Below are 112218 nucleotides of genomic sequence, written 5' to 3'. Positions count from 1 at the left end.
AATGTGCCCCCAAAGTACTGTGCCCCCCCACTTCAAAACTTGTTCCACCCCCCCTGATAACGACTATCACAAACTAGGGCACACTATTACTCTACAACAACTGTCTTACTATTGTTGTTGTTTTTTTTCATGACTTTGCTGAGACATGAAATTCTACTAGTTAATATCTAGTGCTTGTTGTTGTTGTAGCACTAGTAGTGCACATACGTCAACTAGTGCAAAATTTGCTCAAATGGTTCTCCATAAAACGCAAAAGTAGTGCATGGGAGGTGATTAGTGTCCCAAATCCTGTGTTGCCTGCTTAAACTATGATTATAAGACTACTTTTAGAGCGGATATGTTCTTTTTGTTTCAGTGAAAGCCAGATAAGCTAAATATTCCGTTTTGAACGCATAATCACTTCATAAGTCATAAGCTCTAAAAAAATAAAAAAATAAATAATCCACCACCACTTGAGTACCAACATTTGATTAAAATGTTATTTTAATTTTGTTTTTTGTCCGTTACTCTATTTTTATTTGTGTTCTTTTGGCCATATTATTTTAATATTGTACAAATGTTGGTCAGTTCACAATGTCAACAAAGCTGTGGGAACTTTGTTTAGTTTGTGTAAAAGCCTGAGTCAATGCTAGCTAGCTTTGTTTTTGTTTTTTTTCCATTGTATCTGTACTTCTACTTATGTACAGAAAGTGTGTACTTTTTTCTAACAGTTACACTCAGTTTACTACAATACAGTTTATTCTGGTAATTGTTTGAAATTGGCCTCCTTAACACTGCAACATTCCTCCAACATTTTCAGAAGACTGCAACTCGTAAATTCCCGTTTGCATCAATTTCAGTACAAGCTTCCGAGACAAACTCTTTTACGTTGCAGCAGTAGCAAGCAAGCGTTCGGCTTCCAAAGTAGGGTTTCAAGTGTAAGTGTTTCATGGAAGGTTTATGATTTCAAAGTAAGGTTTCAAGGCAGGATTTGGGTTTCAATTAAGGGCTTTGAGCCAGGTTCAGGATTTCAAAATTGGGTTTCCAGCCAGGGTTCAGGTTTCAAATTCGGGTTTCTAGCCTTGTTTTGGGTTTAAAGTCAAGTGAGCCCTTCCTTCCTCTCCTTCCCTCCTTTTTCCTTTCTTGAGTCCTTCAATCCTCCTTTCATACTTTCCTTGTTTCCATCTTTCTTTCCCCTCACCCTTTCTGCTTAAATTGGTTAATTTAAAAAAAGTGGATACTGTACCTACTTTTGGCCCACCCTGTATACAATATCAAACATACAGTACCACTATATACTATATGTACAGTGCCTTGCAAAGGTATTCACCCACTCGGCTTTTTGCCCATTTTGTTACATTGCAAACTCAAATTGAAACAGTTTTGTAAATATGAACTCTATTTGATCGATCTGCACATAAGACCTTTGAAGTAAAATGAGAAATACAAACCCAAGGGGGTGAATACTTTTTTTTACACTGAACAAAGTACATCTGTAATATCGCTCTTCGAATGTAAACAGTACCAAATTATTTATTACAATAATGTTTTCCAGCATGTTATTGTGCCTTGAAGGAGTAAATATTTTTAAATTGTGTTTTAAATGTGCTTCAATCAAGAACCTGTTTTCTAGGGCTTGGAATGTTGAGCTTTCATTATACAATGACAAAAAACCCCATTGACAAGTATAGAATAAAAAAAAACTTTTTTAAGTGAGACAATGTTTGAGTACAATTGGATCTCTGCTAAATAATGAGTCCTACACCAGATGTCCATTAGTTTGGCTTTTGTTGTTGATACTGTTAACTGTAGTCACACCATGAGTGAAATTAGATTTAAAAAACAAACAAACAAAAAAACATGGTATCCTACTGGTTGCTGTGAAGGTGTAACAGTAAAAGAAGAATACAAACTGAAGCCGTGAACATTTATTGACATTACAAAACACCCAAGGAAAGTCACAGATATGAGAGCATTGGGATGGTCGCAGTACACAAAAGAATGATCATCCACATGCATGAACAGACACCAAACCAGGAGATTTCACCATTCATTTGCTCCTCTCTGGTATGAATAATTCATTTTACTCAGAAATAATCATCTTCATTAACAAATGATTTGCTGCAGATGTTCAGACATTTGTGGCACATGGAAACAGAGTATATATATATATATACTGTAGTTGCATTTCTATTATACAAAACCAAATCATTGATTTATTTAATCTTTTGGCTAAACATGACAGAAGATTCTGGAAATTAAGACTGAATAGGAGACAGCTGGAAAAGTCAGCTCAGCGTTGACACATTTCTAAGGATATGATGAAAGCCATCAAGTATTAGCTAAAGTACTAAAGAATAGTCAACAGTATAAAAACACACAAATTGAATTGTATTAAGGTTACATGAAGATGCATTAAAATTAGGGATGGTAAATAAAAATGCTTACAGCAAATAACAAAAACAACCATTTTAATATCAGCTGAGACGAATTGCAAAGTATAATATTCATAACAAAATCAAATCACCTTTAATTGTTAAATGTAAAGTGGTGTTGCTGCTGACACAGGCACTTATCAGATATATTTATGATTTCTAAAAATGGACAAAAACAGAAAGCAGAGCGCTAATAAACATCTTTCTTGCCACATATGTCGCAGCTCTCATTCCTCCTGCTGGTCTTCATTTTGCTTCTTGGGGAGCTGTGAATCAGAGAAAGGTCAATAAAAAAACAAAAATCAGTGCCAAATTAAAGTGTCTAGACTCTAAAAGGGAAAATGCACCCATCAAAAGAATTTAAACATTTAAACATTGCCCCGTTAAACAGAATGCTTACAATGTGAACTGGCTGGTTGTATGGTTCTCATTATCTTGCACACATGGGGAACGCAACTGTTTTTTGCTCCAAACAAAGGGAATTCATAGATCTTAAATTGGAACTGTACCTTTGTTAACACATTCCTTCTGTTTCCTCTCCCCTCTTTATTCTCTGTTGATTGGAGTCTGATTGACACATGCAAAAAAAATTAAATCACTTCTCACATATTGTGTTAACAGTACAAAAAGATAACTATATTTAATGTTTCTAGTGGACGTACCCCTTTAGATAGTCTGAGCCTGGCTTGTCAGAGTCCAAGAAAGACAGCGGCTCTTCTGCTTCTCTGCCATGTTGAGCTCTGTTTTGTGCTGAAACCTCACAGTTGGACGTTTTTCGCTGACTCGGCCGTCCAATGTAGCCTCTCTGCCGTTCCCGTTGGTGTTGTCCTGGTGGGAGGTCTCCGTCAATTCCTAGATCTTCGTCCAAGAAGTCACCTGTACGAACAACAAACATCTGTCAGGAGCCAGGAAAAAGCCACCTAATTATGTCCACTTAGCGGCCACATTAGGTACACTGGTACAAAGTATCCTTTACAAAACTCTTTTTATTTAATGTAGTCAAATAAGATGTTTATTATTATGGTCGTTAACTATCAGACATTGGTGCAGAATTTGGAATTGTTTCATCAGGTTTTGTTTTTCCATTCATGAATAGTTTAATGAATTAAGTTTCTATGTAGTAATAGTCAATTGTGACGTGAATTTCCCTTGTGTATCTATCAATCTATGAACCTGGTTCTAGGGCTTGGAATGTTGCCTTTTTTTTTTATAGCAACGTATGGTTTCATACAGAATTAATTACATCACTATATTGTATAATTGAAGTGAAATGCATTTTTGTGGTATGCAATTTGAATCCTTCCCCCATGCAACAATTGTTTCTCTCCATTCCCCACCTGACCGAGTCCCTGTATTACATATATACCTTGGTGCTTTATTCTGCTGTGAAAATCCGGAGAAGTCCGTCCAAACGCGTCCTTGGCAGGAGTTTTTTTGACAGACGCTTTTGTTATATTGTTAAACGGGAAGGTGGTCTGAGGGCGCATGTCGCATTTGTCCTGCATGGAAAAAGCATACGCTGTAATAATGTCACAGTTACACTACTGTTGTTATTCATAAACACATTCCGGTTTATTTTTACAATCTGCAGAAGACACGAAGCCGATGTGAAAATAGGTCACTTGCATTTTTCACTACATTGTAGACAGGGAAGCTAATCCTTTGGAGTTGTCTAACCAACCGGAGGAGTGACATACCTGATGATGAAAGACAACAGCTTCCTCTAGCGCCACGCCACAGAATTCACATGGAATCACCACGTCGCCCTCTAGTGGGCTGGCTGGTGGACTGTAGGAGGCTGGCGAGACGGACCCCGGAAAGGTGGGGATGTTGGAGGCCAGCGTGTTAGGAAGGCCGCGCATCATTCCCGTAGCGTTCCTGGCCTCTTTAGGGGGGGACAGCGGCTGCTTGCTAAAGGACGCAAAGGCGGACGCGGGGCTGCAGCCAGTCTGGAAGACAGTGTAATATATAATATACTATAAATATAGTACACACACACACTTCAAGCTGTTTTTTTTGTCACTCTCAGTTGAAGTTTACTGCCAAACTATACAACATGTTGTGTATTGCAAACAACCACATCGCTTAGCCTTTAGTCCGCTAGTTTAAGGCTAATGCTAAAACAATATTGCGTCCCGCTGCATTATGACGGGCTGCAGCATCACTGGATAGGCGTTTCCTGCCTAGAACTCAAGTGGGATTCATAATAACGCTAACAAGACCAACATAAACCACTACTAGTGAGTCTGTATCTCTCCAACGCAAGCTCTAATAACAACAACGCGCTGCAGCAACCATGCACGTGACTTCTTGGCTAGCATTAAAGGAGTTGATGGTCCTCTGTCTCCATGTATAACCGCATGTCTGTCTTATACCATCCCCAGGTGGCCAAGGTGCGCACACCAGAATAAGCAGCACAATGTGCACTGAACTGAATGAGAACGTTTTCATTTGTCGCACTCTGTACCACACACTACAAGATTAGTAAGCACACGATTGTCGATTATTATTTTTTTTTTATCATCATGGGTAGGGTTTCTCACATATTAAAAATAGGTGTGTAAATAGTAGGTCTGCTTGAAGAGATAAATAGTTGGAAATCTGTGCTGCCAAACCCAGTAGAAAACGATGGCATTCACATAGGCAAAGGCTGCCAATAAAAAAAAAAAGGTATAAAGATGAAGAGAAAGTCATGATGTCTGACAAGATAATGCAATAAGTTACAATATATCAATTGATACACAAGCAATTGACAAATCAAAGTCCTTGTGGGGTCAGACAAAGTCGACATTTCTCTAGCGATGTGTGTCAAATGAGCAGTTGAAATTAAAATAACCCAACATAAAAATATAAATGGCAGCCAGCACTAAATGCAGTAATGACACTTTCTAACATGCTAATTTGCCAACTTAACTTGCTGAATCAAACTAGTTTCAATGAAACTTCCACCTTTTGCACCATTGTTAAATATTTGTAAGCTGTCTAACCTGTGTAAGGATTGTGGGTCAAACTATTGAAATGATGTCGAACCTGATGCAAAATGAGGTCCTCTTCCGGAAACAGCTCTTCACAAAACTCACAGGGAAGCATGATGTCTGTAAGAAATCAATGACATTCCGGTCAACTGCAGACCACCTACTGCTCTAAAGAGAAGGAAGTGGATGGTGTTCAAGTACATTTTACCTGTTTGATCACGGTCCAAAAGTGCACTTGTGCGAGAGGAGACGTTTGGGTAGTTGTTGTTGGGTGTGGGAAGCTGACAGCCGACGGAGCTGTCGGAGGTCTTCGTGTGATCCCAGATGTCACTCCACAAACTGGCCTCTCCACCACCAGCCATGGAATCTCCGTCAGTCTGCAAACTGAGGGCCAACATGTAGTCGAGGCCTGATGAATCCTCGTCTTGAAGTGGCCAGGCACTACTGCGACTCAGGAAGTCGTTCTGTTCAGATACTACAAGAAATAACACAACAGGTAAACTAAACAAACAGAACCGGTTGGATTTGAAAATCACTTTTGCATTACAAAAGAGAATGAATGAATTAACTTGTTTAGAAGATGCGAATACAGATTTGACATCTAGCCTGGAACAGTGCATTACGGAAAGAAATCACATCAATTTACTTTTTCTACATTTTGTAATCTTATAGCCTTTTTCCAACATTGATGAAATAAAAAATCCCCCCCCACAACCCCCAAAAAACTGAGAAGGGGGAAAAACGATTCGTTCCATTTTGGGACAAAGTCGTAACGTCACAAAATGTGGTAAAAGTGAAGTAGTGTGTGTATTTTCCGGATGCACTGTAAATGTGGATGCTCTTTAAGGAAATGTGTGGAGTGTGGGGCTTCTGTATGACACAAGGGTCCTGGTTAATGTTTGAACTTGACAAATTATATGGAAGACGACACCCACAAAAACATTGAGCTATAACTCAGCACAAGTCAAGTTTCTTCAAACAGACCATTAAGAATACCTTCAGTGTTCCCCTGCTATATTGCGTATTTATAAGCGATTGTTTTGTTTAATGGGTTTTTACACTATACAGACAAGTCCGAATTCAGAGTTGCATTTCTTCAGTGTAGTACCATGTTGTTTAGCAACATGCTGGGTAGCACCGAGGTCTATTGGAAAATATATAGCATAAAGTATTCATAAAAATAAAAAAAATAAATAAAAAAGATATAGCATAATAATAGCAAGAAGAGGCAGAGACGGACCCGACTAACCTCCAGTTGTTGTTCCCACGGCGCAAATATATATGGCTGTGAGTACCGAGTAGTGATGTTTGCTCTGTTTGGATGTGCTGGTGCTCCTTGTGTGGAAAGTAGCAGTTGTTTGAAGGTTTATAATTACCAGAAGATTTCTGGTGATTTCCATTAGTCGGTCTATGGCGTTTTGCACATTATACATTCACATTAAGCTAGCGGACTTTTGTTGGACAAAATTATGAGGTTGGGTTGAACATTTTGATGTTCAAATGTGCAATGTTAAATGAGGATAGGCAGTATAGAAAATAGATGGATGGACGGTATTAAAAGTGTGTGGGAGGTGGTACGTATACATTTAAAAATATGCATGTAATTGTTAATATGGCAGTCCTTCACCTAATGCGGTTGGGTTTGGAACGTATCCCTGCAATAAACGGGGGTTCACTGTTATTCAATTTTTATTGGACACCTTTAGGCCATATTCATTCATTCTAATTTCACGGGAATTTTTGTATTATTATTATTATTTTTTTAAAGCAAACAATTAATATTGGCTAAATGAGATGCAGCATAAAGAAGACAGACATGATTTAAAAGAGGAATCATCTCACATCGGCTTGATGTAATATTCCTCGGGGCAATATTCTTCCAGTCTGCACTGCCTTTTGGTCCCCTTGAAGCGTTATAAAATGTGGAGTCAAAAGCGGGCGGAGAAGCCTGATGTTTTTCGGCACTGAGGTTGTTTTCCTTAGGCCCTCGCTCTTCGGTTCTTAGGGGGTTTCGGATGGAGTGACCTTCAAACCAGGCCCTGGGAGGATGCAGGTCTGCCGGATTGCGACCGGAGTAGCTGTTGTTCCTCTCCTGCAGCAGCGTGGGACTACCGCATAACATTGGATGCAGGGCTTTTTCCCTCAACATGACATTGCACTTGCACTGTGGACAGGGCTCGGTGCGAGCTCCACAGTAATCCTCATGCTCTTTGGATTGACTGAAGGCAATCTCCAGTTCACAGTACTGGCACGCCACCAATCTCTGAGAGCAGTCAGAGTTCTGTAGGAGGAAAAGTTGTGAAAATGCATCACTACTGATGAATATACAGTAAGGATTGCTAGTATTTGGATTGAGAGTTCTTATAATTTTGCCTTTATACACCACATTCCGTTTGAAATAAAACCAAGATGGGATTTAAGTGAAGACTTTCAGCTTTATCTTAACAGTTTTCACAAAAGTAAGGCATTTACCATTAGGAATGATATTTATCTAGAATAACAAAATTTCTAGGGGCAAAAGTGACATAACTGTAAAGTAACCGTTCTTTTTAATACTTAGATGAAAATGCTTTGCATCGCTGAGTGCCTGAAGTCTGGAGTACTTTGACATCACCAAATTCTGAATTAAGTCAAGGGTTCTGAGTATAAATCTTTGCTCGGAGGTTTCTGTGATCTCCTTATGCTCCCACATTCCAAAAACATGCATGTTGGGTTAATTGAAGACTTGTACACAGGTGTGAACCTGAGAGTACGAATGGTTTGTTGTCTGTATTTTATTCTGTATACGACTGCCGACCAGTCAAGGGATGCCTTCATGTATGTAAATAGAAAGGATTTACAACAATGTTTAAACCACAGCAAGATGGATTGTGGAGTATATGGGAGCCGACTCCCGCATCACATTTGCCCTCTTGCTACAAAACTGATAGCATCAATGAATATCGACCCTAAACATACTGTGAAAGAAACAATACTTTTTGAAGGCAAATAAACGTAATATTCGTCAATGGTCATGTCAGGAATCTGATCTCAGCACAAGCTATGGCTTTCTAAAGGCAAATGGTTGCAAGTGAAGGTAGTTACGGTAATGACAGAGAAAAGTACATCTAGGAGGAAAACTCAGAATTTGGTGATGTCCATGGGCTTCCATGGATCCATTTTATGTAGTTAGGGTATCGGTGCCGATACTATAAATCTGTCCTCGTATTCGTAAAAATGCACTGATACCACTTCATTAGCCTGACATCCACTTTCTGTGTAAGAGCCATGTCAGCCATTTTGAGATAGTTTAAGACCATAGATGACAACACTTTTAGGCAACTCCAAATTATGCTTTGCAAAACGGATGATGAATTCTGCTGGGGCGGCAATTATATGCTAATTTTCGCTATTTGCGGTCCGGCTCGCTCCCTATTCCCCGCCAATAGCGGTGGTCTACTGTAAACACAAAATCTTAAAAACTCTGTGACTATCCAAACACTGGACCAAAGTGTAATAAAACTGAAAAATAACACATACCTGGTGAACTTCAATTTGATTCTTATTAATCTTGAGTCCACACTTGCATGTTATCTGTATCGGAAAGGGGACACCCATGATTAAGAATGGATGATTATTCAGAATAGATTTGTTCTATTGTGTTTTCGCTTGAGAAAAACTAGCTTAAATATACAATATTTTCTATTCACCCGAGATTCTTAAAATGTATTACCTGGATATGTTCCTGTTGCTTGTGCTCCTGCAGATCTGAGCGTGGCACCGGCTCCTGGCACACATCACAAAGTGCAATGTTTCTTCTACAGTGGATCTCATGGGTAGTGAAATTTGCCTCTGGAATGGAGTGTTTGCTACCAAAAAAATAAAAATAAATAATAATACAATTAACAATGAAACAATCACCATCAAATGTAAATCCTTGATTGGTGCGACTTGTACTTACCAGTTGCCACAAAACTGAGTATTTTCATCTGCCATGGCCTGTATTTTAATACAAATTTATTAACTAGTGACAAAACAGAGGGACTTTGAGATGAATTAAATCTCATCTATCCTAGTAAAAAAAATAATCAAAACAAACCGTCAATAATTGAACTGATAGCTTGGAAATCATAGTTACTTGTACATTTTGTAAACAGAGCTGAAAAAAATGGACAGTCATGTATTTACATAAGAAAATGACAGTGGTTCTTTCACTTTTGCTTACCCGGCTAGCTAACGGTAGCAGACAGAGATCGTCTTCAGTAACGAGGAACAACAAGCATCTTCGCCTTAAGCCGACGGGAGTGTTTTAACCACACATAAAATATAAAAGGCCATCGAAGGGACGCCTGCAGCCCGAGAATGTAGCTTGGCAACCGTGCTTCCCTTAGCCTAGCTTGGCCTGAGCTATTGCTAACTAACTTGATGCTAGCCGCGAACTAGCCTGGCTATCGTACCCGACAGGCTACCGCATCGTTACATTTCTGTCAACCGGAACAGGTCAAACAAGCGACGTGGCCGAACCTAGTAAGAACAGTCATGACGGACAACTGCCTTCGAAATAATAATATAGAACAAATGGGGAATTGGCAGACGCAGGCTACGAGCTAGAACTGCATCACGTATCACTCCGTTTCTTCTTTGCTATGTCGACAGGCGGGATGAGTGTGCCCAGTGTCTTGCCTCTCAGGCGGTCCACGTATGATAGAATGATTATAATGCCGAATCCAACTGGAGCGGTTTTTATTCTATAATCAAAACGACACAGCTGGACACTTATTCAACTCTAACTTGTTAAAATAATTTTATATTGGCAGGATTATAATCCTGTATTTATAACTCTGACTGTGGACAGTTAAGGAGTGGGGGTGGGGCGGCTGTTGATTTGCGGTTGTGACGTCAGCAAAAAAAAATGAAAGCGCAAAGGGACATTTCAGCTCAAGTCAGTCAGTCAGCATGTAGAGCGACCAGATCTGAGTTGTAGCAGATAGCAGCGATTGTATGAATGTGCATTCTGTTATCGCTCATGGTCATAAAGCGACTGACCAATGACCACATACCCGGGCATTAAAATACAACCCCAATTCCAATGAAGTTGGAACGTTGTGTTAAACATAAACCAAAACAAAATACAATGATTTGCAAATCATGTTCGACCTATATTTAATTGAATACACTACAAAGATAATATATTTAATGTTCAAACTGATAAACTTGATTGTTTTTAGCAAGTAATCATTAACTTCAAATTTTATGGTTGCAACACGTTCCAAAAAAGCTGGGACAGGGTCATGTTTACCACTGTGTTACATCACCTTTTCTTTTTACAACATTCAATAAACGTCTGGAAACAGAAGACACTAATTGTTGAAGCTTTGCAGGTGGAATTCTTTCCCATTCTTGCTTGATGTACAGCTTCAGCTGTTCAACAGTCCGGGGTCTCCGTTGTCGTATTTTACGCTTCATAATGCGCCACACATTTTCAATGGGAGACAGGTCTGGACTGCAGGTAGGCCAGTCTAGTGCCCGCATTCTTTTACTACGAAGCCACGCTGTTGTAACACATGCAGAATCTGGTTTGGCATTGTCTTGCTGAAATAAGCAAGGGCGTCCGTGAAAAAGATGTCGCTTGGATGGCAGCATATGTTTCTCCATAACCTGTATGTACCTTTCAGCATTAATGGTGCCTTCACAGATGTGTAAGTGACCCATGCCATTGGCACTAACACAGCCCCATACCGTCACAGACTGGCTTTTGAACTTTGCGTCCATAACAGTCCGGATGGTTCTTTTCCTTTGTAGCCCGGAAGACATGACGTCCACAATTTCCCAAAACAATTTGAAATGTGCACCCGTCGGACCACAGAACAATTTTGCGTCAGTCCATCTTAGATGAGCTCGGGCCCAGAGAAGCCGGCGGCGTTTCTAGATGTTGTTAATAAATGGCTTTTGCTTTGCATAGTAGAGTTTCAAGTTCCACTTATGGATGTAGCGCCGAACTGTATTTACTGACATTGGTTCTCTGAAGTGTTCCTGAGCCCATACGGTGATATCCTTTACACATTGATGTCGGTTTTTGATGCAGTGCCGCCTGAGGGATCGAAGGTCACGGGCATTCAAGGTTGGTTTTCGGCCTTGCCGCTTCCATGCAGTGATTTCTCCAGATTCTCGGAACCTTATGATGATATTATGGACCGTAGATGATGAAATCCCTAAATTCCTTGCAATTGTACGTTGAGGAACATTGTCCTTAAACTGTTGGACTATTTTCTCACACACTTGTTCACAAAGAGGTGAACCTCGCCCCATCTTTGCTTGTGAATGACTGCGCAGTTCAGGGAAGCTCCTTTTCTACCCAATCATGGGACCCACCTGTTCCCAATTAGCCCATTCACCGGTGGGATGTTCCAAACAGGTGTTTGATGAGCAGTCCTCAACTTTCTCAGTCTTTGTTGCCACCTGTCCCAACTTTTTTGGAACGTGTTGCAGCCATAAATTACAAGTTAATGATTATTTGCTAAAAACAATAAAGTTCATCAGTTTGAACATCAAATATCTTGTCTTTGTAGTGTCTTCAATTCAATATAGGTTGAACATGATTTGCAAGTCATTGTATTCTGTTTTTATTGATGTTTAACACAACATCCCAATTTCATTGAACTTGTTCTTTCGGTCACAACCCACAACTCGTGACCATAGGTGAGGGTAGGAACGTAAATTGACCGGTAACGTGAGACCTTGCCTTCCACATCACTCCAGACACTGTACCGATCCACCTGTCGATCTCCTGCGCCATTCTTCCCTCACTCGTGAACAAGACCGCAACATACTTTAACTCCTCCACTTGGGGCAGGATCTCTTCGTCGACTCGCAGAGGGCACGCCAGCCTTTTCTGACTGAGGACCATGGCTGTCCCCGATGTCCATATGCGATGTTGGAGAGGCGTGTCAGGCAAGACACCCCCATTTTAGGTACTCCGGGAGGATCTCATCCACCCCTGGGCTCTGCCACCAAGCAGCTTTTTAACCACCTCGGTAACATCAACCCCAGAGATGGGACAACTGCCTCAGTGTCCCCAGATCCTACCTCCTCATAGGAAGCTGTGTCGATGGAATTGATGGCCATGGCCTCATCAAACGCCTCCAACGGCAGAGTTTTTGCCTCAGCGACCACCAAATTCTGCATTCCGCTTGGCCAGCCGGTACCCATGAGCTGCCTCCGCAGTCTCACTGGCCAAAAAGGCTCGATTGGACTCCTTCAGCTCGACAGCATCCCTTACCGTTGGTGTGTGCAACAACCTAAAGAATCAGATTCGTAATCGGTTTATTGCCATTGTCAGTTCATACAGTACATTCAAAACTAGACATTTTTCTTGGTCCGATGGTGCAACATGTAAAAGATAGTAACATTAAAAATGAAATTTCAAATATACTCTAGACTAAGAAGGCAGATAATGTGCAGTAAGCATAAACTGTGCAATAAACATTAGGTGTAGCTGTGAAGTGATAATGGGTGATACCCGCTTATTAAGTGTTCATGAGTTTGATTCTGCTCTGAACGGACCGTAACCTCCTGCCTGAGGGGAGAGGCACATCGATGATGGCCTTAAACCGCACCAACATCTTGGTTATAGATTGAATTTCCTCAGCTGCTGCAGGACGAACATCCTCTGCTGGGCTTTTTGTTCAGTTGAGCTCCCAAGTGATGGGGGTGCCCAGGAAGAGGAAGGAGTCCACGATGGAGATGGGGTAGTCTTTGAGCATGAGGGTGAACTGTGGGGCTGTGACTTTCTTGAAGTCCACGATCGTGTCCTTTGTTTTCTGGGTTCTTTTTGGGTTGTTGCAGTTGCGCCAGGACTCCAGCCGGTCCAGCTCCCTCCTGTAGGTTGACTCTTCAGCCTCCGAGATAAGCCCGATAAATGTAGTATCGTCCGCAAACTTGATCAGTTGGACAGAGGTGTACAGGGAGAAGAGCCAGGGGCAAAGTACACAACTCTGAGGGGATCCGGTCGTCTGAGTGTCCGAGACAGTCTTCCCAGCCGCAGATGCTGTCTCCGGTCCATCTGGAAGTCTGTGATCCACCTGCAGAGGAGTCCGGAATGTTGGGAGATCTTGTCCTGGAGTAGAGCTGAGGATGGAGATGAAGGCAGAGCTGAATTCCACGAACAGGATCCTGGCCTAGGTTCTTGGGTAGTCGAGATGCTGAAGAATGGAATGGGGGGCCGGGATTGACTGCGCCTATAGACCTGTTGGGTCTGTGGGCGAACTGCAGCTGATCCAGGAGAGGAGAGGGTGTGATTACTTGAGGGGGGGCAGGACCAGGCGCTCAAAAGACTTCATGACAACAGACGTCAGTGCGACAGGTCTGTAGTCAAATCCTGTAATCCATGGTTTCTTGGGGACAGGACTTGAAGCAATGGTGTTGCCAATAAGTACATCTTTTATTGTAATATTGCACACCGTCAACAATCATGTAAATGTTCACGGATGTGTATTGGAGGTGACTAATATAAGGGTGTCTGCAGTGATCAAATAAATTCACAAAATGAACACACAGCATTGACCTTTTATTTTATTTTTTTTAAATTGAGCTTCAAATCTGCCAATACAGTCACATCAAGACCTTTCCATTATGTAAAAGGGACAGCTTTCAATCAGATAAAAATGCTGATCTTATTTACAGCAAAGGTTTGGACACAGTAGATACTGTACATTTGTGCATGCCCCATCAGTCAAAATGACCACCCAAGGACTCGATAAAACCCTCAATTAATTTGCAAGCCCTTGTACGCTCTGTAATTCCACATGTATAAAAATATGAAATGTGGCTATGACAAATCAAGTACATCGTGAGAAAGAATGATTATGGGACTAAATTTGACATGGGTGGAGTAATATTCAAATAAAGGGGCATTATGAGCATGTAAATCAAATAAAGGAGGAATGTTGTAATTACTAAAACATTATGAATAGTTACTGCAGCAGATGGCAGATGCTGGTTCCTGATATTCTAAAATGTCTATCTCAGGAATTAAGTTCCATTTGCAGTGACTTTTGCCAAATCCAAACATATCCACTAGAATACCAGCTGCTATTGGTTCGTAAAAAGATGGCAGTACACACAGCCCTGCTGCTGTAGCCTGAGTTCAAGACAGGACCACCGCCACGATATTTACAATAAATTTGCCCTCTTGGTGCAAGGAGGTAATAGCTGTTTACCCCCAGGGAAATAAGTACCAACACTGAGGAAATACACAGCCATCCACATTTCCACAAATGATCGGCACCATAGAAATAACCTAACAAAAAATATCTAATAACTAAAAATTTGCATTCACAATGTTTCTATCAATTGTATTTTCACTATACAGATGTTTACTGGAAACCCTATACACTATCTTGTATTTGACTTACTATATTAATGAAAAACACCTGGAATACGGACAAGAAATGCAGTCATATATGTGAAAAAGGCTTCTCACAATCACCCGTCAATGCATTGTATTGCCTTCGACGGCGCCAAGCGCAGCAACCGTCTTCATGTTGGACTGAAAATCTGTAGCCTGGTTTGGTCCACCAATAATTACTAAAAATGTTTCACCTATGTAGCAGTAACTGATGTACATGTAAAAAATATTTTTTTTTTTCAGTAAAAAAAACAATAATGAATGCATAAAAACAACATTAACCTGATTTTAAAAGAGGAAACGGCTCACTTTCACTTCTGAATTTACTTGATCCGAATTAAAAACAAACAAACATTTTTTTTTCTTATTAACCAGTCCTGCAAATATTACATTTAGTACACGATGCAAATTCATATCCAAAAAGGACAAAAATGAATAGGGAAAAGGCTCAGACAGTATTTAAAGACAGCAGATGGATTAGAAATACAATTCAAATGCTCAGTTGAGAGGAATGACAAGAAGAAGGCACAAACAGAGTTGAGACCTGAAGTCGCAGAGGTAGCAGAAGCCGAGGAGAGAGGGAATTGGTGAAAAACTAAGTGTTCAAAAGCGAAGAAATGAGAGGTGTGTGACGTAATGTCTATCTGTCCTTGGAACCAAGCTTCTCGATCAAATCCTGCAGGGGCGCGAGCTCTCGGCGGTCAATAAGGTTGAATTCCTGCACGCAACAGAGATAAATAACCCTGTTTGAAATGTGGTTTTGCTCAGCATACATATTAAAATCATATCCACTCCATTCTAAAAACTTCTATCCATTGTGACATGCTTCTTCTTGGCTGTATGTTTTTTTCTCCAGAGCAGCTGCTTCCAATTTTGGCAGCCCCCCCCCCACACACACACATACAACATGATTGTTGAGCCACGTGGATGAACGTGCTGCCGGAACTCACCTGGACAAAGAAAATGAAGTGCTTGAAGGAGGTGTTGAGGTGAGCCTCCTCCTGCAGCTGCATCACAGAGTCAAAATGCTGATGGTAGATGTGTGCATAAACCCTGAACAGGCGCTTCAGGATGGTTTTGGCCACAGACATGAAGTTCTTGGGAAAAGGAACCCCTATGGTGCAAAAGATTCAGTCAACAACTTGACTTTGTATAAAACGCAATTAAATCTGTTGACCACAACGCAGTCTGTAATTTTTTTCGTTGCTGCAGTTTTTGTTCTCTCTTTTCCATGCAGTTTGACCGGTTTTCATTAGACTTTCAGAGGATGGCGCCAACTTCACAGAACTAATGAGCCTTGTAGTGCTTTAACACATTACCTCATGAAAGTTTTTCCAGAAAATTAAAGTCACAAGATTGGTCATTTGCACTAAGAAGCTGAAGCTCTGTCCTCGGGCTGCACAAGTCAATTGCTACATACTTCCATCTAAATACAGAACAGACTTACCTTTGTTATATTAATATCCTGCAAGAAAATGTGTTTAGTTTCTGACTGTTTTATAAACACAGTATTGTTCCCAAGTACAGAGACGAACGAAGGCCTAAGAAACCTCATCAAGCAGTATCACCACAAAAAATATGTTCTCTGATCTGATAATGACACATAATCCTGGTTTAAATCAAAGTTTACCAATCTTGGAGGGAAAGAGAGTCTCATCATCCAGCTGGTCTTGAACCCAAGTCATCAGGTAATCTATGTACTTGGGCGCGGAGCATTTGATAGGCTTTTTAATATTGGTGCCATCGGCCCAGTGGTACTCATATCTGCAAAGAGAGTTCATATTCAACTATGTAATAGTGATTTGACTGAGATGTAGCAGAGGATCATAAGGGCTTAAAAGCTCCATGTATCAACTTAGTTCATGTAAACTTTGTTTGGCAGGCGATAAGATTAAAAATAGGAGCAGAAGTGGGAAATGCAGCACTATCTCTCCTGTACGTGTATATTTAAGATAGCTGCTCGGTGAGCAGGAAGTGAGCCTGGGTTCCTTCCTCCTGATTAAACGCTGACCGTCACGGCAAGAGAGGATTGAGGAAGTGCCAGATCTAGATTTGAGCAAAGAAAAGCAAGCATCTGAAGGGAGTTAACTCAAGCAACTTTCATGCCATTACTGAATTGGCCATTTAAACCGTTTTATCATTTCAAATGTCAGGACAACATTTGGGCATTTCAGTGCATCGCTTGCAAAATCAAATCCCTTCATATTCCTAATGCCAATTAAACATGACTATCATGAGTACCCCTAAACACCACAGGAGTTGTTCCATTTTCAGCCTAAGTAATTCATAACCTGTTTATTGGAAAAAAAAAAAAAAAAATTTCATTAAATGTTATTAAATCAAATACAGTTTGATTAGTTGAGAGGAGCCCTTTATCTGTCCAAATGGTTGTGTATGCATGGCACACTGATTGGTCCATTGTTAATTCTGTGCTATTAATAGTTTTTGTCTCATTTTATTAATTTTTAAAAAAAAATTATTGTTCCTTCTCAATAATGCAGTGCAGTTGGAGTGGAACTGATTGTTCCCTACCTAAGTTTCCGCACTGCCACATATCAGTGACAGAGCAGTCGAAGCAGGTCAGGCCATATTTGGGTCTAAGGCAGTACAGCGGACCACCGATATTTGCGGGTGATAGGTTGCATGCTCGACTGCGAATAGCGAAAATCGGCGCATAATTCATGGTCATTATAATTGCATTTTATAAAATAAGATTAAAAGAATTGACAAAAAAAATATGTGAAAGGGTGAATCCGCTGGTGTCGAACCGTGAATATGTGGGCGTCCACTGTACTATTAAAATGTATTTCTATTATTCACTGCGCTTTATTGCCTTACCTTGGGCCAGCAGACATGACTGAGCAGCTGGACTCAGTACAAAACTCCGTAATGGTGCCGTACAGCATGTTGATCTGGTTGAAGAAATCCACAGCTGTAAAATAAATACAGAGTTAGTGCCTTATCTTGAAACAATGATAAAAATAACCTTATACGCAAGATAAGAAGATTTCTTCACTTCACTAAAGTAGGGCTGTGAACTCCCCTGCTATATCGCAGCTCATCATTCGCTCCTCCGATATATCGTACATTTTTAAGCGATCATTTATATGGGTTTTTACAGTAAACGACAGACAAGACTGAATTTAGAATTGTGCACCCGCAACATGCCGGACAGCACTGACGTCTAATGAAGGTGATGCAGTAATTAAGAGAAGGACGAGAGAAGGTTCCAACCCCTCAATGTCGAAATAATCATTCCCACCGAGCAGAGAGACTATTTGCTTGTGAGTATTGTTGTATGTTTGTTTTTAATACAGTCTCTGTATATCGCAGATTTTTACTCATCACGGATAGGTCCGGAAGGATAATCCCCCATGATAAACGAGGATTCACAGCATCACCCAAAACAATGTCTTTTATTAAATTCATGAATCTTTTAATTTTGCGCTCACTGTTGACTGCAATCCACTCATTGAGATCTTCTCCCTCCGGCAGCATGACCGCCTGCCTCAGGTTCCCACTGCCCAGCGTGGCCTCAGCATGTTTCAGCAGCTCATACTGATGCGAGCCCTCTGGGATGTTCTTCTTGGGCTTGAACGTCTTGGATGAGCGACTGCTACTGGAGAGAAACACAAGCAGAGCTGAACAGCTGTCTGATGCAGTGATAGAAGACTTAACGTTTGGATGCCTCATATTAGTGTAATGAACAGTTGCAGGAAAGTACAGTGCCCACAAAGTTTCTTAACAGATTGATGAAATGTTAATCCGATTTCTTCTGCAAACTCAGCAGTTAAAAACTTTTTTAATCATGTTAAGTTTGTGTATTTCAGGTACCCTGTTAATGAAATGTACGTTATTTGAAACGGCTACTAAAGAAAAGGCACAAGCACAATGTGTATGATGGTTTCCTGACACAGAATCAGATACAGGATTCAGTACGGAGGAAATCAGACGCCATGTCTGTCAATTCGTGCATGGCTCAAGGAATTTAATGCGACGGGGAGAATGAAAGATCAAAGTTGAGGAAAACCACTTCGTTATCTACTAATAATAATCTCCGCAGATCTGAGTATTCATGTGCTTTTGTAAAACATGTAACTGCGTTAACTTGTAAAGAGACAATGGACACCCTGTATAATGGTGTAAATACTCAATGGATACATGACTGTGTTTATTGAGATCCAGTAAAGGAGCTGTATCACAAATTCTTCTTTATGATATTGGAAACAGCCTTTATTAATCGACTGATACAGTGTAGTAGTACACTTCTAAGAACTAAAAATCACACCAATAGACATGGATAGATGTTCATCGAGGCTTCTGTGACAGTGTTAATCAAAACTGAGCATGATTAATCTTTTGGAAATGCAGAAAACGCGATACAGCTCTCGGATCGTGATGATAGTGAGATTGCACTTAATAAAGAGCCCGTTTTCTTATACATATAGGAGACGTAAATGTAATAGTGTGCGTCCGGTACATGAGATGCGAGTGTCATAACCACGGCCAACGAGCAAAGGCTTCGGAAGAAACTGAGGTCAGCGGTCGCAACTAACAGAAGAGGACAACGACATAAATGGTGTAAAGAGTTTATACGTCAGACGAGGGCAGCTATCCAACTTGAAGCTAGCGTTAACGGTGTAGCTAGCATCTAAATGATCATTAAATGACAGTCGACTGCATGGTCACGTCTAACATTCCGATGAATGATAGCAAGCTGCTACTACAAAGTACTTGAAGTCGTCATCGCAATGGGAAGTGAGGCGCTTTAAGCGAGGGTGGTTTGCTTCACAGTTACTTCCCCTGGTGGAACTTGAGCTAACGTTAACCGCAAAGCGCCGACGACAAGCAAACTGAAATGCCAAGTTTACTTACAATAGAAAGCTCATCTTGGCGAAGCGGTCGTGGGAGTGCCTCGATTCAACCTCCTCGCTCTCGGTTCGTCGATGGCGACTGTGACTTTTTTTTTTTTTTTTTTTTTTTTTATACGTCTTGTAAACTAAGCTAACATCAACTGCACTCAGTCGCTCACTGAGGCTCTTCCTCTGTCGACGGCCTGTAGCGACGAAGGCGGACAAACTGTCGCCCCCTGTTGCGTGCACTGAGAACCCACTGACGTTTGATGAAAAGTGACGTCTGACATAAGAAAACATCTTTCTCTCGCCGTTCATCAAATGGGAACATTTTTAAGCACCAACGCCATTCATAATAACACCACTAAATTCACCACCAGTGGCGGGCCATCCAAGGCCTTCTCTGCTGGCCGAACACTCTCAGAGAAACTTTGACCTACATTACAACCTAAATTCCAATATTTGTTCCATAAATTGTATTCATGTATTACCAACATTCTACTGTTTTCATTTCATAGGGTTTTTTTCTCTGATGCACTGCTTCCCGTACCATGCGGATGTACTATTTTTCTTTTTTGGGGGTTTTGTCCAATCACATTTCAGCCTCTACGTGCGTTACCATGTCAATCTAATCTGCCTTCAGAATTAGTAGACAATGTAATTTAAATTAGCAATGGAGCTGTTTCTTTAATCAATCAGATTTCATATTTGTCCTCACAGTGCCAGAGTGCTGGCCCTTGATGACATAATCATTTTCCCGTCCTTTGATTGGATGGTCTGAATCATTTTCCCGTCCTTTGATTGGATGGTCTGAGGAAAACTTCTGCCAGCCTTCCCAGTTAACATGGATAGTTGACTTCTAAAGCCGTCAATGGCAGTGAATGTGTTAATAGATTAAAAAAATCAGCATCTGTGGTGAGCATGATTGATATGAGTTATTTTTATTTTTTGTCATGTTATTAGATGGATATTAATGCTGAACAACTCCAGAAGATGTATGTGGTAGAGCTGTGTGCTCTACACTGTATTGTGTTTTTGTATAGTGTTGATTTTTTTTTTCTAGTTGTGATGTGATAGTGGGGACATAAAAGGTGGATTACGTTGGTCAAATCCATACTGAAGGCCCAGGTACCAAATGCACGAGCCGGTCAAATCCTCCAGAAGTCACTTTGAAGACAATTAATATGTAATTAGATTTCTCTAGTTACTGATTGGCATGGTGTCCAATTTTTTATTTTATTTTTTTTATCTTTGGGGTATCTGTTGTATTTTAGGAAAAACAAGTGCTTGGTTTGAGGAATGTAAAATAGCACAACATTGGTTTTGAAATCAGTTGAGAAATAGTCATGCAAGGAAGTATTAAAGTGAAAAGTGAAGGCTTGCTCCTGTTATTCGTCATATAACATAATGGAACATACAATGAGTAAAATTACAGACCTGTGTCAGTCTGGTTTCACGTCATTTATCACCTCTAGGGGGCAGAATATACTAATTGGTGGTTGCGTTCCCGTTGTCCTGCATTCATCACCTTGAGGCAGTGAGGGAGAAAAAAAAATTGCAAAAAGTGAGAGTTACAAAGTCAGAGGATCCCTGGTTTGCAAGGTCATGTGGTGAACAAAGAACTCAAGTGGGAGGTTGTGATTTGAGAAGGCCTTTTGCATCATCTTTGTTGGACCCACTAATGAGAGAGTCCACTCAAACTCACAACACTCGCTCGCGTCTCTCTCTTCTAGTCACCCCTTGAGGTACACTTCTTCTTTGGATTATTGTTTATTTTGGATGTCGCACATGACTGTGAAGGAGTGACAGAGGGATCTACAAAAAGAATCGTCTTGGCTCCATCTTTATTGACACTTTTTAAAAGGTGCACTTACCCTTCACCTTACCTGTGTGGAATTTTCACATGGGATAATGCCTTCATGCTGGAGTAGAAGATCCTGGCTTCCAGCTTTGTTTGCTGCCACCCTGGTACTTGTTCCTCTTGCTCATGCTGGATCCAGCCAGGACCGAAGGCTGGCAGGGTCGTCCTCGTGCTATGGAGGCTTTGACCTTTACTTTGTCTTGGACAAGTGAGTTGAACTCTGTTGTACAACAATGAGGAGAGAATCGTGACACTCAGTTTGGTTGCATGAATTCCTTCTTGTAGTTTATATGACTGACAAATTCAAGCATACAGTATGTAGAGCTGTTGAATTTGAGGCATATTAAGGAGACATTGATGTATTCAATGGCATTATAAATCTATAATACAGTCAGCAGAAATGTTTTTCTTATCAGTATGGTCCCTGTTGATGGGCTGATGTTGCTATGGTGTCATAGGCTTTAAAGTGCATTTCAGCCTGGCGCACTAAATGTCCGCATATGTTAACCATTAACGACCACTTGTGTTTGTTCTCATCAACATAACAGAGGCCACGTGGGGGACATTTAATCTTAAATTGATGGGCAATAAGTTTGTACATGTTGCTAAGTCACAGATCAGTTGATTAGCACAATTTAATGAGATTCAATGCAATAGTATTAAGAATTCTCTCTTTAGAATGATAAGAGAACTCAACTGTGATTGACACTACAGTGAGCGTGTACCTTGTTTACATACATAAAAGCAAAATATTAGGAACACCTATTAGGATGACGCAGTCTACAACTACAATAAAAAACACTGAGCATTATTAACTTTATAAAGGCAGAACTTTGATTCAGCGCCTGTATTGTGTCTCATTACATTGTGCCGGTGTACCTAATTAACTGCCAAGTCACTGCATGTATTAGTAAGTGGACTTTATACTATCTGGTTCAAATCAAAATGTTTTTGGCAAATCTGTAATCCATTAGAAATATTCAACTGCAAACTTTTCATTGGCCCACTCGTAATATATCTTAACAGGAAAACAAAGTTCCCTCATGGACTTCTGAGGCAAAAACATCAAGCTTGGTGAAAATGTAACTTCTCTGTATTCAAAGTTACAGTAGAAGACCCTTCATTTCATACATTTTGATTTACTAATTACATTTCTTCCTGGCAAAACAAGTCGGCCAACAAGAAATATTGGTCACATTGATGTGAGAATGTGGAAGGTGGGACATGGGACTTGAGTGCGTGCCCGTATGCGCGCCCTGCAGCTCCAGACACGGCTGGTGCATTGTCCAGTTGTCTGAGTAAATTTTGTATTTTCCGTTTGGGACTCATGCATGTGTCAAAGTCGATGCACATCTACGTGCATCATATTACTGCCTCCTTTTATTGTTTTTTTGCATTGTATTTTCTCCCGGATGCACTGAAGTTGCAGCAACTATGGCCTCCAGCTGCCCCCACCCTCCTGCCCCAGTATTAGTCTCATCATCTCTCGGTGTCTCCACAGCCTATTCTTCATTGGCTCCAGATGTTTTAATGTTTCAGCCTGTTGTCTTGGCTTTTTCGCGCTGGAACCTACTTTATGTCATGGTAACAATGGAAAAATAGGTGTTTGGTGAGAAGGAGAAGGGGAGAATCGGAGGTTATAAAAACAAAGTTTAAATGAGGACGTCAACTGTGATTCAGAGATACAAGCATGCACATTTGTTGTTTTTTTATTTGATAAAAGCTATTTCAATTCAGTGTCATTTGGTGGTCATATACACGGAAAGTAATGGATAGATATTAATTATCAGAATGATGAATGGCTTCTTTCCGCCCTGCGATGCTGTTGTGTGTGTTTTGTAACTGCACAGGATATGGAGAACTTTATGGCAGTTGTTTTACGACCCAATAAAAACACTAAGGAAAAAAATAAATACCAACAGCTCAACTTGGAAAGCAGCACTATGAGGGGATAAAGAGAGTAAAATTGATTAACAGCAACACTGAACTAGTTATGATCACAGCATGGAACTCTAATGATTGGTCATTTCTTAGATCGGAATAACAGACTTAATTAATTGCGGGTGCATTATAAGGATGTTAACAGTAACTTGAGCAGAGCTATAACAGTGTAATCCCTCAGGGGAAGGCGGCTTAAAGCTTCAAAATTTACTGATTTGCTTCTTTGGAAGCACTGCTGTTGTAATTTAAGCACTCAATTAAAAAACAGCTCTCTTTTCTTTTAGATTAAATGTAGGAAACTAACAATGTGATTTTTCCCTTTGGTAGATCTGGGAGTGTGATGGACCACTGGACTGAAATCTACCGTTTTGTTGAGCACTTAGCTCATAAATTTATAAGGTAAACTAATCTGTGTTTTGGCATGGAGAATCTCTCCAAGAAATGTTTACTGATCTAACGGTGTTCATTTCTACTTGGTTTAGTCCACAATTAAGGATGTCATTTATCGTGTTCTCCACCGAAGGGAAGATTTTGATGAGCCTAACAGAGGACAGGTGGGTACCTATAGCCTCCTGTATACCCCCCCTCCATGGAGCAGGTATAACCTCCTGTATAGCCCCCCTCCATGGAGCAGGTATTGATAAGGATCAAATAGAAAGTAACTCTTCTCAATTTTAGTCCAGATAGATACTCTGCTTTTTAATTTTGTTGTAAACAACCTGCACATGGCTTTCAGATGGATCTGATTTGTTCTCCTCAGGCGATACACTCAAATACTGTACTACTGTCCTACTTAAAGTCATCCATCTGTATCACTACATGCAGTTGGGGCGAGAGTAATGGAGTAACTTGTTTCACTTTATTATATTTTGACAACAATAAATATAACATAAATGTACAATGATTAGGCCATGCTCTAGCCGAATATGCATTTAAGTGAAGGGAAAACAGAAACACATTAAACATGCAAATATCACAGATCTATATATCTGCACTCCCCCAACGGCAAAAGCATGAATGTATCTTGAAGAATAAATATTTTGCATTTGATGAGATGAGGTTATTTTGTGTACGCCACCTCAGAGAACGCATCCGAAAAGGTCTGGAGGAGCTGCAGGGGGTTCATCCAGGAGGAGACACCTTCATGCACGAGGGCATCCAGAGGGTGAGCTGCAGCATCTCCGTCTTCACTCTTCATCCCAAGTCAACTCAAACATGACGCAGTCAATTTAACAGAATTTGCCTCCCTGCAGGCTGAGGTTGTTTGACAGCTCACTGTCCGTGTGTTTGTTCCACAGGCCAGTGAGCAGATATACTATGGAAACACAGAAGGTTTGTATTACAAGATTTTACTCCCCTATGTAGAGTATTTTGTCATATCTGATCTTACTAGTAAGTAAGTAACAGTTATGTTAAATGCTTAAGAGGCAGAGGGTTTGTGGAGTTTTCAAGCCTTTTTTGGGAAGAGATAAAAGAATCCTTTTACAAGACATTAAGTGAAACAGAGATAAACAAGATAAAACTAATTGTGTTAGTCTTTTTGGGGGAAAGAAATACAACAATAGCAAAGCTTTTTTTCTGCTGTACCTTACGGACCCGGTAACAAGTCCAAACAAAGACCAAAGTATCGCTATAATCCAGTGACTGAAACAATCTATGTAATTGTGTGATGCTGTTTCAACAAATTAAAAGGTCAATTTGAATTATTTGGAAAGAAACATAATAGGACCTTCCTTACAATTGATCCTGACAACAACAAAAAAATGTTTGTCCATGTTTACATCTATTTGTTAATGTATTTAAAAATATTATATGATGACACTTTTTCCGCCGTAATTTGCCGAATATATGTTTTCCAATTTCTTGAAATACACACAGCTAAAGTCACCTTGAATGAGAAGCTGAGTCTGCATCATCACACACTGAAGCACCAGCATTACTTGTCTGCATGCTCATAATGAGGCATTATTGCTGAACGGGAGGTCTGGCATGTTCATGTAGATCAGCATAGATCACATATTTATTCAAATTGGATCTGATCACACGGTTTACATCTACAGGTTATCGCACTGCCAGTGTTATTATAGCTCTGACAGATGGAGAGCTGCATGAGGATCTCTTCTACTATGCCGAGAGAGAGGTCAGAGAGACAAATACGCTTCCAGACTAATTGCAAGCAGGTGAAACGTGTCTTTTTGCACCACTAACCTCATTAAATGGCGCCACATCACCGCTTTGATCATCCTGCTGTGTACTGCTAACCAAGAGCTTCGTAAGAGCTCGGTGCAGGTGAGGTGTGTTGGATTTTGTTGTGTGTGTTCAGACACACGTGGCCAGCCAGAGCAATAATTCTACTTAATGAAAGCAATGATTTATTCTTCAACATGGTCTTGGTTTTTGCATGTCTTGTAAACGTTTAGCTGTATGACAAATAGAAGGCTATATTTTGTAAAATGTTGTAAAAAGTTACAATGTAACTGAATCCAGGTTGCTGTGTGGAATGCTGTCTTATTCGTGTTTTGAATCTTTGCCCGCCTGACAGGCCAACCGCTCCCGGAGCCTGGGGGCCACCGTTTACTGTGTGGGGGTGAAGGACTTCAATGAGACTCAGGTGGCTCGTTACATCCACTTTTAGTCTATATTCGCAAACATGAAAAATATTTGACATTTATTTGTGATAGAATGAAGCTACTTTTACACTGAATGCAGTTTCACCAAACCTATCAACTCTCTCATACTGTGTAGTGTAATGAAAACGTTTTTTGTTGTTTCTTTTTTTTTTTTTTTTTTTTTGCAAAACCAAAAGTTCCAGGGTCAAGCTGCCAACTACTCTTCTTGACAATCGCAATAACCTCTTGTTATGTAAAAATGTTAAACTCACATGATTTTCAACATTCTTTTAATGGGACATTTTTATATGAAAAATGGTAGAGCGATCTTCCAAGGGCAATGTTAGTAAATGTGTCATGCATATCCAAACATCTCAAATTAAATACAACAGGAGTAATACATTCTTTTTTTTTTTCTTTCTGATTACGTCACACTTTTGCCAGGCCAGAGAATTTGTGCCCAATTAAAAAAATTTGCACTGCCAGCCACACCCATCAGGTTGTTTAAATGACAACAAATAGGGTTAGCGCACTTGGACAGACAGCGACCAGGAAAAAAACAGCCAGACACACACTGAGAAAATTAGCCCAAAACATTACTAAGGATTATGATAAAGGTTTATCTATATACTGTACATCATTTTCTCAATTGAATGCTGATTTGTGTTAAATATGAAATTGCTTAGTGGAAGGACAGCAAAACAGTGCTGTATATCCGTTATGCACGTTGTCACTTGTTTAGTTAACAAAGGTGGGCCGAGTTTCAAAATTTAGACATCTGGACAATGACTTAAGAAGTAGATTTGTGCTAAAGAATTAAATGTGGCGCTTGTGTTTTTCATTGCTCACCTTTAGCTGGCGAAGATTGCTGACAGCAAGGACCACGTATTCCCTGTCAATGATGAATTTGAGGCTTTGCAAGGGGTCATTGATTCTGTAAGTATGTCACTCTTGTCCACACAAACAACACTTGTGTGACGTTATAGCATTGCCCACCTTGAAATATAATCCATGCATCCTATGACCTCGTAGTTAGACGCACCAGAATGCATGCCGGACTTAAAGGACATGAAACTCTGCCAGGGACAGAATTTCAGAAAAAAAACAAAGTTGCTGTGACTATGACTTTTCTGTTTCTGATCAGTGAGGACCATGTTTGGCCGATCAGGATCAAATATCTTACTGGATCTCTCGTGACTTCACTAGTTGTCAGGAAATAAAACACAGTCTGTCGTGACAACACTTATGCCTTTTGATACGTTAGGCTTTTCATCTGCAGCGCATTATCATCTAATTTGAATTTCAAGGAGAAAACATGTTCTCGTAGACGCCAGGGACAGTTAAAAACAGTTAAAGTAGCAGCATCATGTCAAGAAACGCAACAACGCCACAAGTGTATTGCTGAAATTTGCCCTGGGACGGGAAGCAAGCGATATTAGCATAAGAAAACACTGACACTGTAAAAATATTGAGGAGAATGCCAAGTTATTCCCGTTATAAGGCTTCCATATTGATGCTCCGTCGCCCTCATTTCCTCAGATCCTGAAAAAGTCTTGCATTGAGATTCTGGCAGCTGAGCCCTCCAGTATCTGCGCAGGAGGTGAGGAAGCAAGGTTCACCTTGATGCTGAGCATTACAAACTTGGCACTGAAGAATTTTGGGTCATCACCAATTGTTGAGGTGATATTTTCTGTTTCTTTTCCCCTCCATCAGAGTCTTTCCAGGTTGTAGTGAGAGGAAATGGATTCCTCCACGCTCGCAATGTTGATAAGGTCCTGTGCAGCTTCCGCATTAACGACACACTTATTAAAAGTGAGTGAAACATATTTAATAATCCAAATGAACAACGTGTTTATTATTCTGGCTTTAGTTTTCACTGTATTTATATGAGGGTAATAGCAATACCTCTCAGTAGTGAAGATGCATTTAATTGGGTTAATACAAATATATTGTTAGATGCTACCAACACTTCTCTGGCAGTGTCAATTAAAACTAAGCATTAACATCTTTGTAAAGGGAGAATTTTTCACTCTTGTGTTGGCTCTCATTATAATATCTAGGTGAAGTTTAAATTAAAAGGCTAGGGCACAGATGGAATTCGTGTATGATCAAAGAACGGTGCCGAGTTTACTGCTTCTGCTATTTTATTTTAAAAGTTTTTGTGTTGTTACAGCCTGTAAAGAAGATGTCAACCAATGCCACACATGAAACATAGTGTGTAAAACTAACAAACAGGTTCCCCAAAGCCTTTGCTGGTGGACTAATGAAACAGTTGTGAAAACCGCTTCCTACTGTGCTCTGCAGGAGGTGCTGGTCTAATTACAAAGAAACATCAAACACTTCTGCTGAATCAGCCAATCTGGTGAATGTCTGTTGTATAGCTATAGATGACGGCGTGTAGACGTGTTGGTTAGACATTGGTTGCGCGATGTATAAATATTGCCCACACACACATTTTATATATGGTGTGTGTGTGTGTGTGTGTATATATATATATATATATATATATATATATATATATATATATATATATATATATATATATATATATATATATATATATATATATATATATATATAGTCATTATAGAATTGCTACAACCGTATCGAATGGTGCTTTAGACTTTTGTGCAGCACTACAGTTCTAATTAACTGTTTAATCAAAGCTGAACTGGCTTCATGAAAGGTGAATTGAGAGTAAAGGGTGGAAACTGACTATCCCTCCAAAAGGGAGGTAGGTGGAATTCTGCAGACTTGGGGGAATTAAATCCTGTGTGCTCTTCCCTGGATTTGCTGAAGTTGTTCTTGAGAAGTCTCTCAGTCCAATTTATCTCTCTTTAATGGAAGAAAAAACACAGTGGATGTAGGGATGAACTTTGGGCGAGATCATATATGATCATGCTCAGTTCCTGTTGAGGCTAAGCTGTTTCTGGCCACGTTATTCGCTTATCCCTCCATCCTGCATGAAGTTTCAAGAGTGGATCAGCCATGACCCATGTGACTCTCGTGTTGATTTCCTAAGTTCTGGGGTATGCTGTCCCCCTGCCAGGATAAACACAGCGGCCTGGTCATTGTGCTTGTTGGAGCTGCTTTCCTAAAAGCCAGCTGGAAACGGACAAGACCTAGATTTGCCTCAAAAACAAAAGCTGTCAGTTTTGTTGACGTGTTTCTACGAGAGGCTTTATTCCCCTATATTGAAAACACTTGTTTTGATTTTGAGGGAACGCTCTTCTCAGAAATTTGTGAACTGACTTCTTGTGCAAGACACTTCTTTCCATGAACAAGTTCCTGGAGTCCCGTCTCCTTTTGCACAACATTCATTTGATGTGATGTCTTGTTTTTTTGGTAATAAATTGTGAACAACAAACCAATTTCAGATAAACGGTAAAACATTGAGTTATTTTTAGGCTTGAGCGATATAAAGATTGCTCAAGCCAGGATGTGAGAAAAGTACTGTTTTCCTGACCCTTTTCCATCTTTGTTTTTAGTGGTGAAACCTTTGATAGTGGAGGATACATATCTTCTCTGCCAGGCACCTGTGCTTCAGGATGAGGGAATGTAAGTTCATCACCGTACTCCCTTTTGTTTTTCCACAGTACCACCAACCTGACCGTTGAATCAATTTTGTTCTTTTCCAGGGCAGCAAATCTTTATGTCAGTATGAACGAAGGTCTCAGTTTCATCTCCAGTTCGGTCACCATTACAACTGTGAGCTGTGTGAGTACAACATGACGCAAAAATTAGTCTACTAACATGGTAGACAGATACACTGTAAATCTAAAAACACACAAGCACAACAACAAAAAAAACCTCATGAAAATGGTTTGTATTATATCGTAGTAATGGTGATCTGCACTGCATTTAAATAGACTCTCTGTGAGTAGTGGAACGCAGCTTGTGATTTGAACTTCTGTCTTCTGTTGATATTGAACCAATATTGGCGAAAATCATGACTTTATAATGCAATAGCAGAACACTATTGATCGCTGGTTGACCTCTGATTTGTCAGTATTTCATTACAATCTTTCCCAAATGAAATAAGAACTAATCTATTCCAGGGTCAAAACTGTCATCATAACATTAACTCAATGTACAGGCAATTTCAACAATATCGTCGACTGTCATACAAGTGTAAAGATAAGTCACCTTGTTTATATTTGAAGGTATAAACAATGTAAGACTCAAGCCTCTATTTTCTTTCGCAGCACATATCCGGTGGGGCGCAAATGCAAAAGAAAGTTGATCTAAATGTATGCCTTCTCAGACCACATCTAACTGCCGGCACAGGCTAGACCACTGGTCCAACACGATTTCAGTGAATTCGATCGGGGCACAGGCAGAAAGATACTGAGGTCTGTCAGCAAATTTAAGTCGCTGGCAGTTATCACCTGCTCATTCTGTGTTTAGTCAAGATACCTACTCACTTTGTCTGTTGCCACACCGGTCAAGAGGAGTGACAGTGCTCCACTCACGCACGCACCGCTGCGATTACGCATCGTCCTTCTCCACACAGAGATTTCTCCGCCGAGACTATCATCGCGTCACATTTAAAGGGAATGAGAGGAGACGCTTTGATTGCCTGCAAATGAAGTCGGCTGAAAACACCACAAACACAGTGGCGCAACCCGCTCACTCTCGGAGCTAATGGGCTGCATTGATCTACGAAATTACCAACACCGGTCTAACCCGCCCCTGGTGCACAGTTGCGTCGCCTGCCGCACCGGAATGATGCCGTCCACGAAAATGGGGCCCTCATTCTTTAATGAAAAACAATGAAGGTGCCATGCGAAGGTGATTCTTCACATTGCAGATGTACCTCACGCGTCTGAAATTTAACATCCCTAATTGTGCCACTTTGGCTGAACCTTGCCAACAAAGCAACGGTGTGTATGGTTGAGCTAGAGTCTTACTGCTTTAAATGCGAGTCCGCTTACTTTATGTAACACCCCTTATTGAGGCTTAACCATCACTTACATTTTTTTCCCCCCCCCAAAAAGCAACGGACGACATTCAACTTCAGATGTGCCACGGTATCAACAACAATGAGCCAGTAGAGTCCATCTAAACAATGCAATACAGTCCCAGGCTTTTTGACTGCTCTCTACTTTTGATCTACACCAGTGCACCATAAGTAATCTACAGAGAAGCCATATGTATTATCGCCCTGCACACATTCAAAACATTTACTATTATTGTAGCTGTAGTAGACGTTACAGTTGGACAACAAGCAATTTCGTGCTCCATCTCACCTCAGCACCTCTGATGGGTGAACCGATGCTTGCACTGAACATACCAAAACTCCCGACACACATTGAGAGAACCTGTCATTGGGTGTTGCTTCATCTAGCTCGATTTGACCCGCAGTGAGGCGCATCTGGGCCTCCTCAATCAACCATGTGCGTGGTTGTCTAGGTTGACTTCAGGTCTAGAACACAGAAAACATTGCCGCCACCAAAGAAGCTTGGCTATAGCAGAATTCTACTAACAATGCTATTCAGTGGTTTACAGTGTTTATTTCCCCCACTCATGACTAAGAAATTACATGGCGGTCCTTTAAATTACAGCCAAGTTAACTTGATTCAATGAAGGACCAAGAACTAAAAGGGCTCCAGTCTTTGGACAGTATATATTTCTCCATAGTGTGACGCTCTGTGTTTATATCTCACAGTCTGATGGGACCATTTTGGCCATCACTCTGCTCATCCTCATGCTGCTCCTCATCTTGGCTCTCCTGTGGTGGTTCTGGCCCCTCTGCTGCACTGTGGTGAGTCCACCCCCTCATATAGATTATTAGTCAATCCCTCTTATCCTGACGATGATGACAAACTGCTGCTGAGAGGCGGTCACAGAGCTTCTCGTTTGCAGTTTTTGTGTGTGGCTAACACCAGCCTAAGGCGTCTTGTTAACCTAAACAGTGAAAAGTTTAGGTTTGATGTGTCACTCAGGGCGCATGACCCGTTTGGACTCATATTGCAGAATGATGCCCAACAGACAGAAGAGGTCAATGTCTGTTTAAGTAATTGGGGCTCATCTTGTTTGATCTAAAATTCAAGTCGAATTTACTATCACAGTGCATGTACGAATACACTCACAGATCACAACATTAAGTACAACTGCACGTCTAATGAGAGCCAAAATAAGTGCTGTATCAAAATAATAATGACCCGGCTCTCATTGATATTGGTATCCATTTAACAATATAATAATTCATGAGGCGGCACGGTGGGCGACTGGTTAGAGCGTCAGCCTCACAGTTCTGAGGACCCGGGATCAATCCCCGGCCCCGCCTGTGTGGAGTTTGCATGTTCTCCCCGTGCCTGCGTGGGTTTTCTCCGGGCACTCCGGTTTCCTCCCACATCCCAAAAACATGCATTAATCGGAGACTCTAAATTGCCCGTAGGTGTGAATGTGAGTGCGGATGGTTGTTTGTTTCTATGTGCCCTGCGATTGGCTGGCAAACAGTTCAGGGTGTACCCCGCCTCATGCCCAATGACAGCTGGGATAGGCTCCAGCACGCCCGCGACCCTAATGAGGAGAAGCGGCTCAGAAAATGGATGGATGGATAATTCATGATGTTGTTGAACTGTACATATACAGTATATACCTCTGATAACGTCAATCAAAATTCAGCACTATCATCTAGAACACCTGTCAAACTGGTGGCCCGGGGGCCTGATTCGGCCCAGCACATCATTTTATGTGGGCCAAAGCAAATTATGTGGGTCGACAATGTTTTTGCTAAAAGACTAAAATTGCAAATTGTCTTCCCTTTCAATAACGTTGAGGTATTAAGAATGTTTCTTACACAGGCCCCCTTTTTATGTGAATTGCATACTAGTTGAACAGTTTTTTAGTGGCTTCTGATTTCAAAACTAGTTATCCAAAAATGTGTTGTTTATATGTAATAATATAAGACGATGATACATTTGTATGGGTTCACAGTCAAAACGGCCCTCGGAGGGAAACCATAACTACGATGTGGCCGATGACAAAAATGAGTTTGACAACCCTGAAGAAGACTGTGCATGTGTTGTGTTTTATTGGGTGTGTTCCATCATCAACCAGAAATGTTTTTAACAAATATTAAATGAACATTTGTATTTGTATACAATATGTGTCTTAAGAGAAAACAGTGGCTGCGGGTCTTCGACTGTTGCGTTTTCACTCGTGCTGGAAACTCCACTAAAGTTATGACTTTCGTCTTGTAGGTTACAACCTTTTTTCTCAGAAGAGCGTGACGTTTTCTCATAATATTGCAACTTTATTATTGTGAAATCACAACATTTAATTTCATTATTGTACTATTTTAAAAAATATATATTGTTGGGATTAGAATGATGAAAAATTATGATAGTATAGTTATAAATCACCAGAAGTGAAGTGATTTGTGAAACAGTCAGCTGCTCTGGACAGTTTAATATGCATGGAACACCACAACTGTGCCAGTATCAGAATATTGCAACAAATGATCTCGTCGGAGTTAAATTCAGTCTTTCTCCCTTGGAAAGAAAACAAAACAAAACAGTCTAATAGTACCACTGGTGGAAACAAGCAGACCAATATGTCCACTTTTACAACATGGCTGCCTTTATGCGCTCTCTGTTCTTGTCTATTTCATGGTATTTGAAGTCCACTCGTCTGTTTCGGAAAACGATGCCGGGTTACCATGGAGAGTTATTCCTGCTCCAAGATGTGGTAGAAGGATGGAGGAAAATCACAAATAAGAAAAATCAGGGTCACGCAAATTTGCCGAATGCATTTCATTTGCTGTCTTTATTTGGTTTATAATCAACGTGACAGCTCATCTGTAGATGGCAAAAATGACACAAAAACACACACGAGAGGCGCGTGCAGCCTGTGCCAGGCAGACTAAACTGTACATGCAAGCAATGTGCCATCACATATGCTGGTGACTGTTCAGCCTTGCTGCAAACTCAAACGATGTACAACTGAAAATCTGAGAAAATTATGAATGTATTGCACTGAGAGGATATCGCTACAAAGATAATAAATAAATAAATACATAAAAAGATAGTATAGTATTTTTGAAGCTCATTTTTGCTAACAAATATGGAAGGCAGATTTCTAGGTCAGTGTATTGCTCATCGAAGAGGACAAAGCCTTTCCTCAGCCATGGGCGGAGACAATAAAGTTTTAAACATGCTTTTATGACTTTATCTGATGTGGCATGGTCTTCTCTCTCCGTGTGTTTATTCTTTCTCAGATCATCCACGAGCCGCCGCCACCTACTGCGGAGGAGAGCTCGGTAGGAGCAACAACACCCTTTCTGCCAGTGTTTAGTTTATTCTGACATCTTAAACCTTAATGACCAAACGTTCTCTTTCTCTCCCTCCCTGGAATGAAAGTCTTCAACAATCTCTTAAATGCGTCATGAGTTAACGCCCTCCAACATTAACAATGAAATTCAGACTTTTGCTATGTTCCAACCCATCCCAGTTTGACAGCTGATTTGAATTTATAGTCTCAAGTAAACCTCCCAGCATTCTGTTCGAAAGTACAGTATATCCTGATGAATAAACCACTAACATCCCATTGCATTTGTTTACACTCATAATACTATTCATTCACCAAACAGACAGACTGGCATGGGACTTTGTCTACTTGACAAGATGATAGATTATTAGTCAGACAGGCAATATATTACAAGGATGAAACGTCATAAGATTTTCCTTTCGGGCTTCTGGGTTCTTTCCTTGGATCTGTCAACTGACCACAGTCAGACAGAGAAAAAAAGAGAATGGGTGTCAGAGTGGGGAAGCCACACAGCAGGATATCGACTTAAAAAAACGATGCCTGGTTCGCGGTTACTACAGTGAGAGGGCATTTGCACAGGTTGCAAACTTGCAACATTAGGTACACCTGCACAATTGAACAGCAGTTCTACACTGCAGCAAACTGTAACCACAGACACAGAGCTATTTTAAGAAGAATAAGTGAGCTACTCGAAGCCAGTGAAATTGCCTCTCATCAAATTGCTTCCTGTCACAATCCTACAGGACGATGAGGACGATGACATGCCAAAGAAGAAATGGCCCACAGTAGACGCTTCCTACTATGGAGGGCGGGGAGTTGGGGGAATCAAGAGGATGGAGGTGAGAATACCCTGACAAAAAAACCCTGCACTTTAGGCCTTAATCCCACAGACTTGAATGAAATACACATCAAAGTGATCTTTGTTAAGGTTCGCTGGGGTGAGAAAGGCTCCACTGAAGAAGGAGCAAAGCTGGAGAAGGCCAAAAATGCCAAAGTGAAGATGCCTGAGCAGGAGTTTGTGCAGTCCCCCATGCGTGTTCTCAACAATGGCATGCAAAAACCTTTAGGGCCCCACAAGTGGTACTCTCCTATCCAGGTACCGGAATGAGTGTTGTGATACTGCTAAGAGAAACTTCATCCACACTCATATTCATTTCTTGTAGATTTCAGGGAAATAAATGTAGTACATACACAAAATAAATGTAGTACATCTACATATACACAAAAGTGTGCAACCTAATCTGATGAGATTTGAATATGAACATGATAAATTGCTACCAAATAAAAGCCCAATCAGGTTTAGAGCGAGATAAAACTACATTTGGTATTACTAGTCCTGAAAACATATTTTCCAAATTACAATTTGGTAGAGATACAGTGGATCCTCATGAACTGTTCACATTTAGAATCTATTTTTCACATTAGAAATAATCGACATTAAATTAGGATTTCTTCCCTGAAAATGGTATGACTTCAGGCGTATTCAAATATATTTTTAAGTGTCACATATTTTAAAGAATATGATGTTTTTAAAAAATAATGTTTTAGGACATTTTTAAAAAGGCCCTCAAAAGCAACTGCTTGCATGTTGGTTTGTCTACAACACACAGCTGGGACAAACGACCAATGTTAGTCAGCTGCAGGTCATGTAAGTACAAACCTTACCGAGATCTGTTTGTGAAAATGATATTAGATATATAGTTTTCTTTATTCAACCAGAAAAGGCATTTGAGAGCAGTTTCTCATTTACAGATATATATTCAGGTAATACTGTCGTTTCCATGTAGCTATGCCATCATTGGGATAAAGCAGCGACAATTCCTTCCCAGCCAGCAGGAGATTGTTTGTAGAAACCAGGCTCCTGTTGGACTGACCTCCAGGGAATGGGGCTGCGTGACTCGCATTTTTCTGAGGAAGAAAACAGCTGTGTGTTGCCTCCCTTTATCCTCAGCGTATTTGCTTTGTTTAAAACTATGAAGAAGAAGATGCACAATGTCAATTAGTAGAAAGGGCCTTTATATATATATATATATATATATATATATATATATATATGTATTATATAAGAAGCAAATCAACTGTTATTGCACCACAACATCTGTGTCATGAAGATTGTTTTCTTCTTCTTTGTTTCTGTAGAACAAGCTGGATGCATTGTGGGCCTTTTTAAGAAAAGGCTACAACCGCGTGTCTGTTATGAGACCTCACCCAGGTGACAAGGTAAGAATACCACAAAACTGCAGATAAAGACAATGAGTGTGAGTGATTAATCCTACTAATTTACTGCTGACATGGACCTGAGCATGTCGAACAAGGACACCCTTTTATACCACTAACTGTAGAGAAAGTAGTGGAGCTGGGAGCACTGTTGAGCAACTTTATTTAGCCAAAAATGGGTATTTTACCAAAGAAAAATCTCACGGCACACCACCGAGCAAAAACTGTTACTAAAAGTATGAATACTGAAATAATGATGATCTCGTCTGGTTTTACTTGCAATTTCCCCCGTGTGAAACTTGGGTCTGTTTAATTGCACACAAAGTTTTACACTCTTCTCTCGTATGAATGGCATCAGGTGGATACACAGATTTAGTGTACCCTCTGACATCGAATGGAAGAGCATTTACTTGTTCTCGATATATCTAATTTACAAATAATAATTTTTGGACAAATTAAGTGAAATTTAACAATTTCCTGCATGCGGCATCCCTGATCATCTCTCACGGGCACACTAGGTAGCCATGGCACCCTGATGGAGAATCACAGATGTTGAGGACGAGTTCTCAAACATTATGTCCAGGGACCCTTAGACCCCCTCGTAATCCCAACGCCAATTGAACGCCACATTACCAAGTGCCTCTAAATGCCATGGGAACGAAAACGTTCCCTATTTTTGAGAAAAAAAGTTATGAAGTTACGATAAGAAATTCATGTCTCAAAAAAACTTTAGAATCTTATGACAATAAAAAAAAATTTTTTGCATATAAAGTCATAATCCTAGGAGAATAAAGTCACATTTGTACAAGATAAAGCATTATATTACAATACTAAAGTCAACGTTTAACGAGGGAATATTCTTTACATATGCATCTCAAAAATACAACTTTATTGATATAATGTAATGGCTTTTATTTCGTTAAAGACACCTTTATTCTCCAAAAATAGGCTTGTATTCTCAAAATGTTTTGTTATAAAGCAGCAATGTCATATTTATCTGATGATACTGTACGTCGCGATCATCAGAGCTTCTTATTGACCCAAAGCTGAAGTAGGGAGGCGTAATGGGTTTATTGCTTGTTTTATTGGGGCCCCTGTCCTCATATGTAGCTATGCACCTTTTTAAATGATGCAACATGATAATTCAATATCAATAATTACAAATGATTTTGCGGACCGCTGGGGGACTGGTAACCGCAGTTTGAGAACCACTGCTGTAGCGGGCCTCATGGGCGAACTGGTGGTAAATTGCGAGTTAACCTTCATTGAAGTCTGGCTGCAATACCAATTCACGCGGGGAAAAGACGTCTGCTGAAGTCATCATAGGGGGAAAAGCCAAATGCTATTTCTCAGTGGCCAGCTGTGGAGTCACGGCGATAACAGCTAGTGCACTTTACTGTTGGCATCGACCATGCAGTCTTGAGTGGGATTGGCACAAATGAACAAAATTACAACATGAATGGCATTCAACATCCGTTAAGGTTAAACTGTTAAGAAAGAGAAGGGAAATAAATGTAGTTTGTATGTAGTGCCGTACTAGTGTTTGTCTACGAAACTGATTGTTGTATTCTTCTCACTCTCCAAGACTGCATATTTACTGCCAACAGTAAAATGCAATGTTAACCCCCCCCCCAACCCCCTGCACAACTGTCTATTGAGAAATAACATTTGGCTTTGTCCTGTGATGACTTCAGCAGAAATCTTTTTACTGCATCAATTCGGACTGTGGTCAGACTTCAGAAAAGCTCACAAACCTTCATAAAATCACTTCACTTATTTTTTGATTTGCACCAACATTTTGGCACATTGGCCATCTCCTCACAGAGTTTCGTGGAAATCGGTTGTGTAGTTTTTGGCTAATCCATAACTAATTGCAATCATATACTTATGATTGCAATTAGAGTATAAAGTAATCATTGTATTTAGAACAATAACATATTTGAGATCCAACTTGTTGTACAGCAGTGTCACAGTCAATCAGCTTTACAATCCAGACTGCTATATAAAGGCCTTTGCATTCACATATATTATATATTCACTATACCAGCTACTTGATTGTTTTCACAAAACTGTGTCAGGTGGCACACAGCTGTGTTTACACTCAAGTCGGACTGGGAGTATGGAACTTTGTGAGTCATTGCTTCATCGCAAGTGTTTCTCATTTAACCCGTAAGGACAACAGAGGGAATGGCAGGTCCAGCTCTTAGGGGTAAAAATGTTTTTTGTTGTTGTTCAGTGTAGAGAGAGCCAAGTATCCAAGTATGATTGTAACAGAATATGTGAAACATCTGACTCAAGTGAAAATACATGAAGATACAAGGCCAACGCTTTTCACAAAAGCAAAACATTCAAAAATATCACAGAAAAAAAAAAGAAAAAACTGTGAAAACAACATCCCTGAACTATTCACATTCATGTCTACAGACATCATTGAGCAAACAAAATGTTCTACGACGTATCCTGGAAGGGGCCGAGTTATGCAACCGCAGCTCAGATTCCACTTATATTCATTAAATCATTCGGTTAATCTGTGATGATTCGAAGATCCATTCGTAACATTATGCCCAAGGCAGCGGTGCAGCTCACTGAAGGACTGGCTGGCTACCAAATTGGCCAACCCTCTCATAATTAACACTTTGTAAAGACGGCTTCAAACGTAATTGCACAGCTCCTACACATAAGGAACATGCATGTTCAGTAGGCTTGCACACACACACACACACACACACACACACACACACACACACGCACTCATATTATTACTTCTTACATTTAGGCATTCATTCCTCAATTCTGCCGACTGAGTGAGGTCAGCAAGGAAACAAAACAAAAAAAAAAAAAAAAGCAAACAGGTGTTGAACATTAACCTGTAGTCACATTAGTTGGCAAATTATTTCCACCAAAGTTACACTTACACTTCAATTGTGTGTCTGTCGGGTTTTTTTCTTTTATTTTTCCAACAGGTCTAAAATAAACAATAAAAAAAAACACCATCCCTTGAATTGGGAACCCTATGAGGTCGTCTAAGGATTTGCAGTAAACCGTCACTATTTGTAGTGACGCTTAAAATGTTAAAAAATATCGTGTCATCTCACTTTCATCTTGCCTTTACACACTGTTGAAGGAAGGCCATGTCACATGAAAACGTTACAAAGAGCCAAGGAAGAAGTGAAGCACACAAGCACAATAAACTGACAACTGGTGAGGTCCGTTTGTAATGTCGTTATTGCTGAAAATCGGCCATTTATGGTAGAAAAATAGCGTAAAAGCAACAGCAATAAAAAAGCCATAGAACAACACAGAACATAACAAAAAATAATCTTTTGATGCTTTGTAAACTGAGGTCTCACGAGATATGCTCACGTCTCATCTGACGTCACGTATGACGGTGTTTCGAGCTTCAAGTTCTGTGAATGACTTTTGAGTCATTTTTCCTGAAAATGTCGGGAATACCGACTTGTCCAACCTCATGGACTTTTGGGCTTTATAAAACCAGCAGCAAACATCCTGAGCTTAAGTAAGTCTTCCTCATTGTAAACTTTCTTCAGGGCACTGGAAAAAGCTGCTCTGGTTGCAATTAGGGATCCTCCCTTTTATAACTTCTCCTAAATGAATGCCATAGTGGGACTAACAAGATCCATCAGTGGCAAACTCACTGTCAGGTTCCTGTAACATGCCGTCTGCTACAGGGCCTGTAAAGATCTACTGCATTTTAATACGTTCTACCAGTAGATAAAAGTCTTGCTTCAACACAGCACACTGGGTTGAAAAACAATAAAAGACATCTTAAAAGATAACATTGGCAGTTGGCTGTAATGCCCGAGTTTTTCCATAATATGATAACGGCACCAAGTGAAAATCAATGCTGGGTGCAGTTGTGTGTGAACTAGGGTTAGTCGAATGTTTATTGTGTTTAAACTAGATTAGAGAACACATTGCGTGTCCATTTGTTTTCCACTTTGCTCGTCACAACTTTTTGTTTGTTTACTCAACTTGGAAACAGATTTGATGTTGTTGTAATGCGTGAAAACAAAAAGAGCATCCTGAGCACCTCCACCAAGGCTTAAACATTCACATTGACTAGCATCGGAACACATTAAAAGTTAGAATAGCGGATGCGATCTACCTAAAACATTGACCCCTGCATACACACTCCATTTGAATTGAGATATGTTATTCACCTTCTCGTCAATGTGCGTGTCATCCGAATTTAATGGAAACATCATTGGAAGAATTTCTACCTATCACACGAATCCAGGTTGAAAAATCAAGACATGTTGGCAGGAAATTCTACACAATCAATTTGACAAATAAACCGACGTGTTGTAATTGAAAGCAGGTGTCTGATTCTAGTCAACACAATGTTAAAAGCAGCACACGCAAGTCAGACGTTGTTTTGAAGAGGAAAACCTCAACTAAACACCCAAATAACACTCACTCAACCCTAAGCAACAAAATAAGAAATGTTGAAACTTTATAAAGATATAAACCAAAAGCAGACTCATTATGCTAGCTTCACAAATGCTAAAAAGGTTCAGATTCCACAAAGACAACACTTAACAGTATGCTTAAAACATACAACACAAAAAAAACAACTACTTTTGACATCTTTTAATAAATTATTGATCATATTACAGAAATTCCTTAGCCAACGCGGAAAATGAGACTCAACTCTGATTGGTCAAATGAGATGTCAATATTTGAAACTGACCAGTGACTCTATCTTTTACGTGGCAAAAGCACTCAAACTCTGCAATTAAGCCGAGTACAGATACTTCTGTAAAAGTACTGATTCAACTCCTTTTTATGTTTAAAAAAAAAAAAAAAAAAAAAAAAAGGTTATATAGTTATACTAGTTAGATGGCACAGATTAAAATATGTCCTTTTTCGACTAAATTCTTGTCAGAAGCAGTTCTTTTCTCCTTTTTTATGCCTATTGGATAGACACCAAAGTTCTTTGAGTTCATTGCACTGTAAGTCTGTTTAATATCTGCTCCACTTTGTCATTTCAGGGCAGGCTGCATGAACTTTATACGTATGAAGTCGGCGGCCCCTCACTACCCCCACTACAACCCCTCGCCTATCTACACCCCTCCCAGCAGGAGTCCACCTGCACCACAGGGCACCCTCCCGCCGACCCCCGGCGTCGCACCATCGTCCCTCCTGTTCTCGGCTACCCTGCCCCTCCTGCCTTCGACGCCCTCCGACTCGTCCCCCTCCCCTCCGTCCACCCCGCCCTATTACACCCCGCCTCCCAAACGGGCTCTCCATCCCACCGCCTTGCACATACCCGCCGCGCCCGAGCTGCCGCCCACCCTCCCGCCCAGCCTCCCGCCACCCCTGTCGCCCTCCGACGCGCTGCCCCCCCTACCTCAAGGCCCCGCCCCGGGACGAGCCCCGCCACCAGCCCGCCCCCCGCCACGCCCCGGCCTGTAGCTGAGAAATTGCGAGTCCCAGCAAGATTTTTAAGCGCATGACCACGTTTGATTGTGTCCGTAGGAGAGCAAAGCCCAGCAGGCTGCGGCCTTCCTGCCTTGTGCAGAGGACAACGAGGAGCTGCTTTCCGCTATTTGTCTACACTGACTTTTGTACACATTTAGCCCAACGAATGCTTGAATCACTGACATTGGATCGAATGAGAGCATTAAGTGTCCACTTTCGAAGAGAGAGAAGATAGACTCAAGCATGGGAGCCTGTTCCTGTACAGACAAACTACATCAAGTTACACACGCAGAATTCAGAATTTGACAAGCCTTTCATTTTTGATAATCATTGAAACATGAGCAATTTCATACATCCGTTTTTTGGAACCTCTTGTCCTTATTAGGGTCACAGGGCAGTTGCTGCTTATCCCTGCAGACATTAGGCGAGGGGCGAGGTACACCCGGGACTTGTCGCAGTACAAACAACCATTCATAATCAAATTCACACCTCTGAAAAATTTGGAGTCAGCCAAGTAATTGCAAGTCATTAGATTTGCACATTTCTTTTTCCTTGACACATCACATAAATAAGAGGTTCTCAAACTTTTGGGATCCAGGAGTGATCGCCAATTAACTATAACTACCATGTGCACCCCTAAATGCCATGCGAATTACTCTATTTATTTTTGGAACATTTCAAACGTAATATTCTTTACCCATTTAATAGAATGGAACTAAACCAAACGAAAGTGAATTAAATGCAATTTTTACTGCTTCTACTAACAACAGGGCTACGAAGAGAGTCAGTCAGTATTGTCAACTTAAGCCATTTAGTCGCTATATTTAGTGACTTTTCTGTACACTCGAGCAACTATTTTCTCGATCAAGACTAGCTACTTTAATTCCCGCTAAGAAACAGACAACATGAGTGGAATAGATTTCAGATTGTTTTCCATATAACAAGAAAGGAGCCAGGTGGAAAGCAATCACAAGATAAGATATAGTGCCCATTTATTCATTGCAAAAACAGGGATTTATTTACAAGTTGGGAACTTTTGACTCGAGATATTGCAGAGGCCTCACCTGTACAACGTGAGAAAAGAGCATGAGAGAGGTAGAAATGCTACGCACGTACAGGGATGTCATGTTATGTGACATATTTATTGACGTGCAGGTCGTCATATATACTGTAGGTATGCACTTTTTTGAAATTATACAACAATTTATTGAAAACCATTTTGCAGACCCCAGTTTGAGAACCACTGACATAGACGATTCCTACTTGCCTTTCATTTGCTAAAGTGTAGACGACACTGAGTTTTTCAGCATCCTCATCATGTTCCTCACTGTGCTGAAGCAGCATGATGCGAGTCACAGCTGGCCCACTTTCGTGCACGTCACAGTAAACAGCCGGGACTTGGACACGACATCTGACACATTTATGACCGCTGAAGTTTAACACTGCAATCGCAGATGCTCCCTCCTTCAAGAGGTGGAGAAAGACAGGCCGCAGTCAGAGGCAAGCGTTGAACACCGCATCCTTAATATGCCGTATTTCCTCAAACTGTGGCCTGTGCTTGAATAGAAGTCACAATTTTGAGTCTTCAATTAACCTAACATGCATGTTTTTGGAATGTGGGAGGAAGTCAGAATACTGAGAGAAAACTCACCAGAGCAGGGGAAGAACATGCCAAGTCCACACAGAAAAGCCGGAGCCAAGATTTGAGACCAGAACTTTAGACTGCGAGGCAGATATGTTAACATGGCTTGGAAAGTCCTTCAAAACATAAATTCCAACTGCACTGCACTATTGTGAGCATTACGAAAAAAAGGAACAGCAATAGAAATGGATAATCCCACATACATTGTGGCACAGCCAATCAGTGTGTCTAGCTCCACTTACAGTATGTGTGCATTTGTATAAATAAAGGCTCTCTCTTTTATTTAAGTTTTTTTACATTTAGTAAAAAAATGTCCCGCCACCATTTGAGGAGATATGGTACTTAATTCATTACTGTGTGTTTCGATGTGTTTGTATTTAAACCAGTTATAAGTTAATTATAGCCATCATTTATTGTTTCTTTTTGTAAAAGGTGCTCACAATGAAGCTTGCAAAGCATGCATGTACAATGCTCAGTGTAAAGATTTTTTTTAATTATATTATGATGGTGAGATTAATTTTGCCAGAATGTTCCAGCAGGTTGCCAATTTGAATGTCATATAAAAATGAAAAATTCTATGATACAGTGTGTTTCATTCAAAAAACAAAGTAAACCTTTTAATACATAAAATTCAACTTTGCATTTCTGGATTTCTGTTATAATTTCATAGCCGTCACGGATCACTTTTGCCCTATCCTCTATGTTGTTACTTTCATATGGTTTCCTTTCTCCTGAGCTATTAATGGCTCTGACAAAAACCCAGTATTGATTATTGGGATAGCTGTATTCAAACACAGTGACACTGTGACTCGGATCATCGGGTTCACACAGTGACGCTTTGCAGGACAGCCCAGTTAGACTGTAAATTCACAAGTATGGCTAACCAGCTCCAGATGTTCGTATGCTGCATTATGCACACATGTGCGTAGCCATCACGGAAAATAGCAGAGCCCGACTAATTCTCTGGAAATATGGACGAGCCTTAGGAAAGGCTAAATGGTGCTAATGGCTCCTGGCCAGGTTTGGTGGGCGAGTGGAATGACGAGTTTAGGCCACGTCTCACATGAAGAAAGTGACTTAGATTGAGGCTTTGTGGGGAATCACACAAACCGGTTTAAAGAAACGCAGCATGCATGTCTTAGTAGTGGAAAGTCACTAAGTACAAATACTTCATTGCTAGGAGTTTGCCATTTTAAAACAAAAAAGTCACTCAGTATTTCCTGACAGATAGCTAAAACTATGGCGGAATACCTACCTCCAGTTAACAACAAATGTTAAACAGAAGGAATTGGACAGATCCACGCCCTACTGCTTCCGGACGGAGAAAGTATGTGACTTAAGTGCGCCGGTAATATGTTTCCCACTAATCCTTCTTCTTTTCCTTTCGGCTTGTCCCTTTAGGGGTCGCCACAGCGTGTCATCCTTTTCCATGTAAGCCTATCTCCTGCATCATCCTCTCGAACACCAACTGCCCTCATGTCTTCGCTCACGACATCCATCAACCTTCTTTTTGGTCTATAAAACAGTGGGGATACATTTGACCTCTCTCAACATAATAAGAGTCCAACACACACTTAAGGTCACATCTTAGACCTGGTCATCTGTAAGGATGTTGAAATTCTATCAATTGACATTAAGGTTATGGCTATTTCTGACCATTTCTGTGTATACTGTGAATTACAGATTCTTCCAAAAGTTCAGACAACCTGTGTGTCTATTAAGAAAAGGTACAGAAATGAGAGTACCGCCACTAGGTTTATGGAGACTATTGCTGTGCCACAAACTGTGAATGCTGAGACAGTTGATGAACCTTTGGATAATTTCACCTGTAAAATCTCAACTGTCATGAATGCTGTCACTAAGACAATCTAAGACAATCTTGAGGCGACCTAGAACACCGTGGAGGAGCACAATGATGGTAAAGACCTCTAAATCAAAGTGTAGGAAAGCAGAACTTAAGTGGAGAAAAACTAAACTCCAAATTGACTATGACCTCTACAGAAAAAGTCTATGTAATTTTAACCAAGAGTTAGTCAGGGCTAGACAGCAACACTTTTCTGTAATCATCAGTAAGAACTTCACCAATACTCGCACTCTGTTTGCTGTGGTTGACAAGCTCACAACCCCCCTGAATCAGATAGCGCCAGAAATTCCTTACAGCAAATAAATGAAATGAATGTGCTTTTTATTTTGGTGAAAAACTAAAATCCATCAGGTTAAATATTAGCACAAATCAGCAAAATGATAAAATTATACGACATCTGAAGCCACCCAGGAAAAACTCTATTACCATGTCAGAATTTCATACAGTTGACCAAAAAACTGTAGAGAAAGCGGTTCAGCAGCTGAAACCATCAACGAGCTGTCTTGACTCAATACCATCTGACTTTTTCAAAGATATTGCGAAGTCTGTGCTAGCTGATTTGCAGCAAATAATCAATTGATCACTTCAGTCAGGCGAGTTTCCTAAAGGTCTTAAAGTAGCTGCCATTAAGCCTCTGCTAAAAAATAGAACGTTGGACGCTTCCATGTTTGCAAGCTATTGACCCATCTCAAATCTCCCTTTCATAGCCACGATTGAAGTTATTTTTACCAACTCAGCAATTTCTTGAACTTAAATCGACTTTTTGACAAATTTCAATCAGGGTTCCGAACTCATCACAGTACAGAATCTGCTCTTATCAAAGTTCTAAATGATATAAGGTTGAATACTGACTCGGGAAAGGTGTCAATTCTGCTCTTGTTGGACCTCAGTGCGGCTTTTGATATGGTATATCATAATATACTGCTGAACAGGTTGGAAACGTGGGTAGGACTAAATGGAACAGTCCTTATATGGTTCAGGTCCTACCTGGAGGAAAGGAGTTATTTTGTAACCATTGGACGTATTCAATCTCATCGAATGGTAATGACCTATGGTCCCTCAAAGGTCAGTCCTTGGACCTCTCCTGTTCAACCTGTATATGCTACCCTTGGGTCAAATTCTTCAGAACTTTAATTTTCACTATCATAGCTTTGCAGATGACACACAGTTGTATCTAGCAGTGTCTCCAGATGACTGCAGTTCAATAGAGGTCTTGTGTCACTGTCTAAAACAGATAACTATCTGGATGAGCCATAATTTTCTTCAATTAAACCACAACAAAACTGAGATTGTTGTTTTTGGCAATAAAAAAAAGAGGATTGCTGTTAGTAAAGTCATGGAGTCACTCTCTTTAAAAACCAAATACCGAGTCCGAAACCTTGGTGTTCTGATAGATTCCGACCTGACTTTCAACAGTCATATCAAATCAATTACTAAAACTGCCTTCTACAGTCTGAAGAACATATCCAGAGTGAAGGCTTGCGTGTGTCAAGCAGACCAGGAGAAGCTCATCCATGCTTTTATCTCAAGTAGACTTGACTATTGTAATGGTCTTCTGACTGGACTCCCTAAAAAGAGCATTAAACAGCTGCAGCTCATTCAGAATTCTGCGGCTCAGGTTCTGACCAAAACAAAAAGGTCAGAGCATATTACTCAAATTCTAAAGTCTTTACACTGGCTTCAAGTCGGCATTAGAATAGATTTCAAAGTTCTGCTACTGATCTATAAATCACTAAACGGTTTAGGTCCTGAATACATGAATGAAATGCTAATGGCAAATAAACCCAGTAGGGCTCTGAGATCGACAGACTCGGGTCAAATAGTGGAGCATTTAGCTATTATGCTGCACACAAATGGAATAAGTGGCCAATAGAAATGACATCAGCCCCAAGTGTGCATGTTTTTAAGTCCAGGTTAAAAACTCTTCCTTTCCCAAGCTTTCTAGAGCATTTCCACTTTTAAAAGATATTTCTTGCATTGTACGCTGTTATAATTGTATTTTTATTTTTCTCTTTGTTTTAAATGTTTATAAGTTGTTTTTTTTCTTTGTTTTTAAATGCTTTCAATCATGTAAAGCACATTGAGTTACCTTGTATATGAAATGCGCTATATAAATAAATTTGCTTTGCTTTGCTATAGTAACTACCACCGTAGCTTGGTAGTTACTAGTAGTTAACGCCGGCTTGTTTGCAGTGCTAATGCTAGCTTAGTATTGCTAATACTGCTATTTTGTTAAAGCTGGACAGTGTTCTCTGTCACTATTAAAATCCAATTCATTGAATAATCGAAAAAATAATTGAAAGATTAATCAATCAATAAAATAAATTAGTTGCAGCCCGTCACTGATGGTGTAGTGGTACACTCGCCTGACTTTGGCGCAGGCAGCGTGGGTTCAGTTCCCACTCAGTGACGGTGTGAATGTGAATGGTTGTCCGTGTCTATGTGTGCCCCGCGACTGACTGGCGACCAGTTCAGGGTGTTGTGCGCCTTTCGCCCAAAGTCCGCTGGGATAGGTTCCAGCGTCCCGCGACCCTAACCAGGATAAGCGGTGTTGAAAATGGATGGATGGATGGATAGTTGCAGCCCTAGAGGCTACATTAAAATCTTAGTAGCGGTTTTAAAAGTGGAACCTCCCCCTTCAAGTCCATTTCAAAGTCTGTACTTTTTTCTTTTTTTAATAAGTTGAATTAGTACGTCTACTTATACTAAGTAGCCTAACAAAGTGAAAGTACATTCGCCATCTCTGCTTACTGTAAGGAAAACGAACATGTTCGCAGTCTGTGTAGCTCCAATGTAAAAAAATGGTGGCGGTGGTGGTGCAATGTGTGTCTTAGGTGTTGAAGTGGATTGAAATGTGGCGCTTGGGACGACTACAACACATCATTGTTATTTGACCTCTTTCACTGACCTCATCAGCGACCTCTCTTGCGGCATCTGGCAACATCTGCAGCCCCTCATGAGTATTCCCTCCTTTAAACGAGATCCTAACGTAATGTATATGGTCTTCGGTATAGAGTGGGCAATATTCCAACCAATGTTACCCAATATTTTGGATATAAAATTTTTTGTCCAAAAGATATACTTTGTTTAGCGCTCACTGGTGTCTTGGCAGTATCACAACATGCATGAGCTCATTGGGCATGAAATCATCATTTGGCTCCATTTGTACATTGAGCACAAAGATAACTGACTTGAGAAGCTATGGCCTCTCATCCATGTTCATCCACAAGTTGTTACGATCCACAAAATAGCCAACAAATTATAATAATAATAATAATAACAACAAACAACAGGCAGCACAGTTGCATGCGGTTAGCACAAGGGTGGGCACTTTTTTTCCCCCTGAAGGGTCACATTTGATTTTTCTTTAAAAATAGATGGGCCAGGTAATTGGTAGATAAGGTTTAAAAATAATAATAATAATAATAATATTATATATATATATATATAGTTACAATGTGTATGTCTCATAAAATAGTTTATTCTGATAATGAATGATTCAGTCCATAGAATACTCTCCTCGTCTTTGGAAGCATTCAGATGTTTTTTAGGGTAAAAGTCAGACAAGCCTGTTCTTTTAGGTTAGCAGTGGTTTTCGCCTTGGAGCCATTTTTGCCAAGTCTATTCCTTATTGTTGAGACATGAACACTGATCTCAACTGAGGCAGTTGAGATCAGTGTTCAGTGTGTGAACACTGATCTCAACTGAGGCAGTTGAGATCAGTGTGCATAAATTGAGACAGCAAAATGCTAAACGGTTAGCGATCGCGATTAGCATTAGCCCGCTAGCGATTACAATTTCAGGTCAAATAAAAACGCTACATAGCATTCAGCTCACTTATACATCATATTATATGTACATAACACATCTAACAGTGTCTTAAAAATCACTTACAGACGCTCCTGTGTCGTTTTTGGCAAAGTTTATCAGTGGCCCAAGACTGCGTCCGTCTGCAACAAATGTCCGTGTGAAACATAGGTTCCGGTGGCTTAAACACTACTTTTTGCTTTGTCTTGGCGGAGTTTGAGGCAGAAATGTTGCGACGACCTACTTTTGAAGTCGACTTAGCCAAATTATTCAATCAACATTTTGATTTCGTGAAATACCACTCACAAAAAGTAGATTTGTTTCTTCAGCTCCTTAAAAAGAACAGCAAGTTGTGTAAAAAGTAATTGAAAAAGTTGTGCGTTCAAATGTTTTCGAGGTCATCGTGCATTTTTTGTTCATCCTGAAATTTCACTCTGAAATCCAATATCCCTAAATTTGAGTAAGTAGTGCATATGAAATTCCCACTGTTCATTTACACAACACTCCCATTATGGTTCAAATTATTGTATAGAACATACAGACATACTTAAGCATATACATCTTATGTCTTTATTTGAATACATCTGTTGAGTATAATTGGCAGTATTTCTTTCCAAACATGTTGGACCGTCTCAACAAATGAGCTCACATAAGGAGAAACTAGTGGAGTCTATTACATCAGGTGGGCCCATAATCCTGGTAACCTCAATGACTTTGAAGAATACAGTTTTGCTCTTATAACATGGATTTCAAACCTGACATGCAAACCAAACCTCAATGTTGGGGATACATGCACAAATTGAGATTAAGGCTTGATTGCAGAAGCGATACGAAAGTCGAACGCAAACCTAAAAATGGCAACAATAGCAGCTCCTTCACAGACGTGTATGAATTACATCACTCTCGCTTCTTGTCTGCCTCGAAAACATCTACAGTGTGATACTCTGCCATGACAATGACACTGTGTTTGTGTGTATGGTTTCCACCGGCACAAAACCGGAAGGTTTGACAGGACTAATAACATTTCAAATGATAGAGTAACAATACAAAATTCAGATTCCTTTTAAGAAAATGAAAAAATATATAAAATTAATAGCTACAGATGGTCCCAATATTGCATTTGCAGTAGTCATGATGGATGGGTGTGGGCTGGCAGTAACTTCATCTCACTGGTATCATGTCATTGTGTAGTGTAAACCAAAGTAGAGACCCAAGTCTTGTTCTTGTGTATGAACGAGGATCAGTCAACAAAGATTTATAACTATGTGATTTACAAAAAAACAAAATAAAACAAAAGAGAATAAATAAAGAAAATTTGACCATGACGCTACAGCACACGCTCGCACGGAATGCTGCGACTTCAATAAATTGTGTGCACATAAATCCAACAGGGTCAAAGTGATAGCATTTATGACTCCTAATTTGATACTTCAAATGTTTAGCTGCCAAATGGAAAGAAAGACACCAATTACAAATGAACGCACAAATAAGAAGAGAGGCAAAATATTGTTCAAACTTCCATGGGTCAGTAACGTCGGCTCCAACATGCTCTCAGTGAAATGAACTAAATTGCAATGGCTCACTGCGCGTTAAGAACTAAGAAGCTTCTTTTGGATGTCACTGGTGCACAAAGTCAGAACAGAGAGGATAACGAGAGTGCCAGCCCAGACCATACAGCCACCAGTCTACAACAACATTAATAAGTCCAACAGGGAGATACAGTGAGATGCAACAGCCAGATATGAGTAAAATGCATTAAAGAGGACGTACAAAACGGGACACGTTGTTCTTCGTTCCCTCGCCGAACGCGTGTCCTCCGGCCTGCTGTGTGTAAGGTGACGAATGGGCCTATCACTCCACTGTCACCGACTTGGCCAGGTTCCTTGGACAGTCCACCTAATTGGACAGCACCGACCATCATCAATTTAAACATTTCACAATTCAATTTCTTTTTAAACTCCGAAATAAAAGTTTTGTACTCCACTAACTTTTACGCTTCAACTTTCATCTTTGTGATTCAGATACAGTATGCGTCTATTATTATAGTGAGCAGTTCATTTATTTTTCTAAATTAAAAAAAAAAAAAAAAAAAACTTTCAGGCGAGGTAAGGTTAAAATTTTAAATATTGTCTGTTTTTACCCTCATGTTTTCCCCCAAACTAAAATAACAAATAAAATTAAAAAATAATTTGACTTGTTGCCACTGTACTATCAGGTGGACCCTTGGAACTGATCCAGAACTTTCTTCCCCATTACAAAGTTTACAAAAGTAAACCAAGTAAGAATTAAGCATAGTGAATTTCCAGGAACAGTGGACATACAAAGTCTACATACCCCCTTGTTCACATGTCAGAATTGTTTGTGTTGACAAAAACAAAACAAAAAAACGAGACCAAGATAAATCATTATGAAACCTTTTTTTTCACCATTAATGTGACCTATAACCTGGATAACTCAATTGGAAAAAAAGAAATCTGGGGAAGTAAAACGAGAGATAATTTGGTTAAATAAAAAAAGATCTGCATTTGAAGAATCCACATTTAAAGACCTTTTAAACCCTTTAAGGGTCACTTGATCAAGATAAGGACCCTCCCTTAACAAAATATCACCAGCATGCCATCCATCCATTTTCTCTAGCAGTTGTTCTCATTAGGGTTGCGGGTGAGCTGGAACCTAACATAGCTGACTCCACCCCGAACTGGCCGCCAGTCAATGACAAGGCCCTCTTTCAGACAGACAACACTTCATTCACATAGTCACTGAGTGGAAACTGAGCCAAGCTGGCGAATGAACGACTACACTGTTACTAAGCTACCTGAAACCAATTCATTAATAGCCCTCAAATGGAAAATAATCCAAAATGAAAATAGTTTTTAAAACTAGGTAGGACGCTTTGCTTATATTGCTGGCTTCCGTTAAGGAATTTTTATTTCCCTTAACATTTTAGATTGCCAAATTTTTGTGGGTCCACTGTCATTCATGTTTCGGAATGTTAATAAACGTAACGTAATTCTCCAATGATGCCGTCAGGAGCGACACGGGTGTGGTCGGTGGCCGCATGAGAGGTGAAACACTTTACAGAACGTCGGAGCAGACGAGAGTTTAGCACTTACGTCGTAGCCTCGGAGCACGGCCAGATGGAAGGAAAGCAGCTGCAGGGGGATGACGCTCAGGATGCCCTGCAGGCAGTCCACGCAGTGAGGCACCTTGATGGTGCGGCACGAGTTGCTGATGCTCTCGTAATCGTCTCTGTCGCAGATCACGATCGGGCGGCCCTGTCAGAGCAAAAAAGAAAAAAGGACAAAAGGTCTCTCGTAAAACAAAGACACCTCTGATAAGATCTTGTGGTCCGGTCGGCCATTAGTGATGATGTCATGTTACAACAAAAGAGGTGAGCCATAGGCCATAGAATTTATCCCCCCACCCCTTATAATCTAATAATCAATAAAAGTAAATGTTTTCAACCAAAAAGAAGAAGAAAAATATGTGATGATGTGTTACATTACAGTTTTTTATTGGACAACAACATCACGCATAATGTTTTTCAGGTCACCATATAAGAATGGCCATAATATTAGGTACACATGCAAACTAATTAGCTGTTTTGGGAGAAGAAAATGCTTTTATGAAGCGGTTCTACTTCACTGTAAACCCGCTGTCAAGCAAGTACGAAGGATTATTAGCTGAAGCGAAAAAAAATAAATAATAATACTACACTGAGAATACTTTGTTTTATTTCAAAGAAAATGTATTTTTTTTTAAAGAATATTTTTGTTCATATTTTTTGAGATGTCAAATATTTTAAAGAAAAAGTCATACTACAAGAAAATGTGAATTTTTAGGGGAAAAAAAACGTTTTTTCCAAGAAAAAAATGTCGAATGAATTAAAAAACTAATTAAATTAAGCACGCTTCTCCCTTTACAATGTAAAATGTAAAACATTGTGAAGGCAGAATTATTCATACAGCTCTGCGTATTTTTTTAGGTGACTATTTTTGCTACGAATTCTAAATTATGATTCGATGCAAAAAAAAAAAAAAAAATGCTCCCAAATGTTAAAGGACAGTATTGTATCACATGACACCATTTAGCGTAAAACTTCGCCGATTTGTCCTACCTGGCGGGCGACGACTTGCTGCAGGGCGTTCTGACATTTGGTGTACGTGTGGTCTTTCATGATGATCATGATGACTGGCATGAGATTGTCCACGAGAGCCAGAGGTCCATGTTTCAACTCACCAGCCAGGATGCCCTCAGAGTGCATGTATGTGATCTCCTTGATTTTCTGGGTGCGAAAAGTTACCAAAATTCAACACTTGCGTCATAGATTAATAACCTAACTCAGGAGGACTGAAATTCACACTTGGTCATTTAGGAAAATACAAAGGAATATTTTGGCAGGAGCTGAAAGAAGGAGTGACATTTTCCACATATTCCTCCAGAAACATTGGACTCATTACATGTAGAAGGATCTTATAAGTGATGTGGGTGTGGGGTGTGGGGTCTGGGGTGGGGGTGGTGGTCTGTATTTGCTCACCAGAGCTCCTTCTAGAGATGTAGCATAATGGTACCCTCTGCCCATGATCAGGACACTCTTCTGCTGGTACAGTTCTGTCGCTAGCTTCTGGATCTCATCATCCAAACTGAGGACCTCCTTGATCAGATCTGATACACACAGGAGGGGAACAAATTAGGATTTGAAAAATTAGAAACATGCTGTAAAAAAATGCACATGTGTGAAGTGTGAGATTAGAATGATAACTACGAGCAGCAGAGTGGCCAAACAATTTTATGATGGTAACTTTACCGTTCAGGACACGCCATCATCTGCTTTAGATATCCAAAAAGGCATGCAAGGGCCCAGAATGAAGATCCACACCCTCCGTTTTCACGAGCCCTCATTGACATTATTTAGAGTAGCAGCAAATGAACCAGACGAACAGATTGCTTGATATATGCACAAAAACTTGACTATTTCTATAAACTTTGTGGCCTCAACATTCAAGACAACTGCACCATCTACAAATGTTCCAATAGAAGAGCTGCATAAAAAAAGTCAGACAGGTATTCATTCATTAATATTATTGTGGTTGTAGATTGCAGTTGTGTATAACTGCACTGCGTCATACAGAGTGCTATGTCTAAAGTGTTACTTCTCATCTAAATAAGGCTAGCAAAATATTAGAAGCACCTCTTGCATGATGCATTGCACTTCTTACCTAAGCTGTAACCATTATATGTAACCCACATTAGTCGCCAAATGTGAGTGTTATAATATTGATAAAGGGCATTTTGATACAGCTATTGTATTGGAGCCTTACAGATTGGGCAGTTGTCCCTAATTTTGCAACAAACGAGTTTAAAGAAATGCAAAGGGTACTTTTAGGGGCAATATCAAGCTGTCGTTTACTCTGGAAATAAAATCTAAATATGGTCTTCCAGGTAAAAGAGAGATTCAGCCAGCCACTGCCATTACCATGAAAGTGTATACAATATACATATATACAGTGTATCTGCACTATTTGTGGGATTCTTCCTTGACCGTCGCACCATATTGTTTGTGGTTCAATAAAACAATAACATAGTATAGTGTAAGTGGCGCCTCAAAACGTTGTTTCCCCAATAAGAAGACTGGAGGTAGTTTCTGTTGCAGCGAGTTTGTATTTATGCACACGGGTTCAGCGCCTGATGTGCGGGTGTGAGTTCCCGATTGCCTTTTTTCCCTCCCGTCAGGTTCACTGCGTCGCTCTGTGTGCGGCGGGCCTAAGAGGTATGTTGCTCTTCACTCTGGGAACTTGAATGCCTTATTGGATATTGGATGAGTCTGTGAACCTGTTAGATATATTGTAGAAGTTATCATTTATTTGCTTAGCTTGCATGAGTATTATGGACAATTTTTAGAAAGAAAGATGTCTCGTCTTCAAGATGACGACTCAGCAGGAATCAGAGAGAAGGACGTGGCCGGGACGTGGCAGGTTTTGGTGCCATGTTTTCACCTTGAAACCATCCCCTTAGTGTGTTGTGTCTTGTAAACTTAGAAACCTCCCTATTTTCAAATAAATGCAGGAGCGACGGGAGAGATTGTTTAGAGCGTGTTGAGAGGCTGTAACCTGAACAATCTCCCATGCGCCCTCCACATGAGAAAAAGAGACCAGCGTATTCATTCCTTTTGTGTCTATTCATTATAATGTTGGGTAAGATAAATCCAACAGAACCTAATGAAGTTTCCAGTGAGTTGTAATCTATCAATTCCAGCACAGCAAGGCCTTGACTTACCCGGAAGAACCCTCAAGGACTGGATGATCTCACGACGTCTTGGCTGCATGGAAATCCTGTCGTCGCACATCATCAGCGCAAACATGATCAGGGCCACAAACTGGCTTGTATAGGCCTGTGGACATAAAAAAAACAAAAGCAAAATGTTGTAAAGGGTGTTAGAACAACCTTCAGTATCTACAGACAAAAAAAAAAAACCCCAAAAACCAGGAACCTTGGACTCTCCAAATGTTGTTTTACATGACCCAAGTTTTAAAACCGCACAAATTAAGCAATACAGTCCCATTAAAAGCAATGTTTCTGAAGCCTATGATCTCTTTTCTGCCTGTTCTGATAATGAATTTCATCATCTAATAATGCACAACAGATGAGAAATGCGAGGTGGGCGCAGGCAAACGTGGCGCTCAGTCCAGCCAGCGCTCATTGTGGAACAAATGCTTGAAACTTTGGAAATACATAGCATTGCGTCACAGAAGTCATTCTGTGCTGTCATCAGCAATGTGCAGTTTGTTCCTTCATCCCGGCGCAAGTTTAGAGGCCTTCTGTGCCCATTTCGGGAGAGACAATGTTCACCTGAAGCCAATTCATTTACCCAAGACCCGCATCAGTTCACTGCCAATAAAATAATTGTAAAAACCTTTACAATTGTTTTTCTTCTTGACCGCAGTCCCTCAGGCCTCAATTCACAAGATCAACTGGCGCACACAGTGTGATTCATGTGGAACACGCTGATCTTAATCTTCAAATGATGACCACACTTAATCTAAAATCTCAGAGATGGCTTGGTCGTTGTGATCTATTTTTCTTTTTGAAGTTGAAATTTCCAAAAGGTGCGGTCACGATCCTTGAAGCCGGCCTTGCGCTCGCTGTCAGTTGACCTGCCAATCGGTTCTTCCTTGCATCCCGGCTTTCAGCAATAAGATTCAATGACAAAAATGTTCAATATGATCATAGTAGAATGATGCAGTTCATTTTTATGAATTCGACAGAGAGCACACCAAATTACAGTGCTCTAAATCGGAGTTGTGGGACGTGACACATGTTCTCCGGTGATTTGGTGAGCTCGGTTGTGCAGCACTACTTGGCCCAGGCAGCCAAGCAGTTAGGGATGGCGTCGCTGAGGCGTGCTTGCAGGCTTTGGAGCAGCACACCACTCGGGTCCCCGAGCCAAGCGCAAGCGCAAGGGCCGGGCCAGGCCAGGACAGGACCTGCGTCACTCTCTCGCTTTAACCAAATAAGCCTAGATATTACTTGTGTGGCATTGTCTATATATACACTCACTGGCCTCATAATTAGGTCCACCTGCACAACCTAATGAGCGCCAATCCAAGTTGACTCTTTAATGGTTTGTATACATATCTTGTGTTTATGCCCACCCATCAAGTGCGAAATTAAACAACCAAGTTAATCTTTCGTTAGCTGCCTATTTCCACAAATGTCTCTGTTGAGCAAACCATTCTTAAATTTGCCAAATTGTGACATCACATGAGAGTACATCAAATGAGTAGTGGCCCATTTGCAGGAGACAGAACGGCATCTCCCAACACCAAGAAATTTGAACCGGAGTGCCACAAGTGAATATTAAGTGTTTGTAATTCTTTATACTTTTGTGTTTTTTCACCGAAGAATGTTAGATACCTTTCATTAACACACACTTTAAATGCGTAATGTTTCTTTTAATTCAAACTATAAATGTATAGCAAAAGAATCCACGGGAGAGTGAGCACCACCATCAGATCTCAACAGTCATCATCTAACTCTGTGTGTAATTTTTTTTGCAACACTAAAAAATGAAGACTAATGTGAAAAGAGTGGGAGAAAATATACACTGGAAGCAGACACTTCTATCCAACATAACCATGTGCGCTGTCACTTATCAAAGTTATCAGTGCTAAATTAGTTTTACACGTGTGACAATAATAATGTTGATAAGAGATGTGTGAAGTGCAGATACGACAACTCACCACTGCATTACGCCTGTTTAGACTTGACTGTTAAATAGTATTTACTTCCTCATTTTAACGGTGGCTAACTAATTTTGTACGACAGTTAAGAATATTAATATGTTCAAACATTGACTGTAAAGTTTGTTTTATGATGCGGACAGACTTATTGTACTTCTAACTATATTATTTCCTATGGGAGAAATTGGTTGGAAATCTAAACAAATCTGTATTCTGGAAATGTCCCAAAAAAAAGCCACCGGTCATCAAAGCGCTCCTGCCTCACCTTTGTACTGGCCACTCCGATCTCAGGTCCGGCATTGATGTGGACTCCACAGTCGGTCTCCCGAGAGATGGAGCTGCCCACTGTGTTGGTGATGCCCACAGTCAGAGCCCCTCTTTCCTTACAGTAGCGCAGGGCCATGAGGCTGTCAGCCGTCTCCCCTGAAGGATCACACGTAAGGGAAAATGAGTTCCTTTCCAAAGGTCAACAAGGTCAATGTAAAGGTTGTGATTCTGACTGTTAGTTTGGTAGAGAACGACGGATTGAATGCTGTAATTGCGCAATCCTCAAAGAAACCCCATAACGGACGTCACACAAATAGAAGATAAACAGCTTACTAAGCAGTGTACAGGCTGGCTCTCTGACATGGAAAGTGGAGAACAAACAGGGCCTGTGCACTAGATCAGTCCTCACCTGACTGGCTAATAAAGAAGCAGACATCATCTCGGAAGACGGGTGTGTTCCGGTCCAGGAAATCGCTGGCCAGCTCCACCATCACAGGCAGCTCTGTTAGCTCCTCCAGGACCTGCCGGGTCTGAGGAAACAACAAATCATGTAATCACTACCAAGCATCCTCCTGTTAAAACAAGTTGAGCGCAGGCCTGCCTAATGTGCCAAATGATGCCGATTTACACTAAAACTGTTTAGTATCTACTCACTGCGACGCCGGCATGGTAGCTGGTGCCACATGCAATAAGGATCAGGCGCCGACATCTCTGGATCTCTTTGATGTGGTCCTTCAGTCCACCCAAGGTCACTGGGAATAAACCAAACACACAATCCATCATCATATGCCGCACCACTTTCCACCTCATTAAATGGTAGCCCATGAGAGTGCGGAGAGAAGTCAGTCACTCACAAAGTAATTCTTCATGTGTTATGTTTTCACATGGACTCTAATCCCTCATACTGTCAACCCCCACCGATTTGTGACCTTTTCTGTATCTGCTAAAAGAAAAATGCACCTATTCGCGCATACCTGCACATTTGTGTACTCTCAACGCTCTAAAATACCACCCAAAGCCCTGCTCTATGTTAATAGCCAGCTTTTGAGCAGACAGCAGTATGATGCAGGTTTCAGTAGCGGTCCTACAGGCAGGTGAGGCTCCTTGTGGGGTTGACACCTGAGAATGCACGGTGGTAGACCTCTCAAGTTGTTGCAAAAAAGGTCCAGTTAACCATTGAAACCTATTTACATTTTGCGTCCTATTTCTGAAAGAGCCCAAAGATGCCACAAGATGGTGCCAAAGCCCTGTTTAATAGGAAAGTAGCACATTTGTGTCAAGGAACTATGTTGAAGTGATACGATTCGACTAAGAAAAGTCATATATGTCAGGGAGGAGTTGAGTTTAGCATGGTTTGTTAGAAGAAGTAGTTACGAGTGAGTAGTCACTGCGGGTGCATGTACAAGTTGGCCGCATTTTTTTCAAATGCAATCATCTGTGAGCCATTTAAGGGTAATGTAAGATGATTTGGAAATTTTATATATATGATTTGGGATAGTTCGCTGTAAATTTATGGCTTAAACTATATACAATATTCAACATTTTAAGGGGTGCCTATTACTCCTGTTTCGCAATTCGTGGCAGGTCAGGGTCACCAACCCCCGCGAATAGCGAGGGGTCACTGCATTTCATTTTAACATATGTAAAGGTACAGTAATGTCTAACTGTAAAATGCGAGAGCACAGTGGGGGTGCAGGGGCACAACGGCCCATCACTACTCCACTGAGACGCTGATCTGAGGCAAGCTATCCAACCTGTGTTGTCATCAAAGTTCACTCTTCCTCTCATGGTGTTGACCACAGATTCTGGCTGCTCAAAGATTTCCTTCTGCATGAAGGAGCTGAAGTTGCCTGTGGTGGAAGGGTAACAAAGGAACATTTGTAACACTGTTAAAAAAGGTAACTTCTGCTGAAAAATACAGTGTTAACGCTTTTAATAACATGCTTGCCAACATGACAAGGTATTGCTGACACACATTAAGTTCCTGAGGATGGGTAAAAATATTTACAGTCTTTCAGTTCTTGCTTGGAAATGCTCGTTTCTAACACGCATGTTTGATACACTGGGGAAAACAACCCTTTTCCATCAAGCAAAACAAAGACGGGACATGAGGGAGTTAATGTTTTTCCATCTCGAATAAACTGCAACAGAGAAATGTGTGTTTTTCAGTTTGCCTCTGCAAGAAAATCTGGGTCATGCGAATTAGGTTATTCAGCAGATCGCTTCCAGAAACAGGCCAGCGGGTGAGAAATGATTAGACCACAAAGGAATGCGTGAGTCCAGCCAACAATGGCTAATTTCTGCTCTCTGCTGGACGACTGCGGTACAGCCAGTGGACGGACACCAGCAAACAAACACCAGCCCATGGTGCAGATACAGAATCAGATTAAACTTTTTTTTTTTTTTTTTTTTTTTTTTTAAAACCATCCAATCCACGCATGCTGATATGCAATGCAATCTTTAACTTAAATATATTGAGTACATTATCCAATACATTTGGTCAAAAAAGTATTTAAGTGCAACCAGCCATGACAAATTAGTTGCAATTCATAAATCCACTTCCTTTTTCCCCCCCCATTACATAATGAATTAAAATGGAAGCTGCATACAGAATGCATAGAATGTCAACTGAAAGAGAAGTTTTGAATTTTGGGAATTACTAAAGAGATATAAGGGTTTATAAGAGCTTTGACGTTAGTATGTACTGCCTCAAAGCTGATAGTTATCACTCCATTCATCTACAAATTACCCCATGACAATGTATGCAATAATAACATGTTTCACAACTAATTCTAGGGCACCGTACCCTTGTATTTTGGAAGAACAAGTGGAGGCATTATCTAGTGCAGAAACAAAAAGTAAAAGACCCTCAACTCACCTTTCATGATTTGCTCCAGCTCCATCTGAAGGGTCTGGATAGCGCGGGCAGGGTAGTCTCCGGCTCGGCGTCTTATCCTGTGGATGGACAGCCTTCCCTCGGTCACAGCAGCCACGTCATCATCCTCTAGGAAGATCACCCGATTTGTGTGCTCTATAACTGCACTGTAGTCACAAACGCAGTATTGATTCCCGTTCTGATAAGACGCACGGAAGAGTGACACTATGGTACTTGGAGTTGAAAAGGGTGCCGCAAGGACACGGGGGTGCGTTTACCTTGCATCAGAAGCAAAGTAGTACTCAACCGCTTTCTCATCCACGGGGAACAGGCATGTGTCCTGGTCCACTCTGGGGAGGGAACTGCAACTCTTCTTCTCTTTGCCAGCTGAGATGTCAACCGTAACAAGGTCTAGATCCAACTGAAGTTCTTTGAGACAAATGCGGCTTGAAATGACACTTACATGAGCGATAGACCACAGGAATATGATCTGTTGAGAGCTTGTGGTCACTTCGCACACCAATCAGAAGAGGACTTCCCCTCCTGGACATCAATCAAAAGATAACAAAATTTGCTGGAGTGCATCGTGTAGGTACGAAAGTCAATTGGACACGAAGATGTTCACAAATTAGCTCCAATGGTGGGGCGAGCTCATATGAATTTCTAAATGGAAGATATCGATACCAACATATAAACAGTGACTGTTTACCTTGTGACAACTGCCTCGGAAGGATAATGAACACTCTTAAAGACCAGAGCGAAAGCGCCTTCCTGAGAAGTACAGTGAACCACATTTTAATTGATCAACATGAATCATTTGTTTGAGTGTGTGTGTGTGTGTGTGTGTGTGTGTGTGTGTGTGTGTCCTTACCAGTTGCTGTGTTACCCTTTCCACCAGAGTGGCAAAACTGATGTCATCACTCTCCCGGTTGTCGTACATGTACTTCACCAGCTTGGCAATGGACTCTGTGTCGGTCTCCGACTCAAACTCGTAGCCTTTGCTATTCTGCGGGGTGGGAGTAAAGAGTACATTCCTGTCTAGGTCATATGTGACGACAATAACCAAGGCTGAAAAAGTTCTGCTCACCAGGAATTTCCTGAGATCTTTATAGTTGGTGATAATTCCATTGTGAATGACAATGAACTCTGCAGACCATAAAGAAAAACATGAAAGCACGGAGACATTGTGACCTAATGACTCACTCTACTTAATCTTTCCAAAATAATTCAAGTATGGATTCATTGTATTGGAATAACAATAAAGATAACATTTGACAATATCATATACAGAACAAAAATATAAACACTTTTGCTCCTATTTTTCATGAGCTGAACGCACAGACCTCAAACCTTTTCTATGTACATAAAAAGCCTATTTCTGTCCCAAAAACTCCCCCCCCACAAATGTCTAAAAATTGGTGTTAGTGAACACTTCTCCTAGGCCAAGAGAAGTCAACCACCTCACAGGAGTGGCATATATATTATTGTATGCTTTAGGCTGCCCACAATAGAAGGCCACTCTAAAATGTGCAGTTTTACTGTATTGGGCTAGTCGGGGGTGAGTGGGAGAAATACAAAAACCTAGAAATTTGCCCTCCCCCATAACAGTAAAACTGCACATTTTCGAGTGACCTTTTGTTGGGGGCAACTGAAGGCACACCTGTCCAATAATTCTGCTGTCTAATCAGCAACTTGATACGCCATACCTGTGAGGTGGATTATCTCAGCAAAGGAGAAGCGATCACTAAGGCCTGGTGCACACAACCATTTTTCAAGTCTTAAAACATTATCTGTTACAGACCCTACACATTATGATTTATAAAAATAAATAAAAAGATATTTAACAATTTTGGTGATACTGTGCGTCCTGATAAACTCAACAAAGACCACCACACACTTTTTTGCCGCCGATCTAAAATCCAGCCATCAGACAGAAATCTTGCGTGAATGAACGTGATCTAACAAAAACGAAGAAAGAGAGAAACCAGCGGACACGTTGCGCCAATGTTTCCCCGAGTGATGCCGAAGGGACCAAAGGTGGGAGTGTGGTAGAATTGTTATGACGTCAATAAAGACTTGCTTTGGAAAATACCGTAATTTTTGGTGTACAATGCGAACACATGTATAATACGCATTCCCAAAGTTGATCTCAAAATTCTGGAAAATCATTCTACCTATGTATAATGCATTCTTACAATGTATGATTTTGCTTCTACCCATATGATCAAAACATGAAGTATCTGTATTTTTAGTTTTTTCAAATAATTATTCTGACGTTAAGCACTTTATTTGAACATGTAATACTTTTTATTTACTTGCTCTTATTTTGAAATTCACAGCCCTACTTTTATTTAGTAAATGAGAAAACACACAGCTGTGCTCATATGTTTGATTACCCAGGCGGAATTTGTAAGAGGGGTACAATTCTTTAAAGAAAACATGAAGGGCCAAGTGAAACACATTTCATTTTATTTTAATGGGATTCAAATTAAACTGTCAAGCATTTCAGAAAAGCATAATTAAATGAATAACCATAAAGAAATTAAATGATAGTTGTTGTTAAGTAATTAAAAACAAAAAACACTTTCACAAATTCTGCCAGGGTATGTAAACTTATGAGCACAACTGTACATATATGCAGTCATATGTACCCCTGTCACATTGGAATGAAAGTGTAGGCTACATCTTTTTCATAACCTCTAGGTGGCGTACCATATGAGAATGGAAGTGTACATCTCTCTCAAAACCTCTAGGCGGCGATGGCATATTGAAATGAAACTGTACAGCTTTTTCATAGCCTCGAGATGGCGGCATACAGTTATAAAATGTGTACGTTTTTTTCCATTTTCCCCTAGACCTATGTATAATGCGCACGATTGACGAGTTTTTGTTTTTTTAAATGTGCATTATACATGAGAATTGACTGTACTTCTTGTACAGTCAATTGAATTGAACCCATTCAAAATGAATTGAACCCATTCATGCAAAGTATGACATCGTGTAGGACATGTTTATTTTTGTTTACGGTTGGTTCCTTTTTCAGGTCACTTCTTGATTCGCCACATTCCGTTTCACGTCACAATTCACGGAATCATGACTCGGGAGTAGAAGGATTTCCCCACACACACAAAAGTTCATTTATTGAACATGTTTACTACTTGAGATTGTCAGCCCCGACTCGTTTTGGACCCTTTTAGAGACAGATTCACTCTTAACACATACCACAGGATAATCTTAACGACATAAGACAGTCTGGCGTCTGTCATCCTTGGTTGGGAAGGGGCAAAACTGGGACAAAAACAGCCTGATTATATTTATGTGTACCAGGCCAAACCCAAATTTAGATCATTGAACAATAGTTGAAAAAACAAAAAAAGCAGCTCATAAAAAGTGTTTGAGTTATATTTTTGTTCAGTATATAACTAAAGACAAAATTAGAAAAAGAAAAGTTCTGTTCAAGAACTCGCTGACTATTTAGATGACCACCAAATCACTGACCGTTGGTCTTGTCTGATCTGTGTGGGTGGCTATTGACCGGGCTCGGTTCTCCGTGGGTAGCCCAGCGGGTGTGAGCAATGCCGAGGTGAACATCCAATTCCACCTCGAGGTCCAGATCTTGCTGTTCTAAACAAACAAAGAACAAACTACTTTAACACCCACAATGAAAATGGTGGACGATTCGGGAGAGGTTCATTCTTTCTCATTTCATAAACTACTTGGAGCTTACTGTGAATCTCCTCATCCAGAGCCTTCACTTTTCCACGCTGTTTGATCAGTTGGATGGCCTTGACATTGGTCTCCCACTCTTTGCTATTACCGCCATCAATGCCCACACCTGATATCAAAGAAACAAACAAACAAACAAAAAACCTACTTATACACTTAACACCATGTTTATATTTACATGTCAGACTTTTAGAATACTGGCGCTGTAGGTTCACCTACAGTGCGTAATGATTTACAATACATCATGGATTGCATCAAATAGTCCCCCTTTACAAAGATAATGATCAATTTCAATCGTTACTGTCAGCCAGAAATTAATGTAACGACGACATGATTTTTCACACTGGTGTAGAAATCCACAGCATCGTGCTGAGAGCTGTTTCTAATATGTCCCTCCTGGGTACAATGGAAACAAAGTACAGTGTTCAGTGTGTACAGTGTTCTTCTGGTAAGGTGTAGAGTAATTCTTGCACCCATCATGCTTTTGGGAGACCCGATTTTTTTTTGGTCTTAAGTCATGGTGGAGGGGACTTATGAAAGCTTCGAAGTTCCAAATACCAAAACCTTCAAATGTTGGCTAGAAAGTTGGAGCTGAAGTGAATGAGTCCAAGAGTATATTTCCATATGAACCAAAAATGGGTTCACCAGAGAACATTTAAGTTTTGGAGACCCAGCGCTTCTTGAAGAAAGTGACATCCTACAAGAAAGAACTGATTTGACAAAGTATCAGTGTTGGTACAAATATTTTTATAGTTTATTTTTTGACTGACTTGTAAAGATTTCAGGTAAGACTGTTTACAAAAGTTTTGTAATTATTTATAGAGCGATGTAGTGGATAGCGCGTCAAATCGGGTTCAAATCTCGGCTCACTCCCTCCTGTGTGGAGTTTACTTCCTCCCACAATCCAAATATCGAGGTTGACTGAAGACTAAATTGTCTGTTAGTTTGGATGTTTTTTTTTTGTTTTTTTTTTGTCTATATGCGATTAACTGGTAACGAGTCCAGAGTGTACCCGGCCTCTTGTCCAAAGTCAGCTGGCCCCAGCTCACATGTAACCCTAATGAGGACAATTGTTTTAGAAAATGGATAGATGATTTATCCCATCGCCCCTAATATACAAACATCCAAATATAAAAACCTAATGTGTGTTCATCTTCTGTATCTAAAGAATGCCAATCCTCTTCCCATTGTGCGGTGCCTGTGCATAGCAGCAGTTGTGTGATATAATCAAGGTAACTGTCCTCTGGGTCGACAGTCAGGAGATAGATAGCCATGGATAAACAAAGCAGAGCGTGTTGCTGATAAGCTTTTACTCATCTGTCTCACCGGCAGAGTCATAGCCTCGGTACTCCAGACGCCGCAGGCCTTTGAGAAGGATTTCAAGGATCTCCCGTCGAGTCCTTGGCACATGATAGTTGAGATAGGCGAAGATTCCTGGAGGGAGGAGGACAGCGTTAACAATATGGACATTGTTTACCGATGTTAAGGCAAGGCAGTAGTCTAATTCAGTACAGTGCGGGAAGTAAGAGGCATGACCATATTTCTACATATTTATTTTTGGCAAACCGCACATCCGATAACCTCTCCGAAGAATCCCCTCATTGTTAATCTGTCGTTGCATTTCTTAGAGCAGCTGACGAAAAAGAACAAAAGTTGGACATGGCAACGCCCCAATCATAATATTGCCACATTCTTCCAGAAATACATTCGGCATGAACAACAAAAACCACGTCAGATGCTGATGTATTACAGGATACACAAACCAGTCTTGTGAGTGTTACTGAGCTGTGTCACCTGCTCGAGGACAAAGGCACATGGCTAGAAAAGGAGTGCGTGTATTGCGGAGTACGTGTGTGAGCCGATACATGGAGACAAAATAATAAGGGAAGAGCCCTTACAAAAGAAGAAACAAAGTGCAGAACCTCCCGTGTCAAACACAATCTACTCCATGACACAGGTTGACAGCTGCTAATATAAATTTATTTATTAATTTTTTTTAAATCCCACAGGAACGTGTAATACAGTTCTAACAGTCACAACTGTCATACTGGTACAGAGAAGTTGACCACTGTACAATAATAATAATTTTTAAAAAGTAACACAGTTGTGAGTTAATCTTTCAGATTTGCTGACCTCTCACATCATCATGACAATCAAAGTTGAACTTTACAAATACTCCAAAATCATCATTTGAACTTTTTTTTTTTTTTTTTTTTAAACTAGAAGATCATTTTTTTCAGCAACTATTTGACTTAAACATGTCCAATTGTTGTGGGTGCAGCGTACATTTGGTCAAACTAATCTGCTGATGAAGCAGAGGACAGCCTAGCGCAACAGAGCCTTCATTCAGAAGAGCAGGAGATTTTTTTTTTTTTTTTTTTTTTTTTTTTTTTAAGTGGGGGAGGTAAACTCAATAAACTGAACTTTATTTCAAATCCAACAAACAAAGCAAGTCATCACACCATACCCCCGCCCCCAAAAAAACAAAAACATATCCTCAATTTGAAACGGTGATGGAAGAAGCAGAGTTTATCTAATTCGATCCAGTTATCCTAAATAACACCAATACAAAACTCTGAAACACGCTTTCCTCTAAGACGTCAAAAAAGGGAAAAAAATAAAAAAAAAATAAAAAATGACTTTTTATTTTCCAAGCCATCTTTTCTGAAGTTCCATTTGAACTGGTCAACGGTAGGTATTTACTGGTTTTAATATCCGAACCAGTGCAGGATTTGACCCCGCAAACAGAAATACTGTACAGTACACATACTTTGGTAACAAGGGCTGGGCAATTGATTCATTTGAGTTTAATTGTTAAAGTGAGTTGTTTTAAATCTATTTTTTAGCAACTTTCGTAGTTGAAAGCACACCCCAGCTGACGTACATGTCTTAAATTAATGTCTACAGACAGAGGAGCTAGTTTATAACAGCAGTCGCCAGCTTAGTGATTTGGTCGCTATACTGTATTTAGCAACTTCTCCCACCCTTCTACGATTTCATGCTTTAATCATAGACATCATCACTTGATCGTGAATCATTACTGGAGGTAAAAAAAAAAAAAAAAGACATTTTTTCAAAATATCTGCATAAAATTTTTTTATGTGAACACAAAACAGAAATGCTTTCAATACAATACAACAAATGTGAACTGATGGTGGTCGGATGTTGTTAAGTTCACTGTCGCCGTCAAGCGGTGGAGACTCTCAAGCTGTCTCGTAAAATGAATCCTGCTGCTCGTAACTAAAAAAAAACGTATAAATTGGAGAGCTCGTAAGTCAAGACACCACTGTGGACCTATTGAACGACAGGTCGGAAAACGTTTGACGGTGACGTGCGCGTCTAACCCACAACATTTTGCAGAGGTCACCTTGCCTCACCTGTACGTGAGAAAAGAGAGAGCTCGAGAGGATGCGCCGTTACTCGAGTCATGCATTTTGATGGCTCATTTTATGACATTAAAACAGTTGAATTATTCAACATTTAAATTTTTTATGGATAGTGTTTACATATATGTGATGACAGTATAAGTTATTTTATTTTATTTTTTTACCCCTAAGAGGAAACACATTTGTCGCATTATCTGAAAAAACAAACCCCACCAAAATGTTTTTTTTCCTGTTTTTTCTTCTGTTGTTTCTGTGGAAGTTGATGCAAGTAAAGCTAGGAGGAAAACTTGCTGGGGAAAAAATAATTGTTGGTAACAGCAGAATTGTCATTTACTCTTTCAATAAGCAAAAGGGAAATACACACTAAATCGGATTCGTTTTGGTGAAAAAGACTGATCATTTATTTTAAGGCCATAATCGTGCAGCCCTTGGCGCACCTAATGATGTGCCACCAAGTGTAGCTTCGGGTTTTAACGTAAAAACACCACCTGACCCGACTCGTTAGAGATGGTGGTAACACTGATGGGAGACAGGTAGGCCATTTGCTATCATTCATTGTGACAAGGAAAAACAAAAACAATATGTGAAGGTGACATATTTGACCCGGCATACTTTCTTCCCGAAATTTAAAGAACCAGCTGAATGACTGTTTCCACACTTGGCTGTATCGGATCCTTCTTTGTTCGGTCGCTAGCCAACGTTGATTCAAGCGCATAAATGACTAAATCTCAGTACAACTGTTTAATTCACACCATCTCCCTTTAGCTAGCTTGTACCGTGAATGAGTTACAGTTTTGACACTCAAGCGTTGTAAATAAGAGCATTGCAATACATTGAAATCCAGTAATGGTCGTTTAATATTTTAGCAGGGTAACAACATCGTTCGCATCTCATTCAGTTCGCTAACTTGGGTTAGCAACGCCTGGCTAATTCAAACAGACTCCGAGAAGGGCAAGCTGTTTTGTATGTCATATTGACTGTCGCGTTTGTCCGGCTGTCTCAGGAAAAACGAAGACTATCTACTAAATGGGTTCGATATATGAATTCATCTGGTACTCACCACACATGTCTTTGGTTCGGCTGCCAGTTTGTGGTACTCACTCACTCAGGCAGCTGTGAACGCATCTCAAATACACTCCGCCTTTTTATTTTTTGGGGCAAATCAGAGCCAAGGGTCAACTTCCGCATCTTTCTGATTGGCCAGTGTGGTCTGTCAATCAGGCCGTACCTTCGAACGTAGCTTCTCTTGACGTGGCAGACGCATAGATATGAACACCAGCGCGCTGATAGAGCCGGGCTATTCCGATATGCCGACGTGGCGGCCATGTTGGGGAGGTCGTCGTTCCCTTACAATGTAATGCACGGTTAAGTCGTAACTTGCTCGTTTCTCTATAGATTTTTTGAGGGTTACTGTTTTGTCAACGCCAAAGCCCATTATATCAATACACCTTCGGAATAAATAAAAAAAACATTATTACATGCGAAAGCTACTCCCAGTTGCCTTGTCGTAATTGTACGGCGTTTTACGCAACTGTATGCAGCACAATGTACCTGCATCCTGTCTTTTTTTTTAAATTTTGTTTTGTTTTCCTTGCCGTCCACACACACGGAATGCGCTGACGACTTTGACCTCCCTAGCTTGGCGTGGCCGTCGGCACGGAGTTAAAAATGAGCGTGTCGGATCGACGTGTACAAATCTGTGGGCAGACGGATCCGGATCCGTCAGTACCACAGCATAATGACAGACTTTGTGCCATTCGCCAAATAAGTTAACGCCCCCCTCTACTCAACAACATTAGAATCCACACTGTAGTTATAAAATGTAAGGATTATTCGTTTCTCTCTTCACAAAATAAATACAGGAACAGTTAATAAGTAAACTTTATTAATATAAATATTGTGCGTTTTAAACAAAAAGCCATTTGGAGGAGCAACTTGAGGTCATGTACCTTAATGTATTTTGATAAATGAAATGGCTGAAAAGAAGTTGCTCTATGTTGAAATACTGTTCAGTATAAACAATCTGAATCATGTGAATTTATGATAAACATAGTGGCTGATGAATGCTCCCATTGTGTGGTATTTGAGCCACTTGGGTGCTCCTTATTGGCCAGTGCTGAGAGGAATGTGCGCATGTGGTCCTCGCTGAATGTTAGTCACACTTGAGCAGCCTCCTCCTCATCCTTCACCTGTAGGGTGGGTGGGAAAGAAGAACATTTTTTTTTTAAAACTGCAATAAACAATGCTTGAGCTTATTCTTCAAACGGTTCCTACTGTACACATTATATACCGTGAACTCTCCTTTCTGTGTGAGGTCATTACTTCCACAGATGACGTTAAATGCAACAAATACGACAAACAATATTATGACTTTTAAAATCTGAACGCTACAGTTCAAGTTATTGAAATTCTAGCCCTAAAAAATTGACAAAATACAGTTGTGTGGAACTGGTTGAAATTATTAGTCACTTTTTTTTTTTTTTTTTTTTAAACAATTAGTTAATTAAAACCATAGTGTATCTGCTAATTTTTCACAAGTTAAAAACAAATCTACACCAGAATGACTTTAAAGCCGTCATTCCCACACTTCTTAATAGATCTTTATAATGAATTGGATACATTGTGGAATGAAGGTTAAGCATAGGTACATATGTAAAACTTGCTCATGTTCCCAGAAACAACGGAGTGATTTTTAGTTGTTTTGCTCTGATCGCAGTTATGGTGAAATGCCAAACAGAAATTCCAAACTCTTGACAAAAAGTATGAGGAAAATATAGCAATGTTGTTTAATGTCTCTGTGGCAACTTTGAAAGGCAGAGCTCTCGATTGTGCCATTTTTACATTTGGGAAATTCAATGTAAGACTTTTAAAGGATTTACAGAAACCCTGTACGTAACAGCAAAACCCTCTCTTTAGCGGATGACTGTATACCATTTACATGAGGAAATAGGATGTGTGTAACGAGAAAATAAAACAGTGGAAAATGTGGTTTGGAAACACAACCAACCTGCTCTACTGATTCAACCTCTGGGACATAAAACTGCAACATGTTTTGGATTCCATTCTTCAAGGTGACAATGGAGCTGGGACAACTGGTGCAGGATCCCTGTAACTTCAGTTTCACCACACCATCCTCGAAGCCACGATACACAACATCTCCTCCGTCTTCCTGCACTGTGGGTCTGAGGAAAATGTGGGCAAAATGACAAAATGCCTCCATCCCAAGGGTTGGCTGTCGATACCTGAAGAGCGTCGCAATAACGGCAACTACCTTATTCGAGTGTCCAACAGTTCTTTGATCATTGCAACTACCTCATCGTCGTCATCTGATGGTGCTGCAAAGTGAAAAAAAAAAAGTCCTTCCTCTTGAGTCCTTCAAAAGAAGAGTCCATGAAGCATATTGTCAAGCATAGCCGGTTCACTTTTACCTGTGTCTTCACTCGGTTTAGCATCCTCATTGACGACAGGAAGCCCGGAGGCGTAAAAGTCCATAATGGCAGCAAAAACATCAGGTTTCATTACCTTCCATTCAATATTTTTATCAACCTAAATGAGGACCAAAAAAAAAATGTTAACGGACGACTCAATTACATTGTGTTGGTTTTTTTAACCCAGTCGGCTTTACCCTGGTTATGGTGATAAAGTCAGGACCCAGGAAGACACTCTTGATGCCATCAATCCTAAATAGCTGTCTGCAGACAACACAGAACAATACCTTTTGTTTAGTTCTTTCCTTGTCTAAAAAAACCAATACATTAAAGAAAAAATGGTTCTAATTAATCTACAACAGTTTGCTGTCAGAGATGATCAGGGGTGCACCTCCGCCAGATGACATAATTAACCCCTGTATCTGCCATTTTTGTTTGGTGGTGTGCCGTGATATTCTTCTGTAAAATAGGTGCCTTTGCTCAAAAAAGGTTAAGAAACACTGATCGAGAATATTTAAGTACTGTACACGAAAGAAAAAAAAACATGTAATGGCCAGCAGAAACATTATGTCCAGATACAAAATTAATTCAATATAATGAGTTGATTATGTGCCAGAAGTTCTGTATAACAGCACACAATAACGTGCCACAGTAGAGTGATGTTAATGTGGTCTTATTTCCTCCAGTAACTACAAACCTAGCTAAGGGCGAGGTGTATGCTTCACGAGGGCTGGAAAAATCCATAGTTCCTGATTCAAGAACGATACGTCCAGGCAGAAACTTGAGGCTGTTTGGATTTGGCGTGTCCTGTGTCTGTACAAACATGCTCCTCCCTGTAAAGATACATTGCCCAATGAACAAAACACCATCACTACCGTAACACAAAGTAGCGAAGATGCCCGCAAAGGCGGTTTACAGACCAGGGACAACCCAGTGCTGAGGCCATCTGCTCTTGACCACCGTGTTGTGTGAAAGCCAGTGAAAACCAGCACTCTGACATCCACTGCCAGAAAGACAATGGGGAATTATTAACACAGGAACAAAAAAAAAAAATAAAATAAAAAAAATAATCACACTAATAAATATACATGAGCGTACTCCAGTGTGTGGTGCACTTGAGATGACCTACACAGCACACCACGCACACATAACGCCACCAACAATCACGAGTCGCCTCATCTAATGTAGTACAAAGACTAACCTGTGTGAGGCAGCATGGTGCCACAGGGAATCCAGACCGCTGGAATACACAAAGAAGAAAAAAAACACTATGATAACTGTTAGCTTATCTGGTAACTACATGGTAATTGCAAACTCTTCTTCTGGTCATTTTTATTGTGGTAGATGATTTGTCAGCAGTGGTGGGTATAAGTAATGAGCTACGTTTACTCAAGTACATTTTTGGATAGACTGTACTTGCCAGAGTAGTTTCTATGCAACATACTTTATTTTTAAGTATTTTTGTTAAGAAAATCTACTTTTACTACGTTATATTGAGTTACATTCCCCTCACTACTTACATTTCTATCCATCGGTATTTATTATTGATCGCGATCTATTTAAAAAAAAAAAAGACTCGCTTTTCGATGGCTGTTGTGAGAAATTCCTTGGGATTCCCCACCAAAGACGTAGTTGGAAAACCCATTTGATCTCTGTTTTTAATTTTTCTAAATCAGTCAATGCTTAAGATTTTTCCACAATTTGTCAAAAACCATCAATTTCAAGGCACTTTATATGTTGATGTGACTTGTGCAAACTTTCACGGCATGCTATAAACCGCAAAATAAATTTACCAGGCTCGTTCAGGAGTCTATCATCGTCGCCGTATCGGGTAATTAAATACATTTTGGAATGGCTGCAAATGTCAAATTATGCCTCATAATGCTTAATAAACATCATCTGATGTGAGAATTATAAGTTTACTGAAATAATTTTTTTGATGTCCTATCAAACATATCATAAGAATGTAATGATGTGAATTTACTGAAACATTTATGAAATAAATAAAGTAAGTAAGTAATAAAGGTCATGAATAGATTTTTTTTTTTTTTTTTTTTGTAAATGGACTTGGATGCAAAAATATGCATATCATGTCATTGACCCAAATATAGAATGGACTCATATAGAGATACAGCAAATTGATGGCTAAATGCAAAGGTAAATAGTTTGTTGAATGTATTTTAAAAAAGGGGTTGGGCAATATCTCAATGTTCTTAATAGTGAACCAATTTGCAGTTTAGGTCCAGATTTTAGAAAGAAACGTCAAGTACATGATTGGCTTTTGGGGGCCACGTAAAATGATGTTGCGGACCGGGTCTGGCCCCTGGGCCTTGTGTTTGACGGGTAGTATGGTGTCGTTCCCAAACCAATCATAACGCCATCACGTTGCCAAGGCGAGCAAAGTTAACTCTCGTTGTTCAAAACTATTCTGCATCGCCAGTTTTTGTTCTTGTTGTTGTAAATATCAATTTAGTGATTAAAGGCAGCCATTGTTTACGCATGGCATTTTAAAGCCTCTGTTATATTAAAACAGGTGACATCACGTAACCAGTATGTCACCCTTACTTTAGCTTAATAGCCGCTAGCAGCTAACCTTGACCAACGTTAAATGTAACAATTGAGGGCACTGGTATGTACAATAATTTATGGTAACAAAGGAAATGTCCCGTTTGAAGGGGAAAAAATAAACTTACGGACGCAAAAGTCTGCCGGATATAGCCAGCAAACTGCCGACCTGTCTGGAAGTCGCCATGTTTGTTTTGGTAATTGACTGTGACCGGAAGTGGCTGGCAATATGTTGTTGTGCGCCGTTTATAGTTGTCCCCCGCATGCTACCAGGACCGCTTTTTCGGTGTATAGTAAAGTACAGTGTTTACACACCGAAAGATATTAAAATGCCTTCTGGCAAACATTTTAGGAGGAGAAGAGATTCTTCGGATGTGGAAGAGGATGAAACGACTCAAGAAGTCAGGTAATATACTACATATAACAAGAGGGACACGGAGCTAACTTGCTAGCCAACAGAGCTAATCGCTCCCACAGTACCCAGTAGTCAAGACATAATGAGTTTAAATTATTCCCCCCCCGTCTCCGATCTTAATGTTATTATGGCCCTTCTTCCGTTTAGATGTAAAGTAGAAGAGGCTAAAGAACTACAGAGCCTGCGGCGACGACAGAACGGAGTCAGGTAACTTGTAATGTGTTTCAATTGCAACGCAAGCTACAAATAAGTAGGTTACATACAATGTATTAGCAAGCAAGTGTTTATGATTATCCGCGACCCTAGTGATGATAAGCGGTACACAAAATGGATGGATGGATGTGTGTTTATGATTATTTTGTTCACAGCGTGACTGCGTTATTGGTTGGAGAAAAATTGCCACCTGAGGTTGAGATTGATGTAAGTAGCACCCTCTTTTACTTTCATTAAAGAACATGTACCTTTTTGACCAATACACTTGGGTTACTGTATTGGTACTGTGCTGTGAATAACATCCACTCATCTTACAGAATGACCCTTTTAAACTAAAAACTGGAGGGGTTGTTGACATGAAGAAAGTAAAGGATCGGAATCGAGACATGTACGTAGACCACTTGTTGATTGTATTGTTTTTCATATTCAGTTTAGCATTGACTTTAATATAGTATCATGTGTTGATCTCTATAGGACAGAGGACGATACAGACCTTAACCTGGGTACCTCCTTTTCAGCTGAAACAAACAGAAGAGACGAAGATGCAGACATGTATGCATTTGTCTTCTCTTTTACACTTTTTTTTAAACTAACAATTGTGGAATACAAATACAATTTGTCTTAATTCAGAACAGAATTCTTTTTTTGAATTCATTAATATATTTTTATAGAAATTCAGCTGTATATACATTAAATATAGATCTTTTAAGCAAGTGTCTTATGGGTAGATTTTTTTTAAATGATTGATGTTTTGATTATTTATTGGCAATTTGTATTTTAACAAATAATATGTGGTCAGACCGGATTTCAACACACCTGTTTGTTTGATAAATACTTCCTGACAGGATGAAATACATTGAGACAGAGCTGAGAAGAAAGAAGGGCCTCGTGGAAGCGGAGGAACAAAAAGTCAAGGTGAAAAATGCAGAGGACCACCTGTACGAGCTGCCCGAGAACATCCGAGTCAACTCTGCCAAGAAGACGGAGGAGATGTTGTCTAATCAGATGCTGAGTGGCATCCCTGAAGTCGACCTTGGTATTGAGTACGTAGACTTTTACAATTATTTAATGACATACTTTTGGAAACAACTAACACTTTAGCTATTCTCCAGTGCAAAGATAAAGAACATCATCCAGACAGAGGAGGCAAAAGCCAAGCTGCTTGCAGAACAAAGGAACAAGAAAAAAGACAATGGAACATCATTTGTACCTACCAACATTGCTGTAAACTATGTCCAGCACAACCGCTGTAGGTCTAAACATGATGTAAATGTGTTTTAATGGAGAAATGTCCCCTTACCACATCAATGTCTTCTTCCTACAGTCTATCACGAGGACGCCAACACAGCTCAGAGGCATCACAGACGAGATCGAGAGGAACCCAAAGCAAGGCCGTTGCGTGTGGGGGACACTGAGAAACCTGGGCTGGAAAGTAAGTGTCCACCTGAATTGATGTAAATTATTATTATTTTTTTGTGATCATGTATTTGCAACATATTTCTCATTTAACCATGTTACTCCACAGCATCAGAGCCACCTAACTTCCGCAAACGACCAAATAACGAAAAGGCTACCGATGACTACCATTACGAGAAGTTCAAGAAGATGAATCGACGATATTAAGATGTTTTATTGCAAACAGCTGCAACGGCTTCCATCCCTTCTCTGCCGGCAAATGTTTTTCTTAATCCTTTTTGTATGTTGTACTTTCTGAAAAAGAATAATTGTTTAAAAAAAGTGGCTGCCTAGGACTACCATGACAGAAGCGCAGGTTGAATCGTCCTACCTGTTACTGATGGCTACCATGAGAATGTTGTGCTTTGTAAATAATGTACATATTTCAAGTTCATTACATTCATTTTTCTTGATTAAAAACACAAAAAAACACCATCACCATTTATGTTATTTATTGGCATTGTGTTGTGGAGTAAGTTCAGGACTTGTTACAAATTAAAATGATAAATTAAAGGAGTCCGGTCTAACCATGCAATTAATGGAAATTTGCACATTTGCTAGATGACATTGGGAATAAAAAAACTTGAGCTCACTAGATTTTCACTTCCGTGGAGACTTCTTTTAATGCTAATATGGTAAAGAAATCAAGTAACTGGAAACAAAAGCTTTTCGGTATGAAAACAGATGATACTCAGTGGAATGTATTTCATAATTTTCTCAATCCCAAGGAAGTAAGGTTCCTTCTGAAAGTCAACAATTTCATGATTCAAAAGTTCTCCACAGTTCACGGTTTCTCGATGGGAGCGGAGCCTGCGTGTCCGTTGAGGTGGTGTTGCGGGTTGACCTCTTGTTGCGGGGGTCCCTCCGTGTCCTCTTGCTCCCCTTGGCTGGAGTCGCAGCTGCTGCCCGGGGATGCCCAACTGTCCCGCCGCCGGTACGCCTCGCACAAGGGCAGGTCGGCACTGTCCCACTGATTGTAGCTTTGAGTTGCGGAAGGCCATCAGGAGGCAAAGAATCAGCGCAGCAGAGGCACAGCATAGCAGGAGAGGAGCAGACAAGAGTGCCAAGTGAGAACAAGCAACATTCATACGCCTACGAAAGCTCCGTCAGTCACAGACAAGCGTGGAGGTTAAGCAACAAGCGCCAGAAACTGGAATATTGATGCAGACGATGACAGCCGCTGAAGAACTTCCAGCCAATGCTGATCAGGTCAGAGCTTGTCAAAATGATTAGGTGACGATGGAGGGGCAAGCAGAGCAAATGCAGCGAGTGACAAAAAGAATGCACACACACTTCATTGATTTCTTGTACAAAAACAAGACAAACTACTCCAGTTTTCCTCTCTATTTTATTTCTTAATCAGTATAATGATTTATTTATTTTTTACAGTTTGAGTCACACAAGGATGGAAGCCAATATTTGGAGGGAAATGCCTTCAAAAAACAAAATGTCTCCCCTACCAGTATTCAATTTGAATTAACAGCATCTGTTGTGTCTACGCAAAGTAAAATCTGCAACAATTTGATGAATTAGTCAGTCACACAAGGAACTATAATAATAATAACAACCTAATATGGCCAAGACTAAGGCTAAGACTCTTAATTAGGGACACCTATTCAATTACTCCTCAATGTAAAAACCTACACATTATCAGCCAATCACAAACCAGCACACCAGACTGGGGAAGTTTGAATGACTCAGTGTCGCGTGGTCGATCGAAAGGCAACAGTAACGCAACCCACTGGTTACAAAGTATGGAGAAGAGCAAAGCTAAACGCTCAACATGACCACACCACAACCTCAGAAGAGGCTAAAATTGTACAACCGAACATAGCAAAAACGTCTCATCTGATGAGCTTCAATTTCCACATTCAAATGGGTCAGAATTTGATAAGATGGTGCTGCACCATCATATTTTCTAGCCCCCCTTAGTACACACACACATACATACATACACACATCACAAATGAGCAGTGTAATTGATTAGCTGATTAATAGCTTGTTCCAAATTCGCCAATTGAGGCCAAATGGAGCGTGTACTGTAACTGGCAGAGGAGCTGTTAACAGACTCTCTGGAAGAACAACACAAAGGACGTTTTGCTACGTCCACACAGACCTTCGACAGGGCTCAACTCCTCTGAGCTGCAGAATTCTGCTCAATAAGAAACTGGCATGGAAACAAGGAGTCCAGGATATTCGCAAAGAGAATCTCCTATCCCTCACTTACACTAATGCAATGTGACAGGAGTGAAGTCTAACCAAACAATATTAAAACTACACTTTTGTTAGCGCTTTAACGTAAAATGAACTGTAACTGATTAATTGACGGCTCCGTAGCTGATCAAGGCAATGCAGTCAAATGGTCATCCCAAGTTTAAACGCCCAAATTTAGGACGATTGTTGCACACTAGCAATGTCTACCTAATAAAGTGGCCGGTGAGTGTACTGTCATACACTTTCATTTAAAAAGAGTGCTAATTTTCTTTAAAGAGCTTTTTGACCATCAACTACATATTCATCCATAAATATACTTCTTTTATTTTCAAACTATCAGATCAATTTAATGATCTTCCTTCTGCTCGTGAGGCTGAAAATGTAAAATCCAAATCTTCTGCTCTCCTTATAAAGTGATTCCGACCACAGCACATTAGTGTCAGCTACACTACCGGTCGAACATTTTTGAACGCCCCGCCATTTTTTAAAATTGAATGTCAAGTAGTTCAACTGCTTGAAATGGTACAAACTAGGGCTGCAGGATTATGGCTATTAAATAATAATCACGATTATTCTGATCAATATTGTAATCATGATTATTAATCACAATTATTCCTCACGTTAGGGAAAACCCCTTATTTTTATTGCACTACTTTTCAACAAACAATATGTAAAAAAAATTCTGTGTAAAATGAATCTTTAAATAAGAATAAATGATAGATAATAAAAATATCAATGTACCCAAAAATTCAACCTAATGGAAGCAAATGCAGTTTATGCATAAAACGCAATAACATGAGGCTGCAAGCACCTTTCAGGAGTATTTTTTTTACCCACACATTTATGGGAACATGTGCAACAGAGTTGGGAAGAACTTTCTGAAGACTCTTTGACTTCCACTGTAGAAAGAATGCCATAAGAGTGTTTAGCTCTTATTTTATATTTGCCTAGGGTGGCTACTTTAATGATTCAAAAGCTGAGAATACATTTTTTGTTTATAGATTGATTCCACGATTTCTTTGGTAACTTGGTTTATTTGTTATATGCCTTTATTTCAGACTATGAAACATTGAAATGCATGAATTTCAAATGGGGTGTTCTAAATCTTTTGACCAGCAGTGAGCTAAATTCCATTTCAATTCAATCTCACATTTTCAAAAATGTTTTTATTTATTTTCTACAACTAGTGCAACTTTGTTCTTCTAGCTTTGCCAGTGACGTACAGCGACGGGCAGAACATAGATATGCTCTTCCACTAGATAGCAGAAGGTACAATTATCCTGGGTCCACCTGTTTCAGACAACAGAATGATAACTTTCTGTTCAACTAAACAGGCCCAGATTTCACACCGGGGAATTCAATTTGTGAGTAAATCGATATGACATCATCATATCAGTTTTCAATTTTTGTCTGGTGGTGTGCCGCCTGATTTTTAAAATATGTGCCTTGGTTTAAAGGTTGGGGGGTGGGACGGTAACTGCTAATCTACATCAATTATCAGTCGGGGTGGGGCACCAAATGTTGAGACATAGAGTACCTGTTTTGCTCTCATATTTTAAGTGCTGATATTACTCTGCTGATATTCTGTTCAGTAGCTTCTTAAAGCTCAACCATTCTCATTTCAAAGAGCAGTAAAATGTAAGGCACTAGATTACGTGGGGAAGGCAACTATGTGACTATACATGGTGCATATCCAGCACTCACACACAGCTACTACTGGATGATGATGACGACGACGACGAACAGGATGACGGCTTCTGGGGCTTAGCGGCGAATGGTGAGGGTGGGAGCGCAGGACCGCGGCGGGATGGGCGGTGGCGAGTAAGTCTACTTGTACCTGGAGGAGTAATATTCTTCCTCGAGTTCGTACAGGTCGATGGCGATCTCGTCGCGCAGTGAGGTCAGCTTCTTGTCGCACTCCTCCTGCAGCGAGCACAGCTGCTGGTTCTGCAGGCTGATGGCGTCGTTGACCGAGGGGAAGTCGTTCAGGATCAGGAACTGCTTCAGATCCGACACCAGCTTCATTAACGACTCGCCAGCGCGGACCTGATGGGCCCACACGCGTTACAGCAGTGGTTGGCGCAGCTGCCTCACAGTTCAGAGGTTTGAGTTCCATCCATCCATTTTCATGTACTTTCAAAATAAATAAACTTTAAGAGAACTTTAGACATGACCGTTAAACTTTATGTAAACCCAAAGAGGATTTAAATCCATTCAGTTATATAAATAGACATTCAGCATGTTTTTTTTCAGGTGTTTATACTTACAATATTAGCTGCTCGTACATGCATCTCATAATGGTCTTGCTCTGCTTGAGTTGCTCGAGAAACCTGCGTCTCGTCTTCTATCTGAGAGTTCAAACAATGACACTGATTTAGAGCAGTGATTCTCAACTAGTGGGCCTGAACTTAAAAGTGGGTCACGGAAAAGTAGCAAAAAAAAAATATTTAAAATGACAGTATGCGGCGGTACTGACATACACTATGATGTCTCGCGGCTACGAATGGCGCGCAGTGAACTAGCTTGCTCAGCGATGCAAGAATATGTCGTCCCGCTGTACAAGAAGACCCGTTCAGTTAACACTGTTTTTTCTGCTTTTCAATTGATTATTTTATATGCATGTCCGAGATGTGTTTTTCGCATACACATTTATTGTAGTTTAGGGATGCACCGATACAAGCTATCGGTGCTGATACTGTACGTCTGTATTTGTAAAAAAAAAATACTCAGGTACCACAACACTCGATAACAGCCATCTGTTTAAGTGTTACCAGTATATCTTTGTGAAATTTATTCCGTGCTCAACAAAAGATTGGGTTGTGCTTTTTAAATAATATTTTATTAAAATAAAACATTTCATGAAAATTGCAGGACATAATGTCACTATCAAATATCGATACTCAATATTAGCAAGTACTCAAATGTAAGTACTTGTACTCATATTTGGTCAGATATTTTTTATTTGTTTTATTGTGCATCCCTATTGCAATTATGATTTTACTACAGTGGAGGTTAGTTATAAGACTGTCATTATCAGGGGTTCTGCGGGAAATTATCCAATTTCATCTTGTATTTGTCTTGAAATTATTATTCATTCATTGCAAATATACCTATGTTCATCTATCTATGCCAGCGACATCCACTGACAGGCATAACAATTCAATGCTCTTCCATTAGATGGCAGAGGACAAAATAAATTCATCATTCATACAACAAAATAAGTCATGGAGGATATCAACATTATTTCGGTATTCATACGTTTTGTGACATTTTTGTGCAGGAGTGTGCAGAGATTTTTCTAATGTAAAATGAGTGCCTTGACTTCTTAAGGTTGGTCAACAGTGCAGTAGATGAACAAGTACTTTTTGGACCAATTAATTGAATTTGAATAACTGCCCGCCGCATAGCTTCTGATCTTTCCCCGTTGTTTGGAATTGGAATCACAAACATGAAAAGAGGCCCCGTAGACACAAATACCTTGGCAGTTTTGATGATCTCAGTGAAGTTGTCCAGGATGGACCTGATGTCATCTTTCAGCCTCTTGTTGTAGTTCTGGAGCAGAGTTTCTTTGCTCTGAGGAAGCACTCTCTGGGTCGCCATTGTGCTCAAGCAAAGGCAACACTGGTTTTACCTACAGTATTCCCATGAACATAGACGCATTCGTCCACTGAGAGCGAGAGCAAAATATGAAATTTGCAGCAACGATCACAATTAGCAGCGTGTAGCACTACAAGCTAGCAAGACACGCACGTGAAACCTTGTTCCGAAAAAATAAACTAACAGACGTGTCTTTGTGAGGTTTATGCTGTGAAAGTACGTTCAGGGGGAAAAAAACAAAAAAAAGTCCCTACATGCTCTCTAAATCGTTGTTTGCGAAGATTAATGAGAGACGTGAACGACAAAGTGCTGTCGTCTTCTTTTACGTTACAGGAGTGGCGGGTGACATCCGCGATGTGTGGTGACTACCGCCACCCAGTGAGCACATGACCAAAAACAACAACAAATACAGAGTCGTAGGATACAGAAATTATTATCAACCCATTCGTTTCGGTCAGTTATCGACGTATTCACAGTACACTATATGTTTTTGACTTTGTCTTTTTAAATGCCTTTCAAGCATATGAGACCACTGCCATTTTTCAAGCGCCTCAAAGAACAATCTGTGTTTATGGTTCAGAATGTTATTAAGTTATTTTCTTCTAACCATTCAAAACCATTAGTTTTAAAATATTGGACTTTTCTTGTTGGATTTATCTCACCAAACATTATTATGAATAAACACAAAAGGAATGAAGACGTTGGTCATTTTACTCATGAGGAGGGCGCATGGGAGATTGTTCAGGTTACAGCCTCTCAACACGCTCTAAACAATCTCCCCCGTCGCTCCTACATTTATTTGAAAATAGGAGAGTTCTACAAGACATAATATTCTAAGCATTAAGACACAACACAAAACATAGGACCAGACGACACCTGTCCCGTCCCCGACCACATCCGATCACGTCCTTGGTCAAGGCGCCCTTCCATCAAATGTTGCTGAGTCATCTTCTTGAAGGCGAGACATCTTTCTATCTAAATATTGTCCATAATACTAATGCAGGCTACTAATGCAAAATACTAATGCAAGCTAAGCAAATAAATGATAACTACTAAGATATATCTAACATTTCTTTTTTTCGTAAAAGGATGCTATGGCATCCACCAACTAAGGACAATCTATGATCACTCAAATCTTTTCCATACTACTTAGCGACTTCTTGGGTACAGAGTATTGCGAAAGGCTACCGGTTTGGAACACACTTCTGAAATAACCAGCTGCTCATATTACCGTTCTGTTATCATTAATGACCAATGACATTCATCTCAGTGAAGAACATGTCATTTCAGTGATTTCTTAATATTTGAACTCTTGAGTGTGACCTGCCTGTGGTCGGGGCCTGCTAATTGGTGCTTGTGATATCAGCAAAGTTATAATATAAAACATCTCTATAACGCTTTCAAATGATTAGTTGTACAGCATTACTAAGGAAACACAATGTCCCATCACTGGTGAGCTATTTATGGAACAGGCAGCCGGGCTCTACCTTTGGCCCTAGCGGGCTACCTTGTGCCCACAAATACCATGTTGGTGACCCCTGCTTTAAAGTCTATAGGGGCTGTTTACTTGGTTTCTGGGATTTGCCATTTCTCAATTTTACTTTAATCTCAGCATCCAAAGTTTCAAAAATAAACGTACAAATTACACCGACAAAGTACGATTTAGTACATTCATTTAATATTTTTTCAGAACACCAAAGGCAGGCTGTATTGTATTTCGAGCAGGTTTCGTCCAACAGTAAGTCTTCTGTGGAATCCTGCGTTTCAAACACGTGTCAAAATACACTTTCCAGTTGCGCTACATTCAAACAAATATGAACACAGAACATTTTACATTACAAGAGATTAACATTTGTATTCGACTTTGGGTTCGGATGTTGCTACGTAAAAGTGCCATGATGAACACAAGTGCTCTGTGACGTGACAGAGCACAGAAGAAATAAATTCTAAACAAGTGTCTTAATTAGGCCACTGATCTTTACCACTACTAGTTTGTCAATCCCTGACCAATAAGTGCTCTTGATATTTCAACGACTTAAGAAATGCATTCATTGCAGGAGTTGTAAATTATACAGTGCAAACTTTATTACAAAGGCCTACAGTACTGATTTGAGATACTGAATGGGAGTTTTGTGCAAAAATGAACATTGTAGACTTGGTGTTGTACTTGGTGTTCAATACCATGTCTTGCAGCAGGTTGATTTGGAGGAACATGTTACAAGCGACATTACTTAATGCACAGCACAAACATATCGAGTAGTGTCCCGTATGGTTGGGTAATAAACATATAATGGAGTCTATTCCTAACATGTCTACAGAAAGGTCATTATGCCATATGGAATGGACACATCCAGTAAGTTAATTCTGTTTTCAGCAGAGACAGGACAGCGACTTAAAACAATGGAAACATACTATAGACACAGCCAAGCATGATCAGCTTGAATTCAAACAGACAAGAAGAAAAATTAGACAAATGTGAGGTAGGCAAGAAAACAAATGCTTGACCACCCAGCTTTCTTTTTGTAGATGGCCGTACCGAAACGATTGAGAACAAGAAAAACGAAGTCCAGGAATGCCACTGAGATCTAAATTGAGATGATTAAAGCAACAACTCTGCTGACATAAATAGCAATTGCAAGACACTTGCGTCATTTAAAGAATAAACTGTGATTGGAGACAATAAAAGTATGTAAACGGGTAACAAAAATCTGAAATTTTGGTTTTCCACAGAGCAGCAGCCCCATATGGTGTAGGAACCCTAAATGACAATTGCGTACAGTACTTGCCGTTACTGTGCCAATGTGAACAGTTTACATTTTCAAGCATAAGCGTTTGATGTCAGTGCAGTTAAAGTCTGCTCAGGGTTAGGCACAAAACACTTGGGTGGGTTCAGGGAAAGGTTGTAGTTTGCATCCTTTGCATGCCTGGCACTTCTCTCTGCTCATTTTGGGAAATGCAAGAATCAAAGAGCCACCGTTGCGTCATCACCCACGAAACTTTGAAGCAGTTGTTTCAAGGTAAAAGAGTTGCATAATGTAGCTTGAGAAAGGAGTTTGGTGCAGACCTGCAGTCCAGCTGCAGCGCTGGTGTCATCAGGGCTTTTCCTGTGGGGCTTTGAGGTGAAAGGGCGCACAGACAAAAGGGTCAACAGCGTGGACGCCGGCTGCATGGCTCACATGCTGCGAGGTCATCGTTCCCTCAAAGTGGCGGGAATATTTGGTTAGAGCTTGCGGGCGGAAGGGATGCGGGGCGATCTGTCCCGACACGCATTGTTCGGGGATCGCAGCTGCCCCGTGAGGGTTTGGAGGTGTTGCGGCCTCTTTTCGTTTCGCAAACGGAGCCTGGGAGAACACGTCCGGCTGCTCCTGGGCTGCGAACGGGCCGCTCGGAAACGGCGCGTTGGCGAACACGTCGCCCGCTTCTTGCTGTGTGAGGCGAAAAGGAGCTTTTGAGAAGACGTCTGCACTGGCTGCCTCGGGATCAAGCTGGGAATGATTGTGGGCAACGGGGGCGGGTGCAGGCGGATGGAAGGTCACGGCAGATGACGCCGCACAGGAAGCTGGCGTCGAGCCGAGGCTGGCCTGAGCCCCGTGTTCTTCGTCGGAGTCGGAGTCGAGCAGCAGTGGTCTGGAGCCGCTGCAGTCGTGGACAGAAGTCTGACCTTCAGGTGTAGTCCCGAAATTCTGCTGCGCTTCTTGACGGGCATCTTTTTCCTGGTCTTCATCACTGGAGTGAACACATCCCTCGTTTGCTGTAGAATCTCCAACAGATTCCGCCTCATGTCCTTCTTGGCCAAGCACCGAGTAGCCGTTCCTCTCCAGTTGCACATCTGTATCAAAAAGCAGGAGAATAAGTTCATTTGTCCATCCAATGTCAGTCACACATACAGGATAAGCACCTCTTACAAAGCGAGGAAGTTTCATGACACGAAAACACGCACATTCTACTACATTCATCATCACAACATGGCGCAGCCTTGTTTCCACAACTTGCTCTCCACAGTTCAAATGGATGGGAGCAGAGGGAGTCGGTGGAAAGGAGGAGGGGGGCCTTGACAGCAGAGGGAGGCGCAGTTAGACAAGACGAGCACGGACGAGCGCACGGTCAGTCTTACCTCACCAGCGTCGACAGCGGCTGTTAACAGGCGGCTCTCACCAAGCAGTTAAAGGGAAACTCTACCTGATTTGTTATTTCTCTTCACCAAGACTGAAACCATAAGATTAAACAAGTGCCGTTTGTGTTCACTTCCAACAGTTGTTTGGCAATTGTGAGCAATAACATTGACTCGCAGTTGTGTCGGTGTGTGTGACACAACTGATTATTTGCCATGACAGAGAACAATGTTACTCTTCAATTTGCTCGCATAGAGATAATGTCCATTTCTTATTTCATGAGAGCGCTCTTACCACAAAGCTACTGTACTTCTTAATTAAAAAAAATAAATAACCCATCATAATGGAAAGATGTGCACTGGAGACATTGATCCACTGTGATGTTTTAAACCAAAAATGTAACAGAGAAGAGACAGGCAAAAAAAAGTTCACATCAACATTTATACACAAATGGACTCCGGTCCATCTGTCCCTTAACATTTTACATCTATCACATGTATACATTCACTTTAAAGCACTAAAAAGAGTCATGACAGATGTGATGCATTTACATATTAAATAAACACTTAAAAATTGATTTCATGACAAAAACAAACAAACAAACAAAAAAAAGGTTAATAATGTCCATGTTTTGATTGTTTTCTGAACAAGAGGAACGCTGTATCGGTCGAGTGACTTTCCAGTTTAAGATTAAGCAGTTATTTGGCGGCCTATGGTAAGGGGGTTAAGTTGGGCTGGGGGATTCCTGTGATGACACCAGCTCGAGGCAAGAATCCAACAGGAGGAGCGCGGCTTCACACGTGAACGAACATATTCACTGAGGTGTCTTCTTCTTTCGTTTGACTTGACTGTATTTGAAAACAACTGCAACTCCTCATGACAGTGCATCACTTCATTATTCTACCACTTTGGCTTCCCTATTTTACTAAGTCACATTTGAAATAGACCACATTGACAAAAGTATTGAGACGCACCTCTGCAATTATACTTGAATCTTGGAAATATTTTTATACGCTTTCAGTGTATGAAAGCTACTGCACAACAACCCACAGCCGTTTGAAAACCGGTCAGGGCAGATATTTTCTCACTCAGTGAGTCAGTCCGGGTACTTGTTTACCCAGTTAGGAGGCTACCTGCAAGTTTATTTTGCAAGTTTTGAGAGAATTTTCACCCTTTTGGTCATGAGTGGTTTCAAATAAAGCTTCAACCCTCAAGACACACACACACACACACACACACACACACAAAGGGAAAGCAAAGCAGCAAAGAGCAGTGCATCATGAAATGGAAGTACACCACCATGGCCGCACGTTAAATGAGCGATTATGGGGGAAAAGCATGAGGAAGGCCATGGTGTAGCCATGTTAGTGGCAGAAGATATGCTTGAGCATTGATGGGAACGTTAGCAGAGCTTTATGCAAACAGCCGATCAGGGCTAAGGTGAACAAGTCTATGCCGAGTCCTCTCTTTCACCTACATAAGATGCTACATTTTCCAAATCTCTAACCCTCCTCCCCTGTCCCAAAGTTAGGGTTGCAAACTGCCCCCTCGACCTTTCCCACCCCCTCTAGAGGTCGATGAGCTGATCCACCAGTAGAAGGGAGCGGGCCAAGTTGGGAAGGCTGGACTCTGAACTGCCACTGTTGTTGCGCGAGTGACCACCTAAAACATGTCAGAGAAAGAAAGAGAGAGACGAGACACAGAGATGTACATGGAAGAGCCGAGGGAGATGAGCCATAAGAATAAGTCATAAGAAACGAGATTGTGTGGAGAAAAGAAATAAGAGGGAGGAGTGAAGGAGGATGAAGGGGGGATGGGTCAGAGCAGAGGGGTGCACGAACGGGGGCAGGACAAGAGAAAGAAGCAGAGAGTGAGCTGGGATCATCTTAACATGGCTGCATCATCACAGGGGAGAGAGTAAGGGAGCGCCAATCTAACATGGGGAGACATTCGAGGTAAAAACGACACGAGCCAAACCCCTCCAGGCTGGAGTATCACATATTCCAATGTGAGCGCTTGACTGGCAAGACTTCCCACAACGGAAAGTCACAGAGGGAGTGGGGCTATGCTTGGGAGAGGGACACAGAATCTGTCCTGCTGACAGCAGACGCGAGTGCTCATCTCGGGAGTCTGTTCTTCTTACCTTGGTTTGAGGTTTTCGAGATCAGCACGGGAATAGGGTCAAACTCGTCATTATTCTCTTTCCCTCCTTGCGACATTTGGAAAGCAGTGTCTGCAGTGAAGGAAGAGGACGTGAAGGAAAGGCAGATGTGAGGGGAAAGCTGTTAGTTCAGCCATAGCACAAGGCAATGAAAAAAAGAGGGGCAGGGAGATTGAAATCATAAATGTGCCATTGCAGGCTATCTTTGGGTTCTTTCACAAGTGTGTGAGTGAAACTATGTCGATCTGTGCATCATTTATTCTTTCCATTTATAATTGGCAATCAAAAAGATAAACAAATTAAAATAATAAAAGTGACTGTTATTTGTTTTTTAATCCAACACAAAAACAAAAATGCCAGATTTTATATATTTTAATTATAAACTAGGATCAAAAATACAGAATAGAAAAAAAGAGCCACAGGACTGAATTTTTATTTTAATATTTAATTGGTCCTGTCCACATAAGCATTTAAAATAAAAATAAAAAAATAAAATAAAGATACTGAAGCTTGTTAGCCACCACAATCACTCTGGACCAAGACCACGACCCATCAAATTATTCATCAGCCATAATATATCAAGGACGAACCATGCGTGAAGCGTTATTGTAATGGCTTCATGCATTAAGTCTGACACGGAAGATATGCTTTCACCACTGTTTGTCTGTCCGATCACATTGTTTCCAACACATTCATGTCCACACTATATGTGGACACCTTGTATGTACCGCTTAGGGCGTGTGGCCCTTTAACAGTCAGTATGGTGCAAATTGACCGAGCATAAGGAAAATGTCCACAAACCACAACTGACTGCAGCAAAATGAAGTCGATGACAACAATGCTTCACGCACATATGTTGATATAATATGGCTGATGGTTCATTCGATGGATGGCGGTCGTGGTCCTGACTGATTGCAGTGGCTAACAAGCTAACGTAGGTTTACTAAAGCTCGTTAACAAACCTCCATGTTTGTGTTGATTAAAAAAAAAAAAAATTAAAGTAGTCCATCGCTATATCGCGGTTCACCTTTCTATATCACAGATTTTTTTACAATGCAATTTTGCATGCTGTTTTTTTACAGCGAACAAACCCGCAATGCGTTCTAATTGACTTCGCATATTTTTTACAGTGCAATTCTGCACGCTGTATTTTGTCAGCAACCCATGACAGCATGTCTGTTCTAGCATAAAAGGGATACAGATTTTCCATTCTGCTTGACCTAACAGCTGAACAGGACAAAAAAAAAAAAAGGTGGCATGCCTGTTTATAAGAATCTTCTCGTCCAGAAGAAAAAAAAAAAAAGTGGCAACAGCTACATATAACTATGTTCTTCTCTCGGAAAAAGACAGTGGAAAAGGATGCCACAGCGGAGCGGCGGCAGGACGAAGAGGGACGGTCAGAGGAAGCGTGAAATACGCGCGAGTCACAATTAATCATTTCTTGTTTCCAACCTCATATGTTGTTCATTAATATTAAATTAATTATTTCTAAAAACTGTCATTTGTCAGAAAATGTTTACATTTTTATTTCTTAAACAAATGTTTGGGCCTTAAAACAGGTTTTGACCTTTGTTTCGTTATACAATAATATTAACAATAATAATGAGTACAACAACAACAACAATAATAAAAATAATGTTACTTATTTTTCTTACAAAGGTTTGAACTTTGAGCGTGTTTAAACAAGAGAGATGTGAGAAATTGTTAATGGTGAGGTTTACAGCCTTAAAACACAGTATAACAATTATAAAAAATAAAGTTTCCTTCTTCGCGGATTTCACCTATCGCGGGTTATTTTTGGAACGTAACCCCCGCGATAAACGAGGGAACACTGTAGTCAGTTTTTCATTTTCCCATTGCCAATTGGAAATGGAAAGAACAAATAATTGAGACATATAGTTATTGGCTGTGTCTTCATGTGTCAGCTTTACGTATTTTGTGTTAGATAACAATAGTACAATAACAAAAATTACACTGCTTTCCTAGGAACAAAGCTGTCCAAAAAGTTCAGCGAAAGTGGAAGGGCTTACCAGCAGCTGCCTGGGCAGGCTGTAGCTCCTCCAGGCAGGATGCAGAGCAGGAGTCAAGAGGTGCAGAGGGGCGATAGGAGGAAGTATGAGCAGAAACATTCTGGTTTCCGTGAGGAGAAGAATGAGATAGAAGAGGGCAGCCCAGCAGAGAGTCCTCTCTAGTTAAAGAGTCTGAGTCACAATAAGAACGCAAACTTATAGTGAGAAGGGGTCAAAGTAAAAGAGCAAGCTCGGTGACAGCCTGAGCAGCAGAAAGCATTTGACAAGGAAGACAGTTGACAATCTAGCATGAATTAATCAAATGCTAGTTCAAATGTATTGTTACAAAAATATGTTTAATTTGTGCCTTGAGTTTTCATCTTATACATATTTGCTCAGGCAACAGATGGTAGTGGGCTGTTTTAGCTTAAATAAAAACAAAAAACGGTTGACATGAAAACAATGGAGTTGTCTTAATATTACAGTGGTTAACTTGCATGAGAGCTAACATTATATGTGCAGTAACTACATGTTTTATGATGGGAATAATTTGACCCTGAAACTGGTTATTTCAATTTCCATTTCATATGGACATGCTGGAATGATTAATGTTTGAGCTGAAAGGTTCTACTCTACTATATTAGTACTTCCAATCCAAGGAACATCAAGTGAGATTCAATCAAACTGGCCCCATAAACAGAAAGATGTGAAAGATAATCATATTCTATGCTGTTGACTCCTATACTGAGCCCTACATCGCTAACCTGGCATGCTGGCAGAGTTGAGCTCCGACTGGGCCGAGAGCTGCTGGGCTTGAGGGGCTTCCAAGCCAGGAATCAGTGAATCCACACACACCTCTGTCTTTGCTACACAAACATAACAGGAGAATGCAAGAAAGACAACTATTTCCTTCCCTAAGGCATCTTCCTGAGGTTGTAACCACATGACAGAAAGTGAGGGAAGGCAACAGAAATATGCATGCAAAGTGGAAAGTTTCCAGTAAGACTGGGAACAAAAACAAAGATGGTACCAGCATTTGTGCTCAGAGGTTCAGCCAGGGTTAAGAGGTCAGGGTGCAGTAGAGAAGTTTCGTGAGACTTCTGTCCATGATCAATCAAGTTGTCTGAGAGACGGAGAGAGACGATTGAGGGACAAATAGAAACATGGCGGGGGACAGAAAAGAGCAATAGGAGGAGTTTCCAAAAAAAAGCATGAGCAGAACAGCAAATATCGACATTGAAGTAATGTTAGTGTTCCATCTGATCGAAAACCAAGGAAGATTAAAAGTATAAGTTGGTAGTATTTTATTGTAACGTATGCAGTGAGTATTTATGAAAGGATGCATACCCTCATCTAATTTGTTAGTCACGTAGTTCCAGTGAATACAGCAACACGCTCCAAATTAAAATATTGCCAACAGTATGAAACCAACCAGGCACAGACGAGCTCGGGAAATCATCAGCATGCGGTCAGCTGAACAAACAACACTGAGCAGAGAGTCGCCATGCCGAACCTAACAACTCATGACAGTCTTTTGAGTTTTTCAGTTTCTCTAGGCAAACACAGGTTTTCATCGACTCTTAAGAGAAATGACATATATAGTATCTTGAAATGTGGCCCATGCATAAAGCAAAACTCTCACAGCAGCCCATACTTACAGGAAACTACAATGGCAAAAATTGGGGAGTAGGGGAGTCTTAGAGAAGGAATGTGTTGGCTCAGAAAATGGCACAGCAGATGTGAGCCTTTACCCGTATCTCTATAGGAAAGAGCACTGTTGAAAAGCTAATGCTAACATCAGAAAGTGAACATACTGTACATCGAATTGTGTAATTATGCACACATTGGCCCCAACATTTGGTACACTTGTGAGGAGATGCAATACAGGAGCTGTATAAGTCGTTGTAAAGATAATAATGTTATTATTAGTTTTGAGAGGATTTCATTTAACAATATACTGCATTTAATGTTGTAATTTTAATTTGGAATAGTGTAGAACTGCATTGTATCATACATTGTAAGACAGTAATTTATAAAACATTTTGATGACCTTGATGCAGGTGTAACTCATGTCTAGTGGAAAATGTGAACATTTCATAAATACATTTTCTGGATTATGGTCAGTGTCAGGTGTTTTGACAGCAGAGAAAGTCAAAATGCTCATGCGCCTCTCAAAGAGAGACAGCTTCCATAAAGGCGATTAAACGTACCCTGATTATGCAATAGCTTCAATATCACAACACTACATACCATACAAAAAAGAAAAAATAAACAGCGCTGCACAAGAGCTTAGAGGCGTTTGTTTCCAATAGAATTCAAGGCAAAAAGTGGACATAAAAGACTCAGTGACTGAGGTCATTGGTTTGTAAGCACAGTCCTCCAGCAGTAAGGAAATCCAATCAACAAAGGAGTGTTTGTCCTCACCGTACTGAGTGGCAGCAAAAGCACAGATCTGCAAATAAGATGCGATCTAGCTGTAGGCCAAAGACCCTATTCATTGAAACTGACAAGGACTCACTGTGCGACTACTAACGTATGTCAATAAAGATAGGCTTCTGAAACGAGCAGCTGTAATTTTGATGTTGGAAAACGTCCTTAAATAAAGTACAAGGAATGATTATTCATTCATCTTCCATTCCGCTTATCCTCACTAGGGTCGCGGGCGTGCTGGAGCCTGTCACAGCAATCTTCGGGCGAGAGGCGGGGTACACCCTGAACTGGTCGCCAGCCAGTCGCAGAGGAATGATTATGCACACTGGATATTATAGGATATCCCATTTACACAGTGAATAAAGATGTAGATGCATGTCAACAACAAGAGTCCAAGAAACGCTTACCTGCAAATGAACTGAGGCCCTGAATAAGATTGTCACCCCTGGGCTTCTCCTCTGGTGCAGCAGCTGTGCTCAAACAAACACAAAAAGTTTTTGGATTCAACAACTCTCTCATATTTGTCTGCGTGTTAATATACAGTACATACAATATTGCACTTACTTTCAGCTAGCTTTGCAAAGTCTTTGTTAAGCAGCTCCTCAGCAGTTAGCTTGGAGAAGTTATCGTCACCAAAGGGGTTCCAACTGGGCTGAGTGTTGGTTGTAATACGGGCAGACTGAGTGTCACCTTCAGCTGGGTGATATACAGTCTGCTGGGATGAGCATGGGGAGCCAGAAGGAGTTGTGCTGGCTGATCTACAGATCATACATAAGAAAGCGGTTACAGTACATTTTACTTCTGTGGTCTTTGGTTTAGTCGTGTATGCAAACAAAGTGTATGAAATGAGCGATTCTTCTTCAGCAAGATTCTGCAGGATGTAAAAGGATTGCTTTTACTCCATCGTGGGTCGTGTCATCTGAATAGACTTTCTATAGCGGCGCCATGAAAGGACAGTCACTCCTCACATCACTGAGGGGGGCTCATTCTGCTCACTTGGACTTGTTGAGGCCGGCCTCGGCCGCAGGCGGCCTGCAGTAGCTGGGTGGACTTGCTGACGGGAACCCCGAAGATGGCGCTGTGAGTGATGTCGCTTAGGATGCGTCTGTGGCCACTCTTGGCCGCCATCTTCGGTGATGATGGGGGTGTTAGCGAGCCGACTTTGTGAAGCGCCCTTCCAGTTGTCTGTGGGGGACAATGGGGCATGTTAGCATGAAATGTATTTGCACTACGTTGAACAAAAGAAAACCAACTAACAATTCCCAGTAAGGATGAGTGCTAGAAGAGATCAGAATAAAAGATTGATCATGTCTTTCTGCCACCTCCTCCCAATGAAAGCCAAACACAACACACAATGCTTAGACACCCCTTTAAAGAAGAAAATGAGGATCCACATAACAGAAAAATGTACCTTAAGCTTGTGCATTTCAGAGTTAAGAGTAAGTAAATGCATTGATTTCAGATAGAGAGCGCAATAAAGACGAGGCACTTACAATGCCATGTTGAATAAAATTATGCCTGACGATTTCTGTATTCCCAAAGCCACACAGCAAGAAAATAAAAAAATAAAAAAGAAGAAGAAGATTGGAATTGTTAAAGTCAGCTAATAATTAAATCTGTCGGTTAAGAGCAGCAGATGGCACTATTTAACAGGGTGTTACCACATCTGGGTCAGCAGCTGGTCCACTGACGGAACACTCAGGGATGGGGGTCAGACGGAGAGCTGGGCTTTCATGGACCTCATGCTGCTGCTGGTGTTGCAGTGTGAGAGTAGGAAAACCAGACTGAGATTTGAACTGCAGCAGAGTGGGCGCCACATAGTGACAGTATGCTGCACTTGGTGGTAAACGCTCAATGCCAGATGGTTCAAAACCAGAATACCACCACATTTTGGTCACATTTTTCCATTAATTTATTTCTATTTCTAGAAAATGTTTGATATTTCTGACTACAGACATTGGATATCAAAGGCATGGGGCACAGATGGAAACAGTCAAAAGCACATCCCGAGAAACTGTGGGACTGTGTCGTGCAATTTGATGCCTTATTAGATACAACTCGATTATTAATACTGTGCATTGCTGCTCGATATTGACTGGAAACATGAACCATCGATCAAGAGTGAAAGGAAAGTGCCAGTTATTACAGTTTTGTTTGTATGGACTCTTAACCTCAGACCTTTTTAGGCCTACAGTGCAGCCTCACTGCATTTTATTTCTTATTCTCTCGCCGGGATACGTACCTGCTGGTTATTCTGTGGGTGTAAGAAAGCGGAAGGCTGCTGCTGTTTCATGAGGAGCTGCTGAGGTTGCAGTGTGACCTGAGGCTGAATGTTGGTGGTCTGCATTGCGGGAGTCTGTTGAGCATTCTGGACGGCACCTGGAGCTGAAGGTGGGACATTGCTACCAACACCTAGAGGATAGAATCATAAACAACAACAAAAATAAACAGTATAAAATCATAGCTCCCTATGGTAAGTCCAATGCTAAAGTGTATTGATCCCCCATAAAAAAAGACCCCTGGCTTTAACTGTGACATGCAGTTGGATCAAAGAGCTACTACCTATGGCCTGGGGCGCTCCGGCAGCAACGTTGGGCCTCTTGCGTGGGGTCAGAGCTGCTTGTATGGGAAGAATGCCTGATATAGGCTGCGGTTGAGTCTGGCCAGCCTTAGGCCTTTGTCGAGGTGCTATTGAGGTTTCAGTGGTAGGAATGGGGTCTGTGATCCTGATGGGAGGGAAGGAGATGTTTAAATATATTTATAAGGAAAACATCCAGCATTTGGGGTCATCGCTCACCTGGCTTTGGTTTGACTCTTTTTGACCACTGCTTCACTGGCTTTGATAGGCTCGGAAAGTTTTACAGGAATGGACGAATTCTAGAAAGATGAGATGAAATGAAATTACGAAATCTGTGTCTAATTGGGGCAGTCAAACAAACAAAAAAGTATCAATTCTTATATCTGAAATACTACAAAGTAGATCAAGTCAAAACTACAGGACACTGAAGAGAAATCGAGATTTTTAGGTATTTTTACAGGCCATTTAGGTACCCAAGATAAAGTGAAGGAAAACAGCAGTCAGCAGTTTTTATTTGGCTGGAAACTAGAATGTGCTGACATATAGGAAGCTGTGGTCCAAGACAGAAACTAATTTATTTCTGTCACTCTGAACTTACATGTAAATTTGGAACCGGACACTCTCGTCGATTCAGATTAAAGGCAAAGTAAGATACTTGATAGATGTCTGGCCTCTTGTCGGGGTCCGGTTCCAGCATATATCCTGAAAAATCCACATCTCTTGAACTTTGAGTAACAAATATTCCCATCCACAAATGTAGAGAAATGGGATATACACATATTTAAAGGGATGGGACTTCGCCATGAATTTGTATCACTCTGATACACCACGGATTTTTAGGCCACTGTGGGTTATTACAGTAGCTATAGCATAAACTATGTAACTTATTTTCACCACCATAAGGCCCACTTAAAAGTCTTAAATTTTCTCCAAAATGGACGGGGCACCTTATAATGCGGCGCGCCTTATGTGTGCACAGAGTTCCAAAATCTATAAATGTTGTGTGATGAGCACTCCGCTTGACTGACTAGGAGCATTTCCTGCCGACACGCTGCTTATACAGACGAAAAGCGGACGTGGCTGAGGACAGCATGGGGCCGTTAAAGGGGGAAGGGTGCGTGAAGGAGGACGTTAAAGGTAGGTATATAGCGCCGGTATGTGCATTGTGCAAAACAACATCGGTTTGGCTAAGGACCCCCGAAAATGGCACCACCTACGAAGAGACACGCTTACGAAGCACAGTTTAAACTGCAAGCTATCAGTTACGCGGAGGAACATGGGAATCGAGCAGCCGCGAGAGAATTCAAGATCAATTAATCCATGGTTCGCAAGTGGAGGGAGCAGGAAAACGAGCTTCGCCAAGTCACGGAGACAAAGCTGAGTTTCCGCGGAAACAAGGCGAGGTGGCCCGAGTTGGAAGACCAACTCGAGCAATGGATTATTGAGCAAAGAACAGCCGGGAGAAGCGTCTCTACAGTCACCATTCGACTGATTGCAATAACTCCGAGCTTTCCATCATTCCGGGAGACTTGACGAAGGAACTCCAACCGCTGGACATCGGTGTAAAGTGAAGTTGCGAGTGGCGTAGGAATGATGGATGACAGATGGCGAACCCATCTTTACTAAGACTAGGAGGCAGCGCCAGGCAAGTTACGCCACAATTTGTAAATGGATTCTGGATGCTTGGGTTAACATACAGGAAGTCCTCGAGTTACGACGTACTCGACCTACGACGTTTTGATTTTACGACGCCCCGTGCTTTGTCCGCCATTTTGTCTCCACCACCATAGTGTTTCTGCTTAGCTAGTACATAGTGCTTGTCTGTATTTGTGCGCTCGGAGTATCTTTGCCTTTTTCACACTCTCAACACTAATGGTAAGTACAGCATCTTATTTTTTTTATTTTAATGCATTTTAGTTTCTTTATACGAAGTGTTAACCTTTCCTGCTACGGTCACCTGACAGTGGTCGGGAGACGCCTTCTCCAGTGCCGAGGTTGCCCTCCTCGCAGTCAACTCACTTCTCTTGTTGCACAGCTGAGCTGTGTGGCGGCAACAATAAAGGCATGAAGCAACGATTTGGTGCTTTAATGGCTTTATTAGCTCCTCTGCACACTCAACGTCAACAGGTCCTGCGCTAATCGCTACTCTTCCCCGGTCGCCGTCACTACACTTGCTACTATACACACTCGCACCTGCGCGCACTCCTTCCTCCTTCACAGTCCCGTCTCACTCACACATCGACGCGCACGCCCACACACACTGAGCTTGCTGTGACAATCATGTGGGACAATACCCGTAACAGAAGTATTTCGACGTAAATTTCAACTTTAACGGTGAAATCCGACTTACGCGGAAATTCGGGTTACGTCGCCAGCGTAGGAACGGAACTCGTTCATAAATCGAGGACTTCCTGTATCTGCTTGCACTGTCGGTCAAGCTTTTGTAAGAGCCGGCATCATTTCTGAGGAGCCGCACGACAACGAGACTGACTCAGACAATGACGAGAGGGAACCTGCCGTGTTTGATGGAGAACTTGCCCAGCTGTTCATGTGGGATACAGAAAATGAGGACTTTGATGGATTTGTGGATGAGTATTGATCAAAAACAACATGAGTACATTGTTAAACACGTCAATAAAGTACAACCAAACTCAGTTTTGCTCCCGCAGTCTTTTTAAAAACATTGTTTTAGCGTGCATGCATGCTACCGTATGTTTTGAGCTAGTGCATGTTTTACCATGCCTGCGCCCAATAATACGGTGCACCTTATATATGTGTTAAATATAGAAATAGACCCCGTAACAGAGACTGCGCCTGTTAATACGGTGCGACTTATGGTCGTGAAAATAAGGTAAGTATATGCATTATGATAGGCAACGTACTGTAAAACAGACATAATTTACACATAGTGGACCTCCAACTACATACAGTACACAGAAAAGCTAGGGAATCAAGTAGTAAGATTAATGCTGCTTACTGATGAGACAGTGCATATCGTGGGAGTAGCGTGAATTGTCTGGAATAGTGAAACTGCCATCACAGATAGCAACTTGGCTCTCCCCAAATGGAAGTGTGAAGTAGCATAGTTTATACAGTAGGCATCCCATAGCCTGTAGACAAAATTGCAAAAACAATTGTTAATGTAGCTCAGTGTACACTTATGCACTATTATTATTATGTGAACCAAACACCTCACCCATATATCTGCCTTTGTTGTGATAACTTTACCACCATAGAGGTTGACCATCTCAGGAGCGCGGTATGATAAAGTCGTGTACCTGGTGTAAAGAGCCACACACGTCATTATCTAAATGGAATCACAACAAATGTAAATGCAAACGGCACAGAAAACCAACTTTTTGATTTCCTCCTCAATGACAGGTACACCGTCTGTCTGTGGGTTTTGGAAGTGATTTGTAGCACTTCCAAAGTCACACAGCACATAATGTCCCTGGTCATGCAGAAGAATATTTTCCACCTAACACAGTGAGGGGGAAAACATCAATTAAGTGCAATTCTGTTATGCAAAAACACAGCATAAATTAACCTTTGAATCTTACTACTTGCCTTGAGGTCCCTATGAATGATTGGAGTCTTGCACTGGTGCAGACGAGCAACAGCCTCACACGTGTCACAAAAGATCTGCAACACCTCTGCCTCTGTGAAGCCAGTCTGTAAGCGCTGGTTCATTAGGTTGACCACCTGTCCACCTACATAACAATTATGACATATGCTGCAACAGCTGCTGCCAAGATAACACTCTACCTCAATCTGAGGTTACATCCTTTTATGGAACCAAATTGTTCAGTTTATGCTTTGGTTAAATGCTAAAACCACGACTGAACCGATGAATCAAGCTATAGAAACAAAAAAGGGTAGAAAAGTATACCTCGACAGAAATCCATTAAGATTAGGACCTCCCACACATCACCAGCACCAACTGCAGCTATGCTGGAATCCAGGAAGCCAACTATGTTTTTGTGGCCCACAAGGTCCCGCTATGTCAATAAACACAGACAAGGAAACAGTGGAAAAAAGATACTGTTGCAAGGTTAAGACAAAGAAAAGTATGTTCATGTTTGTATATCTTATCTGTAAAAATGCTGGTAAATTAGGGGAAAACCTTGTCATACTCGTGATGACACAGGATATGACTGAACTGCTTATTTATTTTTACTGACATTGAGGAGGAGTCCGCTTTGTGAAATGGCTTTAACTCTGCTTGAATGGCAAATGCCAATATAACATGTTTATGAGAATTGACAAAACACAATATCACCGATTAAGCCCCCCCCCCCCCCCTGTCACTGCCTCTAGTTTAAACAAATTATTTGAATGTTCTCACAAAGGCTTTGTTCTAAACCTGATTTTATTGAGCACATAATGCCAAAGGAGGTGAGAAGACGGCTATACTATGACTTCATGAAATGCCCCCCAAAAATAAACTTGAATTTCTGCATTTTTTTTTTTTTTTTTACTCACCATAATCTGTATCTCCAGTTTGCAGATTTGTAGATCATGCTCATTGTTAACATACATCCGCTTAAGAGCGCACCGTTGGCCCTGATTCGTTCGCACCAAAAAAACAATGGCAAAACCTCCTGCCAAGAGATGGAACGATGAGAGATCAACAACTATTCAGTGGAAGTGGAGCTCACAGAACATTTGGACCATGTTAAATGACACTGAAATGTTTTTCATTGTAGTATTCACCAAAAGTAAACATAATGCTGTGACTGTTCACAGGGGCTAAGAACTACATCGAGTACTGACATGGACCTACTCAGGCCATTAAAGAAATGAGTGAAGTATACAAGGAGTCAGCAGTGACACTGATTCAAGAAATCGATTGAAATTAGAGGAGCGGGCGCTGTCGTGTTTGTGACGATGTGATGTCAGCATCGGAAATGTCAACGCCTGTAATGACAGGATGCTCGTTAGAGGTAGTCACGTTCAATAGGATCTCTGGAAACATTAATAGACAGTGATCTGAGCATGGTCTTTGCACACCAAATATGTCTGCAGCGACAATGACATGTCAATGACATGACACAGTTTGCAAAGGTTATAATGATTGATTAACGGCCTGTCAAGAATTCTGTGCACAACTGAAACAAAATGCAGTGCCTTTTACCTGCAATATCTTGATAGTAATGATAACTGATAATTGTGGTCACTAAATTGCGAAACTGTCACACTGTTTCTTTCATCACTCTTCATCGCTTTTCTTTCGTGTTATTTTTGTAAGAAAAAAAACAACAACAACAGGTAAATCAGTGACTTTAATAGAGAATGTATCTCTTTGACAACTCAATATTAATCTGCATGAGATCCTAAATCCCCATCGTGCGTGTATGTGTGTGTGTTCCCTGACAGTTCAGACATTTTAAGACCTGCTGTCTAATCTGAGATGGCTGTAAGAAATTAGAAGGATTAGCAGGCTTCTTGAGCAACATTTGGCCCTGGTCTACTCTCTTGGGAGAGAGTGCCAACAGAATAACTGTAAGTACAGCTACAAATAGCTAGTGTCCAGTGACGTAACCAACTGTCAGGATTATTCTCCACTGGGTTATGGATACGCACACAACAAAATACTCGCGAAAATGCACTCTTTGGGCACAGCCATGAAAGCGCAATGTTTGGTCCCACTCGTCATCCTGGTAATGGACGAGGTTTGAGAATGTTCCACATCTTTACAACTAATTTACTGCAAGGTTACATGGCGATGATGAAACAAGATCCAAGACGCATTGTCCTGTCCACTGAAGACAGATGAGCTCGGGGGGCCTCCAGTGTTTTCTTTACAGAGTTCGAGCTGAGTGAGTAAATCATTGGAGCCTTGTGTAATGTACACCATCATCACAAGGCGGGAGATAAAACACTGGCATGTGTGTCCAAAGACGGACAGTTGCCCCCTCCCAAAAAAGCTGACTACTCTTACTTTAAAGTGTAAAGTGTAAAGCCTTTTTGTTGCATACTGCTCAAATAGTCTATAAAGGCAGAACACTATGTGCATAAACAGACCTTTTACCAACCCTGTTACACATCACAAGCAATAAATGAAGGAAAGCAAATATGATCTGATGGAAAAAAAACTAAAAAAAAAGTAGAAACTAGTTATTGTATTGTCCTCCATTTTCTGTTAATTGAATTTAAATTGCTCCTTGCAACTGTGGTTTTCCATGACATTACTTTGGTGTATCTTTGTATTGCTGTCTGTAGTCAGATGACCAGACCATTCATAAAGTGGCCAGACAACTGGAGTCCTGCCAAAACACTGATAAATTAATCAGTCTTTTTAACTCCATTATTCAGTAGGCCAACACAACAGGGCTGACTCTCATTGGGGTAATGAAAGACACCAACCCTGTTTAACTGTGTGGTAAAACATCAGGGAATTGTCTTCATTTAAATGAATCTTATCCAACAATATTATTATAACTATCTGGGTCACCCTGCAGCAAAACCGTGTGCATGATTGTGCAAGCACGAAAACGTTAGAGCCCGAGATGGTTATGCTTACAGTAGTTTGTGTTACCGATGTCTCAGCACGTCTTTGACACTTTATAATACGTTAGTTACTCCCAGCCTTCAGGTAAAATGGGCAACCACGAAATTCAGTGGAGCATTATTTTTTTGGTCTTAATTTGAAGACTAACAAGACAATTGTACATATGCAAAGACGAATGAAAACAGATGAGCATTGCACAAACAATGGTTAATATTTCATATGCACCAAAAGATGGTCAAGCATGAATAGACAAAACTATATCAAAGACGCAAGTTAGCCTACATCTCCCATTGCCACGAGTTAATAATCACGCTCTTGTACAGCTGTTCAAACCTAAAAAAAAACCCAAAACATTTCAATATAAACCTACCTTGCTATGGAACACAAGGGATTAGCAAATTAATCCTGCTTCTCACCGGTGTGCCAATTAAATCAAATATGTCGGCGCGTCAAATACTTTGAATGTGGTTCAAGTGAACGTAATTCAACGAGAGAAAGCACGCCCATTCGTTCACCTTCAGCCACGATCTCTTCGACGGTCACTTGATGTCGTCCAATGCTGAAGACCCGGCCGATAAAGCTGCCTCCGCCGCCGGAGCCGGCGCTTCCTCCGCCGGCTCCCGGACCAGGCCCCGAGCTCACCAGCTCCCGGCGTGAGTCAAAAAACTTCTTCATTCCCACCAGGTATTATTAAAAGCGACAATTCCAATATCCAGGAGTATAAAAGCTACAAAGAAAAGTCCGTCGATGGTCGAGCTGGTGGCTGTGAATTTGCTGACTTGTGGTGTATGACAGCAGCTAGCAAGATGCTAGCCGACGACTTGGACTTCAAAGTCTCCCCCCCCCCAAAAGAAAGACTGGGCAGCGTTTCCTGGCTAACGCATGGCCCGAAAACAAGGCAGGACCAGACGCCCAGTGTCTTAAGCAGTGTTTTAAACGCTGAAATACTCCTCGACTCTCCACTCCAAGTAGCGGCTGCTGGATGACTGGACTGCCAGTCCGGAGGAACGGTCGTTAACTCACCTATGCGGCTAAGCTAACCACCAAAGTGCGATGACAGCTGCATAGACGGGCAGCCAGGTAGCTCCGGTCCGAACTACCCAAAGCAGCTTATCACACATGCCCACAATAAGCATATAACCTAAAATATCACATCATATCACGCAAAAAAAAAAATATATATATATAATAATCTATACACTTCTCTCCTGTCTGTATCGCCAGCAAATGTCGTTTCTCGCGTTGTCGACGTTGTTATCAAACAATTTATTAACACAGCTAACGGAGCTACAATACACAGGACCTGAGCGGAAGTGCGGCATCATTTTTCTCAATGTGATTGGTTAATGCCAGCGAAGATAACCAACAGTTTTGTCCAAACCCCGCCCCAGGCCGGAACTACAGAGTGCCCCTTTCAAAATAAACGGACTCACAGTTGAGATTCACGACTAGCCTTTTTTTTTTTATAAATTAAAAACTACTACTACTACTACTACTACTAATAATAATAATAATAATTATACTACTAATAATACTTTTGTATTTTTTTCAATGGCCAGTTTGGGAAACTAAATGCAACAGTATTTGAATGCTTGTGTAAAACCAACTGTATGTGGTGGGAAATAAAAACTGTAGTAAATTCACAATGCAATTTCTTATTATAAAGCGTATACATCATTCTCAGTTAGTTACTAGACATTGTTTGTCAACCTTTTTTGAGCCAAGGCACATATTTTACATTAGAAAATCTAAACCATGGCACACCATCAAAAAAAGAAGAAGAAGTTACAAACAATGTGTATAGGCTACTGAAATACTGAAAATCTCCTCATTAATCTGGGCCTTTTCTATTCTGTTGTATGAATAGTAACAAGTGGATACACAGGTTAATTGAAACGTTTGTCATCTAGTGGAAGAGCAGTTAATTGTTCTGCCTGTCACTTTACATCACTGGCATTGAAAAACAAAGGTACGTTATTTGTGGAAAATAAATAATTTTCAGATCAAATAGCTGTTAAATTAGCCGTCTCTATCTATCTATCTATCTATCTATCTATCTATCTATCTATCTATCTATCTATCTATCTATCTATCTATCTATCTATCTATCTATCTATCTATTAATTTAATAGTAATAAAAGTAAGTTGAAGTTTTCTAATGATTCGAATAGTAAATGGTAGTAATCTAATAAATAAAAGTACTGTACAGTACTGTGTAGTGGGTGGGCACTGCAATTTACTATTACTGTGTATGGGTTATTTGGTTCAATTGGTATATGTAATGTGAAAATTGTCCCTCTAGAGACCGCTGTTTACCCGCTAAATCCAACTTTTTAAAATATATATATATATATATATATATATTTTTTTTAAAGAAATGTATTTATGTTAACGCGCAGACTAGAGCTCACATGAGTAACCGCTATTCATTATCAAATGCATGACTTGCTTGTTCCGTGGCATCCAAGTGTTTAGTCGAACTCTATATACAGGTTTTATATTTATAACTGTAACTGTAAGACATTAAAACGGTGAGATATCTTTCTGCATGTCCATCTAATTCATTTTGGGAAGGTTTGACGCAGTTTTATTTATTTACAGCTCTTCTGGCGCAACCTTCACACGAATGTATGCTGTCAATTTTAAACGTGCTGAGTAGTTTGTTTAAATAATTGTGCAATTAAACTACGATGCTGTTCGTGCTCCAGTGATGAATGACACACAATGCAATACTTTCATACATACAATATTCTACGATGTACGGTCTCTCTGTTGAAACATTAACGAAAGTTAAACACACGGTTCTCATTTTGTGTGGTCCCCTGAGAATAAAATCATAGAATCTTACATGTACGGCAGATGTGGGAAGTCTGGGTCAAGAAGGTCAACATTACGAATGCACTTTACTAACGGTTCCTGTTACTTTAATATTAAACAATATTTGTGAGTCTGTGCGGTATTCTATCCACATAAATTAAACCCCCACAGACACTTCTCAAACCCCTCCTGTGGGAAAATACATTTGTCTTTTTTCCTGTTTGCTCACACAATCATAAAATTGTCAAGATTGGACTTAGTACTTACATACTTTAGACATGCCATTTGGTCTGGAATCTTATTTGTTTGTAAATAATCCTTTCAATAATTCACGTTCTTTTAAATAGAACTGGCAATTAACAATGGTAACTCATAACTAAGCTTTTGTTATGCTTTCAGTTTGCCTGTTTCAGTGTGACAAAGTGAAGATGAATAGCAAGAAGTTTCCCCTTCTACTTCATGGCAACACCCAAGATATTGTTTGCTGTATTCATCACTCTTTTAATACGGTCCTTATTTGGTAAAGTATTCGATCCTCTATAAACACCTTCTCCAAGGAGTTACTTTTGCAGAGCCATTTAGCTTTCCATTTGGGATATGCAATCAAATTTATCAACATACTGGTTAGATGTGTGCCCAAACCGTAGCGAGAACCACCACAGGTTTTGAGAACTTGGGTAGGTGTTTATACACTCGCTGACCACTTGATTAGGTACAATCTAATGAGGACAAAAACAAATAAATAAATCAATAAAATAAAATAAAATTTAAAAAAAGCTGTATTTTAGCAATGTGTTTATTATTGTGGTTTTGGTCTCCACCATTGCAGATTGCAAAATCAATAATAACTCAAATTTCCTTACTGTTCCAGGGTTACAATGCAGCTGGAGACAATCTGACTTAGGATATGACATAATACTGTTCAGTACATATTTTTGGGCTGTCAGAAAACATCCTGCTGTGTAAAATTGGATAAATTATTATGTTGTAACCATCCATCCATCCATTTTCTTCCGCTTATCCGAGGTCGGGTTGCGGGGGCAGTAGCTTTAGCAGGAAAGCCCAGACTTCCCTCTCCCCAGGCACTTCCTCCAGCTCTTCCGAGGGGACCCCCGAGGCGTTCCCAGGCAGACGATGCACCGATCCGCCTGTCGCTCTCCCGTTGCATTCTTCCCTCACTCGTGAACAAGACCCCAAGATACTTGAACTGACTGAGGACCATAGTCTCAGATTTGTAGGTGCTGATTCTCATCTCAGCCGCTTCACATTCGGCTGCGTGAGAGTTGGAGATCACGGCCTGATGAAGCCAACGGAATCACATCATCTGCAAAAAGCAAAGATGCAATACTGAAGCCACCAAACTGGACCCCCTGGACTTGCGCCTAGAAATTCTGTCCATAAAAGTTATGAACAGAATCGGTGACATTGGGCAGCCTTGGCGGAGTCCAACCCTCATCAGAAACGAGTCCGACTTACTGCCGACTTATGCCGACCAAACTCTGATTCCGGTCGTACAGGGACCGAACAGCCCGTATCAGGGGGTTCGGTACCCCATACTCCCGAAGCAACCCCCCACAGGACTCCCTGAGGGACACTGTCACACGCCTTCTCCAAGTCCACAAAACATATGTAGACTGGTAGGGTGAACTCGCATGCACCCTCGAGGACCCTGCTGAGGGTGAAGAGCTGGTCCACTGTTCCATGGCCAGGACGAAAACCACACTGCTCCTCCTGAATCTGAGATTCGACTTCCCGACGGACCCTCCTCTCCAGCAGCCCTGAATAGACCTTACCAGGGAGGCTGAGGAGTGTGATCCCTTGTAGTTGGAACACACCATCCGTTCCCCCTTCTTAAAAAGGCGTTCCCAGCAGACCCTCACAATACGTTTGGGCCTGCAAGGTCGGACTGGCATCTTCCCCCACCATCGGAGCCAACTCACCACCAGTTGGCAGCTCCGCCCCCCTCTTCACCCGAGTGTCCAAGACATGCGGCCGCAAGTCCGATGACAGGACCACAAAGTCGATCATCGAACTGCGACCTCGGGTGTCCTGGTGCCAAGTGCACGTGTGGACACCCTTCTGCTTGAACATGGTGTTCGTTATGGACAATCCGTGGTGAGCACAGAAGTCCAATAAGAGAAGACCGCTCAGGTTCTGATCGGGGGGGCCGTTCCTCCCAATCACACCCTTCCAGGTCTCACTCTCATTGCCCACGTGAGCATTGAAGTCCCCCAGGCGAACGATGGAGACCCCAGCGGGAGCGCTCTCCAGCACCCCCTCCAAGGACTCTAAAAATTGTGGGTACTCTGAACTGCTGTTTGGTGCATAGGCACAAACAACATTCAGGACCCGAAGGCGGAGGGAGGCTACCCTCTAGGCGCCGAGCCGGGGGGTAATAAGTATACCCACACATGCTCGGGTGTCTCTCAAGAACCTGTTTTTGTAGCCAGGGATCGGCTCGCCAAGGTCCCCGCCTTTGACCAACACCCAGCTCACACTGCACCTGACCCCTATATATGGCCCCTCCCACAGGTGGTGAGCTCACGGGAAGGGGGACCCACGTTTCCCTTTCGGGCTGTGCTCAGCCGGGGGCCAGGCCACCAGGTCTCGCCTTCGAGCCCCACCTCCAGGCCTAGCTCTAAAGGGGGGCCTCGGTGATCCGGGTCCGGTTAAGGGAAACCTAAATCCATTAATTGTGTTCGTCATCGGGGTTTTGGGGGGTGTGCCTTGTCTGATCCCTCACCTCGGACCTATTTGCCATGGGTGACCCTACCAGGGGCATGAAGCCCCAGACAACTTCACTCCAAGGATCATTGGGACACACAAACCCCTCCACCACGATAAGGTGACGGCTCAAGGAGGGGTTATGTTGTAACATTCTTTTTTTTTTTTTGGTAACATTTAATTTTTTTTTTTTTTATGTGTATGCCTACACACTGTACAGTATGGGAACTAGCGCGCTGATAAAATAAACATTCAACCAAATACTCCTCCCTAGTTCAGCTTTGGGTTCATTAAAAGCTCTATAATTGTGATGTACGGTATCACTTACTGTACGTCTGACATCCATGCATGCATGCAGCATTTATATCTCTCTAACATGAAGAGATTTACAGGTGAAGCGAGACGAGCTCCACAAAATATTTGTGGATTGGAATCACGTTGTACCTTTGGTCAAAAGTTGCCAACATATCGATAATCACTGCTTTTGCGACAGAGAATGCCGATGGCGATTTGGTGATGTTTCGCACAATTGACTGTGAGTGCCTTCCACCAGGCTCCTTTCTTGTCATATGGAAAACAATGTAAACATGATTATGATCACGTTTTCTGTTTCTTAGTAGGAATTCATTCATTCATTCATCTTCCATTCCGCTTATCCTCACGGGCCGCGGGCATGCTGGAGCCAATCCCAGCTATCTTCGGGCAAGAGGCTGGGTACACCCTGAACTGGTCGCCAGCCAATCGCAGGGTTTAGTGGGAATTGAACTTGATCATTATCTTAAAAAAAAATTAAAATAATTGTCGCTGGAGCGGTTGGAAAAGTCACTAAATATAGCCACCAAATTACAAAGTTGTCAACAATGACTGTGCTTTCGTAAACTAGCTCATCTCTGCTCGCAGGCATATTGTTAGTGTAAGCAGTGCACATCGATGAACGACATAGGATAAATATTGAATTTAATTCAGTCGAAAGTGGTTAAGTTCTTTTCTATTAACCAAATCATGAATATTTAGGTTTAAGTGTTCAAAACAAATTTCCATGGCATTTAGGAAGGAAAGGAACACGGTACCTGCTGTGAAACATGGACTTACTGTATTTTTTGGGTTATGTTGTAGATTTTTATTTGTTAATGGAATGGTATCGACGTTTTTTTCCATGTGTGTAACTGTGTTTTTTTTTTTTTTTTAAATGCTTGCCAAAGATCACAAAAGCTCCCATTGTTTCCAGGGCCACTTTTTGCCAAGATGGCTGTCAGATTGGTTCCTACCTAGTGAGTGGCAAGCGGCTGTTACAGTGATGTTGGATTTGTGTCTAAAATCTTTTAAATGCTTTCTGGTCCTTGCTTTCCTGCAATTGACTTTCTGCTCCTTCTCCCCTCATTGCAAACAACAGTGCACAAAATTGAGAGCAGATTTCCCTTTTGGATCTGAAGTTTGGCCATGATGCGTGCAAGCTTCTTGTAATGCCTCATCGCTTGCCAACAAAAGTTAATGTTCTCTTCATTTCAATCTCGATGTCCTCCTTCAATATAGCACATAATCTGAAGTTCTTACTGTTAAGGTGATGAAAAATAATAAAAGCAATAAAACTTCATGAAACTTTGTGGCGAGGTGAAGACCTGGGCCAAGTAAGAACCTATTAGAATTTTTGGCAGATCTACAGAATCTGCCTATTTAGACAATGAATATTTAAGGAAATATCACACAGACCCCGAGACATGAGATCTGCTCTCTGCTCGTGACCTTCTGTGTATTCGTGTGCCTGCACGTTCACCTGCTCTTACATTCAAGCAACAAATACCGTACGTGTGCTTGTGATGTGAGAACGTGCCACCTCTCACAGGTGTGATATAAACAGGCAGCTGCCCCGTCTGCATCAGACGATGCAACAGCAGCATGTGCATCCGTCCTCTCATTGTTCGCCATCACGGGATGTTGACCTGGTGACAAATAGTTCACCTGCCTGCAACGGTGGCAATATTATCTGATGGCACTCGTGGCAACTACTGACCAATGTTTTTGGAGCGCTGGAAAGAACTGAAAGTGAAACTAAACTAATGTCAGGACTTCTAAATTCTTCCACACCAAACTCACCAAAGCATGTATTTATACAGTAAACCTTGCTTTGTACACTGGGCACAGACATACTGAAGCAGAAAATAGCCTTCCCTAAACTATAAGTAAAATGTACAAAATGTTTAGGTAAAATAATGTGTTTTGCGCCTCACTATAATGAATAAATAAACATCAAATGTCTGGCTATATGTACAGTATATGGTAATATGAAGAGATCTTTTCCAAAACGCTATGAAGCCATTTGGATTATTCTAAGAAAAAGTACAGTATTTACCCAGACCTACGATATTTTTACGATAAAACATATTCCCCCCCCCCTGTTAGAACATGTCATTGGTTCAGTCTGAACAAGTTCAACAAAAGAGTCTGTACACAGTACAATGGCATAGCAGGATTTTTTGGTGTGTGCTAGCGTCTATCTTGTTTCGGAAAAAAGCTCTTCATGTACTAAGATTTGAAATATGAGGAAATGCAAAAAGACAAGAAGAAACTATGGAAACTTATGTTTCTATTAGTAAAACAAAACCAGTGCTGACATTTTTTTTTTTTTTAAGAAAATTAATGTCACATGTACAACATGAGAGTACATTTTGTATATTTTTACAGTGGAGCTCTTGACATGACACTTTTATATTTTAGACACTGACGACTTTTGTACTTTGACTCTTTTTCTTGTCTATAAATGATCTCTAACTGTTATCATTCCCATGAACCTCAAATGTCCTTGTCAGAACTTGCTGTTTTTTCACATTCAGAACCTGACTATTTGGCCATTTCAAACGAGGCAATGGCAATCCTGTAACTGTTTAGCCTGTTTTTTTATTATTATTACAAAATACTGCATTTTATGTCAAATGATTGTACGAATCATTGCACGATCTTCTGAATGAAATATGACAAAAAAGAATAACCTTTTAAGATTTCCTTTCAGGCATTTATTATTATTTTTCTGATTGACTTGATTGAGATCTTGATTTTATTCCTTTATCTCCATTTAGTCTTCTTTTCCATTTATTTTTGTACTGCACGTGTACTCTCTCTTCTTTGCCATAAGTGTATGGTTCCTGCCTTTTGTGCGTTCTGCCCCTTTTTTGTACCTGTTATTTGTATAGATTATGCAGTTACAGATTGTTTTTTCTGCCTGCACCTGTCAGTCTGTTTCATAGAATAGAATAGAATGCCTTTTATTGTCACAATATGATATACACATTCAACAAAATTAAAAGCAGCTTCTTCTCCAGTGCCGAAATGTATGTGAAATAAAATATATCAAATATTTGGTCCTGGCTGGGGGAGAGGAGGAGGAGAGCTGATGATCTTCTGCGCTCCCTTTACCACTCTCTGTAGCCTCTCCCTGTCCGTCATGTAATACAGTATGTCATCACATCAGGCTCTCAATGGACAGCGAGTGGTAGAAGGTCAGCAACATGTTGAAGTCCAGGTAGATATTGAATTCAGGTCCATCATTCCTTTGCCACTGTAATCTTAATATAAATTGTTTTGAATGCAGCTAGATTAGACACCCACCGACCTAACATTCATTGTGCATCTGCAGTTTGAGGTTACTGTAACAGAAAGCTTTCTGCTTGGCTGAGGGAAAAGGATTGACAAACAGAAGATTAATGGCCAGTTAGTGTGATAAAAGGTGTGAATTGAAGCTGACATTCAAGCAACTAGTTGAAACGCAGGCAAATGACAGAAAGTGATTACAACTTACTTACTACTACTTTTACTATTTATCTTGTATCATAATAATGTAATAATTTAGTCTTGACTTAAAGTAACTCATGTAGTTAACAGACCGCAGGAGGAAGCCGGTTTGAATTAAGAACATGAAGCTCTGCACAGAATTGTATGAACCAAGATTCAAACCACAAACCATTTAAGGTTGTCATCTGTGAAGAAAGCGACATTGTGAACAAGTGTGTGTCATGAACGAAACAGAGGATAGGACCCAAAAATGCACGACTCCAAAACAAACGGACAGTTTCAAAAAGAGAGGTTTCATAGGTAAGCAGGTTATCAGGCAGGTAATCAAAAAAAGGAAACAGTATCCAAAAACGTGAGACAAAAAGGCGAGGTCGATAATCGGAACAAGGTCTAGTCTTACTGTGATTCTGTGACGTGGAACTGGCGACTAGAAAGAATGAAACATGAGGTTAAATGCAAGGGGTAACTAGGGTGAACGAGGCACAGGTGGTGAAGATGCTAAAGTCAAAGGCGGTGGAGATGAGAGGAAGAGGGTACCTGTTTTTCACGGGTTATGTACGTTGAGACCCCGGTAATTGATACAGGGTCGCAGAGTCTTGTCCTTTTTGTCCACAAAGAAAAATCCGGCTCCTGCAGGGGATAAAGATGGGCGAATAATCCCGGCTGCCAGTGATTCATCCACATAATCCTTCATAGTTTTCCGGCCCTGATCCGGCCATGAAAGAGAAAATAACCTCCCTCGTCGGGGTGTGGTTCCAGGCAGCAAGTCAACTGCACAGTCATAAGGTCTGTGAGGTGGAAGAGATTTGGCCATGGACTTGGAAAAAACGTCTTGAATGTCCTGGTAACAGGTAGGCACCTGAGATAAATCAGGATCCCCAGATGGGGTCTGTGGATTGTCATTTGAAACATAGCCCTGAACATCACATGGAGGCTTGAAACAGTTCTGGGCGCAATTGCTGCCCCATGACATAACCTCCCCAGAGGACCAGTCAATGTGGGGGTTATGTAATTTCAACCATGGGTTCCCTAAAATAAGGTCATGATTCCTGGCGTCAAAAACATGAAAACTAATGTGTTCCGGGTGGGAATCAGGAAGTGACAGTGTGAGTGTTTGGGTGCGGTGAGTGATCTTGCCCATAAAACTGCCATCTGTAGCATAGGTGTTGCGGTGCCGTTTTATTTGAAACGTTCTAAGGTGCATCCGTCTAACGAGGAGGGAGTTGAGTCAGTTTGCGTCAGAATCAGAGTCAATTAATACAGGTGTTTCAATTTCTTGATCAGGAGAGCATAGTGTCCCTTTTGGAAGAGCCCGAGTAGGGTCTTCCTTAATGAAATTTAGACTCACCCTTGCTACCGGCACCGGCCACAATGACATGACAGTTGCTCACGGACTGACCCAACTGTCCGCAGTAGAAGCACCGC

At 40.8% G+C, this 112218-nt stretch overlaps 8 protein-coding genes across 11 annotated transcripts; 2 read left to right on the top strand and 6 right to left on the bottom strand.

Annotated features, from left to right (window-relative positions):
- Positions 1-1899: 1899 nt before the first annotated feature.
- trafd1 (TRAF-type zinc finger domain containing 1) lies at positions 1900-10113 on the bottom strand. Its single transcript, XM_061671523.1, has 12 exons — positions 9594-10113; positions 9330-9367; positions 9102-9237; positions 8909-8962; positions 7232-7670; positions 5598-5864; positions 5445-5509; positions 4112-4363; positions 3781-3913; positions 3077-3290; positions 2924-2981; positions 1900-2680 (listed from the first exon to the last, which is right to left on the bottom strand). Exons 2-12 carry the CDS (start codon positions 9362-9364, stop codon positions 2642-2644), a joined length of 1692 nt encoding a protein of 563 aa, XP_061527507.1. The 5' UTR covers positions 9365-9367; positions 9594-10113; the 3' UTR covers positions 1900-2641.
- Positions 10114-13921: 3808 nt separating this feature from the next.
- Positions 13922-19979, bottom strand: LOC133399749 (MOB kinase activator 1A). 2 transcript variants are annotated; one of them, XM_061671521.1, is made up of 6 exons: positions 19650-19979; positions 18227-18393; positions 17613-17706; positions 16405-16538; positions 15725-15888; positions 13922-15492 (listed from the first exon to the last, which is right to left on the bottom strand). In XM_061671521.1, exons 1-6 carry the CDS (start codon positions 19943-19945, stop codon positions 15415-15417), a joined length of 933 nt encoding a protein of 310 aa, XP_061527505.1. In that variant the 5' UTR covers positions 19946-19979; the 3' UTR covers positions 13922-15414. The 2 variants fall into 2 exon arrangements, with proteins under 2 accessions (XP_061527505.1, XP_061527506.1); XM_061671522.1 differs by having other exon boundaries at positions 18227-18390; positions 19650-19947.
- A 1231-nt stretch (positions 19980-21210) lies between these two features.
- On the top strand, positions 21211-38355 carry antxr1a (ANTXR cell adhesion molecule 1a). The gene is made up of 17 exons (XM_061671520.1): positions 21211-21696; positions 23757-23828; positions 23912-23983; positions 24513-24594; positions 24728-24761; positions 25490-25569; positions 25972-26040; positions 26894-26974; positions 27578-27638; positions 27752-27850; positions 29527-29596; positions 29677-29755; positions 31707-31802; positions 34263-34304; positions 35056-35151; positions 35241-35408; positions 36452-38355. Exons 1-17 carry the CDS (start codon positions 21539-21541, stop codon positions 36557-36559), a joined length of 1467 nt encoding a protein of 488 aa, XP_061527504.1. The 5' UTR covers positions 21211-21538; the 3' UTR covers positions 36560-38355.
- An 11485-nt stretch (positions 38356-49840) lies between these two features.
- gfpt1 (glutamine--fructose-6-phosphate transaminase 1) lies at positions 49841-68912 on the bottom strand. Its single transcript, XM_061671519.1, has 19 exons — positions 68839-68912; positions 65719-65826; positions 64394-64501; positions 64165-64290; positions 61754-61812; positions 61538-61672; positions 61376-61437; positions 61130-61209; positions 60945-61053; positions 60670-60833; positions 59546-59641; positions 58446-58543; positions 58201-58321; positions 57790-57947; positions 55561-55675; positions 53822-53949; positions 53402-53569; positions 52398-52559; positions 49841-51180 (listed from the first exon to the last, which is right to left on the bottom strand). The coding sequence occupies exons 1-19, from the start codon at positions 68843-68845 to the stop codon at positions 51136-51138; spliced, it is 2049 nt and encodes a 682-aa protein (XP_061527503.1). The 5' UTR covers positions 68846-68912; the 3' UTR covers positions 49841-51135.
- Positions 68913-69641: 729 nt separating this feature from the next.
- nfu1 (NFU1 iron-sulfur cluster scaffold homolog (S. cerevisiae)) lies at positions 69642-74149 on the bottom strand. Its single transcript, XM_061671515.1, has 9 exons — positions 73900-74149; positions 72408-72446; positions 72127-72209; positions 71904-72039; positions 71404-71470; positions 71207-71324; positions 71050-71113; positions 70786-70960; positions 69642-69967 (listed from the first exon to the last, which is right to left on the bottom strand). Exons 1-9 carry the CDS (start codon positions 74034-74036, stop codon positions 69935-69937), a joined length of 852 nt encoding a protein of 283 aa, XP_061527499.1. The 5' UTR covers positions 74037-74149; the 3' UTR covers positions 69642-69934.
- c3h9orf78 (chromosome 3 C9orf78 homolog) lies at positions 73999-76319 on the top strand. Its single transcript, XM_061671514.1, has 9 exons — positions 73999-74177; positions 74334-74393; positions 74555-74606; positions 74717-74787; positions 74874-74951; positions 75245-75442; positions 75512-75648; positions 75724-75831; positions 75925-76319. Exons 1-9 carry the CDS (start codon positions 74035-74037, stop codon positions 76020-76022), a joined length of 945 nt encoding a protein of 314 aa, XP_061527498.1. The 5' UTR covers positions 73999-74034; the 3' UTR covers positions 76023-76319.
- On the bottom strand, positions 76155-82012 carry med22 (mediator complex subunit 22). 3 transcript variants are annotated; one of them, XM_061671516.1, is made up of 4 exons: positions 81546-82012; positions 80336-80416; positions 79906-80114; positions 76155-76834 (listed from the first exon to the last, which is right to left on the bottom strand). In XM_061671516.1, exons 1-4 carry the CDS (start codon positions 81666-81668, stop codon positions 76639-76641), a joined length of 609 nt encoding a protein of 202 aa, XP_061527500.1. In that variant the 5' UTR covers positions 81669-82012; the 3' UTR covers positions 76155-76638. The 3 variants fall into 3 exon arrangements, with proteins under 3 accessions (XP_061527500.1, XP_061527501.1, XP_061527502.1); XM_061671517.1 differs by lacking the exon at positions 76155-76834 and adding an exon at positions 76846-77070; XM_061671518.1 differs by lacking the exon at positions 76155-76834 and having other exon boundaries at positions 77080-80114.
- Positions 82013-83326: 1314 nt separating this feature from the next.
- Positions 83327-102791, bottom strand: LOC133399743 (AP2-associated protein kinase 1-like). Its single transcript, XM_061671513.1, is given in 21 exon segments — positions 83327-85494; positions 87921-88010; positions 89969-90139; positions 90712-90813; positions 90978-91070; positions 92785-92847; positions 92942-93135; positions 93374-93402; positions 93404-93562; positions 94039-94128; positions 94620-94789; positions 94940-95103; positions 95175-95254; positions 95554-95657; positions 97933-98065; positions 98152-98233; positions 98312-98433; positions 98523-98665; positions 98845-98953; positions 99438-99556; positions 101982-102791. Coding segments are annotated over 21 exon segments (3114 nt in total). The 5' UTR covers positions 102142-102791; the 3' UTR covers positions 83327-84757.
- Between the last annotated feature and the right edge of the window lie 9427 nt (positions 102792-112218).

The sequence above is a fragment of the Phycodurus eques genome, chromosome 3 (assembly GCF_024500275.1).
Source record: "Phycodurus eques isolate BA_2022a chromosome 3, UOR_Pequ_1.1, whole genome shotgun sequence".
Lineage (NCBI taxonomy): Eukaryota > Metazoa > Chordata > Actinopteri > Syngnathiformes > Syngnathidae > Phycodurus > Phycodurus eques.
This window is presented reverse-complemented; position numbering and strand designations above follow the sequence as displayed.

Excerpts from the sequence above, each read along its gene's own strand:
- nfu1 (XM_061671515.1), bottom strand. The coding sequence starts at position 74,036 with ATGCGGGGGACAACTATAAACGGCGCACAACAACATATTGCCAGCCAC. Across the intron at positions 72,210-72,407 it reads CACCATGCTGCCTCACACAG|TGGATGTCAGAGTGCTGGTT; the intron begins GTTAGTCTTTGT and ends TCTTTCTGGCAG. Across the intron at positions 71,114-71,206 it reads TAAACCGAGTGAAGACACAG|CACCATCAGATGACGACGAT; the intron begins GTAAAAGTGAAC and ends TTCACTTTGCAG.
- antxr1a (XM_061671520.1), top strand. The coding sequence starts at position 21,539 with ATGCCTTCATGCTGGAGTAGAAGATCCTGGCTTCCAGCTTTGTTTGCT. Across the intron at positions 24,595-24,727 it reads TGCACGAGGGCATCCAGAGG|GCCAGTGAGCAGATATACTA; the intron begins GTGAGCTGCAGC and ends TTTGTTCCACAG. Across the intron at positions 34,305-35,055 it reads CTACTGCGGAGGAGAGCTCG|GACGATGAGGACGATGACAT; the intron begins GTAGGAGCAACA and ends ACAATCCTACAG.
- trafd1 (XM_061671523.1), bottom strand. The coding sequence starts at position 9,364 with ATGGCAGATGAAAATACTCAGTTTTGTGGCAACTG. Across the intron at positions 5,510-5,597 it reads TTTGGACCGTGATCAAACAG|ACATCATGCTTCCCTGTGAG; the intron begins GTAAAATGTACT and ends GATTTCTTACAG. Across the intron at positions 3,291-3,780 it reads CAGCAGAATAAAGCACCAAG|GTGACTTCTTGGACGAAGAT; the intron begins GTATATATGTAA and ends TTGTTCGTACAG.
- gfpt1 (XM_061671519.1), bottom strand. Across the intron at positions 53,570-53,821 it reads CATCTCTAGAAGGAGCTCTG|AAAATCAAGGAGATCACATA; the intron begins GTGAGCAAATAC and ends TTTCGCACCCAG. Across the intron at positions 51,181-52,397 it reads CCGTGCTCCGAGGCTACGAC|GTGGACTGTCCAAGGAACCT; the intron begins GTAAGTGCTAAA and ends CTGTCCAATTAG.
- LOC133399749 (XM_061671521.1), bottom strand. The coding sequence starts at position 19,945 with ATGAACGGCGAGAGAAAGATGTTTTCTTATGTCAGACGTCACTTTTCA. Across the intron at positions 18,394-19,649 it reads GCCAAGATGAGCTTTCTATT|TAGCAGTCGCTCATCCAAGA; the intron begins GTAAGTAAACTT and ends GTTTCTCTCCAG. Across the intron at positions 17,707-18,226 it reads TGAGTGGATTGCAGTCAACA|CTGTGGATTTCTTCAACCAG; the intron begins GTGAGCGCAAAA and ends TTTATTTTACAG.
- c3h9orf78 (XM_061671514.1), top strand. The coding sequence starts at position 74,035 with ATGCTACCAGGACCGCTTTTTCGGTGTATAGTAAAGTACAGTGTTTAC. Across the intron at positions 74,607-74,716 it reads CACCTGAGGTTGAGATTGAT|AATGACCCTTTTAAACTAAA; the intron begins GTAAGTAGCACC and ends CTCATCTTACAG. Across the intron at positions 74,788-74,873 it reads AAGGATCGGAATCGAGACAT|GACAGAGGACGATACAGACC; the intron begins GTACGTAGACCA and ends TGATCTCTATAG.
- med22 (XM_061671516.1), bottom strand. The coding sequence starts at position 81,668 with ATGGCGACCCAGAGAGTGCTTCCTCAGAGCAAAGAAACTCTGCTCCAG. Across the intron at positions 80,417-81,545 it reads AGATCATCAAAACTGCCAAG|ATAGAAGACGAGACGCAGGT; the intron begins GTATTTGTGTCT and ends TTGAACTCTCAG. Across the intron at positions 76,835-79,905 it reads GAAGAATATTACTCCTCCAG|CTACAATCAGTGGGACAGTG; the intron begins GTACAAGTAGAC and ends CGCAACTCAAAG.